General features: G+C 46.7%; 2 protein-coding genes and 1 long non-coding RNA gene across 8 annotated transcripts; 2 read left to right on the plus strand and 1 right to left on the minus strand.

Annotated features, from left to right (window-relative positions):
* Positions 1–1,620: 1,620 nt before the first annotated feature.
* On the plus strand, positions 1,621–24,309 carry Gpr68 (G protein-coupled receptor 68). Of its 3 annotated transcripts, none has more exons than XM_076921406.1 (2): positions 1,621–2,017; positions 21,665–24,309. In XM_076921406.1, exon 2 carries the CDS (start codon positions 21,762–21,764, stop codon positions 22,887–22,889), a length of 1,128 nt encoding a protein of 375 aa, XP_076777521.1. In that variant the 5' UTR covers positions 1,621–2,017; positions 21,665–21,761; the 3' UTR covers positions 22,890–24,309. The 3 variants fall into 3 exon arrangements, with proteins under 3 accessions (XP_076777521.1, XP_076777519.1, XP_076777520.1); XM_076921404.1 differs by lacking the exon at positions 1,621–2,017 and adding an exon at positions 12,274–12,651 and having other exon boundaries at positions 21,665–24,298; XM_076921405.1 differs by lacking the exon at positions 1,621–2,017 and adding an exon at positions 19,972–20,386 and having other exon boundaries at positions 21,665–24,298.
* A 1,615-nt stretch (positions 24,310–25,924) lies between these two features.
* Dglucy (D-glutamate cyclase) lies at positions 25,925–112,454 on the minus strand. 4 transcript variants are annotated; one of them, XM_076921401.1, is made up of 13 exons: positions 112,243–112,454; positions 76,068–76,191; positions 71,171–71,321; positions 67,711–67,909; positions 64,547–64,697; positions 63,171–63,293; positions 59,763–59,963; positions 54,263–54,523; positions 51,008–51,107; positions 46,646–46,794; positions 44,013–44,132; positions 35,741–35,892; positions 25,925–30,455 (listed from the first exon to the last, which is right to left on the minus strand). In XM_076921401.1, the coding sequence occupies exons 2-13, from the start codon at positions 76,162–76,164 to the stop codon at positions 30,306–30,308; spliced, it is 1,854 nt and encodes a 617-aa protein (XP_076777516.1). In that variant the 5' UTR covers positions 76,165–76,191; positions 112,243–112,454; the 3' UTR covers positions 25,925–30,305. The 4 variants fall into 4 exon arrangements, with proteins under 4 accessions (XP_076777516.1, XP_076777515.1, XP_076777517.1 ...); XM_076921400.1 differs by lacking the exon at positions 112,243–112,454 and adding an exon at positions 88,870–89,007; XM_076921402.1 differs by lacking the exon at positions 59,763–59,963 and having other exon boundaries at positions 112,243–112,449.
* Positions 105,086–110,121, plus strand: LOC143436870 (uncharacterized). The gene is made up of 2 exons (XR_013106642.1): positions 105,086–105,328; positions 108,638–110,121. It is a non-coding gene; the product is annotated as an uncharacterized LOC143436870 (long non-coding RNA).
* Positions 112,455–114,838: the final 2,384 nt, after the last annotated feature.

Here is a 114,838-nt window from a genome sequence, read left to right on the forward strand (position 1 = left end):
AGATGCTCTGGCTTTCAAATCCAAAGTCTTAGCTACCATTTAGAATGGCAATTTAAATAAAAAGAAAAGCAGGGGTGGGGATGGGGTGGGGAGATAAAGGTGAGGTGTGGTGTTGTGTGTGTGTGTGTGGGGGGCGGTGACGGAGATGTAGGTAATCTTTGGGGCTCTCTAGCCAGTCTAGAAGGTGGAGCTTTAGACTCAGGGAAAGACTTTATCTCAGAAAACCAGGTGGGGTACCCTCCACACACAGAGAAGTACACACATGCATGCACAGCACATACAAGACATACACCACTCACTACACTCACACGCATGAATAAAACTTAAGGGAAAAAAAATCAGATGAACATTTTCAGGCACAGATAGTTTAATCTGGAAAATTCCATTTGTGAACATTTTGCAAAAAGGAGGGATTTCACAATGGGAACCCGAGAGCAGGCTGATCCAGTCTCTGACAGCACCAGAAGAGACACACCCCATCTATCCTCTTCCCAACCCCCGCCCCACACTATTTTGGCTGCCCTTGTACCTTCTGCCTTCCTCAGTGAGCACGGCCACCTATACAAGTAGTTCTCAACCTCTGGGTCTCGACCCCTTTAGACTCGAATGACCTTTTCACAGGGGTCACCTAAGACTATTGGGAAATCACAGAGATTTACATTATGATTCATAACACCAGCAAAATTACGGTTATGAAGTAGTGACGAAAATAATTTTATGGTTGAGGGTCACAGCATTAGAAAGGTTGAGAACGACTGACCTAAAGACTACAATCCTGGCACTCCGGGCTACTCAGAGGGTTGGCAGCCACTGACATAGCTCGACTCTGTCCCTCTCTAGTCTACACCTCGGTTTGCACGCCACCTCTACCCTGTCTGTCTCAGACGTGAACTTTGTAGATTCCCCACCAACCAGTTCCAGACATTTATTTCATAGATTTGAGTGCGAGTCCAGAACATGGGTCACGCACACAGGCAACTGTGTGCCAGGAATCCCATCAGGCAGTGCGAAGACCTCTGGGAAGGGTATCAAGGTCAATAGTCCAAACTGGGAAAGTTTAGAAAATGAGAGGTAGAGGCAGAGGGTCTTCCAGGGCTGAGGGTCCACAGGGGCCCAGGCATGCACTTGTGAGAGATCTAGGAAACACACAAGGAGGCATAGCGTGGGATTTAGATTTGAATCTCAAAGGCTTCATTAAATAGGTGGGTGGCCTAGGGCAAGCTATTTGTCCTCTCTATTCCTCCCCATATACATGGGGTAAAAAATAGTAGCATATGTCTCATAGAGTTAATCAGATCAACACGTTTAAATGCTTACAACAAGGCAAGCTGTGGCCTTTTGCTATTAGTGTTGGGGGGAGTATGTAGGGAAGAAGACAGTAAGTTTTCCTTGATGTCTCCATAAAACCAGAAGAGGTCATTCATAATGTCCTTGACTGCTCCTCCTGGCTCTGGAAGCACCGGGTATGGGATCCAGAAGGCTAAGCTCAAAGCCGGGAAGGTAGAGAAAGGCCCAGAACCGTGACACCCTCCTCATTTACTGAGTGGGTACTAATGTTGGAGATGGAAGATGAACGCAGGAAAGCTACCCTTTTCTACCTTTCTCCCAGCTTCCCACGTTGGTTTTCAGCGTCCCTGGGAGTGCCTGTGGCTGAAGAAGTCCCCTAGTGCTTCAGCAGCTTGGCTTCTTCCGCAGAGCCAGTCTCTAGGTCAGGATGCTAGCGGGGAGGGGGAGGGGGGGATGCTGCACCTCCGGGACCGGCGCGCGCTCAGGCCACCTCGGCCCTTCTAGCAGGCGCCTCGCCTGTGGCCTGCGGTCAGTGTGAACTACAGGGCGTGGGCCGACAGGTCTGGCTGTGCCTGACTAGGGTTGGGAGCGGGAGGAATCTCGCACAACGTGGCCCAGAGTGGCTAGGAGAAAGGGACCTGCGTGTCTGCAGGAGTCCCCAGCCTTTCCTGGCGGCGCACGCACCGCACCGGAGGACATCAGGCCCGCGTCCCAGACTGTCGCCGCGCAGGTACGTGTTCCCGCGAGCCAGGCTCCTTCTATATTGCCGCGGTCACGGGTCGCTGGCTTACCAGGGCCGGGAGAAGCGTGTGGGAGGTCTGCTGGGTTCTGGGTCCTGCTCCGGAGCGCAGGGTCGGGTGTGCGCTCGGGGCCAGCGGAGGATGCGGGAGCGGCCGCGCGCAGACGCTTGTGCCGAGCAGAGGCGGGCACACCCCCCAAACAACACCGTGTGCGTGCGGTGAACCCACAGAACTGACTGTAACCGAAGCCACCAGGGAATGTCTGTCCTGGAGCGCCGGCGCCTCCCGGTCCCTCTCCTGAGTCCGGTGTCTCCTTATGCGGTTGCCACCGGGTTTAGCAGCCGCCCCCGCGGCTGGCTCTGTGGCCACCTGGTAATTTCTTCACCCTCAAAAAAAAAAAAAAAAAAAAAAAAAAAAAAAAAAAAAAAAAAAAAAAAAAAAAAAAAAAAAAAAGTATGAGACCTCTAACCCTTCATTTGCCCAGTTCTGGTGATCTAAAGATTGCACTGGGGTCTTTTTCTATTCATACTCGAGTCTGCGTGGCCCTTCTTCCAACAGGCTCTGGTTCCGCCTCAAAGGCTGAGACCCAAACGGTTCCCAAGTCTTCACGTTCTGCTCAGGGAGGGGAAAGCTGGCCCACCACCAGTCAACAGGAGCAGTACCAACACTTGCTGGTTTGAGCCCTTAAATCTCCTCTGGTTATCAAATGTCCCAGAGAGAAAGCTGTGTCCCGGGTCTGGATGAAGGAACAGGTGGACAAAAGCGTGACAGACGCTGAGGGCAGCAAGCCTTCTGGGTTTCAGCACTGGGTTGGTGCCAATGTGCCAGAATGGCTTTGGGCATGTCTTGCTGTGAGGGGGGTGGGAAGGATACCTGTGGGTAGATGAATCAATCCTAGAGTTTAATGAGGTGGCATGTGGCAGTCGCTTGCCCCCGCCCCCATCTGACACAAATCTGAGACCATAGACAAGGCTATGACTTGCTTCATTCCTTCTGCCTCCTGCTTGCATCTCCACCTCTCAACTCAGAGGCAAGTGTCCAAGAGGGAGAGAGGGGAATTCCCGGGCTCCATGGGCTGGGCTGGCTGTATAGGGACTGCTTTGAGTTTCCTGGCCAGTTTCAAAACTTCATGGCTCATTCAAAGCCACTTCTGTTCATTAGAGTTTGGGGCTCCTCTTCCTCTTTTTTGTCTTCTTCATCCTTTCTCTCCTCCCTGTTTCTCAGGGGGTTGGATGCCTGCCATTCGTCTCCCCCCAATCCCAATGCCCTCCTTTCAAGCCTCAGTTGACCCTTCTGAGAAAGGGACTTGCCTCTAGAGCTCTCTTTCTAGTGTGGTGATGAGACCACCGGGCAAAACTTGCACCTCCAGATAGATGCCAACTCTGAGAATCCCCCTCCTCACCCACCCTCTCTCTGCGGCAGCTTCTGGTTGAAATGCACACTGTAGGAAGAGGTTTATCCAACAGGACTAGAGTCAGGACAATTAAGTCAGGACTGTTAAAACTGAGATCTCCAGGGGCTTAACATCCAAATTCCTGTTTCAGCCGGTGGACCTCAGTCTCTTTCCTTTCCCTTTCTGAACCTTCTTATATTGCAGGGAAATAGCGATGACAATGCTCACCTGACAGAGTGAATAAAAAAAAATTAAAATTAAATAACCGTGCAAATGAGCCCAGTATATGGTAAACCCTAAAGTGATTTCGGAGATAGTAACACTAGTGTTCCCATTAGCCATTGCGGCAGAGCAAGCCACTTAAAGTGTATGAGCTCAGCCGGCTTCTGTGGGAGGAGGAGTCAGTCTTCTTTAAGGGCGTGACCCATGATAAGTCAACTACGACCCAGTGGGTGGCCCCACACATAGAAGTGTGGCTCATACTATTCCCATAGATCCGAATGGGCTCTCCCCCCACCCCACCCCCACCCCCGCCCCGAATAATGAGTAGCAACACGTGAAATAAATGCAAATCCTGGAAGAATTAAAATGTACACGTCTGAGTGACTGAAGAATCAGAATAAATGTTGATAGAAGACAGGATCAGCTCCTCCAGCAGGGTCAAAGAAGGTTGTATACACATCTCAATCGGTTGACAGTAACCAATCCCTGCAGCTAGTACCAGAAGAGAAAGAAGTCAAGGACAGCTGTACTAAGGCAGCACAAATTGCATTCAATGGGGCATAAAGAAATGAGGGCAGGAAGTTGGGGGAGAGATAGGTAGGTGGAAGTGGATCTGGGAGGAGTGGGGGGCCTGGAGGTGAATGTGATCAGATTGTACTGAATCTCAAAGAACCAATAAAAGGTATTATGTTCCTGAAGAACAAGACAAGCGAACAAACAAACAAAGATATTCACTCAGAACACTTGTTTGTGTTGCTCTGCTTGTGAGTCAGACGGATGGCCCATCTGCCACTGGATCACACACTTGTATAGCAGGAGTCTTGTCCCAACTGTCAACTGGGAGTTCACTGGGGCCATGAGCTCTTGTCTCAGTTGGTAAATGCCCTCCAGTTTAGCACCTAAATGTCAACAGTAATTCTCTCCAGAGATAGGGAGTGGGAGCTGCCTGTTCCTTCAGGCTGCACTCGGAAGCTAGAACAATATTGTCCCCATTTAATTCTGCTGCTCTGGCTATCACAGAGCCCATCAGGCTATCACAGAGCCCATCAGGATTCAGGGGCCCCCTCCCAGCAAGATAAATATTGAATAAATTGCAGACATCTTAGAATTACTACAATGCGATTGTCCCAGCATCGCCCCCTTTCCTTCCTTTTGGGCGCCTTGAGTTAATTCATCTTAGACAAAGATGAAGGGTGAGGACCAGCAGTGATGCACAAGTCCATGACAAGGACGTTATTAGAGTCAACATCTTTGGTCCCAAGTCGGGGATAAGGGCGTAGACATCCGACCTGATATCTTTTCCAGCATCCGTTTCTCAGGAAATTTCTAAGGCATCAGTCCCCACTCTCTGGCAACCTCGTGCCTTCAAAACCAAGAGGGAGAAGCTAAAGGAAGAGTAACTTGAATTTTGGAAAAGAGAATTTAGCAGGTGGCCCTGGGTCAAATGTATTGAGCATCTACGCAGTACCCAGAAGTCTGTTTGCTTTCAGGTTTCTGCCTGTGCTTGGCTGACTGTTGTCATACATTACTGGATCACTAATTGACGAGATAGAGCTCTCAGAGTGGGTAGGCAGGAAGTGTAGGGGAGAGTGCGGCAGACCTGGGTTGCCATGGCAACCTAAAGGCCTGGGGTTACTCTGGCCTGAAGCAAGAAGGATGCTCAGACAGCTTCCACCCCCTCAGACCACAAACACTCCTGGCTTGACGTCTCTGGCTGGGCTACAGGCTTTTGTTGTGAAGTATATTCACCCAGAGCCAACTCACTACCCAACACCTGTAGAAAAAATTCTCACCCTCTTCCCTCATCCACAGCCTGTCTGTCTCCCCGAGTCGTCAACTTCTGACTTCAGTTTCAGACATTCCAGACTTTAGACAGGCTACAGAAGATAGGAGTGCAGAGTCTCTCATGCACTCACACACTTGAGGTACTCAAGTACATTTTCCTTGGTAGAGGACAAAATGGACCCAGGTCCTCCATCACAGAGTTAGTTGTCTAAAGGGTTAACTGGGAGGCTGAGAATATAGCTCAGAGATAAGAGGTCAGAGGTCAGAGGTCTACAGGGTTGTGGTATTAGTCCCTAGCAGCTCAAACAAAACAAAGAAGGGCGTGGGCATCCAGAAGTCACCATGTGCCACAGGGTTGCAGCCTGTGAAAAGTCCAGTGTCTTACACGTGGTGATAGCTCAAGGTTTGCAAGCACATCCTGTATCCCCTCGATTTGTGCTCACCTGCCATGGAACTCCCCGCTACCCTTTTTCCTGTGTGAGGAGACCTGGGCCAGCTCTCACGGTCATAATGAGAGAACAGGTTCACCTTTTAGAATCACAAGTCAGCCAGAGAAGGACAAAGAAGTCTCAGGGAAGGCTGGTGTAGGAATGGAGGGGAGATTGGTTTGCCCTCTGGGCTCAGGAAGGGGTGCATAGAGGAGCTGGGGTATCGCAGCTGGGCAGGGAAATTTAGATAAGCATCATAACCATTCAGAGGGATTGCTGAAAACACAGCCTCCCAGATTCATCGTGTGTGTGTGTGTGTGTGTGTGTGTGTGTGTGTGTTCATAGGCCAGGGGTAAGGCATCAATCAGAGCTCTGGAGCTGGAGTTACAGGTGGTGAGGAACAAAGACTCCCGACTCATGAGAATAAGCACTGGCGTTATTCAAGCAGAGCACTGAAAGCTAGGAGTTTATAATATTACAGCCTTGCAGTGCCCGGCACCATCCTAGAGAGGTAAGTGGCCAGTGCACAGACTGCAGGCAGAGAACAGGTTTAATAACCGGAATGTGGGTCCCTTCCTCCTTGTCCTCAAGTGACTGAGTAATGGGGAGGGGGACACAGTCTATCATGTCTGTTACTTATGTTTGCCTGTATTTCAATGAAGGCCATGGGTGGATTTATTTTGACGTCTTACATCCTGCTTTTTTTTCCTTCTTTTTTGATCTTCATGTACATGACTTCTGCAAGTCATGAGAAAAACTTGGATGCTAATACTTTTCTGCTCTAAATGTCTAATCTAGAGGAGCAGGCGTCAGTAGGAACAAGAACTTTCTGTTCGTTGGTTGCTGGGCCTCAAGCTAGTTTTTGTTTTGAAAACAAATCCTATTATTTTCTTGCACAGATATTTGTGGATACCTAGCTTTTGCTGTTATTGGTTTTTCTTTAATATTTTTTATTTTATGTGTATGATTCTTTTGCCCACATGTTTGTGGGTGCACTACTTGTATGCCTGGGGCACTTGGAGGCCAGAAAAGAGTGTCAGATTCCTCTGGACCTGGAGTTACAGACAAGTTGTAGGACTTGAACCTGGGTCCTCTGGAAAAGCAGTCAATGCTCTTAAGTACTGAGCTATCTCGCTAAGGGCTCAGGGTTGTTTTAGGTTGGTTAGTTTGTGTTTTAAGACAGGGTCTCATGTAGTGCAGGCTTTGTGGGACTCGATGTGTAGACAAGGTGGCCTCAAACTCACAGAGATCCATTTGTGTTTGCTTCTCAACTTCTGGGACTAAAAGCATGTGCCCTCATGTGCAGCAAGATGCTCGCCTCGTCACATCCAAGGAGATCCAAAGTGCATCCAAACATGGAGCCATCTCTCTAGCTGTGAGACCAGGGCAAGGGTTGGACTCTGCATTCAGTCACCCAGGGGTTCCTGAGACAGCTACCCCTGGGATCATCAACAGGTGCTTTTGAATAACTGGGGAAGGGAGTGGCCTTCAAGATTGGGAAGAAAAGTATGGAGAAAATGGTGAGGTTTATGTAGGGGAGAGAACAGAGGCTGGAAGACAGGTGGGTTACAAGTTGGGTCACACAGCACAGGAGGCTAAGAGTTTGAGGAACCTCCTGCTTCACTTTCCAGAATTTTGCTGCCCATGCTTGGCTCTTGGGGGCACAGCTCAAAGCTCACCTCTACCCAGAGGCTCCATCATTCCCACCCTGCCCACACACTGATGACTGGTCCATGTGGCTTTGTTTCAAGGCTTTAGACCTCATCCTGGTTGGGGTTAAGGTAGAGGGCAGCATCCAGGTCTCTTGTCTTCTTTTCCCTAACCCAGAATGTCTAGATCCTCATCCCAAGGCCTGTGATGGTGTTACCTTTGCAGAGACGTAAGGCAGTGGTTCTCAGCCTTCCTAACGCTGTGACCCTTTAATATAGTTCTTCATGTTGTGGTAACCTCCAACCCTAAAATTATTTCATTACGATTCTATAACTGTGATTTTGCTGCTGCTATGAATCGCAATGTAAATATCTGATATGTGACTCCTGTGGAAGTCATTAGACCCTCAAAGGGATCTCCACCCACACATTGAGAACTGCTGACTTACGGTTCTAGGCCAAAGGAACTAAGGTTGCTAGTAAGCTGACATTAAAATAATGAGACATTCTAGTGCCAGGTGGGTGGATGCGGTTTGTCACAGGGGTCCCTGAAAGTGGAAAGGAGGGAAGAGAGAGAAGACATGCTAACAGGAACAGCAGTCATGTGATGCAATGTGAAGAGGGTCCAGTCCACCACTGCACGTTCTGGAAATGGAAAGATGTCCACAGTCTAGGGGGTTGGAAGCTTCTAGAAACTGAAAAAGATGAGGTGACCCCTTTGGGCTCCTTACAAAAAAAGGAATTCAGCCTGGGGACAGATTAATTTTAATCCAGTAAAAGCCACGTGGACTCCCAAAGTTGTAAGATGAGAAATGTGTGTTGTTTTTAAGCTATCCTGTTTGTGGCTATCTGCTTTAGTAGTGACCGGACCAGGAAAGCACCCTGGTCTAAAACCTTATGTGGCGTCAAGACAACCCTGCATTAAAACCCTAGTTCACATGTTTACCAGCTGTGTAGCCCCGAGCAAACCGATGTCTGTCTGAGTCTCATTTCCCTCATTTATAGAGCAGGAATGACCCTGTAGTATAGGGTTGTATAAGAATTTAAACAGATTTGGTCGTTGTGGTGCCCACCTTTAAGCTAGCACTCAGGAAGCAGAGGCAGGAAGATCTCTGTGAGCTCAAGGCCAGTCTGATCTACACAGTGAGCTCCAGAACAGTCATGTAGGTGGACCCTGTCTCAAAAAAAAATTTTTTTTTAAAGAAGAGCATGCAAGATGTCCCATTAGGAAAGGGACTTGGCTGTGCATGCATGTTGAAGGAGTTCAATCACTAGGACAGACCTGAAAGTGGAAGAAGAAAATCACCTCCACAAAGTTATCCTCTGACCTCCGCACACACTGGGTGGCACAGGTACCCACGTACGAGCACAGTATATATGCTTTAACCTAAAACCAGAGCAGCCGTTGGCTGGCAGCCACATCTTCAGTGCAGATGGTGAGGTGCCCAGGCTCTTCTGGAATCCCCAAGAAGGTGCTGGAAGAGAAGAGTCTAACATTTCGGGCCATTTGTAGTCCATGCCTGGCCCATTTTGAAACCACAGCCCCAGCAGGAATCTAGGTGACATATGCAGAACCTCCTTGAATATAAACATATGCTAGATATCACACAGCTCCCAGAGACACAAGTCAGGAAAGGCTCCTTGCAGTCATACTGCAGAGGGCTGACTGATTCCAGGCACTGCTTACATTGCCAGAGCCCCTCAGCCCCTGCACCCTGATTAGCTTCAAACTGGTGGAGCAATTTGAGTCTCTCAATATCCTGAGGATAATAGATGGTGCTTCATTACCATTGTCAAGTTGATCTGCCCAGCCTCTACCTTGGCTCATCAGAGGGCAGGACAGGAAGTTCTAACTACAGGTTTACCACCACCATCATCATCATCTTCTCACTGGTCCTACTAAGTGATAGCCACTTTGTTGTGTCTCATCATCTTGGAGCTTCACAAAGTCAGAAATGCTCAACTTGACCCTCAGGTCTGAGTCAGACCTGTGCTCCTAACCCTCCAACCTGTGCCAGCCTCCATGTGGCCATGGGGTTGCTCCCATATGCTGGAGACCTTACATGTAGCCCTTAGGGCTACTTATGTTGCCTCCCACGCTGCCTGCATCTCTGGGGTGGGTAACTGAAGGAAGGCCTTGTGGCTCAGGACTCTGTCTCAGAGTACACCTTTGCTTCAAAACAAATGGCAGCCAGCAGCCGCCAGAGCAGCCGAGGAAAGTTCACAACTTTCAGAGGCAGATCCCTGAAGTAGATTTTTATGCTGAGGCACAAGAGGGACAGGGCTTAGTCCAGTGGGGTCCATGGTCCTTCACCACTGCAGTCACTGTGACAGGGTATAGTGGAGAGATGTAGAGAGATGTAGCTTGTCTTTGCCTACTGTGTGGGCTCTTCTTTCTTCCATCCTTCTCCACCCCGTTTTCTTCCACCCTTCTCTACCCCGTTTTCTTCCACCCTTTCAACCCCCTAACACTAGATAAGAGAGGAAAATGGGTAGGTGGGAAAGGAGGCTACCATCAGACCACTTCCTGCTGATTAGGGGTATTGTGTTCCTTGGGGCAAGTTTGTTCTTCACCATCAGGATATCTAATTTCTTGTTTCTTTGTGTGTGTGTGTGTGTGTGTGTGTGTGTGTGTGTGTGTGTGCAACTACTCAGCAAACTGAAACCACCCACCCACCCCAAACCCATGATACCTTTTGGGGCCCTGACATTTATATAACTTCTGAAAAGTCCCCAGGATTCACACAATGGCAGAAACTATCTGCAGCTGGAAAATTCACACCCCTGCTAGAGCATGAGACAAATCATAGTCAACTGCTATGGACAATCTGAAGCAGCTCCCATACCTGGGATTAAAACAAAAACATTCTTATTTCTGCTTTTTTTTTTTTTTAAGAACCCAAAATTTCTGAATTCTCACTGCAGAGAGATATGGTGATGCTTGTCTCAACATTCCCATGGCTTAGGCAGCAGGATCGTGAGTGCAAGGCTAGCCTGGGCTACATAGTCAAGTTTCGCTCACCCAAGTTATATAAGAGACTGTGTCTTTTAAACCCAAAGGAGGGAAAGGAGAGACTAAAGAGATCCACAGGTGACAGGCCTGGTCCCATCAGCTCCTCCATCTTCCTCTCCCACCCTGCCCAATACGGTGGGTGGCTTCTCTTCACATTCTCTACAGCTGAAGGGCAGGAGCCTGGAATGGGGGCAGGGCTTTGTTTTTCTTGGTGCTACGGCAGTGTGTGGCAGGCTTATTGCTATTATATAATTGTAGGTTTTATTGGAGACGTTTGTAAAGAGCAGAGACTTATGGGGCCTCTGGGGTTCGTGAGGCCACGGTGAAGTGCCACTACTGAAGATAAAATCCCAGTGCCAAAGTACCCACAAGGACTTTTTTCTCTTACTATATGGGTATTTCATAGGACATGGACTAAGAAATCCCTCCACCAATGTGCACAAGGCTCGGTGCGTTTGCTGGGGCTGCCTATTCCCCCCAGCAATGTGCATTTGCTGGCAGAGGTAGGATATTTTTCTGGTCCCTGGGTGTCCTGGAGGAGGTCCACAATCCTGTTACTGGTTAAAGGTGTGGGTGCAGTGTCTGTGTGTCCTGCTGAGCTGGGCCACACTGCAGGGAGGACCAGAGGTGCTCTCTGTAACCAGGTATGACCCAGGAAGCAGTCAGGCAGTCACCACCAGTCTTATATTCTTCCCTCCCCCGTGTGACACCATGGACAGCCAAGTACACTGGAGACCCCAGGCATGACATCTGACTCTAGCAGATGGCTCTCTAGAACAAGTGGCAGCCTTGTTGTAACATAAGACCTCCAATTAGCAATTGATGTGGTGATGGTTGAAAAGGTCTGTTATGTGCTAGTGTTTCTGGGCAGAATCCTCAGCCAACACTGCCCTATATAGGTCTATAGCCCGGGTTTTTCCACATGTAACTGAGGGGCTGGACTGGAGAACTTTCTATAGTTTAGCTGGTGTGGTAAGCTGGCGGGGTTCTGCTTGGTCAGTGCTCAGAGTACATACCCTATCCTTCCCAGAGCTTTGACTCCGACATCACTGCTTTGTGGGTCTGCAGAGAAGGTCCCATTTGCCCATCCATTTTAGTGTTGACTAGGGAACTTTGCAGAACACTGATTTGTTCAGACCATTTAATTAGGCTAGAGCCTGCCATTGCATACATTTAAAAAAAAAATAGGCTCTGAGTGTTTTCTGACAAATGTGGCCAGGGCTGAGCCCCACTAACAGAGATGTTAGTGACTGGGAGGAAGGGTTTGAGGTTAGGAGTGCGAACAGTCAGGTTTCCTGTTCTTACCTGTTGCTAGTTTGCCAGCCAGCGACCACAGACCTGAGGGGCTTCAGTGAAAACTCCAGGAGTGGGCTTCAATGTTCTGTGTCTCCTGGTGTCTGGTTTGTGCCTGAGGTGGTGATAAATAGAATTTAGGTGCCCAGCTCCTGCTGAGCCCTCATTCCAGGGCACCTGTCTTAATTCAAGGCTCAGTGTTTTCCCAGAGGCTACTCCCTGACTCCACCTGGAGCATGCAGAAAGCCTAGGGTGTGTGAAGGGATCCGCTCTGCCACCAGCATCCTCCTGCTGATGGGTGGTTCCTCAGCAACCGCCCAGCCTGACACCAGATTGGAGTTCACATGATTCTGCCTCAGCTCAGGAATGGGTAGCTTCCAGCTGGGGATTTTCTAGATGAGCTGGGAGGTTTTTTTTTTTTTTTTTTTTTTTTTTTTCCTACAGGAATCGAGAGAGGGAGAGCTCGTCCATGTGCAGGGTTGTCCAGGCACTGCCAAGTTGAGCCATAGGAGTACAGCTGGTGGAGGTTTGAGGGTAGAGCCTAGTCGGATGGGCTGAATCAGAGCTGACTCTTGCAAGGTTCTCTCTCACAGAACTCTCAGGGCTGCTGAGGGTGGACCTCGCTGCCGGCTCCCCATTTCCTCAACTGGCTGTGGACTCCTCTCTGCCTTCCGTTGCCTTCCCAGGAGACTCTAGAAAAAACCAGTGTGGGTATGGGGCTGGATAGTTTCCAAACTGACCCACTTGTGGGGCTGAAATCAATTTAATAGCTCAAGACCTGTTCTTAAAAAAAAAAGAAAGAAATGGAAGAGACAATGCTAGTGTGAAAAACAAGCATCAGGTAAGCATTTCTTGGGGGAGTTTCTTAATCCACGTGTGTGCATGTGTGTGTGTGTGTGTGTGTGTGTGTGTGTGTGTGTGTGTGTGTACAGGGCCACACTCTCAGTGTATTTCTTGTTATTGTCTGTAGTGTATTTTTGTTGATTTTTTTCAAAGGTAGCAATTGAATACCTGGTTGTTTTTGTTCTGGATTCAGATTCACCCTGACTTACTGTGTAAGCTCTAGGACCTGGTTCAGCCTCCTTGGGCTTCAGGTTCTATGAAATGGGTTAGCAATGCCAGCCCCACCCAACTTACAGGGATTTGCTAAGACTCTGAAACTGTTACAGGACATTAGAAATGAGACTGAATTGTCTTTGTTATTGCAGAAGCGAGACTATTTGGGGGGAATGGGAATATAAGAAAAAAAATAGTTGATTTCTATTTCTTCCCAGGGGAAATTCCTTGTAAACTGGTCTTTGTGGGACAACTGGATACCCCAGTTCCTCTGGAAACAGCCTGTGTAAATGTCTGGAGGCTTGGCCAGCTGAGGGAAGGGAACCAGGCATATAGGAAGCCTCTAGCTCTGTGGGCTGAGGCTCTGAGTGGTCCCTAGCACCAGGAGATTCTGTCTGAGTACATGCCAATGTGGTATGCAGAGGGATGGGTCCTGGGGAGAGAGTTATTTAAGAGCCAGGAGAGATCCAACTCTCTATCTCTAACTCCTACCTGGAAGCAGCTTCTATCAGAGAGTTGCTTCCTTCCTGTCAGGGTTTCATCTGGTCATTAAAACCCGTGGTGATATCTACCTGATTGGTTTGCATGAGTGTAAGGATCTGTCTCTAGGTGTTGAGTCGCCTTCTGTGCGTTTCCTCTTAGTTTCTCAATTAGATGGTAAAGAGCTGTTTCCACCACTTTCTGCACATCCCTCCACTATGGGAGACTAAGGACAGGGGCATAGTAAGTCACACCCTCCAGGAACGGAGGCTAACCCACTGCAAAGTTTAAACCTGACCTGCCATATTCCAGCTATGGGATTTTCAGGGGGCTGGCCTGTCTCTGACCATCTGGGTTCTCATCGAAGAGGTGGAATGACATAGAGAACTGTGCCTGGTTAGCAGAGGACTCCATGCAAATGATCCTCAGCCTTTCCACTTAGAAATACGTCTGTGTCTAAGACAGCATTTAGTTTTTGGGTTGAGTTTTTGAGAGAGAAAGCTCTCCGGGATTCCAGGTAGAAGCAGGACAGTCCTGGGAAGACATGGCTTCTACTGTGGGGCTTCACCCTCAGAAGTGGCAGGAAGGTGAGCTGGCTGTGATCGGGACCCTCTGTCCAGCTGAAGCAACCCTAGAAATCTCTCTGCCTCACTTTCCTACTTCTGTTGGTGACATCACTACTCTAGCACCCAGCCTCAAAATCCTCACCCACCTACCTATGCACCCATCCCTCCAACTCTGTCTCCTTTCTCATCTATGCCTCACTCATCAACACTTGCATCAATGGCATCTACCCATTCATTCATTCATTCATTCATCTCCCTACTACCCACATTCCCATCCATTCATCCATTCATTCATCTGCCCACTCACCCACATTCCCATCCATCCATCCATCCATCCATCCATCCATCCATCCATCCATCCATTCATCTGCCCACTCACCCACATTCCCATCCATCCATCCATCTATCCATCCATCCATCCATCCATCCATCCATTCATCTGCCCACTCAACCACATTCCCATCCATCCATTCATCCATCCATCCATCCATCCATCCATCCATCCATCCACCCATCCATTCATCTGCCCACTCACCCACATTCCCATCCATCCATTCATCCATTCATTCATCTGCCCACTCACCCACATTCCCATCCATCCATCCATCCATCCATCCACCCATCCATCCATCCATTCATCTGCCCACTCAACCACATTCCCATCCATCCATCCATCCATCCATCCATCCATCCATCCATCCATCCATTCATCTGCCCACTCACCCACATTCCCATCCATCCATTCATCCATTCATTCATCTGCCCACTCACCCACATTCCCATCCATCCATCCATCCATCCATCCATCCATCCATCCATTCATCTGCCCACTCAACCACATTCCCATCCATCCATCCATCCATCCATCCATCCATCCATCCATCCATTCATCTGCCCACTCAACCACATTCCCATCCATCCATCCATCCATCCATCCATCCATCCATCCATCCATTCATCTGCCCACTCACCCACATTCCCATCCATCCATCCATCCATTCATTCATTCATCTGCCCACTCACCCACATTCCCATTCATTCACTCATTCATCTGCCCACTCACCCACATTCCCATCCATTCATCCACTCATTTATCTGTCTATCTACTTCCCACCCAGGAACTTGACACACTTACTTGTCTACCTACCTATTCATTTAACAATTCCTGAGAAGCTAGAGGACCAAGCATTGAAGAATCTCTCCATTTCCCTTACCACTCCATTCCTTTCTAATTTGTTGGCATTCTTGTCTCCTCCCTGGCCATGTCTGCTTTATATCTACATGTTTCACAGCAAACTACTTTCAGTTCCCTAAAGGTACTCATTTTCTCTCTCTTGCGCTTGATGGCATGCACACATTTTCCACAGGCAGAAACTCCTCACTCTTTGGTCAGCTCTTCCTCTTTCTCTTAGCCTTAGTCTGACTGTTGCTGCTCTGGGAGGTTTTCCTTACTGCATTTGGCTACCTCCAAAGAACTCCTACAAAATCTGGTGCTTGTCCTGAGTTTACTTCGTTTATCTGCTCCTCTTCATGGGCCTAGAATGAAGTTGGCTGTTAGGGCCAGTGTACAGTGTAGTGCCTTTATACAATGGACATTCAGTGACTGTTCTAGGAAGAATATTTGGATGGATAGATAGAGGTGGGTGGCTGAATGGATAAATGGCTGGATAGATGATGGATGGTTGATGAATGTATGAACAAATGATGGATGAATGCATGGATGATGGATGGATGGATGATTGATGGATTGATTGATGGATGAATGGATGGATGTATACATGACTGATGGATGGATGAATGAGTATGTGGACAGATGGATGAATAATGGGTATGGGATAATAGGGGATGGATGAGTGAGTTAGTGAGTGGGTGCGTGGGTGAATGGGTGAATGAGTGAATGATTGGACAGTTAGTTTTTTACTTGGTTAGATTTGTGGTTTGGAAGATAGCTTTTAGGTGGTGAATTGTAGACATGGGCCTGACTTAAGGCAGTTGCAACTGACTTCAGGAAAGAAGTCTTGATCAAGCCTTCAGGCCTGGTGAGAGAAAGGAAGAAAGAAGAGATACTTTCAAACATTTAGTTGAAAATTCTAGAAGTTGGCAATTTACTAAGTGAAGGATGATGGGAAAAGCCAAAGCCTGTCCATTCATGGTGAATAACTGGGCAAGGGGAGACATCTTTTCTAAGGACAGGTTAGTGGACAAGATGTTGGGCCAAGTCTGGACCTCACTGAGCATGTCCTGTGGTATGGCAGCCTCCAGCCTCGGGAGAGCAGTGAGAGGCATCAGTGTGTAATGGGATTGGAAACACGGAAAGTATGTGTGGAATACCAAGAATGAGCCGACACTGAATGTGACAAGGGTGAAGAGACACCCTTGCATCCACCAGACACTCCCTCTCTTGGCAGTGCTTAGTGCGTGTGGCCTTCCTGACTTCTGGGCTTGGAGGTTCCCTGGGGGTGGGAGCTCTTTCTCACTTTATTTAAGTCCCTCGTGTATGTAGCCTGACCCTGTGAACACTGTACATGTTTTACAAATACCTGCTCCAGGAAACCTGGAGGTACTGGACTGTTGGGCAAGCTGTTTCTTTGGACCCACATTACCTTATGTCTTAAATAGAAAAAAAAAGACACACCCCTCCCCCCCAAAAAACCAAAAACCAAAACAAACAAAAAACCAGGGTTGTGAAGGTGCAGACAGAGTACAGACATGGATCCTTAATGCAGGAAACACTTTGCAAGCTAAAGGAACAGACACAGGAACACTGGCAGTAACCACCCCATGAGGGCCACTGGGAGAAACAGAAACAGTCTAGAAATGCCCAGGGCCTGTGCCCTTGTTCTGCCCAAAGTCCCCGCTAGGTTTTAAATCCCTTCCAACTGCCTCTGCTCCCTGCCTCTGGAACTCATGAAAGATGGCTTGCTCAGAATCTGAGCCCATGACCTTCTAGATTCTTCTGGTGCCTCACTACTCAAAAAGTGTGACCCATGGTCCAGCAAACCTGCATCTCCTGCATCTCCTAGGAGCTTGTTTGAGATGGAAGTTTTTTTAAGTGCCCCTTGAAACTCTGGAGTACAAGACTCTGCAATGTCTTAAACCTTCAGTGGGTCCCATTGCAGACAGTTCAACAACTGTTGTTCTTTTCGATCCTACATGAACATGGGAGACACCTCAGCCTGACTGTAGTCAGTGCTGCTTCTTGGTTCTGCAGGCTCGAACATTTCTGACTATGGTTGTGAGAAGTAGCTTACTGCTGGCTTAGGAAAAAGGAAGCTACAAACCTCACCCCGCCCTACCCCACACGGCCATACACTCACCACTCGTAAACAACAGAGTGGGGCCTGGTGACTATCAGGGAATTTCCAAGACCTGACAGGACATGTTTCAAGGCCGAGGCTTTGTCTGCTCTAGTCTGTGGGATCTTGAATCCTGTGCTCCCCCCCCCCCAACCCCTTTTCTTTCCCATTTCATGTGATGTATGTGTATGTGTGTGTATGCATGTGTGTATGCATGTCTGGTGTGTCTCTCTGTATGTGCATTCTTCATGTGTGTGTCTGCATGTGTATGTATGCTGTGTGTCTATGTGTGTCTCTATACACGCGTATTTCCTTGTGTTTGTGTCTGTGTGCATGTGTGTGTGTGTGTGTGTGTGTGTGTGTCTGTAAGTGTATCTTCATGTGTGTGTCTATCTATGTGTGCAGCCCCAAAGTTGATGTCAAGAAACATCTCCAGCCAACTTCCTCTTTTATTTATTAAAGTAAAGTCTCTAAATCAAACACAGGACTCCCTGAAACAGTCGGCCAGCTTGTTCTCTGCACCTCCTATCTCTGCTGTTCAAGCCTAGAATTATAGGTGGTTTGCCATGCCCACCTGTCATTTACGTGTGTTCTGGGGGTCTGAACTCATCACTTGTATGGCATGTGTGTGAAGGTCACAGGACAACTGTGGGACTCCGTTCTCTCCTTCCACCATTTTGGCCAAGGGGCTTAAACTCAGGTAATCATGCTTGGTGACAAGTGCCTTTGCCAGATGAGCCATCTTCACTGGTCCAGGCCCCCCTCTTTTGAACTCCACTTTCCTCACCTGAAAAAATGAGAAATGACTCTTAGCTAGTCATCCAAGAAGTCCCTAAGTAGCCCATACGGCAAGGGACGGGAGTGTCATTTATCAGTGACAAATGGAAAAGACCTCTGCTAAGTGATAATTTTCATCCCCAGGAAAACCGGCCATGAAAAGTCACACAAGTTAAATAAATAAGACATAAATCTGAAACGCTTGTGAAGTCATCAGACCGGATAATGAGATGGAGACAGGCAGTGTGTGTGTGTGTGTGTGTGTGTGTGTGTGTGTGTGTGTGTGCGTGGATGCATGCTCTAGGTGGGTGCCAGGGAAGATCTTTCCAGGAAATGAAAGTTACCATACCTCCGGTAGAGAAGGAGCAGGTGCTGTGGTGGGTTGTGCCACAGTGACTCGAACTTTGGGAAGGAATAGCTAGACAAGATCCAGGTGCAGGGACTGAGGAGAGGAGGCAGGTTCTGTGTCCTCAAGGTGGGGGTGGCAGGCAAGGTTGAGGAGCTGATACAAGTTGTCGGGCCTCGTGGATCTGGCAGGGTGCTTGGATTTTAGTCTATGTGTGAGAGAGGCTGCTTCTGAGTGTGTAAAGCAAGGAGGGATTTGGATGCTTCTCCGGAGGGTTGCTATGACTGGCGCGGGCCTGGGTGGGAGGGCTGTGATGGGGTTGAGTAGAGGCAGAGAGGAGAGCTAGGGTAGAGGCTGGAGAGGATCTGGAGGTGCTCCTGAGGAGAGAAGTCGGATGGGGTGAGAGGAGGGAAGAGCTTGGGTGGAGGAGGGGGCCGGGCTTCTTGTATGAATTAGAGGGAGTCAGAATCCAGGTGAGAGAAAGAGTGGCTTTCGACTAGACCCATCTCCTGCTCATTTAAAAGTTAATGAGAATTCTGGTCCCTTTACCCAGGAAAAGTGATTACACGGTGGTCTACCTTGTCCTAAGGGCACATATCCAACACCCCTGCAGATGCAGAAAACCACAGATGTGTAGAACTGACTTCTGTTTACACCATGAGTTATCAAACATGTATGAACTTATACCCATGATACAATTTAATTTGTATATGAGACACAGGGAGAGGTGAGCAACAACTAGTTATAAAGTAGAATAATTACAGCAGGATACTGTAATGAATTTATGTGAATATGGTTTTTCCCTTTCAAAATGTCGTTTTGTTTTTAGACAGAATTTTACTATCTAATTAGCCCAGGCTGGACTTGAACTCGCAATGATCCTCCTGCCTCTAATTATTGAGATTATATATGTGTGGATATGTTTCACTACTCGTGTGTGTGTGTGTGTGTGTGTGTGTGTGTGTGTGTGTGTAAAACATACGTGATTGGTGGTATTTGTTCTCATTATTTAAGTGTTTAAATGACTGGCTCTTGCTCTGTACCTCAAGGTGGCACTGAAACTCCCTGCCTCAGCGTCTTAAGTTCAAAATTCATCAGTGTGCTACACTCACCCATTCTTTTTTCTCTCAATCACAGTTAACATTCGGTGGCTGAGATCAGGGATACAGAACAGGGTCAGAGCAGGTGACTGTGCATAGTTATCTACAAGGATACAGATCAGGGTCAGAGCAGGTGACTGTGCATAGTTATCTACAAGGCTGAGAATGACCTCAGAGCTCACCGTGGTAGTCCTCAAGCACCTTGGGACTGGAACTGTGGGGTGCAGATTTCTCTGGGCCCCTTCTCATAGATTGGGCCAGCATCTCTGTTCATCTCTGCTCTGGTGGTCCACCCTCTAACCTAGCTCTCCTCTCCACCTCATCTCTGCCTCTATCCAAGCCCATCCCATCCCTCCCACTCAGGCCCATGTCAGGCAGGCAGGCAGGCAGGCAAGCAGGCAGGCATCAAGGCAAGAAGTTGGGAGGTGGTGAGGAGAGCTGGGGTATTGGGGTAAAGGAGAAAGCTTGGCTTTGGAGAGAGCTACAGGAACGTGGAGCCTTGTGATCTGCTGAGACTTGGTCATGGTTTCTTGGGGGTTTTCCTCTGGAGCCCAGCTAGCCCTCTGCTTTCTGAAGAGAGCACAGAGGCCAGTTGTAGGCGTCACACAACAGCTTACTTTAGACTCTTCAGCCAGGTAGACTGTAGGTTTTACAGGGGGAGGAAAATCAGTACTTGGATAGGGGTATGGTGATGAAAAACTCTGAACACTCACGGAGCCGTATCACCTTCCCGATGACATCAAGCGTGAGCATTCAGGAGCCTGTGGCAGTAAATTTCACAAGGAGACAGCAAATACCTGAACCTAGAAGGGCTCCTTCAAGGAATATAATGCCAAAAAGCCTCAAAACCGCCGATTTGTCAGAGCAGATGGCACATGGCACGTGCTGTCACCCCAGCACTGAGGAGCCCGAAGAAGAAGGCTTACGAGTTTGACACCCCAGTCCGTGCTACACGGTGAGACAAAGCTGTTCAAAAATCGTAACAGTAGTAAAGGCTAAAGGAGAGAGGGAAAGTGCTGCTATAGCCCAGGGAGCTTTTTCCAGCTGAGAGAGAAGGTTAAATCAGTAGAACAGTTCAAGCCTCTACTGTTTTGATAGGCTAATTTACCAAATACACTGGCAACAAACCATTCCACACTACCCTTAGGTATGATTGTGGTCTGAAGTTCCCTTTGTTACGTTCTCAATGCAATAAGCAACTCACTAACTTAGTGAAGAAGCAGAGCATCTTTGAGTCTTCCTTTTGCCCCTGATAAACATTGCAGCTCACCCGCTTTGTCCCTGACAGGAGGATTACCGTGCAGCCTCCCATCCATCCTCCTGACGCTGATCAAAAGGGAAGGTTTTGGGTTTTAGATGTATTTATTCATGTATTTATTTATTTATTGTCTATGAGTACACTGGAGCTGTCTTCAGAGACACCAGAAGAGGGCATCAGACCCCATTACAGATGGTTGTGAGCCGCCATGTAGTTGCTGGGAATTGAACTCAGGTCCTCTGGAAGAGCAGTCAGTGCTCTTAACTACTGAGCCATCTCTCTGGCCCCAGGGAAGGTGTTTTTAATCCTCAAATTCCAGATGAGGAAACTGAGGCTCATAAGTGGCTAATGACTCACTACTTTAGGCAACTGCCTGGCTCTGGCTTGACATTCAATTCTTATAATCTCTAGTCTAGAACCTTGTCCAAGATACATCGAGGAGATGAGAGAGAGAACCCAGGAAACTCGGGCAGGGACCTGTATAATAAATATCCTTTATTCCTTGCCAAAGCACAGAAGGATGTGGACCAGGGCATTTTTTTTTTTTTCTCTTCTCATGCCCTGTGGAAAGGTCCCTGGAATGTCTGTGGCCTCACTGTTTGGTCTAGTTACTACAGTCTTATGATGTTAGACTGTTATTACTATGTAAGATGACAAAGCCCTGATGCTGTGTTCAAGTTTAAAACACACTTGCCTCCATCTTCCTTTGGGGAGCCAGGATCTCCTTCTTACTTCCATTGCTTATACCAAGGGGGCAGTAAAATAAATAAGGACAAGAGATAAGCAAGGGAAGGCAGGGATGGGGAGCCATACGCTGCACCTTGGTGTTCTGGAATGTCTCGTTCTGTTGCACTGGAGTTGCTTGGCTGTTACGGCTTCTAAATGAATATGGCATACAGAACGGTGCCTGACAATGACAGGAGTCACATAGATGGCAGTTGTGGTTACTCAAGCCTTTTCCACCTTGACTCCTAGGGTCTGCCTACCATCAACGATGTCTAGATCCTGATACATTTGCATCACCTTGTATAAACAAGATGGCCGGAGAGAGATTGGCTCCATCTCCAAGCCTATGAGGAGTAAGGCCCCTTCTGGCCCAAAGATGGGAAACATCACTACAGAAAACTCCTCACTCTCATGCCCCATCGACCACACCATCCACCAGACACTGGCCCCAGTGGTCTATGTGACCGTGCTGGTGGTGGGCTTCCCGGCCAACTGCCTGTCCCTCTACTTCGGCTACTTGCAGATCAAGGCCCGGAATGAGCTGGGAGTGTACCTGTGTAACCTGACCATTGCGGACCTGTTCTATATCTGTTCACTCCCCTTCTGGCTGCAGTACGTACTCCAGCATGACAACTGGTCCCATGGTGACCTATCCTGCCAGGTGTGTGGCATCCTCCTCTATGAGAACATTTACATCAGCGTGGGCTTCCTCTGTTGCATCTCCATCGACCGCTACCTGGCTGTGGCCCACCCCTTCCGCTTCCACCAGTTCCGCACCCTGAAGGCAGCCGTGGGTGTCAGCGTGCTCATCTGGGCCAAAGAGCTGTTGACCAGCATCTACTTCCTCAAGCACAAGGAGGTCATTGAGGACGAGGACAAGCACCGAGTCTGCTTTGAGCATTACCCTATCCAGGCCTGGCAGCGTGGCATCAACTACTACCGCTTCCTGGTGGGCTTTCTCTTCCCCATCTGCCTGCTGCTGGCCTCCTACCAGGGCATCCTGCGCGCTGTGCGCCGCAGCCACGGCACACAGAAGAGCCGCAAGGACCAGATCCAGCGGCTGGTGCTCAGCACTGTGGTCATCTTCCTGGCTTGCTTCCTGCCCTACCACGTGCTGCTGCTGGTGCGCAGCCTCTGGGAGAGCAGCTGTGAGTTTGCCAAAAGCATCTTCAACGTCTATCATTTCTCCCTCCTCCTCACCAGCTTCAACTGTGTAGCTGATCCGGTGCTGTACTGCTTTGTCAGCGAGACCACTCACAGGGACCTAGCCCGCCTCCGAGGAGCCTGCCTAGCCTTCCTTACCTGCTCTAGGACAAGCAGGGCCAGGGAGGCCTACCCTCTGGGTGCCCCTGAGGCCTCTGGGAAAAGTGGGGCCCAGGGCGAGGAACCTGAATTGTTAACCAAGCTCCACTCAGCCTTCCAGACCCCTAACTCACTGGGAGTGGGAGGGCCCTCCACAGTTGGGTTGGCCTAGCTTGAGTCACAATGTTTATGAGACTAAGTTAGGTCTGAGCTTTCACCAACGGGCCTTGTGGTCTGGAGCTTGCATGGTGGCTGTCTCCTACTTTGCCATGTACAGGTGCCTCTCTCCTCAGGAAGGAACCATGGTCTTCAGACACAGCCAGGTCCCTCTGGCCCCTGGAAGCCTGCTCTGTGTGCTGAGCCTGGGCCCTGCTCAGTGTGCGAAGGAGCCCTGTCTTTTCTCATGTTCTTGGCGGCCACCTGGGCTACAGATGGGAGGGAGTCAGAATTGTCACTTCCAGAAGGTTTGCAAAGAGCAGCAGGCCTGGGCTGTGGAGAGGAGTGTAGGAATCTGCCTGTTCACCTGCCAAGCCTTCCAGTGCCCCTGCTGTCACAGATGATACCAACCCAAATGTGCTGTGGTCTTGTGTGACACAGGAAGCTGTTTTGTCACCATCAGTACTTGAGCTTGCCTCTAAACTAGTCTAGACAAGAAGACTGGTTAAGGTGAAGAACAGGGGTGCGGTTGGGCCACCAATATTGGTGACCAGGGATAACAGCAGAGAGGCAATCAGGGAAGAAGCCCCAGCACCAGACACATCCCATTTTTCAGGGCTCGTGGAACAGATTTCCCAACCCCAAGGGCTGATGGCCAATAAACCCCAGGGCTCCCTGGAGAGATGCCAGGGGACGTTCAAAATGTCATACTAAAGCTTAGTAAGAAGACGCAGGCCTGAAGCTGTGTCCCTAGCCAAGTGCCTGGCACAGGCTTTTTCTAATTAGCTTTTTTTGTGTCCATCTGGTCAAAGTGCCAGACCTGAGAGCCTAAGGGAAAAGAGAGAGAGAATATAAAAAAACAGTAGGGTGTCCATGGCAACTGTGTGCCAAGACACTGATACCAGGTCATGTGACTGCTGTCAGGAACTCCTACCCTTCTTCTCCCCATGCACCACAGAGCATCCAGCAGCCTTTGAGAGGAGTCTGACAGTTTCCCAAAGTTCCTAGGTACAATAAACTAACAACACACACACACACACACACACACACACACACACACACTCACACACACACACACACACACGTGATCATGTCTCCTGACCGCAGGTTTGGCTCACACTCCATTTTGGTATAGGAGAGTTGGCAGAGATGGCTGCATGCCAGAAAGACCTACACCTACCCTAGCCTGGGTCCGTATGGGGCCGTGGTGATAGCTAAGTGTTCTGTGCCTCTTCATCCTGCAGTATTTCCCTGTTTCACCTGAAATCCTGGATTCCCACTGGCCTGGACTGGAACAAGCTAAGCCCAGTTCCCCTTACTACGGGAGAGCCGTATTTTTGTATTGTCATCTCTCTTATGCCAAGTATCCCTGTGTTGGACTGTGAGGTGGGTTTATGTAGTGACTTCAGTCTGCAAATAAAACAAAATAACCAATCATAGCAGAGTGTGTGCAGTTCTTATAGTCAGAGACTCTGCCCATACCGGGAAGAGCCGATGTGTCCTCGAAAAACCCCATATAGAAAGGTCCATGGGCAAGTTGGGGGCTGCCCTTGAGTGCCTAACAAGCAGTCAAGCCCAAGTATGGGGACAGTAGGGTTTTCTCTTCTGCCTTGTTGCAAAACCCATATATCTGTGCAGCAGGTCACAGAGCCACTCTGGGTGCATCTGTGCAGGGTGTGTTGTTTCAAATGCATCCTGGGACTTTTAAGGACAACTCCCAGCCCTGTGGTTTAGCAAACACCACCCCCTCTGTCTTTGACCACATGGGGCTTTGTACATTGAATAGCTTCCCCTCCCCCTCTCCCCCCAGCAAGGGTGAGCCCCCATCAGACCAGAAGAAGGGCCTGTTGCATTCATCTCTGCCATTTCCCCAGAATCAACCAACTGGTTCTGTTTGAAGCCGCCCACCTTGCTTGTTGACAACCTCTGTCTGTGGGGGCACCCTCTCAACAGTGGCAGACTCCGTGTTTATCACGAAGGATCGCCCACATCCTACTGAAGCATAAATTTGATTTTGACCACTTAATCCTTCTGTGGATCAGGCTCCTGGAGTTTTGGAGTGTTATGGAAGAATGGCTCTTTCTTCCAAACAGACTAAGCAAGAATATTATTAAGGATTAATCCTGCTTTCTCTCCTAAGAGAAGCAAAAGCCCATCTGGTCTGGACTGAAAGTGACAGAAGCCATTAAAATTCCTTTTTTTTACTCCCCAGTGTTGCTTAGTAAGACAAGGACTCATCTTCCTGTTTACACACACTGGACTGTGGGTTGGCCCGAAAAGAGTAGGAGAACGCTCCAGCACAGACTCCGTCTCCATCTGTCGCTTTTCACTGGCTCGTGTTCTGCAGGAAGCCAGAATCTTTATGCATCTGGAGATGGCGTCTCCATTCCTGGAATTCATCTGGTCCCTGTGTCCAGGGCTCTGGGGGAAATGGGGAGATCTCAGTTCCATTCTCCTTCAGTTAGCAATTATCCTAGGAATTCCACTCTATGAGATATTGGCTATCTGTGGTGGAGTATACCAGAGAGGTCACAATACCCAAATTCCTCACTGCAAAGTACCTCTTTTGGGTCCATCAGTCCAGTCTCTCCACAGACACCAGTAGTGGCACCTAAGTCACTTCTATGCAGACAAGCCATTCAAGGGGGATCTTAAATTCCTAAGGACCTCAGTGAAGAATCACTTTATCTGCCGACTCTGATGTGACATAACCTTCAGGGAACTGTTGTTTGAAGACACTTCTCTCTCTCTCTCTCTCTTTTGGTTTTTTGAGACAGGGTTTTTCTATGTAGCCCTGGCTATCCTGGAACTCACTCTGTAGACCAGGCTGGCCTCGAACTCAGAAATCCACCTGCCTCTGCCTCCCAAGTGCTGGGATTAAAGGCGTGCGCAGCCACCACTGCCCGGCTTGAAGACACTTCTCAATGATAATTCTTCCAACTCAGATTAGGCAAAGTTAGATTCAATTAGAGCAACAGGCAACTCACATCACAATGCCGTAAAGCCCTGGGGTCAATCCCTAGCCCCAAATAATAATGAAAATGACAAACATAAGTGGCCGGTATAAGTTTATTTCATGTTTATAAGATGTCTAATGAAAGAGGTCTAAGATGGTAGCTTAATTGGGAAAGTGCTTCTGTGTAAGCATGGAAATTGTGTTCAATGTCTAGAACCCACATTAAAAAAAGGAAGGAAGGAAAGAAGGAAGGAAGGAAGGAAGGGAGGGAGGGAGAGAGAGAGAGAGAGAGAGAGAGAGAGAGAGAGAGAGAAAGAAAAAGAGAGAAAGCCAGCACACTTGGGAGGCAGAGGCAGATGGATCTTTGTGGGTTTGAGGCCAACCTGGTCTACATAGTAATCCCAGGACAGTCAGAGCTACATAATGAGACCCAAATACATAGTGAGTCTCAAAATAACAACAAAGTAAAAATCCCACAAAACCAAACAACAACAAAAAAACTAGCCAGGCTCTGATGCTTATACCTTTAACACCAGGTCTGGAAAGGCCAGCCAGTCTAGCTGAATCAGTGAGTTCCAGGTCCAGAGAAAGACCCTTGCCCAAAAAAGGAAGTAGAGAACCATTAGGGAAGGCATCCAACGACAGCTTCTGCTCTCCACATTGGTGTGTTCGTGCCCACCCTCATACCATACATGCACACACACTCACACATGCACACACACTCACACATGCACATGCACTCATACCATACATGCACACACACTCACACATGCACACACACTCATACCATACATGCACACACACTCACACATGCACACACACTCACACATGCACACACACTCATACCATACATGCACACACACTCACACATGCACACACACTCACACATGCACATGCACTCATACCATACATGCACACACACTCACACATGCACACACTCATACCATACATGCACACACACTCACACATGCACACACACACATGCACACACACTCATACCATACATGCACACACACTCACACATGCACACACACTCACACATGCACACACTCACCATGCACACACACATGAACACACACTCACACATGCACACACATGCACACACACTCACACATGCACACACACACGCACACACACATGCACACACACTCACACATGCACATACTCACCATGCACACACACAGTCACACACACACACACACACACACACACACACACACACACACTATTTTCTTAAAGTCCAGTGAGCAGCTGCTTTCTGCTTTCTGGAAAGTGATTTTCCCAAGTAATGACAGTGATTCAAAAGTCCTACCATGAACCAATTCTGTTACTGTAAAGAACGGTAGAGACGTGCCACTGTCTCCTGCCTGAAGAGTTAATTCAGCTGCAAAGTTCAGGAAGATAGGACCTCTCTTAGGAAGATGTGTCCATCCTAACCCACGCTAAAAAGGTAACCGCAATAACTACCCATTTACTAGAATACTGTACTTTATCCTCCCTGTAATTCCTGTCTCCTAGCACAGTCTGTAAGAGCAGCCATGAGGCTCAACTAGCTCTGCCCACCCTTCTGTGTCCTGTCTCAGAAAGAGACAACTTTCCTGGTTTCTTTTCTTCTGTCTCTTTCTTGCAGATGCTGACCAGAACCTAAGCATCCCTCTGCTGGTACTTAGGCTTCCCCCTTACTCATTTTCCCCTTGTCCATTTTCCTCTCTGGGCACCTGCTGAGATTTACGGGTGTCCTGCCATGGAGTTTCCTTTTAAGTTCCTATACAATCATCCTCAAGTCATTCCATTTGAGTCCATTCTTAAATTACTTTATCAACAAGACTAAGAACCCTAAGAAGGAACTCCAATTTCCCTGGCATCACCTGGCCATCATAAAGGGATACCCCAGAATTTTTCAGTAGTAGTTCCATAATCGTGGGAGTCCCTCTGTCCATCTACACAGGTAGGAGAGGTGTAAAGAAAATGCCACATGCAATTACGGCCAAGGGTGGAAGTGTTTGATAGCCTCATTACTCATATTCCATTAACCTGATCCTGGTCATATGAGCCACAGCTACGAGGGAGGCTGGGAAATGTAGTTTTTCTAGGTGATAAGACAAGGAGAGGAGAAATTGGTGAACATTTGGCCAATCTGACCAATAGTTCAAATCACCTCTGCTTTAGGTTTTAAGCTGTCATCCGATCCCAACAAAATCTACTTCTTCAAATGTGATGCCTGGATCAGAACCTCCTTGCCCCAAGGACCATATTCCTCTGCTTCTATACTTCTGGGAAGCACATCACATCATGGATGTAGAGAATATACAATTTGCTAATAAGCCACACATTCTCCATCCTGCATAGAGAGCAATGAACTTCAAGAAGAGGCCAGCAGAAGCCACGTACAATAGGCAGAAAGTAGCAGATACAATTGGCTGGGCTAACTTGGGGTTGGCAGGTAATGGGAGGCAAGAGGTGACCTCAGAGGAATGCCTTTCCTAGCTGAGCAACAGAATGTCAGTTGTGGTCAGGACATCCAGGGATAAGGAGCTGGCACACTTGTGTAGAACACACTACCTCAATAAGCCAGGTCACCAGCTTACTTACATACAGTTGGAACACCAACTGTATGTCCTATGTGCTATTTCCTAGGATCCCTCGCCACAGCATCCTGAAAAGCCCACAGATTCCATTTGCCCAGCAATGGCTGGAACCAGGCTATCTCTCATCCTGAGGGACAGCACAATTCCCCTGCAGGCCATCTCTTGTTCTTGTCACTGACTTCTGGGGTTGGTAGCCATCACAGACATGAACACAGACATTTCTCCTGAGAACAGACAAGACTAGAACAAGGTTTGAGTGGGAATCACAGCGTGGAATGGAAAAGTTTCCAACAGCCACTGGGATGGACACCAGGAAGGGGTTACTGCCACTCCTTTGTACCCCAGCCTCAACGTAAGCACTGAGTCTGCATATACCCATAGCAGACAGCATTTGTACTATTTCCCAGATGTACTATGTCCCACTCAGAACCTGCTTTCTCTGAACTTAACAGGGTCTTAGCCTTTTTCTTAAGTAGCACAGCCATCTCCCCATCCATTTCTTCCCATGGCAAGCATAACTTGTGATCCCGTTACTCCTCAGCTTGTTCAGCACTGGAGTGGAATTCTGCTATTACTATGCCAAAAGCCAAATCTATGAATATCTCCCTCAAAACATGAATCATAAGATTGTTGGAAGCTTTTCCACAATGTTGATAGTATCGTAGTCATTTTTTTTTTTTTTAATTGTCAGGGTATCCTCTTTATCAAAGTCCTCCCCCATTCGCCCGTGTGGAATTTGTAATGAACAAAAATGATAACTCAAAGAGACCTGGGCAGTGAGGCTGCAGAGCCAAGATGTGTTTGCTGAGGTGTGAGGTCTCAGGTGGAGGACTGGCCTTCATTTTGAGGGTCTTCCACAGCACAAGCACAGATCCTGCAAGTGTGAACCCTGCAGGCGTGAACCCTGGCCAGAATAGCAAATAGAGAGCAGACGCTAGAAGTTCATACTAAAGACTTTTCTCTTTACACTTACGCTTTATTGGACTGTAAAATCTATACCATGTGTTCCTTCTTCACAATGAAGGCCCCTTAAAGAACCATACCAGACACGTGTAAAGACATGAAACAACACTAAGTAGGCTCAGATCCCATGTCATCGTGATGTAGGGACTAAACGTGTAACAGGGCCTGGTCAAGTGGCTCAGTTTCTGATTTTGTTGAGAAATGAAGGTTGGAGCTTGTGTAAGATCAGGGTGAGCTTGTCTGCCTGAGCCCGAGGGAGGTCTGACTCACCTTTGGGCTCTACTAGAAAGTATGGCTTCCTTCCCCCACAAAGAGTACAAAGAGTCTGGCTAGGTGTACAAATAAGCAGACAGGAAGTGTGTGTAAGAAATGTCGAGGTGAATGGGGGTGAGGGACTGGAGGATGTGATAGCTGGAGGGATCTTGTGGGCGATCCCTTCAAACAGTAAATGTATGACTATTAGGGAAAAAAAAAACATTGCAAAAATGTAACAGTTTTGCTGGTGGTGGTGAGTACGAACCCCTGTGATTTAACCCAACATTCCGTGAGTGGGCTCTCTTCTATCCTTTCTCAATTAGCCAAGGTCATGGTGATGCCTTTTTTTTTTTTTTTTTTTTGACAGGGTTTTTGTGTGTGTGTGTGTGTGTGTGTGTGTGTGTGTGTAGCCCTGGCTGTCTTGGAACTCACAGAAATCCCCCTGCCTCTGCCTCCTGAGTGCTGAGATTAAAGGTGTGCACCAGCACTGCTCTACAGTTAACTGTTCCAGGATTATCTCTTAAGTGAGAGGCAGAAAGATTCTCAGAGCAGAGCACAGGGTGGCCTGAAGAAGCCAGGAGGAAGGACAGGTAGAACAATGCCTCTGGAACGCCTGCCTAGATGAAGGCTGGCATCGGGCAGGGACTTTGCATACAAACAGCACAGCTGGTCACATGTGCCTTGTGGTGGCATCCACCAGCTTCTGGACCATCTCAGCATGAACATTGTGGAAAGGCAGCCCATCCACTTCCATGCCCACGATGCCCGAGACTCCACTCCGGACTTGGTTCTGTACCAGAATGCCCAACATTTTTTCTTCCTGGGAGGAAAAACAGAGATGAGGAAGAGACAGAAGACGTGTAGGGAAAGAAAGAAAGAAATGCATAAATTTCTGAGAATAAAAGAAGCTTTGAGCTTGAGATCTGTTTCTCTCTGTCTCTGTCTCCATCTCTCTCCTCTTCCTTCCTTCCTTCCTTCCTTCCTTCTCTTTCTTTCTTTCCCTTCCTTCCTTCCTTTCTTCCTTTCTCTTCCTTCCTTCCTTCCTTCCTTCCTTTCTTCCTTCCTTCCTTCCTTCCTTCCTTCCTTCCTTCCTTCTCTTTCTTTCTTTCCCTTCCTTCCTTCCTTTCTTCCTTTCTCTTCCTTCCTTCCTTCCTTCCTTTCTTTCTTCCTTCCTTCCTTCCTTCCTTCCTTCCTTCCTTTCTTCCTTCCTTCCTTCCTTCCTTTCTTTCTTCCTTTCTCTTTCTTTCTTTCTTTCTTTCTTTCTTTCTTTCTTTCTTTCTTTCTTTTTTCCCTGTCGTCCTTCCTTCCTCCCTTCCTTCCTTCTTTTCTTCCTCCTCCTTTTTAAAAACAGGGCCTCTGTTACTCTGCTTGTCCTGGAACACACTCTGTAGACCAGGCTGGCCTCACGCTCTTAGAGATCCACCTGCCTCTGCCTGTCAAGTGCTATGCTTAAAGGCGTGTGGCGCCACATCCAGAAATGTGCCTCTTTTCAATAAGTAAAATTTGAGATAAATACTAACTCACTGGAAAGCTCCTTATGAAAATCAAAATCAAGAGCTGGATGTGATGGTTCACACCTGTCATCTCTACTTGAGGGACTGGGACAGGAGGATTACAGTCAGTTTGAGACCAGCCTGGGTTATATAATGCATTCCAGGACTGCCTGGAAGTGAGTGAGAAGGCTTAACCTCTCTATGTCTTGGAGATCTCATCTGTCAGCTGGGGTTGTTGCTGACCCTGGTGACAGTATTGCTTTCAGAAGCTGTTGTGGGGACTAAATGAGACACAGGAAGTAAAGCATCCAGCATGGCCCTTGGCACACAGTAGGAATGATGCTGGTTGTCAACATAAAGCCCAGAGCTTGCTCTCTTTAACTCACTTGCTGGGTGAGGTGGAAGGGCTGGTCCTGTCTCAAACACAAGCAAAGCATTTAAACAGATCAGCTGTTTCTTTGGGCACTTACATTCCCATGACCATATTTCAGGCCTGATAGAGACCTGTATGGTCCTAACTCATACCAGAGATGCAATCCTTCCACTCACCCAGCCCCCAGCCATGCCATGGATGAGCTCCTGTGAATCTGATTGTGGCAGAAGGCCCCTCCCTGAGATCCTGCTGTTAGCCTCTTGAGGGGTGGATGCTAGTTTGACTTCTATTGCTGTGATAAACACTATGACTAAAAGCAATGTGAAGGAGGAAAAGGTTTGTTTCAGCTTACAACTCTCAGGTCATTCCATCACTGAAGGAAGTCTTGGGGCAGGAACTCAAGGCAGAGGCCATGGCCAGTGAGAGGCCAGCCATCTTCAACCTAGGAAGAATGTGTCCACCAAGGCACTGACTCTGCCCTCAGTGCTGGATTTCCATGCTTCTAGAACTGGGAGAACTAAGTTGGGCCTCCCTGTCTGTGGCATTTTATTATAGCAGCCTACACTGACTAAGATACAGGGCAACTATCAGAGACATTAAAGCTGAGAAATAAGCCGAGCAAAGGGTCCTGTGGACACTCACCCAGAGCTTCACATAACTGTGATGAGGAGCTGGGGACCTGGTTCAGGTAGTAAAGTGCTTGCCACATGATTATGAAACTCTAACCCTCAGCACTCATGTAAAAGCTGGAAAGGCAGAGACAGGAGGCAGCCCTGGGGTTTGCTGGGCTAGCCATTGTAGCCTAAATGGCGAGCCCTAGACTTAGTGAGAAACCCTGTCTCAGAAAATAAGAGGGGGGAGATTGAGGAAGACATTTGACGTCAGCCTCTTGTTTCTACATATATGTGAATACACATGCAAGTGTCCCACAGATGAATACACACACACACACACACACACACACACACACACACACACACACACACACCAGGGAAGTGTTGACAAATGTTGCCTGGAAACTTTCTCTTGGCCCTGGGGCGGCCTCTCTGTTCTGCCCCTGGGTGAAGGCAGATGTTACCCTGTGAAAGGGAAGGGGTCGAAGTACATTTCCACACACATCTTTCTCAAGAGCCCTTTGTTTGGGCTGGAATCTCCCGCTCCTCCATTATGCATATGCTCTCTCTACAAGGCAATGCTTCTGGTACCACAGGGCCTGCCCTTACTCTTCTCATCCTTCTGGACACGGAGGGAGCTGTGGAGTGAGCTGCTGGGTGAGTGTGAAAGCTAACAGGTCAGAAACTGGGTGGCTGGCTGGCATTCCAGCCTCTAAGACCCAGAGGGACCAACTGGGCCGATTGCCACTCCCAGCGAATTTCCAGGAAGAACCAGACCATCTTCTACAAGACCAATAGAAGGGGGCAGCTCCTCCAGGGACTGGAGTGAGGGGCTCAGTCCTGCCCAGGCTGCTGGAGTCAGTGAGGCAGGAGAGCAAAAGAAGGACCGAAGTGACATGTGGTGGGCAGGCCTTGAGGACAGGGAAAGAGGCCCCAGGGTCACTGCTGAGCTTAGAGGCAGGGTGTGTGGCGACATCTGGAACATGGTGGGCTGGTGTCTATGAAAAATGATTTTTTTTTTAAGCAAATTAGCTTAAAAAAAAGTAAGGTTGGAAGCTGGGAGAACCTATAGGTCTAGGTAGTCAGGAGATGGAAGTTGAGGCAAAGATTGCTTGATCCAGGATTTCAGTCCAAACTGAGGGGTGGGGGTGGGGGTGGGGGTGGGGGTGGGGGTGGGGGTGGGGGTGGGGGTGGGGGTGATGGTGGGTGGGGGGAGAAGTTCCATCTGGGCTCCTTCCCCAGGGGCCCGGTCTGACTGCTCATTGTTTCCCAGAACTGGCCCCCAGGGGGGCTCAGCAAATGTGGTTCTGCTTTTAAAACATGCCTTTCCATTTCCTCCTTGAGAACAGGGCATTGTTAATACACGTCTGAAAGGCTGGGTAGCCATGCCAAGAGAAGAATTTTTCCATCCCTGGAGGCTGATTGTGGGGCTGTGGAGGTTGGCTGGGTGGGTTCACACTTTGTGTTTGTGTGAATCAGGAGTCATGGGGGAGGCTGCCCGCCTTCCCCCCCCCCCCCCAATGTTTTCCAGTTCAAATGCAGGAAGTATAAAGAAAAAACAGTTAGCCCTCTGGGTCAGCCAGGGAAGACTAGACCGTTCCCCTCATGAAAATGTCACTTGGGTCTCACACCCACCTCTCCCCCAGGTACCAGCATTCTCAAGGGCTGAGAGACTTCTGGGCCATCTGAGAAAAAGCCTCAAGTCTGGATCAGAGAGACTCCAACTCCTGTTTTATCTCTGTCTCTTATTGGTGGTCTTGGCAAGACTACCACCTAGAGCCCACTAGCTCCCTCCACTATGGAAAGAATAATACCAAGCCAAAGAGGTTCCAAATTCACCAGGAAGGAGGCCAGAGGGACTGCACAAAACAACATGAAGAAAAAGAAAAGTATCTATAAGGCCCTCTAAATATGGGAGATTGTCTGGAATGGGGAGTCAGGGGAGGTGCCTTTGGCTGGCTGGGAGACATCACAATTGTCTGTCCCATGTTAAACGGCTATACAGCCCTAGAGCTGACCCAGTCAGTAACCAGCAGGTCTCTGGGTGTCTACACCTCAGAGAAATGGTCTGGAATTGCACTTGTTGGGATAGCCTTAGGCCTCCCAAGTCAAGAGCCAGGAAGACAGGTTTAGTAGTATTGTGAGTCTAACATGCAACTTCCAGTCAGTTCTCTTTTCTTCATGCTTGTGATTGAAGACATGAGCCTTCAGCTGCCTGCTCCAGCCACCATGCCTGTAGCTTGCCACCATGTTCCCCAGGCATGATGGTTCCTATCTCTCCAGAACTGTAAGCCAAGGCAAACGTCTTCCTTCTTCTGTAAGTTCCTGGTCATTTTTGTTTGTTTGTTTGTTTGTTTTTGTTTTGGGGGGTTTGTTTTTGTTTTGTTTTTTAATCATAGCAACAGAAAAGTAACTAATACACTAACTGGGCCTCTGGACCTACGTATTGTGCTTCAGATTCTCCATGGGGACACCCAACAAGAAGCTAATACTTCTTCTATGTCCTATATGTCTGGCCCACCCGCTGCTTCTCAGGGTAGGGCATGTCCCACCCCTTCAAGAAGCACCCACAGGGGAGAGGTTTGGGGTTGGAATCAGTGTTGGTAAACAGGATGGCTCCAGGAGAGATGCCCCACTGAGGTCCAGAAGGAAGGGAGAGCCCATCCAGCCATCCCTATACTACCGAGGCTCAGCACTGAGCTCAGGGCTGGCTGCTCCTTGTGTTTGCCCCTGACATAGCCAACCAAGTTCACTTAAGTTAGACATTCAAGGTCTGCTACCTGTCCTCTGTTCTGGATGCGTTTAGAACTTCATGCCAGGTTTTAGTTGTTGACTCTGAGGCACATAGAGAAGCCTATGGTAGGCTTCTTGCTCAGAAACACACACACACACACACACACACACACACACATGCACGCACGCACGCAAGCACAGGCATGCACACACATATATGAATGACTTTGAACGCTGTTTTGGGGCTCCTGGGTCCTCTCCTGTGGATCTCAGGCTCAGAAGTCCTCCCCCGGCGACATCCATCACACCTATGCCTACAACCTTCCAGCTAGGAGCGATCTTATACAGCTGGGGTCAAACTGAGCCTTTGTTCATGTTCTTCCCACCTGAAATTCATTCCTCAACCCCCTCCAAATCCAGTAGATTCCTTCTCGCCTACACTCACAGAGCTCTTTTCCCAACCGATCTGCCCCCACGCTTTCAGCATGTGTGACACCCAAGGTGCTTTAGGACCCTGACAGCAAAAACTCCCACCCCCACTCCTGACCACAACTTGGAGGAAGGCTTTCATGGGTCAGGTATTTCTTTCTTACAACAGTGCTGACTGTACTCACTTTACAAAGACTCAGTCTCTGAGAGGGAAAAGCAATTTGCCGAAAGTCAAACTAGAAAGGAAAGGACCTCTGAGAACAGGTCTTACATAGGACCAGAAGTAGATCGAAGGGTTGTCTGATTCTGTGGCTCAGCCTGGCTCAGCAGGGAGATGTTCCCTCAAGGCTAGCTTTGGGTAGTACTGTGGTTGATGTGGCCTGGCTTCGACTACTCAGGCCTGATCAGTTCTCATCCAACAAGGAAGTTGAATCTTGGCCAGCAGCTTGCTGGAGTGTATTACCTTAGCAACAGATGGCAGGGCCTGAATCCATCTCTCTTCCCCAGCTCCCTCGGAAGGTCCGGTTGCCTTCCTCAGGTAACGGTCATGGACTTGACATGAGTTCAGAACGTATAGTGCACAGGCCAGGGCATAGCCTCCCCAATTAGAAACACCTAGAATGCAAAAGGAAAAAATTCTAGCATAGAACTGTGAAGATCCTGGGGTTCACTGGTCTGCCTGCAAGCAACCGATGCCACCTCAGTGCATTGGCACAAACAGGATTACCTGAGGACTTGTTGCAAGTTCTTGGGTCTCGGCCCAGACCTCCTTGAATCAGAATTTCTGCAAGATTGCTGGGGTGCAGTTGAGTTTTAGGGAGTCCTATAGGTATGCTTGATTCAGGCTAACATTTGAGAGGTATTGCTTGAAGCTATTAAGGCTATACCCTGTCAACGACTGTTAGAGGAAAAGATACAGCCACCATAGAAAGCCATTCCAGAATTCCCACCATTAAAGCACTGCCCAAGGGCCCATCTCAACCCCTTGGCTACACTTTATCCTGTCCCCTGGGGCATAGAGCAGACAGCCTGTCAAGTGAGGATTGTCACTTCTCTGTGCAGAAGACCATTCCTAACTCACCGTCAGACCTCCTTCCTTAGTCTGTCTGCCAGGCCGCAGGCTCATTCCTCACAGGGGTCTATTCCATCTCTTCTCTGACACCTGCTTAAGTTCTCAGCCCTGCTGCAAGACTGATGGGGGCTGTTAAGTTCTAGGCTTTGTATCATCTTTAAGAGAGACAGCTCAGTGGATAAAAACTCTGGCTGCCAAGCTTGGTGACCCAACACTCAAGGGAAACACTCAAGGGAAAAGGGATTCTTACTTTGGTTAGATACTTCAGTCTGCCGTCCTGCTGCAAATGTCTTGCGTGACTTAGCTCCTAGAGTCCTTAAAGCAAACCTGTGAGGCATAGTATCATTGTGCCCGTGTGAGCAACTTACACACACGGAAGGGTAAAGGTCACACAGTGAGTACGTTGTAGACATATGATGTCACTCAAGCTATCCCCTTCAGAGCTCAGATTCCTTTTCTTTTAAAAATAATTTTTAAAAAAATTTTTTTTAACTGTTAAAATCTACCTGACATGAATATAGAAAACACACACACACACACACACACACACACACACACACACAAATGGTTCCTTCCCTGTTCTCACACCAGCAACAGAGAGGGTGATGTGACCAGAGGGTGTGGGTCTCTCTCTCTCTCTCTCTCTCTCTCTCTCTCTCTCTCTCTCTCTCTCTCATTCTCTCTCTCTCTCTCTCTCTCTCTCTCTCTCTCTCTCTCTCTCTCTGTCAGGAATCTAACAGTTTTGCAGCAGCAGATACCTAACCCGATTGTGCTCCAATCCAGTTCAGTTCTGATGCTAGGCACTTCAACCATGTCAGAGCCCATGGCCTGGACTGAGGTCTCGGTCTCCAAGACTGCCTCCTCCTCTTCTGATCCAGTGTTGAGCCCCAGCTGCCCGTCATAGCCTCTGACTGACTGGCTATATATGAGGGTTCCTGAAAGCTCTTATTGGATCTAATTAACTTGCTTCAACAGCCACAGGGGAAGGCTGTTTTATTACAGAGGATGTTATGAAAGATCCGGATGAAAAGATATATTGTTATATCGTTAAGGCACACAGAAAGAGGCCTGGTGCTCGCTCTGGTTGCTCTGTCCTCCGGGAACAGCATGTGTCTGGCTATCTGGGAGCTCTCGGAACTGTTTTGGGCTTTAGTGGAGAACTATGTTAACAGATAGGGTAGGAGCCCAGCTAAACCAGCTTTTGGGGGGCTCTTCTTGGCCTCTCTGTGCAACATCCTTCTTACTGGGTGGAGAACAGGACTCTCTGGACCTGGATGGTCTTACGATCTATCAGACATAGGTAGATTGGAGAATTTATTTGTAGCTGCCTAAAAATGGGAGTAAATTCTCACTCTGGAGAAGAGAAATTCTAGTTTCTATGATCTGCCTTGGAAAGGGAGTTATCTAAACCTAGACCCATGCATGAAAACAGAGAAATTGTCTGTCTGTCTGTCTATCTATCTATCTATCTATCTATCTATCTATCTACTATGTGTGTATATATGTATGTATACATACATGCATGCATATATGTATCATCTGTCTACCTACCTATCATCATCTATCTGTCTACCTACCTATCATCTATCTGTCTACCATTATCTCCTATCTATCTAAAAATATCACATTAGAACTCACCACCTTAGCCATCTTTAAGAGTATAGTCAGTAGTGTTAAAAAAAATCCCTCTCTACCATGTATTTTGTCTATCTAAAATATCACATGAGAAGTCACTATCTTAACCATGTTTAAGTGTATACTTTAGTAGTGTAAAACATCTATCCACTGTAAAGCACATGGACTGTGCCACCAGAGGAATGGGCATGGAACTGGTGAGGTGGAGCATGCTCAAACCCTAGACATCTCAGAGATTTAAGATGGCAGGAGTAGAGCTAACTGCCCCCAACTCCCCCTCCCCCGTCTCTATGCCTACTTTGGGTCATGTAACCACAACCTCCAACTAGGTGATCACAGGTGGTCAGTCACGGAGCCCAGCATCTGGAACCCTTCCCCAGACAAATAGAACATCACCAACATTTTAGCCTCAGCCAATAGAATGTATTTACCCCCAAATCCCACCCCATTCCCCAAGGTTCAAACAGTCCCTGTCCATATGGAATAAAGCACACAGCCAGGATTGTCTGAGACTGGCTGTTTTTTACTGAGCTGTAACACTTCAGGGAAAGCTCCCCCACCCCAAAGCACTCATCGTTAGACCTTGGACCCACGTGCCTGGCCAGACTCCCGTTTGCAGTGGTTCACATCAGAACATGAGCTCCTGACATAGCTGCCGCCACTGAGGGACCCAGGACCTAGGCCACCTGCCCTGTGCTGGCCACCCGAACGTCTTTATTCCCTTTGTAAAAACTGACACTTCCAGCATTCCTGGCTGAACTAGAGCCCTGTTTTACCCTCCTTGATCTGGCATATACCTAACATCTAATGCCCCAGAGGAAGAAGCAGACTACAGACCCCACCCATTCCGGACTTTGCCCTGCCCTCTCCTAACTGGTATACCAGTGGCACCCAGACACCCAACCAGGAGAGGCAGAACCCAGAACCATAATACACCTATTTAAACTATCAGAATTGGGCCAGGCAGAGTGGCACATGCCTTTAATTCCAGCACTTGGAGGTGGAGACAGACAGATCTCTATGAGTTTGAGGACAACCTTGTCTATGGTGTTTCAGACACATAGTAAGACCCTGTCTTAATGTCATCACCTTTAAAGGTACAGTTATACAGCATTAAGTATCTATTGATTCATTTATCCAAAACATCACCATTTGTGAGAGTACAGAATACAGTTGAGCAGTGTTAAGTCTATTCTCGTGGTACAATTCCAGAGTTCATCCTCAGCCTCTGAAACTGTAGAAAATAAAAACATGCCTGGGAAGCCATAACAAAGGAAAAGGCAGAATTTAAACTTCCTGGTCACCAGTTTAAAATGACAGAGGATGGCTATGCACTGAGGAGGAAGCACAGGCAAGCTAAAACTGCTGACTGTGTTACGGTGGGATGACACAGCATATCTGCCTGTGTCGTTACCCTGTACTACCAGTGTTTTAAGAATGCCTTTGGCCTTACTATGACATCATCTTTTCAGTTAACGAGATGGAAAACCCATGCTATATTTAAGCAATGGCCGTGGCCATTAGACCTGGACCATGGGGTACATGGTGGGGGATGGGAAAGATGAGAGGGGACCATGAAAGGCAGCTTACTTAAGTTCATGCGCTGGAGACCCCGTGTGAGCTGAGCTCACTGTAAACTTTGACCTAGTCCCTAGCAGCCGCTGATTCTTTCACAGTCTCCATGATTTTACCTTTGCCAGAACATCATATGGCTGGGTTCAGATCACACAGCCCTTTCAGACTGGCTTGCACATTTACTGATATGATATTAGAGTTCCTCATCTCCTTTGTGGTTCTCTCTCTCTCTCTCTTAGAATATACCCCACCATCTGTATGGACTTAGTTCATACTTCTACTCATTGAAGGACGTTTTGTCACTTCTTAGTTTTATCAGTTATGAATAAAGAATGAACACCTGTCCGTGTGCGGTGCAGGTTTCTATGTAGACATATGCCTTTAATTCATTTGAATAAATGTCAAAGTGTGAATGTTGTATGTATGTATGTATGTATGTATGTATGTATACCATGTGCATGCAGGAGCCCTCAGAGGTCATCACAGGACATTGGATCCCCTGAGGCTGTAGTCACAGGCAGTTGTGAGCCACCTCGTGGAGGCTGGGAACTGAATTTGGATCCTCTGCAAGAGCAGCATGCAGTTTTAAACATCTTTTCAGCCCTGTATGGTAATTATATATTTTTATTTGTGTGTGTGTGTGCATGTGTGTAGTTACATGCATATTCCACGTCGTGGTGTGGAGGTGGAGGTCAGAGGATATACATCACACAGACGAAAGGAGGTAAAAGGAGGGAAGGAAAGAAAAGAGAAAAGGAGAGTGTGAGGTAAGTATTACCAGTATTTCCTACCTCCTGACTACAGGCACAATGTGGTCCATGGCCTCCCACACAAACTGCCTCATGATGATCTGCGCCCCTCACTCTGTGAGCCAAAATAACACTTAAATCCCTCCCTTAAATCCCCTTTCTCAGGGATTTTTGTCCCAATGCTGAAAAGGCAACTAATACAGTGTCTATGAGATAACTTCCAGGGATGTTCTTTTAGTTTGTGTTGAGTTTAAAGGTCAACTTGGGAGAACTAACATCCCAACACTGTTGAGAATTCTTTTCCATGAACATGGAATATTTAGTTTTTACTTCTTTGCACTAACTGGGATTTCTGGTATGATGTTAAAAAAAAAAAAAACTGATGAGAAAAGACCTCCTTACCACACCACTCCAGGCTGGACTTTTTAAAATATGTTTTCTATATCTTTTGCCTTACCATGTAACTTTTCTTCTTTAGTTTGTTAATATGTAAGATCATATGAATTGACTTTTGATTATTTGTTTATCCTTCATATCTGTAATAAATCCTAGTTTGTTAGTAATTTTTTTATATATTGTTGGGGTCTGTGGCAAGTATTCATATGTGTACGTAAGAATGTATTTGTGCACTAGTGTGCACATGCACATATGGGTCTCACACTCAAGTTCAGGCCATCACACTTGATGGCAAATCCTAGAACTCACTGAGAAATCTCAGCAGCCCTGCTATTTTTGTATTCGTGTTCCTGAAAGATAGTGAACTATAGTTTTTCTTATAAAGGTGTTGTATTGGTTTTCAGGTGATTGGACTCATACAGTGAATTAGAAACTATTCCCTTTGCCTCAGTCTTCTGGAAGACACTGTAGAAAACTGTTGTAATCTCTTTTGTAAATGTTTTAGAGTTCATCAGCAGACCCATGCAGGCCTTGTGCCCTCTGGCTTTGAAGGGTATTGACTTGTCGGTTCAATTTCCTTGAGGACTGTTCCTATTTCTTTTTGTATGTGTATGTCTTTCAAGAAGTGGATCCATTTTATGTATATTATCAAAATTTGTGGACATATAATTGTTTATAATAGTTCTTCCGTATCCTCTGTGTGTCCATAAATCCCTTCTTTCATTTTGGATGGTAATTCATACTTTCTTGCTTGTTTGTCTCAGCCTGGCTAGATTACCAACCTTACTGATCTTTTCAAAAGCTTGCCTTTGGTTTTGTTGATTTTAGCTATTTTTTTTCTAATTTTCCAGTTTCTGACCATTTTTGTTCTTCATTTTCTTCTGATACTTCAGTCTTTATCTGTTCTTCCCTACTTCCTGAAGGTGGACACTAAGAGAACTGAGGTTAGTTATGTCTTATTTTCTAATACGTGCATTCAGTGGTGGTTTGAATGAGATGTGCCCCATAGTCATGATCATGTGAGTACTTGGTCCTCAGTTGATGGTGATGTTTGCGGGGCAGCATAGAGGGTGTGGTCTTGTTAGAGGAAGTACATCACTGGGGATGAGCTTTAATAGTAAAAAGCCTGGCCTACTTTGAGTTTGCTCTCTCTGCTTTGTGTAGTTCAAGATGTGAGCTCTCTGTTTTCTGTTCCTACCGCTGTGATGCTTGCTGGCCTCCTCCCTGTCACATGACCTCTAACCCTCTGGAACCATAAGCCAAAATAAACAGTCTGTTCTCTACCCTCCTTTGGTCATGTTGTTTTATCACAGCAATAGAAAAGTAACTAATGCATGTGTCAATTCAATCTGGTTGATTGACAGGATCATTAGGTTCAACTGTGACTTACAGATTTTATGCCTGCTATATCTGACACTCCTGATACAGGGCTGTTAAAATATCCAACTATAATAGTTGACTCTATTTTTCTGTGCTGATGTTTTCTTTCTCCCTCTGTATAGTGTGTGTGTGTGTGTGTGTGTGTGTAGACATATACATACACTTACACGCACACACATACACACACACACACACACACATACACACACACATTACCACTCTGGTATTAGATACACATACACAAAGGATTGTAATATCTCCCTTGTATACTGGCCCTTTTATAATATGAATGTGCTTTTTAAAAAATTCCTGGTAACTTTCTTTATTCTGGAGTCTGCTCTGACTGAAATTAATATAGTGGCTTCTGCCCTCTTTTGATTAGGGTTACGTTTAGTTTCTTTTTCTCCTTTCTTAGTTTCTTTCCATAGAAATAGAGCTGGTTATCTCTTTTCTCTCACTGGAAGGTGGCAGTGGGCTGGTCCTGGTTATTTCCCTTCTCCTAGGCAAGTATGGCTTTGCTCACAGCACAGCAGACTGTGGTTTCTTTTGAGGTCAGATCTTATTTAGAACCGAGTGAGATGGTATATTTCTGAACACTTCCTTTTTTTTTTTTCTAGTTCCACGACAAGCAGGAAGCTATTTTCCTCCGATATTCACTATAAATCCCTAGTTAAGTGCCCAGAAATAAGCCCCTCCCCATGTCAAAGTGATCCCCATGATCGGGTCCCCTGGAGTTGTTTTTTTGTTTTGGATTTTGTTTTTTGTTTTTTTTTTAAGACAAGGTTTTGCTATGTATCCTTGGCTAGCTTGGAATCCTGGGACTCACCGTATAGACTGGCTTCAAGTTCCTCTGCCCCTTCCCAAGGGATTAAAGGGATGTACCTGGCTGTCTGAAGTTCAATCCATGTTTGTGTAGTGACCTCCAGTAACTCAACAATAGCTCCCCTATCCCAGAGTGTGTTTCGTTCTTGGCCATGAACAGGAGACAGCCTTTTTCAGATGTCAATACTTCCAGAAACTTCTAGGGAGGCTAAGAGAAAGCCAGGCTTTGAAACATCTGGACACACAAGAAAGGTTGATCCTGGGAGGACGGGCAGCAACAAGAAGGACAGGAAGTCTGAGGCAGGAGTTTGTGAAAGGAGCCATGGAAAAACCTTCTCCAGTCCACCATGGCATAGGTTCTCGCTGACCACTGATCGAAGTGGCTCTCCTATCTCTCATCTGTCCCCAGCTCTGCTGTCCTCACACCTCTCATCACCGTATCATCTGGTATGTATATTCATCACAGCCATTGTCTCTTAACTCTGGAAAGAAAATTCTTTGGGACACATCTTTTGTTGTCCCAGAACCCAGAACAATGCTTGACACATTGTAAATGTTTTTTTGTTTGTTTTTTGTTTTTGTTTTTTTGTTGTTGTTGTTTTGTTTGTTTTTTTTGTTTTTGTTTTTGTTTTTTTTTGCATGGCTGAGTTCCCACCCAGGCTTCTTCCCTACCCTGGTGCAGAGAAGAAAAGCTCACGTCCAGGTGTGTCTGTGAAGGTGGGTGTTTCCAGAGAAGACGGGCATGTCAGACAGCAACTGAATAAGGAAGACCCAACCCAAGTACGAGCAGAACCTTTCAATAGGGTACGAACCCAGACAGAACACAAGCAGAAGTAGCCTGCCAGGGAAACACAAGGCCTCTTGCTCTGTTTCCTGGTCACCATGGAATAGGCAGCGCTTCTACCATGACGTCCTGCCTTGCTACAGGCCCGGGAACAATAAAGCCAGCAGCTGTGCTCTGGATGCAAACCATCCTTCTTCATTTGAGGCTGTTTCTTTCAGGGCTTTGTAGTGTGACTAAAAACTGTCCAGCACACCTGGTCAGGCTTGAAGCCAGGCCACTCACCTGGCCCACCAGGCTCTCCTTGGCACACACAGATACTCACCAGCAATGACAGCAAAGTCAGCCTCCACATCACAGGCAATGACATCCCCATTTCTAATGTGCTTCCTCACGGCCTCCTTTACTCGGCCCATCCCGAGTTCGTTACCTCCGTCACCGATGCCTGAAGGGAAGGGAAACAGAGTCAGGATACGGGATGGGGGCAAAGTGGGGGTAGGGAGTCGGACAAGACAGTTTCTCCCCACATGTCAGTGATTGGCGCTGAATAGGTTTCTCACAACCAGTTGTTGATTCTTCTTCAGGTCTTATAGAAACTTCCAGAGTTACGAGTGAATCTGACTTTGGAGCTCACTGGAGTGGGACCGTGTCTTATTAGGTCACCACATCCAGTCACTGGTGGGACCCCTTGTGTTGGCAGGCTCACTGGAGACAAGGGTATGTGACACTCAGTAGCTCCCACACAGTGCCTCCTCCCACTGGGCTGTACCATGTGACTGGCCAATAGCCTGCTGGCAGAGGTGAACTGCATTTTATTTTAAAGCAGTGTTTCTCAACCTTCCCAATGCTGCGACCCTTTAATACAGTTCCCTCATGTCATGGTGACCCCAGCCATAAAATTATTATTTTTTTTGCTACCACTACATAACTATAATGTTGCCACTTTTATGAATTATAATGTAAATATCTGATATGCAGGATATCTGATATGTGACCTCTGTGAAAGGGTCATTCAGGGGTTGAGACCCACCGGTTGAGAACCACAGCTTTAAAGGCTTCTGCTTAAGGAATGTGAAAAATATGTATGCTGTTCATTGAAACCTAAACCAAAAGGGGATCTGGTTAACGCCTGAAACATCCTGCCGAGAACACACATTGCTGTGTACTGGACAGTCAGGTAAGCTGGGAATGATAGGCGTCTACCTGCCTATAGCTCCAGACACAGTTTCTCTGGAGAGCTAGGTGGGAGGACTGCTGTAGTTCAGGAGTTGGGGACCATCCTGTACAGCATAGTGAGGATGGTCTTAATAACTTTTAATGCAAGGGCGTGTCCCAGCACCTTAGTGACAGAAAACTGAACCGTCCTGGACCACAGAACTTGGTATTACCGTATTTGAGTTTCTTCCACAAGAGCTTATAATTCATGGAAGAATTCTGCTCAAGCAGTGGCTCTACACTGGTGGGTCACAACCCTTTTGGAGTCAAATGACCATTTCACAGGGGTTGCATAGTAGATATCCTGCATATCAGATATTTACATTATAATTCATAGCAATAGCAAAATTACAACTATGAAGTAGCAACAAAATAATTTTATGGTTGGGGGCGGTGGTCACCACAGCATGAGGTATCGAAGGGCTGAAGCATTAGGAAGGCTGAGAACCGCTGTGCTGGGTACTGACTAGCACTTATCAGGAGCTGATGGAGAGGACGAACCAGACCACCTCAAGCATTGGTGATCTGACTGAGCCAGAAGACTCAGACTGCTGTGACTGACTGAATACCTTCTATTAACACTCCGAGGATTTTATTTTTTTTCTGCTTCTACTCTGACCATTTTTCTCTGAACAGTTTCTAAATTTGTGACAGCCTGTGTGGATGACAAAAATAATACAACCACCTGGACATGTGAGGAGTAGTGAGGTGCCAAGGAGAGCCAGCACTCATGCTCCCAAGCTTCCTAGGCTCTGCCTGCTAATTGTTCCTTTGGACTCTGACTCTTCTCCAGTGCTGGTGACGCCTCCCTGCAGGCATTGAGTCCTTTACCTGCCCAGCCCAGAGTGACAGGAAGTGAGAAACCAACCAAGGCAGACCACACTGCCTGTGCCCCACCCACAGCCTCTTCTGGGAAAATCTAGGGTTTTGCAGAAACTTTCTAATCATCCCAGAAGGTTTCCCATTCACTCCTCAAAACCTCAAAAGTCAGAGGGGACTAATGGATCTGGGAAACACTCAAGGCCTGGAGAATAACAGAAGGACAGACAGGCTTTAATTATCCTAGTCCTGCCCAGCTCTCCTGACAGAGGAAGAGCTGGTGTCCTTGGGGGACTGGCTCAGTCATTACAGCAAGGTGGTTCTTTAACAGTAAGGACAGAGTGGCTGGAGATCCCGCTGGCAATGCTGATTATCTAGCCAGCTTCAACCTCCCTAGGCCTCGTTTTCTCTTCTACTTTCTTTCTACCTCATAAGGTTTTTGAGTAGGGTAGAAAATATATAGAGGTTGTGAAAGTTCTTAGAAAAAAGTATGAAGTTCAGTACAAAATCTATTTACCACACTACACTATTAATGGAAGCAATTTGCTTATCCTGCTCTTAATATACTCAAAAAGTGAAGTGTTTCTTCAGGTGACACATGACGCCGTCCAGCCTGTCTGGTCACAATGATACGGCATGCCTCGATTTCACGATTATTAATATTTCATGATGAATTAATTACTTCTGAGTCAGGCAAATCGGGTATGTTCTATGCGTGTCATTTCCCTTTCTCCTAAGGGAATGTTGCATTTCTTAATAATGGTGTCATTCATGTCTAGACTGGCTGAAGTAAACAAATCCCAGTTTGGAGGTGGGTGAAAAGCAACAGTGACCACGTAACCCTTTCCTGGCCTGTGCCCAATGGTCAATAAAAGATGATTAGCAATGGCGTGTTCATGTGGAATTCTTAGTGCCCCCACTTACCAGTTGATGAGATTCCAGGAATCTTTTGTGCAGCAAGAAAAATGTCATCAATGGGGTCAACTAAGTGCTTGATGTTCATCTTCCTTGCGTTGTAGTAATTGCCATCAGCAGCCCTTCCCGCACGCTCTATGGCCACCAGATGGTCAAATCTGCCCGGAAGCAATGGCGGTAAGTCTTCATAGGGAAAATGGCAGCTTCCCTGGCTCTAACCTTGTGTGTCCCTGTGAATGACCCCTGGTGCCTTAACTTGTCTCTTTTAATCCCATGAGCCTGACTGAGGACCTCCTTTGTGCAAGAGCCATCACAGGGCACTAATTCACTACATTGTTGGTGGGAAGACATAGCCCAGGACTGATGGCAGAAGCCTGAGGAAGTCTTGCAACCTCCACTCAGGTAAAACTGGATCCTTCACTACATTGATGACATTGCCAAAAGAATTTTGGAACAAGTCAGAGAGAAGCCAAATTAGCAAGTCTATTGACAGATAGGAGATAGTACACACTTCAGATTTAAGTAGGGGTGATTTGTCTTTCTCCCTCCCCCACCTCTCCTACACCCCTCCTGCCACACACATAGACCAGTACATAGACCAAAAGAACAGTACACACCCTAGACATGAACATGGGCTTCTCAAGACAGAGAGAAACACTCAGGTGTTTATAGTGGCAATATATGTGATATATATATAGTTTTGTGGCCAAGTTATACAACTCAAAAGGTATCATTTACAATAAGGCTTTTAAAGATTAAACAAAATTTAAAAGTTAGGTAAAAGATGTGAGCTGGTTTACTTATCTTAAAATATTACTTTTGTAAATGGTAAGATAGTTTTATAAGTTACACTACTTGGATGAACTGGGGGGAGGGTGATTGCTAATATAGGTAAAATCAAGTTCACAGTATCCTGGCCTTGACTAAGCACAGCCTTCTGCTGGTTTTGGTTCTGTTGTTCTTCCCTGAGATAAGATCTCTTGTAGCCCAGGGTAGCCTCTAACATGCTATGTAGCTAAGGATGACTTTGAACTTTTATTACCTTTTTTAAAATGTATTACTATTATTATTGGGTATGGTTGAGTGTGTGTATGCCACAGCAAATGGTGTGGAGGTTGGAACCTGGTGTGGGTGCTAAGAATCCCATTTGGATCCCCTACAAGAGTAGTAAGTGCTTTCTCCAGTCCTACATATACCTATTTGGGCTTTATAGTGTGTGTGGCAGTGGGCTGTGAGAGGCAGCTAGGTACCTGGTTGAGCGCAGGCCTTGAACCCCAGAGATCCTAAAGGGACAGTAGATGTTCAGCCTTGCTCCTGGGCCCTGGTTCCTTTCACTTAGAACAACCCTCTATAGCCCCTCCCAAAGAGAGGTTTGTGTCATGTAGCACAGGTAGAGGGTATGACTACAGGCTGCAAGGCCTCAAAAGATCTCCATATCCATGAGTTACCTAAAGGCCAGAGGGCATAGCCAATTAAGCATTCCTTCCCAGACCCTCCTCCTACTTGCAAAAGGTATTTAACCTCAGGCCCACTCTGAAAACACAGGGCACAGCTTCATCCACTTTCCACCATGACAATACGCGTTTTAAGATCATGGACTTCCTCTTGTCTTTGGGGCCCACCTGTGGGGAACCATGGAGGGGGACTTCAACTAACAAGCTACTGCCTAATCTCCCACTAGAGGACTTCTCTATGGTCCAGCCACGGAGGCCTGCCAACTCAAGCAAGCTAGCCAAGCCAGCTATGACCCAGCCAAGCAAGTCACCATGACCAAGAGTCTCTACCCTGTGGGGCACTTCTGGAGCTCCCCACCCCACTGCTCCTTTTGACTGCAGGCCAGTCCAGCCCATGCGCCCCTGTCTCAACTTTTCTGCAGTCTCTCAGCAGCACCTGGGAGCCCAAGGGTCTGAGACCAGTTGATCCCCACCCACCTTCTTGCCAGGGGGTCCACAACACAAGAGCTCTGGCCCCCGCAGGACCTCAGACTGGGATCTCCCAATGCCCTGAGTGGAGCTCTGTGGCTTCCCATAGCCCGGTGCCGCATGGAGTGAACTCAGTCAAATTTTGTCCCCTGAGACACGGTTCCAGCCATCTGGGGTGGCAGATGCGCAGGACCCACAACTCAGCCCAACAGGATCCATGGTCACACACAAGCTACAGCCCCACAGTAGTTGTGTTCAGTTTCTCTCTGGGAGTCTCTGGAATGAGAGCTACTTTCCTTTTCCATGCCCCCTTAATTTTCTCCATCTTTCAAGCCTACCTCGGCAACCTCTAACAAACAGCCACTTGGATCTTCCGCAATCCAATAGTGTCAGAAGCTGAAAGGTCAGGGCACCTGGGTATCTGGGAGATGTCGCTAATACTCCATCCAGTGTCCCTTGTCCAATAGAGTGGCCAGTCAGAGAGGAACTGAGTGTGGCTGCTCTGGGCCCAGTGTCCTCCTTCTCAACCTCTCATATCACAGATGTTAAACAATTAGAAATGAATTTGAAAGAGGAACAAATGAATGGAACATAACATGGATTCCTTAGGAGACAAACAAGTAGAGAAATAAGGGCACAGGTGGCACGGTGGTCAAGTGGTTGTAGAGTCCTGTCACATAGGTCACACTCTAGGTCTTCCCATCACTGGCCTTGAGTGAGTTGTTTGGTCTTCTGAACTACACATCACCTTTCCACACCTCATGTTTTCCATCTGCAGCCATTACGTATCTGTAGGGATCACACATCTGCAGGGATCATGCATCTGCAGGACATCACACATCTGCAGGACATCACACATCTGCAGAACATCACTCATCTGCAGGGATCATGCATTTGCAGGGCATCACACATCTGCAGGACATCACACATCTGGAGGGCATCACACATCTGGAGGGCATCACACATCTGGAGAGCATCACACATCTGGAGGGCATCACACATCTGGGGGGCATCACACATCTGGAGGGCATCACACATCTGGAGGGCATCACACATCTGGAGGGCATCACACATCTGGAGGGCATCACACATCTGGAGGGCATCACACATCTGGGGGCATCACACATCTGGAGGGCATCTATAGCATTGACAGGGTTAAGGAAGCATTTGCTAAGGAACCCACAGCTCCTTAGAGCTTAGTAAGCATTGCTGTTGGTATCCTTTTTAGCAGGAATGTTTTACTCTTCACTTTTATTTCTATGCATGTGTGTACCTGCTTGTCTCTATATGTACCATGTGTATGAAGTGCCTGTGAAAGGCAGAGAGGGTATCAGATCCACTGGGACAGTGGTTCTCAACCTTCCTAATGCTGTGAACCTTTAACACAGTTTCTCATGTTGTGATGACCCCAATCATAAAATTACTTGCTGCTTCATAACTGTAATTTTGCTGTTATGAATCATAATGTAAATATCTGATACACAGGATATCTTATTACATGTGACCCCCAAAGGAGTCATCACCCACAGGTTTTTGAACCACTGCCCGAGACTTGAGTCACAGGCAGTTGTGAGCTGCCCAGTGTGGGTGATGGGAGCTGAACCCAGGTCCTGTGCAAGAGTAGCAAATGCTCTTAACTGCAGAGCCCTGTTAGCAGGGATGTTGTTTTGATAATCCAAAGTGAGAACACAAAACTAGCATTTTCACATCTTTAAATACACCCACGGTGGAGTTCTTCAAAATCTCAACTTCATGGTGCAATAGTATAGCTGTTCTTCAAAATGTTAAAAACAGACTTCTCATATGATCCAGAAATTCAGCTGCAGTGTACATACTGGAAAGGGCCAAAAACAGGAACCTGAAGAGATGTTTGTCTGCCCTTGTTCTGAGCAGCACTACTTAGAACAAAGAACGTTTGTGGTAAAACACACACACACACACACACACACACACCAGAAAGCACCAGAGTACACTGCATATAGAGCCCATCTGAGTCCTGTAATTGGTTTTTAAATGTCTATCTCCGTTTCATGCATGTACTGGTTTGCAACGCACATCGTGTTATCTTAGTTTTAAAAAGTGTATAAAGCATTGTATAAGTTATTATATCTGAAACATACAACAAACAGGGGTTCTCAAAATGTCAGACCACAACACACAGCAATACACACACACACTAACGTGTAGAGTAGGAAAGAGAAGAAGGGGACGGGAGGGAGTGTTTCAGGAAAACACTTTTCATCACTATACAAACGGAACAATGCTATTTCTGTTTTGTTTTCTGAAAGTTTTGGCTACCCCCAGTTGAAAGGCTTTGACTACTATAAGATCCCATTGTTGAGCGAATGCCTTATAGGATGAGAGGTATTCAAAAACCTTGTCAGCAAGGTTATAAGGATGTGGTCTTTCCCCATCACCATGCAACTCCATCAGGGTACTATATACATACCTAGGAGACTTGGGGTCCCCATCTTTGCACAGAAATGCCTGAGCATCTTCCATGGATCTTCCTTGGTAAGTTAATATGGGGATTGGTGTCTTCAGAACTCCTTGAGAATAAAGACAATGGGTAGTCACATCAGTGTTGGGGCTGTGGTGTGCTTTTGAAAAGTATCTTCGGATAGTACTATACCCATTATTGAGTGGTCTCCTTCAATATGCTTTGATAGAATTCAGAGGAGCACAGGTTTACTTTTAGTTCTGACTGAACTACATAGTTGGCAGGGGACGGAGGGTTGAACTGGACCAGTATAGACCTGGAGATGTGTGGTGTGTCAAATGCTCCATAATAAATCTCCATGTCAACAGAAGGTCTGTTCTGGCCCACTGCCAGAACAGCAAGATACTGTGTACTGTTTAGATGCCCAGATGACAGGGGTCCCGCACTTGACATGAATGCTCACATTTAAATTTCATAATCATGTTCCATAAAGTGATTGTAACTTTTCGTTTTATAGAAGAAAACGACGCTCAGATACCAAGGATGTTGATCAGAGTCAGGTACAGTATCTGTGCTGGTATCACAGCTCCAGTTCTGTCTTAGTTCTAATTTTTGTTACTGTTACCGAAGGCAATTTCGGGGAAGAAAGAGTTAATTAGCTTACAACCTTAGTCTGCAGGCCATCACTGAAGGGAAGTTGAGGCAGGACCTCGAGCAATTACATCATATCCACAGTTAAGAGCAGAGAGAAATGAATGCCACACACTGCCTGCTTGCCGCTAGCTTCTTCCTTTTTTATACCATCCAGGAGCCTCTACCCAGGGAATGGTGGTGCCCACAGTCCCACACAGACATGTCCACAAGCCAACTTTATCTAAATCCTCAACTGAGATTCTTTTGTCAGGTGACTCCAGGTTGAAGCAAGTTGACATTTTAAAACCAGCCATTGAGTTCCTACTCCCAGACCTTACTAGTTCCCTCTCCAAACAAACATTCCTCCAGAGAAGACCAGTAACAACTGAGGCAGAGTCCCAGAGACTTCGGTTAGTGTGGGGCCAGGGAGTCATGGGAGGTGGGTAGCAAGCCCTGAGCAAGACTGAGGTCGAGGTGTGTCCAAACCCCAGAAGTCTCCTTCTGAAATCATCTGAGTTAGATTGCTTTCCCACTCCACCCTTGGCCTGTATGTCCTGGCACATGTAGCCCTGCACCCCACCCCCCTTTGCACTGCCCCCCCCCCCACCTCCAAGAGGTCACATAGCCCTCTAGCCAGGTTAAACTTTCTCTCCCCTTATAAGGTCCAGCAGCACCTGGAATTCCTCTTTATGCAAATGAGGCATCCCCAGTACCCTGGCCTGGACCAATAATGTACACTCACCCAAAAGCCCCTGTTCATCCCTTCCTGAGCTGTCTCCTGAGAGTCTGTTCTCCCTGTGCTACGCTCACAGCTGCCTGTGAGTCTCTTTTGCTCCTGGTCTTTCTGTCTCACTTCTCTGCTCAGGACCCACTGGTTGCGATTGAGGCCATCAACGGCAGGTTAATACTTGTATAGTAGTGATTACAAAGTGAAATTGATTGTTAAAAAAGAACGTTTTTGTGATTACACAAATAACACATATTATTGTAGATTATGTGAAAAATACTACACATATCTCCCCAAATGAAATTCATTTGGTTTTTCATTCATCTTGCTCTCAGCAGCTTGGGGAAGAATCCTGGCTTATTCACAGGCCCAGGGCAAATCTTCAAGAAGAAGGAAAGATGGCCAACAGGGAATCTGGGGTGGCACCACGATGGTCAGTTTCCTGGCTGGGGTCGGGTGCTAGTGGGTGCTGAGTAGAGCCACCCCTCACTTCCCTGGCTGTACTGCATCAGACGCTAGTCAGGGGAGTGGAAGCCCAGCCAGGCAACATGAGCTCCGTATCTGAGAAAGGACACACAAAAGCCCTGTCAAGGTGGGTCAGAGAGATGTGGCTCCCTCCTCGGAGCTACGGAGTACAGTCCTCGCTGGGCATGAGAGGGGAGAAGGGATTCTGTCTTTTTTTCCCTCTGGGTCATTTCCTAGGCCTCAGTAAAAAAGGCTGCAATAACAATCATGAACAAATCCACTTGCTGCATTTGCTTAATCCAAACAAAACAAAAGTTTTAGGTTTGGCTGTGGTGATGGCGCACACCTTTAATCCCAGCACCTGGGAGGCAGAGGCAGGCGGATCTCTGAGTTTGAGGCCAGCCTGGTCTACAGAGTGAGTTCCAGTACAGCTCCACCAGGGCTACACAGAGAAACCCTGCCTCAAAAAACCAACCAAAGAAAGACAGAAAGAGAGAGAGAGAGAGAGAGAGAGAGAGAGAGAGAGAGAGAGAGAGAAGGAAAGTTAGTTCTACAGAATCCAATAAAGCAGCTATATTTTTTAGCCAACCCAACTGAGCTCCCAGGAGAAGAGTAGGGCACAGCGCTCGCTCTCTCTCTCTCTCTCTCTCTCTCTCTCTCTCTCTCTCTCTCTCTCCTCTCTATGTATAATTAATGCTAAGCATAGCCACAGAGCAGAGTCAGGTGGCACCTTCTGTTGGCCCTGGAGCAGAGTTTGACACGGTCACATGTCCTGTGGTTTTCTGGTCTCACTTGCTGATCTGTCTAGGATCCCTTGATGCCTCCTCTCCCTTCTCCTTGTGAGGGACCCCGAGGTGAAATCCTAGCTCTGTCCCTGTTATCCCCACAGTGGTCTCCCTAGAGCTTCCCCTGTAGAGGTCACATGTAACTCTGGTCTCAGCCTCCTTTTTCAAGAACAACCTGCCTCTATTCTTATAACACTCTGGTTGCCCTGCAGCCAAGGCTTGAGATGGGGTGTGCAGGTGGTTTCCTGGGAGACAGAGCCAAGAAGCTGAGGGAAGGGGTAGGGAAAGTGAGGAGGGGATGTGTGTACCTTCGAGTGTTCACTAAGATCTATGTCATGGGGTTCTGGATTGGGTTCACATAGCTTTAAATCTCCAGAGCACTGACTGGTGGTGCTGGTGGGGACTGGTCATCGCGTGGACAACAGTGGTTGAGTAGATCACCTGGACCTTCTGGAACCTCAACATCTTTTTCTATAAAATGAAACTCTTATTGCTTATAACAAAGTTTTTCTGGGCTTGGAGATTAAAACAGCCTGTTACGAGGATACATCCTGGAGCTGGGTATATGCCTGGAGGTCGGCACATTGATTTCCTCCAGTCTCCGCCCATGAAGACCTGCTTGGGGAAATGGCTTGACCCCACGTCCCTGCTCACCTTGCTTAACAGCATCTTCAACAATCTTCGTATGCAAGTTCAAGGCTCTCTGGTCTACTACCATGGTGGTCTCCTTCCCCAGAGCCTGTAGGAAGGCAGCTAAGGCGATGGCTCCTGGCGGGCCATCTGTCTCTTCTGGGGGCTCATGATTGAAATGTGTTGGGAATCCAGTGGTGACCAGTATGGAGCGGGCATGAGACAGTGACAGAGCAGACTGCAACAACTCATCTTTTAGGAGTAGGTGCCCGATTCCTCGGTTACCTAAAATCACAAAAGTAAAGTAACATGCCTAGCTGATTGTGTTTAAGGTAGATTCACTGATGGTTGGTGTTGGTTTTGGACCAGAAGTCATATGGAGGGGTGTGGCAGTCTGACCTGTTCATATGCATTCTTGTCTCTCTTAGCCTCTCTCTTAGCCACAAGACTGGCTTGGTCTCAAGGCACATGAGGAAGTGATGCCCTGCTGAGCCTGGCCCTGTACTTTCCTGTGTCTCTCCAAACACACCTACCCTCTTTTTGTCTGAAATTATGATTGATAATTACAGCAGGTATGATGGCAGAGCTGCTGGGACCCCAAGTGGCTGGGTAAAGCGGGGTCCCTCCCTGTTGACCCAAAACACTCTGAAGTCATGCTGTGAGCTGTTACAGGAAGGTGACACAGGGAAGGTGACACAGGCTTCTGTGGCCTTTGAGCAAGCATGCTGAGGCTCATTTGTTAGACTAGTTTAGCAAAACCTAACTAATAAAACAATATATAAGGAGAAAATGGTACACATTTATTGGTGAGTCCTTCCTACAAGCCCAAGACAGGGTTTGCGGTGTGATTATTCCAGGAGATGACAATCCTGGAAAATGTAGCAGAAGATGAGACCCAGAAAACCAGTAAAGGATTTACTCACTTGTTCATTGGCCTCTGTCCCCTATTGGGAGAGGCTTGCATATTAGGGTGTCAACCACGCTGCACCTCTGGACTGTGCCTCCTATAATAGAGGCATATATTGACTGCCCTCTAGTGGCGAAGTTGAGCAACGCCTCTGTAGAGTAACGCCTCTGTAGAGTAACGCAGTCAGTCCCAAGAGACACTGATGAGGGGCAGTTAGTCCTAAGGGTGCCCATCCAACCTGCTGAGCAACACTACTTCCTGACTCTTGTTCACACCAGCATGCCTCTGTCTACCATCAGGTAGACTCCTACACAAGTGCCATAGGGAGGCAGACTGTGACTCAACGTCCACTCTAGCCGAGCTGTCTTTAGAGCAGGCCGAAGGGACATAGAGGGCACAGAAAACACAAAGAATGCTCCAGACTGGGAGTGATTCCATACAAGGCTGACCAAGCCCATTCAGTCAACAGGTTTTCCAGCACAGGAGTGAGGATTAAAAGAGACAATTAGACAATATTGCAGCGTGACCCCAGCCAGTTCTGAGACTGAAAGCTGAGGCGGGCTTGTTTATTCCCACTTTCCTTTTAAACCCTTTTAATTACATGCAAGTATTTAGGTCATTTCTAGGTTGAGGAACCAACAATACAATAGATACAAACAGTCAAGAAACAAACAAGGCAATAGACAAAGTCACACAACCTCCCCCCCATCACTCTTGCTGTTTTTAAGGGCTCACCAGGATGACAAAAATATCTGAGCCTACTTCCCTGTCCTAGCCCACAGTCACGTTTATGCCTGAAGCCTATTTCTTTGTTCTAGCCTAAGGCTTGGAGTCCTGACTGAAATTACTTCTCTGTTTTAGCCTAAAATTAGATTCCTGCCTGAACTTACTTCCTTGTCTTGGCCAGTGTCAGATTCCTGCCAAGCAGCCCCAGAAGTTCTCCACACAGGACCTGAAACATGATAGCTCTGTGTTCTTGGTCCTATATTTGGGTTCTTCTACATGGATAACAGGGAGGGTAGCCTGGATAGAGGAAAGTCTATGGGGACAGAGACTCCCACCTACTGGTTGTTAGAGTAGGGACTGGAAGTTGGGTCCTGGAAGGTGATTTTTGTTTTCTCTGACATGTTTTACAATTCTCTCATTCTGGTGTCTGGCATCCCAAATAAAGTAGTCACAGGTATGTGTAAAATTTAGTGAGAAGGGTGTTTACTGTGGTACTGTTTAAGGTGCCAGTGATGGATTATTAGTCAAATGGTGGCACGCTCACACAACTGATCCTTTAAAATATTGTAAACTGAGTGACTCATTCCCATGGTCCTAGCTCTCCTCCAGGGAGACTGAGGCAGGTGGAATTGCAGATAGTTCAAGGCTAGCCTGGGCTATAAAGTAAGACTCTGTCTCAAACAAATAAACAATATGTAGATGTCATGGAAATTATTTCATAATATGGAAAGTCATTACAGTTTATTTTTAAAAGTCTTAAAATAGTATCATGATGGAGTTCCAGTACATATATTCCTGTATGCAAGGATTTGAGATCGAAAAAAGGACTTTAAAGGTAAATACAAGTCTATCAATAATTTATTGACTATAATGAATTCTGGTATTTGAAAAAAGTGTGTGGATAGGTGTGTGTGTTTATATGTGTTCTTATGCATGTGTGTTTGCGTGAATGTGCACATGGAGACCAGAGATTGATGTCATGAGTCTTTGGTTGCTTGTTCCAATTAATTTAAATAAAAAAGGTTATTTTTTGTTTTTGTTTTTTTTTGAGGCAAGGTTTTTCTCACTGACCCTGGAGCTCACCGATTTGGCTTGGCTGACTGACTGGTGAGCCTCAGGGATCCTCTTGCCTGCCTTCTTAGTTCTAGAATCCCAGGCACACACTGCTGTGCCATGCTTCTTATGTGTGTGCTGGGGACTGAACCCAGCTCCTCCTCCTGCCAACCTGGTAAGTATTTAACTAACTGAGCCACCTCCTCAGGCTCCAGGATTCGGGTAAATTTTATCGCTTCTTCACTTTCACATATTTTCTTCTATGGGACTTAATTTTATTAATTATTAGATTCATTTTTTGAGACAGAGTCAAGCCCCAGGCTTGAATTAATGATCCTCCTGCATTTAGGAGGCTGAGGGATCAGACACACACACATCACCACCCTGGCTATTTTCATGTATTTTCTGATGTTCCTACAATGAACATGAAGTACTGATGACAAGAAAGGAGAAGATTAACAGCATTTTGCACAATAAAATCGAGTGTGACATGTCTCATGGAGTCTGATGAGTAATATTAAAGAGAGGGTGGGGGAGGAGAGTTTGGGCAACTGCAGGCCATGCATAGAGATGATGGTTTTATTACCAGGGCAAAAACCATTACTATAAATCTTGCATCCTCCATGTCCTCCAGACACATAATATGCAAGTCAATGTCCTCTTAAAAATGACTGAGTGCCTCTATTAATAAGTTCGGTAAATAGTGCCCAGCGCACTGCACACCACCGTTAATCATATCTGCTTATTCGAGTGGGAAGCAAAACCATCTATTGTTCTTGCAGATTAAAGATGTTTTTTCCTAGATAGAATCAGCACATCAGACAGTCATCAATCTGCCTCCTCTGGGACTCATGCTTCAAGCCCCACACCAGTCTGCAGGAGCGCCAATGGAAGGCAGGTGTTGTGTCTGACCTCTCTGCTCATCCTTACAAAGCAACGGGTGACCAAGGGGGCTGTAAATTTGCTCTTGGCTCCTTTTTTTTTTTCAACCCAAAGCTAAGTACAGAACTAATAATTCATCTTTCCTCATAGCTCTATGTTAAATGGGGGAGCCTTGAGCTTGGGGAGGGAGAAACTATTAGAGAAATAAAATTAAATATCTACCCAGGAAAGTAAGGAAGTACCCTTTTTAAAAACTACATGTTTAAATGTGCCTATGTATGTGCTACATGCATGTCAGAGATCAGAGGGCAACTTGCAAGAGTTGTTTGTTTCCTACTGCATGGGTCCTGAGGATCAAAATCAGGTCACCAGCTTGCTGGCAAGTGTCTTTATCCACCGAACCATCTCACTGGCCCTGGAACGCTCTTTTTGATTGCCCAGGCAAGAAGATGGCACACCATATAAGACTCTATGTACACATGGCATAACACGTCCTCTGGGGTGTTTCTGTGGTAGGCATATATGATGAGTTTTCTATGTGTTCATATGTCAATAAAACCTTAGTCTCCACAAAATGAATGAACAGAGGAGTCAACGAACCAAGAAAAAGCCACGTCTGGCGGTTTATCAGGAAGCTTAATGATCATTATTGTCCACAACCTCAGGGTACAGAAGCAACCATTTCTAAGTGAGACTCCCTTGAGTCTTCTGGCCGGCCAGCAGGCCTCATGAGACTCTGAGAGGTCACTGGACTCCCATGGGGTCAGTTTCCCAGCACTGTGAGGCAATGCTCTCTCTAGACTGTCTTCAGAGGCAGCTCTGGCTGGTTCCTGGGAGTCTCCTCCCCAGGCTGGCTTTGCCCCTCTGTGCCCTCTGGGTCCACCCACCAATCCCAACATCTGTTTGGGAAAACTCGAGTTATTGAGGCATTGGGAGAGGCCATACTCCCAGACATTGCCAGATATTTGAGGCGTGTCTGCCCTCCAGTTTTTGGAACACACCTTGTGAGAAGGTAGAGGGAGAACGAGCTATGAGCTAAGGAATGCTAGAGAACTCTTTAACTGCGCAGGCAAGAAAATGACACACAGTTTATATTTCAGAGTCTAATATACACAGCATGTACAAACCACGGGCCAACAGAGTCAGCAGAGAAGGGTTCAACGTCTTCCCCAACCACCTAACGGGAATGTGAACTGGGTATTTTTTAAACTTTATATGCTTTGGTTTCTTTTACTAAATGAAGCTAACAAAAACTGTTTCACAGAGACACCAGCGCATTTATTAAGACAGAACGTGCGTTTACCGATGCCCAGCAGGGAGTAACTGTAGCATAACTAATGTTCTTGCTATTTAGAACAACCCTGGCAGAGAGGTGTATTTGTCAGTAGATCAGGAAACTGAGGCAAAGCCACACAGCAATTGTCTCATGAGAATGGACCATAGCACTAATTGTACCGTACAGAACAGTGGGTGACCTAGCGCCCTCTGCTGGCTACCTGGGATTAAAACGTATTCTCCCAAATGCATTCCAGCCTGGAAGGGAAAAGCTTTCAACCAGCTCATGTATAATCAGCAAGCTCCCTGGAAGGTTCTACCAGCCTTGTCCCACGCTTAGAAAGCTGGTAGCCTACAAGCTGTAGAAAGGCAGCTATTTCCCTGAGATGCAATATACAGTATAAAGTCAGGCTATACTCTGCTGTGGCAAGGTAGCTGCCTGGCCTCAACACTGGGATCCCCAGATAAAAAGTAATCTTATGTCTTCCACTGAATCCTGATGCACAGTGCTAAAAGTGTGTGCGCACAAGCGCGCCTGCACACACACACAGACACACACAAATGTGTGCTACCATACCTGAAGTTTTGCGTGGGATTTGGGGTTCTGAACTAAGGCCCTCATGCTTGAGCACCAAGCACTCCACCCACTATCTCCCCAGCCTTGAATACCTTGTTTCTCACCTGGGTCTATGGTGATTGTGGACTCTAGCTCTCTGACCTTTTGAGCAGCAGGGGCTGACACTATGCTGTAATGCAAAGGGTCTTTGGAAATGGCGTGGACTTCTGGAACCATCTCAGGAGTTAGACAACCAACTGGAAACACTGTGTTCTTCGGGACCCTCACTGTGCAGCCTGGAGGGCTGGTGAAAGCCAATGGAGCCTCTGCAACACACAACAGAAGGGGCTGTGACATCACCCTGCCAAGCCCAATCCATTTTCACTCTGTCCAGTGTGGAGAGAAAGATGGCCCTGGCACCAACCCTGTTAATAGAATTCGCCAGGCTGTATGCTGGCAGCATGGTCAGAATAAACTGGCATATGGCTAGACCAAGTCCTATTTAAACAATTGCCCCCACTTAGGAAAGTGGAGGTGAATGAGGTGGAAAGTGAGGTACAGCCACAGCTGGACCGTGAGCCCTGTCCATCACAGTTATGGATGTCAGAAAGCACAGTCTGAAACTCTCAGTGCATGAAGCCACTCGCTTGAACTTGTAGCTGATGTTAGATTGGGTATCCTCTATATACAGAATTTCTGTTTTCTCACTTATATTTTCTTTCTTTGCTTTTCTTTCTTCCTTTCTTTCTTTCTTTCTTTCTTTCTTTCTTTCTTTCTTTCTTTCTTTCTTTCTTTCTTTCTTTCTTGTTTTTCGAGACAGGGTTTCTCTGTGTAGCCCTGGCTGTCCTGGAACTCACTCTGTAGACCAAGCTGGCCTTGAACTCAGAAATCCACCTGTCACTTATATTTTCTTAACCCCTCACTCCCCCACTAGATTACACGAGCATCGTCCTCAGAGGTGGCTGCATCGTGGAGGATGCAGTCAAGCTTCTACCCTTTCTACACATGTCTGTCATGCTATAAAACAATGGCCATGGCTTGTCTGGTTGTATCAGCATTAAGCTGGGAAGTGCAGGTACATGTGTAGCAAAGTGCAGGGTACAGATTAATATATTAATAGTAATGGTTTGCATTATTGAGCCGGCCATTGCATCTTCTCCTTGTCCTTGTGTCTGGCCTCTAGGTGCTTGCTACTTAGGAGACTGAGCCTCCGTCTTCTGCCTTCCTTGGTATGGCTTTGTATTTGTGTGCTTCTCACCAGGAAGCACCGTTGTTTCTTTTCCTCGGAATTCCACATAATGTCTTCCGTGTAACAGGTGTTAAATAAATGTTAACGGGAGTTGAGTAAATGCTACCCTGGATTTCACAGAAATTGTAACATTTCTTGGGTTTAATAGGTAGAGTCAGCCAACGTTCAAAAGGATTGATAGATGCATAAACTTTGTGATTCAGAAAGGCAACAATATTAACTGAAAAATGTTTTCCTTTTTTTTTCTTTTTTTCTTTTTCTTTTTTCCACTGTCTCGGATGGCACCTAAAAAGTGGTCCCTTGAAAGCCAGGTACACACGAGCAGCAGGTTCAGAATGTGGCAAAAGGCTTTGTTCTCACCAGCTGTAGGGGTGTGGTGGTTTGTATATGCTTGGATTAGGGAGTGGCACTATTAGAAGGTGTGGCCTTGTTAAAGTAGATGTGTCACCGTGGGTGTGGGCTTAAAGAGCCTCATCCTAGTTGCCTGGAAGTCAGTCTTCTCCTAGCAGCTTTTGGATGAAGATGTAGCCCTCTCAGCTCTGCCTGCACCATGCCTGCTTGGATGCTGCCATGTTCCCACCATGATGATAATGGACTGAACCTCTGAACCTGTAAGCCAGCCCCAATTAAATGTTGTCCTTATAAGAATTACCTTGGTCATGATGTCTGTTCACAGCAGTAAAACCCTGATTAAGATAAGGGAGCATGGAGCAGGGAATTCATTGCAACTAAAACTTAGATGGTAAGGTGTGAGAATGGTTCATTCAACAATGACTGGTGGTGGCATTTCTTCAGATTTAAGAGGGTTGGGCTGTGCTGGGGGATCTACTTTACAGGCACATGCCATGGGACAGCAGGGGAGCGGAGAGCCTGCTGTGCTGGGGGATATTTACTGCCTGTGTGTAAGCACACCTGCCCTCCCTACCCAGGCCATACCTAGGGATTTCTACAAGCTCCCTGGGGATGTAGTTTTGTACTCCTAAGGTCTGAGCTCACACCTGGTATATAGCAGGTACTCAAAGCATGGACTTTTAAATAAACAGTAGAACCCATGGACTGTGCAATCTATGTCTTGCCACTGGAATCAGGAAGACATTTTGATAGCTGAACTCACCTGAATACAGTTAAAATAAAGTAGCACTAAACCTGACTCTGTCTGGTTTTGGGAAATAGATTCTAATAACATACAGGGTAGATATCTGCCCAGCTTTAGTGCTGATTAAGGCTTAATAAAAATTGTGTGTCTTTCATCCAGGATCTCAATGATCAAAGGCAGAGTAGAAGCCCCCAATCGAGATTAAATAATTTCTTCAACAGATTGTTGATTGGAAACATTCAAAAGAAGAAAATTTATGCCTCTGGTGAAAACAAACAGGGTTTTTTTTTTTTTCTTCTTGACATTCACAGAGACATGCACAGACATGCACAGAGAGATGGCTCCAGAGTTAAAAGTATTCTCTGCTCTTGCAGAAGACTTGCGTTTGGTTCCTAGCACCCACATGGCAGCTCACAACCGCCTGTTACTTCAGTTTCAGGAGATCTGACGCCCTCTTCTGGCCTCTGTTGGTATCAGGCACACACACACTGCACATATGTAGTGCAGGCAAAACATTCATATGTATAGAACAAATACATCTTTGAAAATAGAGCATAAGAGCTATTCACAAAAACACACACATTGTATGAGCAATCACACACATTCTGGATATGAATTCACATGTGCAGGAGGCAGGCAGTGAGGATAGATACTACATACATCTTCTGGGAGAAGCTACACTTTGGTATTGAGGGATCCTGGGATTGGACCTCAGCAGATATTGAGAAACAACACTGTTGTAAGATGCAACTGTGTTTCTAGGCTTCATCCTTTGCTTTCAAGGCCCTGCTAATTTCCAAAATGTCTCAAAAAGTCAAGCTCAAGGTTGGTTCTTCGATTAGATCAAGTTGTGAAGCTTCAGTGGATGGCAAAATATTTAGTCATAGGGTTCTTGAGCTAAAAACTAGGGTTAGAATACTCAACAGGGGATTAAACTGAGCATGTAGGAGAGACACTGTAGACTCTTAGCCTATGTTTGTGTTTGTTTCCCAGCGCTGGGGGTCAGACACCAGACCAAACGGCTTTGAGCATTCTGGGAAAGTGCTCTACCACTGAGCTACAGCCCCAACTCTAGGCCTGTGTTTTCTGGGTTATTTTTAAGTCATTGATCTGTAAACCTGTGCTTTCAAGAACTCCAGACGTACTGGGGTACGTCTGAGGTAGCTCTGCCCTTGTTCCCCAACATACTGCAGCCGATGATTGCTTCCAGACTGGTCAGCTGAGAAGGCCAGAACACTGGGACGTCCTCGGGCTGACACTGCACATAACTCCCGTAGTCAGGTTTGGAAAATGCCTCGATTCCCAAAAGTTCTGCAGATGGAAAAACAAAACAGAACACCCAAAACCAAACCCAGGATTCCTCTGGTTGGTACCATCCACACGGAAGCACTGAATACTCTATGGATCTTTCTCCCCACAAATGCTAGCTGTAGTATCATCTTAGATGGGAAACAGAGAAGGAAGAGGAAGGACAGGAGGAAGAGGAGGAGGTGATGATGACGAGGAGTTGAAGTTTCGACAGATCAGGATGTTCCGTAACTTAGGGCCCGTGTTGACTGATACCATCAGGCCTGACATCTCAAACTGTATGATGTGGTTTCTGGAGGGAGTCTACAGTGGGCTTAGCTCAGTACTAGCTCTGTAGCACACAGATTCCTAACAGAGCCAGCATTGTGTGTGTGTGTGTGTTCATCTTGTTGCAGACTGATCAAGTTACATAGCTGTAACCTCTGTTATTGTTTCCGGCAACCCCAGCCCTGGCTAGCAGTCCTCTACATGCTGCCAACGGGTATGGACAAGAATGACAAAGATGGATGTGTTGGGCCTAGTTTATCCCCACTGATAGGACAAGTTGGCAGATATCCCTGGATGACCCTGAGACTATTTTAGGTGAGGAAGGCCAATAGTGCTGATAGCACTTTCATAGAATGTCAGGTCTTTGATAATTCTATTGTCTACAAAGCTGGGCAAGTTCAAGTACACAGACCCTGGGCCAACCCCAAGCTCTCCTCAGACCCTCTGAGAGCTCCAAGAGGCCTAGGAAACATCCAAACTTCTGGCTTCATCCTTGGATCTGTTCATTTACTCTCAAGATAAGTAATACGCATAACATTCAGTTCAAATGCAAATTTTAGTTTTATTTATTAATATTGTGAGTGTGTGTGTGTGTGTGTGTGTGAGAGAGAGAGAGAGAGAGAGAGAGAGAGAGAGAGAAAGAGAGAGAGAAGGTGTGTGTGTGAGAGAGAGAAGGTGTGTGTGTGTGTGTGTGTGTGTGAGAGAGAGGGGGGGAGGGGGAGAGAAACATATGGTTGTGGACAACATCTGAAGCAAAGAGTCTCACTGTGACCCTCTGATCCCCAAATCCAAGGATACTTATAGGAGTTGTGTGTGTGTCACAAATCCTCGAGATAAGGCTCACCGGTCTGGCACAGTGCTACCTTAAACCTGAGGGCACCTGGTACTGGACCTCTGGGCTTCGCTCCAGTCACTCACCCCTGAGACCCCCCCTAAGAACAGCACAAGCTCCCGTGTGCTTCTTAGGCCCATGATGGGTGGACGCTGACCTGGGTCACCTATGTGGATGGGTTGTCCTTGCTGTCCTCCCATGGAGTGAGCAGCTTGCAACAGCCTTTCCAGCTTGTCCTTGGGAACAGGTCTCATTGTGGCCACCAGAGGGCAGCAGAAGCCAGCAATGGTGCCACATGGCACTGTTGTCTGATAGTGAAAATGTAAGGAGAAAAATACAGGAATCAACTCAGATTCAAGCCCCAGCACCCCCAGTCCAAGAAGCAGCACCAAGCAAGAGATCCCAGGAGCTGTTGCTGCCTGGTTGACAGTGAGTGACTCAAAACTGGGGTGGGGGACGAGGGAGGTCCTATTCATTTTTTTTTTTTTCTTTTTTAATCTATCAACATCACTTTGGCAGTCTGACACATCTAAGCTGGACAGAGTAATGTTTTAAACCACATAAAAGAAGCTTCAGAATGGCATGCTGCCCATAGTCCCAGCACTTGGGAGGCTAAGGAGTTGGGGAATTTGAGCCTTGACTACAAGGTGATCCTGGTGACACAGTGAGAACCTGCCTTAAAACAAACAAACACATAGGTGGGGCAGCAAAGAGGTGAGGGGAAGAGAAGAAAATCAAACGTCCCAAAGGAAACCAATACTATTTCAAATGTTCAAACGTAGCTATCAGAGCCCTGGAAACAGTACATTTTCCCATTAACAGCTAGAGGACAAAATGGCAGACCTGCTACCGGAGTAGCAGTGTGTAAGGTGTTTTTGAGATCTGAGAACTGCACTGTGTTAAGCTATGTGTGAGGTACTGTCTCAGCTTCAGCATTCCAGGATGTATCCATCCAACAGCCCTTTGTCGCCAACATTCAGAACCAAAGGAAATGCAAACTTTCAGCTGAGGTTTATTACACACACACACACACACACACACACACACACACGTACATGCACACACATACAGACACACGCACGCACACACACACGTACACATACAGACACACGCACACGCACACACACACACACACACGCGCACACACACACAAACACATACAGACACACACACGCACACACGAACACACGCACACACGCACACATACAGACACACGCACACGCGCACACATACAGACACACGCACACACACACATACAGACACACACACACGCACAGACACACACACACACACACACACACGCACATATAGACACACGCACGCTCACACATACAGACACACATGCACACATACAGACACACACACGCACACATACACACACACACACACAGACACACACACACACACACACACGCACATATAGACACACGCACACACACACACACGATTTCTCCACCCAGTCTCATGGGCCTCTGAATGTTCTCCATGCACCTCAGGAAGACTGCAAAGTTCTGACGGAATCAGGCAGAAGGAAGCAGACAACCCCAGGAACAGCCACTGCCTGCTCTACTTCTAGATCCCACGGGGGATGAGCTTGTCCCTGGATGCCCCAGTCTCCCCTTCAAAGACTCTGCACAGGGCAACCTGGGTGATTTTCACTGGTGGTACACTTCTTCTCCCCCTGCAGTGGGGTTTACAACAGGTTTAAACACAGCCAGGATCATGATCCACTGGGATAACCTTGGCTGCCACTTAACTGGTTTGCTGTTACCACCCTGGCAACTGTAAGATGAAGGTCTGCTGTGCTGCCAGCCCGGTGTCTGTATGACAGCACCCGGGACAGAGCAAAGGCACATGTAGGCCACTCGCAAAGCCAGGCCGGGCTCCTGGGGACGGAGACACCTCTGTTTAGGGCAGGCCATCTATCCAGGCCATCAGTCTAATTCAAGGTGGCTATAATAGCCACCTCTCTCAGGGCCCGAGGGCAGTGGGGTGGGTTGTTACAGACAAAGCTGTATGGTAACCATGGGGAGAGGGGGCAGTGGCATGTCATGGTTAATTGGCAGGCATTTATGGACACCTGTGCCTCTGTGCAAAACTTTCCTCAGTTACCACACCAGCCAAGAGCGTGGTTCTGGGACTCCGGCAGGTCCCTATCTCGCCCTCTCTAGGTCTTATTTTCTTTATTTCAGATGAGGAATGGAATGATGGGCCTGAGGCTATCCCAACTTGTACCTGCTACAAATAACAGTGGGCCCCAGCCAGTGGCCAAGGCTCTGGGCTCTGTCCTCAACCTTCCCAATTACATCAATCCAATCTCTTGTACCTTGAAGGGTAGTGCAGAACCGGGACAATATTGTTTCTGACCTGATGCAATCCAGGTCTCTCTGACAGGAGCCAAAGGGGGACACTATGACAAACAGCACTCAAGATGAAAATGTCCAGCCACTGTGGACAGGGAGGCCTGGAGGCTGGTCATTCACACAGGGAGGCCTGGAGGCTGGTCCTGATCTGGCAGAGAGAGCATTCAGACTTGGCCCAGCAGCATCTGGGAAGGAGGCAGAGGAGGAAGGACTCCACTCTTCCCACACATGACTGGTTTCAGCAGGAGGAAAAAGCACATCAACTTAGCAGGGACAGTCCCTAACAGCAGGCGTGTCCCAGGAGAGGCCACCCTTCTGCCATTAATCCTCTGTGATCACATCAAAACTGGGCTCGGTGACACCCTGTGCTTGTAATTGAGACAAGAGAGTCCTCAGGGCTCTCTGGCCAGAGCCTACCTTTAATCAGTGAAGCCCAGTAAGAGGCCTTGTCTCTAACACCACAGTGGGGCCAGTGAAATGACTCAGCAGGCAAAGGCACTTACTGCCGTGCGTGGTGACTTGAGTTTGATTCTCCAGCCCCACATGGTGGAAGGAGAAAACTCATTCCCTTAAGCTGTCTGTCCTCCAATCTCCATACATGCATTGCACTACCCAAATCACCTCGTCTCCAAATAAATGTAACTTAACAGGAAACAGAGTGTACTGCTCCTGAAGAACACCAGCTGACCACCCGAACACATATTCATATATACATGCACGTGCACGCGTACGTGCTCACACACACCCACACTCCAGATGACTTTGATTGACACTGCATAGCCATATCAGAGATGGGTAGGAGACAGGCTGACTCAGAGACTACTGGCTTTACCTGGGAGTGACTGAGCTAGAGCTGAGTTTAGGGCTTCTACTTCCTGAACCAATGTTCTCTCCACCACAGGAAACTACAAAGTCCATCCACATTTTCAAACCATTTTGCCCAGGGCTATGGCCTTACCTTGTATGCTCCTGCGTGGCCGGGACCTGCTAGGTCTCTTCTGGGGATCCCTGCCTGCTCCAAGGCCTCGTCTATGGAGAAGCTGCAGTCCATGATGAAGGTCACCATGTCCTTGAGCTGCTCTGAGTACTCTTCCAGTGAGGTCAGGATGCCTGTGCAGGTGCCAAACTCGTATTTCTGAAACTGTGGACAGATGGTCCTAGGGACGCAAAGCAGTGCTCACAGGTCCCTGGTGTGCTTGTTTGTTTGTTTGTTTGTTTGTTTTTTGAGACAGGATTTTTCTGTGTAACAGCCCTGGCCATTCTGGAACTTGCTCTGCAGACTAGGCTGACCTCAAACTCATGGAGATTCATCTGCCTCTGCCTCCCCAGTGCTGTGATCAAAGGTGTGCGCCACCATGCCCACTCAGCCAATATCATGCTTATTAAAAAGGCAGTGGAGGGAATCTCTGATTCTGACATGTCTGGAACTCTCTACGCTGGGGAACTTGGTTTTCTCTTTGGGGCTTTGCTGGTGGTCTTGAAGCATGACCTAACCAAAGCCACTGAATCAATGTGTGCATAACATAACCTGGGGGGTTCCACCCCATTCCATTTCCTGAACCTCAACGTGAGCTCAGTCAGACCCACAAGAGTAAAACAATGATGGACTTTCTGCCACAGGGGGATGCTGTTAGACCCAGACAGACTCTGGTGGCCTCTCCTGTGAGGTTGAAAGCCTCACTTAGTACAAGCCTCACCTCTGCTCACCCCAAAATCATTTGCTAGGTTATTCCTCCTTTCCAGCCATGTGCCAGGGGATGGGGTTGTAGGGATGGCCAGGGTGTGACTCCACCTTCAGACACCAGCTACACGGAGCAGCAAGTGTCTAGATAGTGGAGAAACACAGACACCCTCCTCTTCTACTGATCTACTTTGGTTTTTGAGTGTCCCCAGAGGCCCATGGACTGAATGCACCATCCCGGCCTGTGGTGGTGGTGGCAGGTACGGACGTCTAAGAGGTGGGAACTAGTGAGAGGAAGTTAGGTCATTGGTGACAACCCCCTTAAAACGAGGACGTTACTTCTCCATCCTCTGCTTTTGGAGCAGTTTGGCTCCACTCTACGTCCCCTGCTGTGATGTGCTGCTTTACCACAGGCCCAAGCTGTAGCCAGTCAACCATAGACTGAAACCTCCAGAGCAGCAAACCAAACAAACTTTTCCTTCTCTAAGATGTGTGCGTAGGGTATTTTCTCATAGTGTTGGGATGCTATAACCCGTGAAGGGGAGGTGTTGGGTCTTGAGGCATAAGTAGGAGTTTTACGGGTTGGATGAGGAGGAAAGCGCACTTAGGTAGAGTGTGCTAAGTGTGGAGGCACTGAGGATATGAAGCACGGGAGGTCTGTACCAGGAAGCTCCAAGCTGGCAGCACAGGAAGCACCAGCTCAGGCCCTGGTAGCTTTATTTTGAAGAGGCCCCTGACTCTTGTGTCTACAGAATAATAATGGGAAGCCTGTCTGGGAAGAGAGCTGGGAGGTGACCTGAGATTTAGGAAGAAGCTGAGCTGAGTCTTGAGACAGGGCTAAGGCACAGGCCACAGGCTGGCCGGCCTTGGAGACTTTTAAATTGTAGAGTCACAGGATAGGATGCAAACTTAGAAAAAAAGCCATTTTTGTGGGTGAGCAGAAGATGGCCACAGATGGAGGAGAGAGCAGGAGGAAGACAAGGAGAGTTACAGTGTCTTACAGCCTAGGTCAGAGACGAAGGGGGCTATAGCTACGAAGCTAGGGCATAGTGGGGAGGCAAAGAGGCAGGGGTCCCAGGGCTACCTATGAGACTTGGTACGCAATGCTCACCCCTTATGTGTGGAAATACACCTAGCATCCCCAGTGGAAGCCTGACACTGGCTAGCCCCAACCCCTGTATATGTTATTGTCCCCTGCATTTCTACACTTCACATTTCCTTTGTAAGTCAGAGATACATAGTAATTATAATTATATACTCTAATAAAAGTTATTTAAAACATTGAGTTGTTTATTCCTGGAATTTCCCATGCAATATTTTTAGGCGTTGGTCACCCATCGGTAACTGAAACTGTGGAGTGTGAACGGGAGCTAAGAGGACATCTGCTGTGGGCAAACATGCACAATGTGAATGGTATTTTCCTCTGGGGGTTCATGATCCGAGCATTGTCCTTCTTAATCCTGTGCAAGGGCTTTCTGGTAAGAGTGATAAAGTGACAGGTGGCAGTGCCTGTCATGGTTAATTTTAATGGTCAGTTTGACACTATTTAGAATCACATGGGAAGAGTCGCAGGCTGGCCTGTAAGAATGTCTTTGGGAGATTGTATTGATTAACTGAAGTGGGAAGATGCCTCTCCTGTGGGTGGCACCATTCCCTAGGCAGAGGGATCCTGAACTGTCTGAGTGAAGAGAGCAGGAGAGCTGAGACTGGTATTCATGCATTCCTGTATTGCTCTTGGGCCAAGCATGGTTAGTGCACACCTTTAATCCCAGGCAGCAGAGGCAGGCAGACCTCTATGAGTTCAAGGCCAACCTAGTCTACATAGTTCATTCTAAACCAACTAAGGGTACATAATGAGATCCTATATCAAAAAAAAACAAAACAAAAATAAAACAATCAAAGAACAATAACAACAACAAAACCTGACCTCTTCTCTTGACTATGGTTATAATGTTACTGGCTGTTTCAAGTTCCTGTCACCTCGATCCCTCCCCCCGCCCCCCCAATCCTGAGCTAAAACAAGCCCTTTCCCCCTTAGTTGCTTTTGTCAGGGTATTTTATCAAACCAATAGGAAATGAAACAAAGATGTAGCCCACACAATTTCTTCAGGCTTGGGGCAGGCTTGGGGCAGGCTTGGGGCAGGCTTGGGGCAGGCTTGGGGCAGGCTTGGGGCAGGCTTGGGGCAGGCTTGGGGCAGGGGCAGGCTTGGGGCAGGGGCAGGCTTGGGGCAGGGGCAGGCTTGGGGCAGGGGCAGGCTTGGGGCAGGGGCAGGCTTGGGGCAGGGGCAGGCTTGGGGCAGGGGCAGGCTTGGGGCAGGGGCAGGCTTGGGGCAGGGGCAGGCTTGGGGCAGGGGCAGGCTTGGGGCAGGGGCAGGCTTGGGGCAGGGGCAGGCTTGGGGCAGGGGCAGGCTTGGGGCAGGGGCAGGCTTGGGGCAGGCTTGGGGCAGGCTTGGGGCAGGCTTGGGGCAGGGGCAGGGGCAGGGGCAGGGGCAGGCTTGGGGCAGGGGCAGGGGCAGGGGCAGGGGCAGGGGCAGGGGTATGGGCAAGTGTGAGTTGGAGGAGAGGGTATGAAGTAGAAAAAGCAGAGAGGGCAGTTTGCTCCTGAGCAGTGGTCCTGTGAGGTTCCATGCCAGGACCTGTGTGTGGTCCCCAAGATGGGGGTCAACGTGTACCTGGTAACAGCACCCCAGCTGCAGCATCTTCCCTTGCTTACAACTACCATGCACAGGCTTCTTACCTTATGTCTGGAACAGCATTTAGCTGAGGTAGGGTCTTCTCCACCTCACTTTGGCCAAGTAAGGGCAGAAGACCACAGTTGCCTTGGCAGAAGCTTTCAAAGGCTGGTGCTAGGGATCTGGGCAGGACCATCACACTAGCTGGCTGGAGTCCTGGGTTGGGTGGGAGATGAGACAAAGGCACACTTACTTGGTTGCTGCTTGTGGACCTTTGTTAATTACGCTTTTTGATTGACATGTTTTAGATGCACACAGTAGTGTACTTAAGTATACAGCATAGCTGTGTATGGTGGAGGAGCACACATATAATCTTAGCACTCAGGAGCTGAGGCAGGAGATCACAAGCTTGAGGTCAGCCTGGGCTATACAGTGAGACTCTGTCTCAACAAACAAACAAACAGTGTAGTACTTTCTACACAATAAACACACCCACCTAGCAAGCACCCAGATTGGGAGACATGATTGTCTCTTCAGAGTCAGCATCTTGGCTACTCTATCCGTTGTACCACAGTCTTAACTTCTGGCCTACACATGACTCATTACTGGACTTCATATAATAAAACCATATAACATACATCTTTCAAGTCCTAATTCTCTCGCTAATGCCTGAGAATTGACCCACATCATTGCATTTAGTAGTAGTTTATTCACCTGCTGTGATGTGTGGTGTATTCACCCGATGAGACTTGAGGTGAGGGACTTTTGACTTGGGTTATTGCAAATGGCACCTCCATGAGCATTACAGAGCGTGCATTCGGGAGTGCGCATGTGCTCTCTCGTTTGACATGCACCTGGGCTTGCAGTAGAAAAACCCAGTCAGCTTTACTGAGTATTCCCTGTTCCTATTGTGGCTCTACTGAGTGGCACAGCCATGGTGGGCATCTCTGGGACTTGGTGCTGCATGCCTTTGTCATGTCTGCAGTCCTGGCGGCTGTGTCATGGAGTGACACTGTGTTTGCAATGTGCTGTGCTGGCTGCTTACTTACTTCACTGATTAACAAAAGCGACTTGAGGGAGGAAGGGCTTGTTTTTGGTTCACAGTTGCAAAATATACAGACATGCGCTCTCTCTCTCTCTCTCTCTCTCTCTCTCTCTCTCTCTCTCTCTCTCAATAGCTCAAAGGATTAGATCTGTGTAATAATCATAGTTGTCCCCAGGAGACAAGACTGCAAGTGACAGTGTTCTTCTCTATACCTTTTCCAGTGATATAAAACTAACACTGTGTTCAGACAGGCCCCAGAAGTCATGAGTTGAAACTTTGGTTCCTCTATGTGCCTTTGGGAGGCAGAGCCTAACAGGAGGATTTTGGGCCACTATGAGGCTGTGACCCCCACCAGTGGGCTAAGACCTTCTCATGTGACATTTTAGTCTCATTAGCCTTGTGTGATCACCACAAAGGCAGTTGTTTTAAAGCAACCTCATCCTTCCTGACTGCCCTTTGGCCGGCCTTCTGCTCTCCGCCACCAATTAAAGTTGTATGTGGGCCCCTGCTAGATTCCAGCACCAGGCTCTTGAATTCTCTAGTTTCCTAAACCATAAACTAACAGAAACTCTTTCTTTCTTATAAATTACCTACTGTGGTGATTAACCTTGATCACCGACTAGATGGGATTTAGAATCATGTTAGGAACAAATATCTGGGTGTGCAGATATTTTTGTGTAGTCTAGGTTGATGGAGGTGGGAGACTCACCCTAAATATAGACAGCACCATTCCATGGGCTGGGGGTTCAGAACTAAATAAAAAGGAGAAAGTGGGCTGAGCAGTGGTATGCATCTGTCTCTGCTTCCTGACAGTTGATGCCATGTGACCGTACACCTCCCACTCCTACAGCCATATCTTCCCACAGTGGACTGTATCACCTGGAACTGTGAGCCAGAACAAACTCTTCCTCTCATAACTTGCTTCTGTCAGGTATGTTGTCTCAGCAGATAACACACCAGTATCACATGTTTTGCTACAACAATTAAGACAGAGGCCATGCCACAGACAGAGCTGTGTTCTGCTGGAGGAATAACTTCCTAACTGCCAGACGTACTTCATCAACCCATGGACACTTCTGCTCTACAAGAACACTATTAGCAGACATTTACCACGTGCTTATGGTGCTCCAGGTTGATGTGCTAAGTGACTCAGGACCTCTCTGTCATGGCACTGTATCCACTGGGCCTTTGTGTGGTGGATCTAAGAGTTCCCCAGAGAAGAGGGGTGCGCTAGACATGACCATCTTCTGGGTGAACCCCAGGACCAGCCAGTGGTGAGGCAGTGCTGGCACCCATCCTGTGGAAATGCAGTGTCTGCCAAGGTCACCCACAGGCTTTCCAAAGGAGGATGCTGGGGCAAGAGGAGGATGCTGGGGCAAGAGGAGGATGCTGGGGCAAGAGGAGAATGCTGTGGCAAGAGGAGGATGCTGGGGCAGGAGGAGGATGCTGGGGCAGGAGGAGGATGCTGGGGCAGGAGGAGGATGCTGGGGCAAGAGGAGGATGCTGGGGCAAGAGGAGGATGCTGGGGCAGGAGGAGGATGCTGTGGCAAGAGGAGGATGCTGGGGCAGGAGGAGGATGCTGGGACAAGAGGAGCATGCTGGGGCAGGAGGAGGATGCTGGGGCAAGAGGAGGATGCTGGGGCAAGAGGAGGATGCTGGGGAACTTCTCAAGCATGTACAGCTGTGGGTCCACAATGGCCTGCACCTGCAGTGAGGTGGCAGGAGGAAGCCAGCTTAAAGGCCTTCCCTCCTCTCTCCTCTGTCTCTTCCCTCTGAAGCCTATTGTGAGGACAAATTGGATTTTTAATGCAATAAATCAGAGAGGCATTAGGGATACAAAGCTTCTTTGTTTCCTTTTTAATTAAATGCACTTCTGGAGCAGAGTTTAGGTTTTGTTCATCTCCACTGAGGGAGATGAATAGAAAAGTCCTGAGTTGTCCCCATTAGCAACACAATATGGAATGGCCATCTTAAGGTCCTTCTTTAGAACTTGGTGGGGGAGACCACACTTCTAGGTGAGGGTGCCTCATAGCCCAGCTGTGATTCATGCATGAGGGGGGGGCTCTTGGGTTCCATTTAAAGTCATGACACTTTCTCTTTGTGGAGAGAAACTGAGTGATTTATTCGAGTCTTTTAACCAAAAATCGATTCTTTTTAAACAAGAAGAAACAGGGGAAAAAAAACACTTTAGTGCTCTCAATTGGATTTAAAGCTTATAAAACTCAGCTCTAGGCTGGGGTTTCTAGCTTTGGGGACACGTAACGTAACATACATTCTCCTGATGGATTATGCCACAGTAGCACTTGGCTTGGAAGGTCCTTAACACCCCAAGGGGCCCTCTAGAAGGTTCTGGGGAGAAGCCTACCCCTATTTTCATTTTGAAAACAAGCCTGGGAAAGACACACACGTCCCTCACAGTGTGCCTCTAGTGAGGAGCAAAGCAGAAATCACACCCTCACTCTACTCTCTACTCTGAAGGCCTAAGGCTTGTACTGCTCAGACCCACAGTCTCCTGAAGGTCCAGGAGGCAGTCACTGCCTGGGGTGAAACTCACATTTGCTGTGTACAACGGGCTTTGATAGACCTTGGAAATTTTCTATACAAATTCTGCTTCTTGCCATCCACATATTAATAGACCACTTTCATTGACTCAGGCCTTGGCTTTCATCGGCTCAGGCCTTAGTCACATGATTTGTTTTGACTGAGACAACATTAGGACATCTGCGGTGTGAACAGTCTAGAACCATGGCTTGCATATATACTTCATGGACTGCTTTCTCTTGGACTCCTGAACTAGCACAGAAAGAAGTTTGCACCGTGTTGGAGAGTGTTCTAGTTTGCCTTTCTATTGCTGTGAGAAACACTATGATCAAAAGCAACTTGAGAAGAAAAGGGTTTAATATGGCTTACGCTTCTGGATTACACAATTTGTCATTTAGGGGAAGTCAGGGAAAGAACCCAAGTAAGAACCGAGGCAGAAACTGTGGAGGAAATGCCACTTACTGACTTACTCCCTGGCTCATGCTCAATTAGCTGTCTTATGCAGCCCCGACCCACCTACCTAGGGATGGAGCTGCCTACAGTGGGCTGGGACCTATTAAAATAATTAGCAATGCCCCCACAGACATGGCCACAGAGAAATCTGTTGGAGGAAATTATCAATTAAGGTTCCTTCTTCCCAGGTGCTACTTGGCATTGACAGTAAAAACTTACCAGCAGAGAGAGGTTCCATAGAAAAAAATGTTTAGGCTTTTTGGTCCAGTCACCCCAGTGGACATCAGAATATGAGGGAGAAGCCCTTGAGTGGTCCAACCTCATGCTGCAGGCAGAGAAACTCCTCCACAGAGCTGAGCCTCAGTTGCAGACTTATGAAAATTATGGTCCTAAGCCATTACTCTTTAGGGTTCTTTGTTGTGCAATAATAGGTAGCCACGCACCCGCAAATAATAATAGAGGCCTGACATAGCATGTGCTAAATAAGAACTCTGTTGCTTTAAGAACATTAAGCACACTGCTGGATTGTCCTTTGGTGTTTGTAGCACAACTGGGAAACTCTATAGGCTATTTTCTTATTTATTTATTTATTTATTTATTTATTTATTTATTTAATTTTTCTGTGGTACGAGGCATAGAACCAGGGCCTTGAGCATAACAGGCAAGTTCTCTACCATCAAGCTACATCCAATCCCTTAAATGTTTGAACTGTGAACTATTGGTGGTACTTAGGTCAGTGGCATATTTGATGTGTGTGTGTGTGTGTGTGTGTGTGTGTGTGTAGGTGGAGTCAGAGGGTCAGGAGTTCAAGGTCATCCTCAGCTATGTAATAAGTTTGAATTCATCCTGGGCTAGCTACATGAAACCCTGTCTTTATAAAACCAGCCAAACAAACACCCAGACAAATGTCTGTTCCCACTTACCTCCCATCATGCTGGATGAGTTTCTGATGTGTGTTGCTTTGAGTAGACTCCTTACGGCAGAGGGAAGACAGGATCTCAAGAGAAGTGAGGACATCATACCGTCCCGGAATGAGCGGCAGGGAACCTGAGCAGTGGAGTAAGGTAGAGGTTAGATGCAGTTGCCCTATAGGCATAGAGTTCATGTTGGATTCTCTGTCCTGGATTATCCTAACACTTGGTGGCTTCTGCATGTTCCTCGCCTGACCTGGGTATCTTCCATCCTGCTCTGAGGCCACAGTAGTAGCTGAGGAACCGGTCTCAGCCAAGCAGCGCCAGGCTGGGACAGAGCCTCTCTGTTCTAACAACAGTCTTTGAACTACTCTTTTGGGGTCAGAGCCACAGCCGACTAATGTTCCACTTGACTTTGAACTCTGTTCTCTCCAAGGTACCTGGCAGACACAGACACAGCTTAGACTCCCCCCACAGACAGAACACCGATGACAACCCAAGGAGAACAGCCTGAAATTCAAATGAAACGTCAGCTCCGTTAGCTGTCTCTTGTGACTCTTAACATTTAGATGAATTCTTAGAAGGAAGGAACTTGGTGTTTTTTGTTTCTGCCCTCCTCTACCCACAGTGGTTTATTTGGATTTTGACAAATGAATAAATATTATACATGTTAAATATAGAATGTGTTTTAAGATTATAATTAAAAGTTTAAAAACTTGGGGCTTGGGCAATCCACTCGGCTGGTAAAGCACTTGCTCTTCAAGTGTGAGAACCTGAGCTTGGACCCAGCACCCACATACAAAGCCAGACACAATAGTGTGCTTGAAAGTGTGTGCAGCACTAGGGAGATACAGACAAGAGGAACCGTGGGAATTGCTCGCCAGCCAGTCTAGCCAATCAGTGAGCTCCAGGCTCAGCAAGAGACCTTGTTTAGGAAAACAAGGTGGAGAATCATTGAGTAAGATCTCCAACCTTAACCTCTGGCCTCAATGCACACATGTACCTATGTAACACACACACCCCACCTCACATGTGTGAATACCTGTGGACACATATACCTCATATGAAGTTTAAAAATTATTTCAAAATACAGAAATCGTCTCAAAACTATAGGAAATTATGCCCAGAGTGAAATCCTGTAAGTTAATTTTTTTTGTGGTACAGAGTGCTCAGATGGGTTAGTTAATGGCACTGACCTCTGACCCACATCCTTTTTATCCAAATAGGCCATGTGCCTGGCATAAGAAAATAAAAACAAGTGTTGGTTGAATGACTGGCTGATTGCAGAGTGGAAGGAAGTCTGACTTGAGAGCAGTGCTACAGTGAGGAATTTAGATAAGCCTAATTTTCCACAACCCTTTCTATCAAAAGAGATGCATTCAACGAGATTCAAAACCACCAATTTGTGTTTTTAACTCTAGCCAGTCTCTTAGGTTAAAAAAAAAAAAAACAAACAAAAACATGTACACTTCAGGTCGAATTTAAGAAAGATTTGAGCTTGTATAGAATCCAATCCCAAACAAAAGAACAGGATTGTTCTAAGAAGGAGAGAGATGCATTTAAAACCGACCCGAGAGCTTTGATTTAATAGCTGCAAACAAAGAGGACGCAGAGGAGGGAACAGTTAGTCCTAGCTGGGTTGGAGAGCAGGAGGGGTCAGGTGAGGTTGGATTCCAGGCCCCAGTGGAAGGCAAACGCTGAGGCCTAAGGCAGCTGCTCTGGCAGGTTGAAGCAGTGCTTGCAGGCCGGCCTGGCAGGCCTGACTCCAGGCCAAGCAGCTAGTCGGCTGCTGAGATCCTAGATCTCTGTGGTTCCCAGAGTCACTGCAGGGGACTTAACACCTCTGTCTGTCGCTTGGTAAAGGCCAAAGACAGAATTATTCTGCAGCCACATGAGAAATGGCAGTCAGAGCGACTGGTCTCAGCTCCATGGGTAACTGGAGGATGAAGGACTGTGTACCAAACCCCACTGAAGGAGACATCCATGCATGCAGCTGACAGCAAGTGAAAGCTGGGCTGGACGTCAGTTATAGCTTTAGTCCATCACCTGAGGGATGTTGCCTTCCTTCCCTTTACTTATCTATTGTGTTAATAGAACTGTAAGTGGATTACATGCAAGTATTCAGGTCAGTGCTAGGTTGAGGGACTAGCAATACAATAGATGCAAATAATCAAGGAACAAAGCAAAAAGGAGGAGGGGAAACGGGGAGAGGAGATGACGTCTGAAATGTAAATAAAATATCCAATTTAAAAAAAAAAGAAAGGCAGGCGGATTTCTGAGTTCGAGGCCAGCCTGGTCTACAGAGTGAGTTCCAGGACAGCCAGGACTAAACAGAGAAACCCTGCCTCGAAAAACAAAACAAAAACAAAAACAAAAACAAAAACAAAAACAAAAACAAAAACAAAAAGAAGAAGAAGAAGAAGAAGAAGAAGAAAAGAAATATAAGTGGATAAGCCAAGTGCATGCAAGTAGAGGCACATGCCTTTAATCCCAGCACTCTGGAGGCCAAGGCAGGCAGATCTCTGAGTCTGAGGCCAGCCTGGTCTACTGAGCAAGTGCCAGGACTGCCAAAGCTATAATGGAGAAGTCCTGTCTTGAAAAACAAAAAGCCAACAACAGCCAACCCACCAAAATAAATCAATAAAAGCGGAGCTTCCATTGATTTCCTAACCAAGAAATAACTATGGGTAGGTAGGTACCTGCCCTGTGGAATGCACATTGCAGGTTTGCCACATGCTGTTCAGCAGGAAGGAAAACCGGCAGCATTCCATCTGGTGTCTAACTTCCAATTTTAGGGGTTATTCCCTGAACAGAGGTTAAGCAGCCAGAGACTGTCTGCTCATAACAAATGATAGCAGCTGCCACCATCTCTGGGCACCCACTATGAGTCAGCTACCGTCTATTGGCTATTTATAATGGCCCCTAAAGAAAGTTAAGCTCTTTGTGGACAAGGAAAAGAGGCCAAGGGAGGTCCAAGAAGTTACATAAAGTCCATAATTCATGTGTAGAGACCAAATCCAAGTTGGATTTAAGTCTATGAGTGACTGCTAACTACCTACCCACATCTATGTATTTACATATCTATGTAATCATCCATCCATCCATCCACCCATCATCTATCCACTCATGGTAATTAGTATATTTTAGCAATAGCACAGACCATTCCCTATTAATCACAACGTGATTGTAGGGACAGAACCTATATGTTTCTTAGAAGACCAAATACTGAACTTCTTCAGCTTTCCAGCATGACCTCTGGTGAACCCACTGCTGGGTGGCCCAAGTGTCCTCCTCAGGGTATTCCTCCGGAAGCAAGAGGAGACAAGATCCAAATGGTGTGTTCCAAGAAGCTGCCTTCCTACCAAGAACTAACTCTCTCTCTCTCTCTCTCTCTCTCTCTCTCTCTCTCTCTCTCTCTCTCTCTCTCCCTCTCTCTCTGTCTCTCTCTCTCTGTCTCTCTCTCTGTCTCTGTCTCTCTGTCTCTCTGTCTCTCTGTCTCTCTCTCTCTCTCTCTCTCTCTCTCTCTGTCTCTGTCTGAGAACAAACTATTAAATCCACAAATATTATTCTCTAGCATCAAAGATCCTAAAACTGGGCTGTTGTCGTTAGGTCCCAATTCTTCTTCCCTGTTCCATACTCCCAGAAGTAAGATTCAGACTCAAAATATATTTACAAATACCTTAGCCATATAGCGAGGCTCTTCTTTCGACTAGATCATAACTAAAATAACCCATTTATTTTAACCTACATTCTGCCACGTGGCTGGTTACCTGTCGGTATGTTCTTACCGTTACATCTTCCCATGCCTGCAGTATCCCAGAGTCCCACCTTTATCTCCTGCCTAAGCCCTAGGCCACAGGCTTTTAAATTGACAGGCGATGCATCCATATAATACATAAGATATTCTCTCTACACTGCGTCCCAAAGACAACCATCCTCTCAGCAGGAACTGACACACCCCAACTCCAGAGTAAAAATATCTGGTCCACTCTTATGGTAGATGACTGAAATTCCACCTTCACGGAGCCACCCCTTTGCTGTATTCAATTCTAGGAATGCATCCTGAGATATTTTCAAGTAGCGAATAAAATCCCAGAGTGCATAGCAGTGTTGTTTGTCATATAAGTAATTTAGAAACAACTAAGTAGAAGCTAATTAAACACATCCGGGTTTGGTTATGTTGAAGATTATATGTGTGGTATTTGTCTTGTCTCTTCTGTTACAGCAAATACCGGAAACTGAGTAGTTTATTTAAGAAAATATGGATAGAAATAATATAAATATATACTGTATGTTTAGTAGTCAGGCATGATGGCACATGTCTTCTGTCTCAGCATTTAGGAGGCTGAGGAAGGAGGGTTGACAATTTAAGGCCAGACTGAACTACATAATGAGTTTGAGGCCAGCCTGGTCTATAGTATGAGTTACAGAACAGCCAGGCTTACACAGAGGAACCCTGTCTCCAAAACCCATAAAAAATATAAATTAAAAACAAACAAACAAACAAACAAACAAAACATAACCACTGTAGGGCACACATTCAAATCACATCCAGACCAGGAAACATCAGATCACTTAACTATTTTTTAAATGGGTGAATCTTTAATTTTTTTTTTTTTTTTTACATTTTATTTGTTTTTTGTTTGTGCTCTCTCGCACATGCGCACGGATTGAATTCAGAGTGTGGGGTGTGGCAGCTAACATCCTTAGCTAATGAGTCATCTTACCAGACCTAAAATGAGGTATCTCTTTGTGCCTCATCTAAAACAGTTTCTCCAGCTTATGAAGGAAACGAGGCTAGGGATTCTCTATGTACAAGCACACCACCCATATCCAAGTCCATATAGACCAACTCTGGGAGGGTAGGCATGAAGGTGATGGGGAAGGAGCTGAGCGCGGGAGTCCTACACGTGGAGAGGTTGACTTGTGTCCCCATGCATCCCTAGTTCTATCCTGGCCCCCATCTGCTCTTAAGCCTCCCTCCCCATCCAACTCCAGGGAGCCAGAGTCACTCAGGAAGGCCTCCCTACTCATCCGAATGTGCACACTCTGCCAGAAATCCAGAGCTTCCACTGTTCTCTCATAGAACATGTATATCCTCTCCATCTCTGTGCCTGCTGAGGGGTGCTGGGAACACTAAAGAAGGAACCAAAGAGGTGACCTTCTTAGTGTTCTCCTGCTGTGAAGAGACACCATGACCATGGTGACTCTTATAAAAGAAAACAATTCATTAGAGCTTGTTTATAATTTCAAATGTTTAGTCCATTTTCATCATGAAATGGAGCATGCAGCATGCAGCATGCAGGCAGACATTGTGCTGGAGAAGGAGCTGAGAGTTCTACATCTGGATTTGCAGGCAGCAGAAGGAGAGAGACTTTGGGCTTCAAGTGGGCTTTTGAAACTTAAAGCTCACACCCAGTGACACACTTCCTCCAACAAAGCCACACCTCCTAATATTTTCAAATAGTGCAATTCCCTGCTAACAAAATATTCAAATCTATGAGCCTAGGTCAGTCATTCTTGTGTAAACTACCACAGTGACCTAGAGTGTGCGCTGAAGTGGAGATGGATGGGGAAATATTTGTGACCTAATCCTAAATTCTTTCTCATAAACTATCTATAATCTATACTTAGACAAATTGCACCTGTTCAAGCATAGTACTTTTACCCATCCACCCACACATCTACCCTTTCATCCATTAATACATCTATCTGTCTACTCATTTATCCCCATCTATTCAAACACCCATCCATCCATCCATCCATCCACCCACTCATTCATCCATCCATCCATCCATCCACCCACTCATTCATCCATCCATCCATTCACCGACCTACCCACCCATCCATCCACCCATACACTCATCCATCACCTATCCATCCACCCACACATCCATCCATCCATCCATCCATCCATCCACCCACTCATTCATCCATCCATCCATCCACCTACCTACCCACCCATCCATCCACCCATACACTCATCCATCACCCATCCATCCACCCACACATCCATCCATCCATCCATCCATCCACCCACTCATTCATCCATCCATCCATCTACCTACCTACCCACCCATCCATCCACCCACACACCCATCCACCCACCCACTCATTCATCCATCTATCCACCCACCCACCCACCCACCCATCCATCACCTATCCATCCACCCACCCATCCATCACCCATCCATCCACCCACACATCCATCCATCCATCCATCCACCCACTCATTCATCCATCCATCTACCTACCTACCTACCCATCCATCCACCCACTCATTCATCCATCCATCCATCCACCCACCCACCCACCCATCCATCACCCATCCATCCACCCACACATCCATCCATCCATCCATCCATCCATCCATCCATCCATCCAATCATCCATCCATCCATGAAATATCATGGCGAAAGTGCAAACCAAGAACAAGCTGGTATCTCAATCTAGCTACATACTTATGGGGAATCATTGACCTCTCTATTTTCTTATCAGTGCCTCGGGACTACTAATACTATGAATCTCAGTAGTTGCGCTCAGCCCTAATGACTTAGCACATGCGAAGTTCATGGGTCACTTCCTGGCCGGCTTCCATTTAGCCTTGCAGAAATGTCGCCTGCATTTGTTACTCCATGTGCCATGTGCTGGAGACACTGTGGTAATAAGACAGCCACAGCCCACGCACATAGGGATTTACCAGCTCAAGAGACAGACATTAAGCACATAATTACCATCAGCCTGTCTCCTGTGGAGAGAAAAAAAAGTAAACAGTTAGCTATACTACAATGCGCTTAGCTTTCCTAGGCTACATGGACGAGGGCTAGAAAAAAAAAAGCTGAGCTCAAAATGATAACTAGGGCTTCCTTGAGTAACAATGAAAGACCTTTTTAGCCCATGGACAGAACAGACTACGGTAGGGAAGCTCCTGGAGGGATCCAACGCTCTGTGCATCTGTAAGTGACACAAGTAGGAAGTGGCTAGAACAGGGGGCACCAGCAACCGTACCAGACACTCAGGAAGCACTCACTCTGTGTCTCCTGTCAAGGGCTGTTGGTACAGAAAACATCACTCACTAGGACTCCAGAGATGAGGCAGCCAGAGAGGCAAGAGAGAGAGAGAGCATGAGGCTGAGAAGCCTGGGTTTCACAGAGAAAGCAGTGGCTCACAGGGGTTAAGGACTATAAAGTGTAGCAAGCCTTCAGTGGGATATGACATGCCCTTTTCCCACACTAGCATGCTCTGTTAGCAACAAACACAGAGTGTATCTGGGACCCCAGGGGGAACACAAAAACTAGGAGGTACAGTCCATTTCCTGGATGCTTGTAGTCTAGGCTGGAAGACTTGTTTACAAGAACTAAGCGTTTTCAGTGTTACAAAACTCTGCTTCTGGTTTCCATAGCTGCCCCCTGGATCAGTTCCCCAGAGTCCCTCCACGTGACAATGGAGGAACAGAACGAGTAGGTGTTCAGACCTTGTCGCTACTCATTAATTTCTGTGGTAGGAGTTGCTCAGTGTTTGCCAAGAGAGTTGCTGGTGGTAGCCTAAATACAACTGCAAATTTGCAAAATAAATGTTGCTGTAAGGAAGAAGGCATCCTAACTGTACAAACATTTCATTAGAAATGTCATGACGATAACAGAGACAAAAGATCAGGGAAATGCTGGCAGTCATAATTAGCTTTTGTTTATTCAATAGGTCAGATGCAAGTGTTCCCAATATGAAGAGAATCCATAACAAACGAGTATTTCTCATCATCAAGACAAATGCTGGTCCCTTGCCCTTCCCTTTAGGTGAAGCCTTTAGGCAGAACAGAGACGAGTAGGAGCCAAAGGTCAGGTTTTGGAAACAGGAAGTCAAGATGGCTCAAAGCAGGGTGTCAGAGCCCAAGGAGATGAACTGCCAAATCTAGGGAAGATGGCCTGGGCTTTGGTGTCACAGCTTTGCCGGGTGAGACTATGACCCTGTGGTGGTGGTGGTAGGGTGTTGATCAGACCTGGCTTACAGGGGAGAGAGTCCAACCAGACTGAGGAGGCTGCTATGTGGAGAAGGAGGAGGTGGCAAGAGGAGAATTTGGCTCTATCTAAAAGGTCAATATGATATAATCCTGAGAACCTTCTTTCAGTGCTTCAGGGAGGTAGAGCATGGGAAGGAAAAGCCTGTGACAAACCCTGGAGTTTCTGAATCCCATCGGGATGTATCCCTGGAAACAGTGGCTCCCATTGCCTAGAATGAGCTGTTTGTTTTATGTCAGGGTCTCATTTCTGTAGCTCTGACTAGTTTAGAACTCCCTGTGTAAACCAGGCTGGCCTTGAACCCACCGAGATCTACCTGGCTCTGCCTCTCAAGTCCTGGGGTTAGATTAGTGCTTGGCGTAACTAGATTTTAAAAAATGTAGGTGGAGATAGATAGGTAGATAGATAGGTAGATGGATGGATGGATAGATAGATAGATAGATAGATAGACAGACAGACAGACAGACAGACAGACAGAGAAGGTATCTCCTGGCTCTGCCTGGAAGTAGAGGAATGAGCATACCTAACAACACATGGATTTTGGACTTACAACACCTTTAACTGTTAAAATGGATTGAGATTCCTTGGGGGAAATGCATCCTGAGAAAGAATACCTCTTCTAGAGGACCTAAGTTCAATGTCTAGCACTCGCATGGTGTCTCACAGCAGTTTCTAAACTGCAGTTCCCAGAGGATCTGACACCCTTCTCTGGCTTCCACAGACACCAGGCACACAGTGTGGAATGCAGACATAAAACAAAGCTGGTGCTTAATGAAACAGTTCTATACATATAAAAATGGCGAAATGGGAAAATGTATTCAATGTATGTTTTATTTATAATGGTTAGTGTTGTCAACTTGAATCCAGAATCAACTCTGTACACACCTGTTGGGGCTATCTAGGTTAAGGCTAGCCCTGAGGGTGTCTGTATCTCCACTGTGTTAACTGATATGGAAAGACTCAATTTTAATTGTGGGCAGGACCTTCTCTAGTCAGTGGAAGGGCTATGTAAGATAGAGAAGGCAGCTGCATATTTGTATTCACTGTGTTCTTTTGGGACTGCAGACATGATGTGACCAACTGCCTTATGTTCTTGATGCCTTGACCCTCCACTATCAAGGACTGTACCCTTGAATTGTGGACTGAAATAAACCCTTTCTCCCTTTGGTGGCCTTTGTCAGGGTATTTATCACATAACAGAAAAGAAAACTAAGGAAATCATAATAAAATTTTTGAAATTAAAATTTAACAAATACAACCCGTCATCATGATTGCTGGGGCAAGGCACACAGAAGATGATCCCGGAACATCTTGTCTAGAAAGCAAATGTGTGTTCAAAGAATGATGAGGCACACAGAAAGGACACAGGGCAAAGGACTCTCACATGGGGGGATTTTAGATCTTTAAAAAAATGGTAGGTGGGACTGAAGATATTGCTCTGCAGTCAAGAGCACTGGCTACTCCTCTAGAGGAGCCAAGTTTTATTTCTAGCACCCAAATGGCAGTTCACTGCTGTCTGTCACTCTGGTTCCTAAAGGATCTGTCACTCTTTTCTGGCTTCCACAGGCTCCAGGTACACACGTGGCGTACAGACATCAAACACCCATACACATACAATAAATAAAAATTTAAAATAGTGATAGGAACATGGGCTGGAGATGTAGCTCAGCAGGTGAGGGCACTTGTCCCCAAGCCTCAAGTCTGTCCAAAATCCCCAGGATCCCCATGATGAAGAAGGGTATCAACTCAGACTCTGTACATACACTGTGGCCCATGTACACCAATCAGTCAGTCAGTCAGTCAGTCAGTCAGTCAGTCAGTCAGCCAGCCAATTAGATGTAGTAAAGTAGAAATAATGGTAGGAGAAGCCTGTAACTCACTAGCAGAGGAATCTCTATATCATTACTGATATTAAATAGTTCATTGAAAATTGTGGAATGCTGTGATAAAGCACACGGATTCTGAGGCTATTGCTCTAGTAATTTTCATCATTTTGTGATTGTTCCTGAGTCTTAACAAGATGGGAAGAAATCAACTATGGTAAAATTAAACCGTGGGTAAACAAAATGTGGAGTCTATAAACAGTGGAAACATTTTTTTGTCTTTAATGCCTCCTATTATAAAAGACAAACCCTGAGGGCATTATGTTAACTGAAGTAAACCAGACACAGAAAGATTGATACTGTGTGAGTCCACCCAGAGGATCCTACATTAGTCTCGTTCACAGACAGCCTAGAATGGGAGTTGCCAGAGGCTGGCAGTGCACATAGTGGGCAGACAGTGTGTAGAGTTTCAGTTTGTGAAGATGGGACTGTTTGGGGAAAAGATGGTGGCAACATCTTCATGCCATCAGTCTATGCATAAGAATGAAAAGCAACAGAAAAATTTCATGATATATATATATATATATATATATATATATATATATATATATATATTAAGAAATCTGAAATTTTAAGATGAGTACTTAAAAATGTTAATTGCGATAGTTACGATTAACATTTGCTTCAAACGCTCAGTTGGAGTCAGAGGTGTGGAGAGTTACTTCAGAGTCCTGTGGGTCTTGATTAACCTTGAGGTTCCTGTCTCAACCCTATGGGAAAGGAGTTCATGTTGGGAAAGGGAGGTTTTGTGTGGATGTCTCCTGTGGCCAAACATTCACTGTATGACTTTGAAAATCTGACTGTAACTCTTTCCGCTGGCATGACTCTGGACGAACATGTTTAGAATCATTGAATGTCTGAGAACCCCGTTCTTCAAAGTGAATCTGCTTTGAGTCGTCTAGCCAAGTAGAGTAACCCAAGCATGGGGCAAAATTCCAAGGCATGACTGCTCTGGGCAAGAAAGGCATCTTTCTGCTCTGGAGCTGGCTTGGCCTGTGAGACTAGAGCACGCGTGTTTGCTTATTTAAGATGGAGTTTCTGCAATGGCTCCATCAGGCCACATTCCTGTAACCACGAAATATGACCCAGGAATCCACATGGTGTCTGAGTGTAGATGCTGCCAACAGCCAATGCCAAGTCACACGGCTCGCTGGGTAAGTCCTAGGCTAAACCTACCCGGGGTAGGTTAACCTAGGCGGTTACTTTAGTGATGTCTAGCTAGCTTCACACTGCCCAGTTTAATGGTATGACCTACAAGGATACCATAGGCATCATTCCTTGATTGAGAAAGTCAGAGGCTTCAGACCCTTTAATTGCTAGGACAGGGCTCTAGTAGCAAGGCCCTGGAGACGCTGTCTGCATGCACAGAGGTGTGCTGATGCCTGCCTGAATGAGGTGTGCTGAACTAACTAAGGAAGTACATGTTCCTATTCTTTAAGCTTCTTCCTTTTTTCCATGTCAGATGCCATACATGCCAGGATAGACATTTCCTTAGCATCCTCCAGTGCTGTGATTTCTATAGTTTCTAAGTATGCAATTGTTTGTGGATTGACTATGTTACATTTTTTTTTTAAAGATGAATTTATTTCATGTATGTGACTACACCAGAAGAGGGCATCGGATTCTATTACAGATGATTGTGAGCCACCATGTAATTGCTGGGAATTGAACTCAGGACCTGTGGAAGAGCAGTCAGTGCTCTTAACTGCTAAGCCATCTCTCCAGTCCCTATGTTATTAATTCTTAAAAAGACTCCTTTGTTAGGGGCATGTACATGCTTCTTTAAGTGAAAGTAAAATTAATTTCATTTGGTTAGTACTTAGTCTCAGACCATACGTTAGTCTAGGATGGCATCTACCCTGCCCCTGAAGAAGAGTGTCACCTGAGAGCAACAATGTATGAAAACAAATGTTTATAATACACACAGAATAGTGCCCCATTACAGAAACAGATATTTTAGGACAGCGATAATAACACACTTCAACATTAATCCTTTTCTGCTTGGCCCAATATAAGGCAGTTAGTGCGAAAGGGTATACTTATACATGGGTTGCATTTTCAAGATGTATATTAAATCCAAAGGAAAGAGAGCTGAGCTTTGAGCATGTGTTCATCTGTACACACATCCCCAGCCTTGCAGACACCAATAGCTGGAGCGACACCATGGCTCCAGCTATTGTTTCAAAGACCTTTGAGTCCACTAAATCTGTGTCCAAAAATAGTTGAGTCTGTGCATCCCTGTGTTACAGCAAGGCTTCACAGACTAAGTGCCAGTCTCAGGTAGGATCACGCCTACCCCGCCTGACTTACTGGCTTAGATCTTCTGAAATGTAATTTTATGAGTATCCCTGAGTACCAAATGTTCAGTACTCAGCCCTCACGCCATAAATTCATTGTTATCCATTGCATGAACCCAGTGTCAGTGCTATATCCGGGCAGAGCCCAGACACATGCTCATAACTGTGGGAACAGGAAGCCTTGTAGGATTTGTTTTAAGGTGACTGTTTAAGCAAGATGGCCATACTGAAGAAGAGGAAAGTTCCTTAGATGACTTCCCTGGGAACTCTCAGGGATAGTCCCAGTTTAGCCTGGGAGGGAGAGAGGAAAGAAAGGAGAGAGGGAGCACTTTTGGGCCCTGGGACAACCCCAGAGAGACAGTAAGAAGCCTCCAGGGGCCTTCTTCCAGCGTACAGCTGGCAGCTGCAAGAGCAAGTCCCCGCTCTCCCTGGTGCATTTCCATGGAAACGGCTAGGCAGCTCCGTGCTGGGAGGTGTGCTCCATCTATTTCTATGGCTTCTATCACCATGGCACCTACTTGCTCTGAAAAAACACAGCTAAAAACAGAACATTAAGAAGTGGTGGGGGGGGGGCAATCCACTTCCCTGCAAGCACCTTTTCCTGCAGCGGCTGTCATACCTGTGACTGTTCACATGGGCCTTTCCATTCCAGGGTTCTATCTTGTAAGCATCCTTAAGAGCAAAGAGGCTCACACCCTCTGCCTCAGCATGCGGGTGATGTGGAGGAGGTCTGGACGATTCCCACTGGACTTGCTGCAGGTATACACTGCCCAGAGGAATTCAAGAGTGAAGAGGTTTGTTTAGGGAAGAAGGGAGGAGTTGGGGGTGGGGACAGTAATGTCAATATTCACAGATGTGCTTATTCTGACAGAGGACCATGACCTTTCCTGGGAACAGGATTTCTGTTTGGGGAAGGACGCCTTAGGGCCAAATCACTTCCTAGAAGCTTTTCCTCAAGTTTGCTTTGAAACAGCATGCTTATAGCCCACAGTCTAGAATCAGGCAGAACTTGAGTTCAAATCCTGACTCATCTTCTTGCTAGCCATTCAAACTTGTTGAGCAGCTTTTCAGAGAGATCGGAGAGTACACATCTCACAGGGACAAGTCACCTACCGTGTGACCCAGTCTTCATGGTCCTTGGCTTTCTTATCTATAGAAACGGGGAAAAAATAACACCTGCCTCAAAAGGGCTTTGTGGCAATCCCAGAAGGAAGTGCTTCAAGGGCTGAGAGACTACATGTGTCTTGCAGATGATGATACCCACTAGAGATGAGGGGGTGAGAAGCAGTGAGTGTTGCCATTACAGGATGCCCAGTGGCCGCCTGTCTAGCTCTCCCAGGCTTGCTGTCCATCCTTAGTCCCTGGAGCAAGTGCAAATGAGGCCTCAGTTTGCGAATAGTTCCCGCCTCTAGACTCACACACTCACTAGTGTCTGAGGGCATAGCACACGTAGCACAGGATACACTCAAGCTTCAGCATAGGTGACACCTTGCAGAAGGGTCATCAGCTTGAGTGCTTGATGTAACACACAATACAAAGTAATTCTCAAGGGCTCTGCCACATCCCACCATGGCTACCTGCATGTAGATTTTAGAGTCAATCGCCAAGAGGGGTCTCAACCTCTCTTTCCTATTCATTAATTGAGTGGCTCTGGATAGTCAGTTATTTCCCTTCCCATTGCTTCCTCACCTCTCCAACCTGTGAAATGGGTTAACAGTTTCTGTTTCAGGGATATGGGTCCACAAGACAAAAAAGTAGAAAAAGGCTCTTGCTCAAAGTCAGTCAGTACCCAATGACCTCTCTGTAACCATGGGATCTGTTCCCCTTTTATCTCTGAGCTGAACAGTTTTGAGGCACAGTAAATACTGCTAGGAGTGAGTAAGGGGTGGGCCTTATAATAGGAGGAAGCATGCTTGTTTCCTGAATGGACCAGTAAACTCTGCATTAAAATGCCTAGCTCACCCCAGGCCCGAGGGTCCACACTTCACAACTCACTGGCAAGAACAAAGGACATTCTGTAGCAGCCAAAGGCCTGTGGGTTGCTCTCACTGCAGCTCACTCCTTCCTGCCTTCCTATTTTATAAAGGCAACTCCTGGGGCTAGACAGGTGACTCAGCTGTCAATCACTTTCTTCCCTTGCAGAGGTCTGGTTTCTGTTCCCAGCATCCACTCAGCAGGTCACAACCATCTGTAAGTCTAGATCCAGGGGACCTGACACCCTCTTGTGGTGTCTGTCTGTCTGTATGTGAGGCACATAGACTCATTTAGGCACACACATACACATAAAATAATAAGTAAATCTTAAAAAAACAGTGCCCCATATTGCAATAATTCTGGATGATTCCATAAGAATTCTGGATTTCCACATAGGGGATTCACATGCTTCTAAGAAACTAAACTCAACTTAAGGCTCTAAGACAGTTGTTCTCAACCTCCGGGTCTCAATCCCTTCAGGGGTGTCGACTGACCCATTTACAAGGGGTCATCTAAGACCATTGGAAAACACAGATATTTACACTGCAACTTAGAACAGCAGCAAAATTATAGTTATAAAATAGCAACAAAAATAATTTCATGGTTTGGGGGGGGGGCTCCACAACATGAGGAACTGTATTAAAGGGTCACAGCACTAGGAGGTTGAGAACCACTGCTCTAGAGGTAGAACATGTGACTTGAGCTACCATGGTGCATGCAGAAGTTGGTGACTGTGGTCTAGGCTGGTCCAATTAGAATGACTCTCAAGCTATCCCAAATAGAAAAGAGAAAAGAGAAGAAAAGAAGTAGAGAGAGAGAGAGAGAGAGAGAGAGAGAGAGAGAGAGAGAGACAGAGAGAGAGAGACTGGGCTGTGGGTTCAAGGCCTGGATCTGGTCCAGCCAATTTACCATGCTACATAAAACCAAAAGTAAAACCTGGCCTACACAGGAAAACCTTAGAAGGAGGTACAGCTAGAGTCATGACGCCATTGTGAATACCCAGATTACTGCACATATGACTTGCCCCACTGCTGACTAGTTCTCAGTGAGCACGTTCAATGTTTAAAGCAATTCAAGTTGGCTCTTCTGTCACTTCATGATGAAGTGGAACACATGAGACATTGCTTCCTCCCTGCAGGTTCAGGCCCCTCGCCACATGAAGACCCAGCTCCAGTATCCATTCTTGAAGGAACTTCTCTTGCTTTACTCAGTTTCATTTCCTTCCTCATTCCATAACCTCCGAGTGCCACTAACGAGTGCTATCCAAACACCTGATCATAACAATAAAATTCACTGAGGAGGTGGGAGATAAATGACTTGGTAGGTAAAATGCTTACAACAGGAGCATTAGTTCAGATCCTTGACACCTAAATAAAAAGCCAGGCGTGTTTGTAGCCCCAGCTTAGCAAGGTAGATCCCAGGGGCTGGCTGACTGATTGGCCTAGCCAAACTGGCAAGCTCCAGATTCGGTGAGAGACCCTGTCTTAGAAAATGAGGCAGAGCAATAGAAGAAGACACCCATGGACCTCTGGCCTCTACACGCTTGTGCACGTATGCAACGTCCCCCCCAACCCCCGACCACATGCACATACCTAAATGAAGCTGGAGGTTGGTAGTAGCGCCATTTGTCTTAGGGAGACTCTAAGGCCCCAAAAGAATGAAAACATTTCCTCTATGGCTACACACTTTAAAAAGTTGCTAAGATCAGATTTAGAAGCAACCCTTGTTATATATTCTTATTTGAATATATGTAGCGAGGTGTGCACACACGTGTGAGCATGCTGGTGGAAATCAGAGGTCACTTCTGGTGTTTTCCTCAATTGATTTCCATAACTTTATCATCATCACCATCACCATTGTCATCACCACCACCACCACCACCATCCCCATCCTCATATTGAGACAAGGTTACTCACTGAACTTAGAGTTCACTGATTCAGCGAAACTGACTGGCCAATGAGTGTCAGGTATTTTCCTGTCTTGAAATCTCCAGCCCTTAGGTTGTGGAATATGCTGCTGCGTCCATTTTTTGCTTAGGGTCTTCATGCTTGCTCAGCATGGATCTGACAAACAGAACCATCTCCCTGGCATTCTTTTTAAAATGTTATGTTGTTTCGTCTCCCCAGCTGAACTGCACAATTCTTGATCACAAGGTTCTACGTTTCCTCCTTCTTTGATCTTCTGGTGGCTAAAGTTACTTCATAAGTGCTTGTCCTTTTTCTCAATCTATGTTGTATGTTCTTATTTGAATGTGTATAGGAAGGTGTACATATACATGTGTGCATAAGCTGTGTGGAGAGGTCATTTCTGGTGTATTCTTCAATGGGTTCTCTATATCAAATGCCACATGGAGTTACTATAACTAGAAATACCTTTGAGAATCTGACTTCTGAATACTTAAAAACAATCAATCAATCAATCAAACAAACAAACAAACAAACAAAAGCAGATTTCAGGCAAAGCGGTGACATATATAATCTTTTTTTTTTTTTTTTTTTAAACAAAATGGTTTGCTGTATTTACACTATTCTTAGACCTAAGGGACCAATGTTTTAAGGGACAATGTTTTTGTTCATATTATGGTTTTTTGCTTTTATATTTTGTGAAAGTCAGTAAGTGGAGTCTGTTGGTCTTTCTACACAGAAGTCAAACTCAGAGAGCAGTGGACCCTCACAGCAATGCGTGTCAGGTGGAAGGAGTGAGGGTCTTATCCCATAAGTGGCTTTAGGCAAGTTGCTTTGCCTATTTGTGTCCAAGTCTCTTCATTTATCAAATAAATACATAATCCTAACACCTCCCTGGATGGTCAGGAAATTAAATCATCAATGTCAACCATCCCAGAATTGCCAGGCATTGCCTTAACCCATCAGATATCTTATGCTGAGCACTGGCCGGTGGCCTTTCCTCATGTGCATATGTCTTTCCTATCCCATGGCCGTTGGCCAACCTTACACAGAAGCCAACGTAAACTACAAAAGCTCAAGAAAACACGGGCCACCAGGTAGGGAGAAGTTTTCATCTCATTTCTTGCCAAGCATAGGCTTGATTCTGAAAAGCCACAGCACGCCAGCAAGTGTTTGAAGCTTGGTTGCTTTGTTTAACATCCAAGTTCACTGTGTTTAGATTACAACTAAGCCTTTTTCCTTTGGTCTCTGCCTAGCAAGCCACAGTCACTTCTAGATCTGACAGCTTGAGCATCAGGTTTGACTTATTAAAAGGCAGAGAGGGATTTGCCAGGAGCTCAGGATGTATTTTCAATTAAGGTATGAAATGGTTCCTCAGAACATTCACTAGCATCTTGAGTGTTATAGAATCCCAGCAATCAGGAGGAGGAGGTAGGAGGGTCAAAAATTCAAGGTCATCCTTGAGCACAGCAAGCTCTAGTTTGAAGCCAGAGTAAGTTAGACCCTATCTCAAAAACATCCAGATTATGGGCTGGCAAGATGGTTCAGTTGGTAAAGATCTGTGAGACCGTGAAAGGATAGCTTGGTTCCTGGTTGAGCACAGGCCTCGAACCCCAGACCCTAATGGGACAGTAGATGTCTGGCCTTGCTCCCAGACTCCAGGCTCTTGACACAAGGCCAAAGACCTCCGGTGATCCACACCTTTCAGTCATGTAGGGCAATGCCCCTACAGCCCCTCCCAAAGAGAGGTTTGTGTCACCTAGCACAGGTAGAGGGCTTGACTACAGGCGCAGAGCCTCAAGGGATCTCCATATTAATGAGATACCTAAAGGCCAGAGGGCATAGCCAATTAAACATTCCTTCCCAGATCCTCTTCCCTCCCTATTTAACTCAGGTTCACCCTGAAGTCTGGGGGAGTACAGCCACATCCACTTTCCGCCATGACAATAAACCTTTTAAAACCATGGACTTCCTCATGTCTCTGCCGCCCCCTCTCCCCCCCCCCCCATGGAGAAGGGCTTTGACTACCAAGCCTCTGCTTAACCTCCTGCTAGAAGACTTCTCTACCTTCCTGCCACCTCAAGACGCTGCCAACTCAAGTAAGCTAGCTGACCCAGACAAGTGAATGCCGTAACCAAGAGTCCCCTACCCACAGGGCACTGCTGGAGCTTCTCTCCCTCATCCCTCTCTGCTGCAGGCCAGTCCAGCCCATATACCCACTCCACTCCTCTCAGTTCTTCCGTGGCTCCCAGCGGCGTCTGGGTGTCCAAGGGCTGAGACCACCAGTCTCCCGGTCAGCCGCTTTGGCCCGGAGACACCCCCCCCCCACTCAGGAGCTCTGTCCCTGCCGGACTTTAGACTAAGACCTCTCCACGCCTTGGCGGAGTCCAGCAGCTTCTCAGGCCAGCGTCCACTGGAGCAGTGTGGAGTGAACTCAATCAAATTCCTGCGCTTCTGCCTCCCTGAGCCACGACAAACACACCAGAACCACAACACAGCCCAACAGGACCCACACTCACGAGTAAGCTACAGCTCCGCAAAGATCTTTATTCTACAAGCCAGGGACTTTAGTTTGATTCCTAAAACCCACACTAGGGTAGAATACAAATAATTCCACAAAAGTTGTCATTTTATGTGCTCACACACATATTACTGATACACACACACACACATATCACTGATACACACACACACACACACACACACACAATCAAATTATCAGTATGTGATTGCCCCCCAAGGGTCTTTGTTAGCAAGAGGAAATGCAATGTCCCTTTAAGGCCAGCTCAATAAGCTGCACTTATCTGGAGTTTAAGTGTGGATACCTAGCCCAAGGGATACGAAGAGATAAAGTAAGTTTCCATTTCTTCTTCTTTTTTTTAAAAAAAATATGTATTTACTTATTTTATTTATATGAATACACTGTAGCTGTCTTCAGACGCACCAGAAGAGGGCATCAGATCCCATTACAGATGGTTGTGAGCCACCATGTAGTTGCTGGGAATTGAACTCAGGACCTCTGGAAGAGGCTGTTAACCACTGAGCCATTTCTCCAGCCCCAAGTTTCCATTTCTTAACTCTCTTTACCTTCAAATACAGCCATTCTCAATCTGTAAATTGTGACCCTTTTGCAGTCACATATTAGATATCCTACATATCATAATTTACATTACAATTCAACATTACAACAGCAGTAAAATTATACTTTTAAAGTAACAACAAAATAATTTTATGCTTGTGTGTCACTATAACACAAAGAACTATATTAGATTTTTAAAATATTTGTATGTGTATACTTTCAAGACAAATTTTAGCCCTATGTAGCTCAGGCTAGCCTCAAACTCATGATCCTCCTGCCTTTGTAAGGCAGCATATTGGTATATACAGCATCATGCCTTGTTCCATCCCAGAGGCTTCTGATGTACTTTCTTCTTTTTCTAAGAAGCAATTCAGTTTCTCTTTACCAGAGGCACTGTTTTCAAAGTGTGGCTCCCTGCAGGCGTCAGAATCCTGGAGCAGTTGCTAAACATGTGCACCTCTGGCTCCATGTGAGTTTTGCTTCACGCATCGTAGAGAAATGGGTAACAGTTAGTGCATGTCTAGGGGGTTGGGGAGATGGCTCAACAGGTAAAGAAAGGCTGACTGCAAAAGTATAATTGCATGTGTTTGAATCCCCAAATTTTTACCTGTAAAGATGGGTGCAATGGTGTGTTCCTACAGTGAGATAAGGGGATGGGGATTTCCCTGAAGCTTGTGGATCAGCTGACATATCCCATGGTGGACAGCAAGAGAGACTCTGACTCAAACAAGGTAGAAATGGAGAACTAATATCTATCTGAGGTGGCCTTCTAAGTGCCTACACTCACACACACAAATTGGACACACACACACACAGAATGGGACATGCACACTCTCACACATAAGAATGGATACACACACATTCACAAACAAGAATGGATACACATACACTCATACACAAGAATGGATACACACACACACACAAGAATAGATACAGGTACACACAGTCATACACACACCCATACACAAGAATACACACACACACACACACACACACACACACACACACACACACATGTCTTTCTCTCTCTCAGTTTAGACCCCCCACATATCTAGATAAGATTGATATAGACTAAAATCCAAGATCCAGATGTGCTGTCACCATTATGAACCTTGGACAGATTATTGAGTCTCTCTGGACCACAGATTTATCACCTGGGTAAAAGGGCATCCAAGCCTTGCAAGGAGCAGGCTGCACTCTGCCCTGAGTGTGTCTAGAACAGCAGCATCTGGCTGTGCTCACTGCCTTAGTTGCTCTATTTAATGTAGAGGAGTGATTCTATTGGAGCCGTCCCACTCCAAATGTAGGCACTAAGAAAGAATGAGTCCTCAGTCCATCTGCAGAAGTAAACACCCACCACTTGTCCAGCCCAGCCATAAGGTGCAAGATGATAAATAATTTATTTGCACTAATAAAAAGTTCTGACCTTTGAACTTATTGAATTTAATTAGGAATGCACAGAGGTATCAAAATCCTAATAGTGGGGGAGGGTTAGGAAAATAACTCAGTCAGTTATGTGCTTGCCTTGCAAGCGTGAGAACTTGAGGTCGATTCCTAAAACCCATATAAAAACTGTTGGATAAAGTGGTGCATGCTTGTAATGCCAGCATAGGAAAGATGGATTCTCTGAGGTTCACCTGCCAAATACCCTACTTGATCTGGAGGGTTTCAGTCCAGTGACAAATCTTGTCTCAAAAAAAAAAAAAAAAAAAAAAAAAAAAAAAAAAGAAAAGAAAAAAATAAGAAAGAAAAAGTCAACAGTACCTGAGGAATGATACTTGAGACTGTCTTCTGGCATTCTCCTTGATATATATATGTACATATATATATCATATATATGTATATGTACATATGTATATATACATATATATGATATGTATATATATATGAACATGCATGCACATGTACAAATGCACATGTACACGTGTGAGTGTGCACACACACACAATAACAGAAAAATCAGGTTTGTGAGCCTATTCAACACCACAGACCAATGAATGATACAGTATACTAACCTGAAATGTCTAAAGGAAAGGGTACCTCACCAATGCACACACCAATGAGTCATTGGAACACTTGGTTCCAATGTCATAAGATCAACAGGTGACAGACCTGTGACCCTATGTCCAGGCTTAACCTCAGCAATGGTCTCTGTCCTTACCACTGTTCACTGCAGAAACTGCCCTTCCCAGACATCTCTACAGCTGAGCTCACCGCTCTTTATCTGGCCACCTGGAGTTACTCAGCATTTGTTCCTGGCTCTCTTGCTCTGCCATGGCCATGCTAAATCCTGTGGCTCAGGCTTAGCATGTGGCTCAGCCATACACACACACACACACACACAGAGTCAGCCACTAAACAGGAAAGTGATAGTGAAAAACAGAGAAGAGATCTGTTCACTGTGGTCACACTGGGAAGAGGAACATATAAGGAGACCAGTGACCTGAGCCCAGGTCCATCTTAAGTTTAAGTGGGGGAAGAGGTGCGCATGACTAAGCATTCCTGACCAAGTCCCGTCTGGGCTCCTGGCACACTAGGTGTGTGTTCTGTTCTGCAAGGCATTAGCACTATTCAAAATCTCTTTCTTGGAGACAAGCTCCCCTCTGGCTGGCATCGGGGTCCCAGCCTTCTCCTTCTCCAGTGAGAGACTCCTAGAGAAACCCCAGTTTCTTGGGGCTCATTGTCTCAACAATGTGTCAGTCTCTCTCAAAATACCTTCACTCCTGACACAATGGTTATATTTTCGTACCCTTTCAATAATCTGGGACTTGCTGGACAGACAGCCAGAGTCTGTCTGATTTTTGACAACTTAGTTGTAGGTGACACTGGATTTTTCTCTGTAATCATGCTTTCCTTTTTGGGGTAAGAGAAATGGCCACGGGCAGCTCTCGCTTACACTGTCTTGGCTGATAAGGATTTCAAAGGCATGGAGTATTTATTTCCTTGCAGCTACACAGAGATTGATGCCATGGGTCATGTGGCTATCTCTTAACAAACCCAGGCCTAGGGCTGAGAGTATAGCTCAGTGGTAGAGCACTTGCTCAGAAGTCAGGAAGCACTGGATTCAGTTCCCAGTGCTGGGCTGAGGGCAAAGAGCACTTCATGTTCATGAGGAAAAGTAAATCTGAAATACAGACTGACAACACCACCAGGAATGGGGAAGAACAATCTTCAAACCTTCCTAGATGCTGCCATTTGGACTTTGGGACACTCAGTTAATCCACAGTGATCTTATCTCAAGAGTCTTCATGTCATTACATCTACAAAGACTCTGTTTTTGTAGAAAGAAAAGACAAGGAATAGAAGAAACACAGAGGTGTGGGCCTGCAAAAGGGGTGTAAGATGAAGAGTGAACCCTAAGCCAGGATGGCCTGGGGCCACCAAAGCATAAACAATATCACACACACACACAGGTATAAATCTAAGAAAACATGTGAAACCTCATTATGGAGAACTTAACTAAAACACCTTAAAGATGAATAAATGGAGACAAAGTTCTGTTCACGATAGAAAGACTCAGTAGCACAGATATGTCACTTTTCCTCTAAATTGGCACATATATTCTGGAATATTTCAACCAAAGTCCTAGCTGGCTCTGTGTGTGTGTGTGTATGTGTGTGTTTAGTCACATCTATATGCAGGGACACGTGGACATGAAGGCCAGGGGACAATCTTGAGTACCATCTCTTAAGGATCAGTCACCTTTCTATTGAGTCTCTCTGGCCTGGCTGGCTCAGCAAGTAGCCAGGCTGGCCTGCCAGTGAGCTCCAGAGAACCACCTGTCTCCACTTCCTCAGTGCTGGGATTACATGTGTCCAGTGTTTTGTATGCGCTCTGCAGCTTGAAGTCCGTCAGGTTCATTCTTACACAGCAAACACTTTAACCAATGGAGCTATCTCCGCAGCTTAGAAATATATGATTTTATTTTAAAGGAACCCAACAAACCAATTCCAAATTTATTATTAAGATGGGGTCTTTCTGTGTTGCCAGGCTGGCTTTAAACTCGTGGACTCGGGTGACCCTTTTTCTTCAGCCTCTTGAGTAGGTGAGACTACAGGTGTGTGCTACATCACTACACCTGACTCAGAGTTCAAAATGCACATGGAAGCATAAAGGGCCAGGAAATATCATATCATTTCAAAAGAGAAGAAAAGAAGGAAAGAAGGAAAGAAGGAAGGAAGGAAGGAAGGAAGGAAGGAAGGAAGGAAGAAAGAGAGAGAGAGAAAGAAGGAAAGACAACAACAAAATCCCAAAGCAGACATGTGCCAGGAGGCACATCCTCTACCACATCTCAGGATCCATGCGACCATAATGCTTAAGAATGAGCAATGAAAACTCATCACTCAACAGCAAACGAATAACCCAATTAAACCATGGGCGAGGGGCTTAAATGGATCTTTCTCCAAAGGAAGCGTACAAATGAGCAATGAACTAGAAAAAGAGGCTGACACTCTGAAGCATGGCTCTCCACCTTCCTCATGCTGTGACCCTTTAATACAGTCCCTCATGTCGTGCTGACCCTCCTCCCCACCATAAAATTTGTTTCGTTGCTACTTCATAACTGTCATTTCACTACTGTCGTGAACTGTAACGTAGATACCTGTGTTTTCGGATAGTCTTAGGTGACCTCTGTGAAAGGGTCATTAACCCCCAAAGGGGTAAAGACCTATAGCCCGAGAAGAACTGCTTTATAGTATAAAGCATTACAGAGTGCAGATCAAACCACAAGGATCTGATGTGAGAGTCTATTGCAAAACACAAAAGCAAAAGCAGAAGACAGGAGTTAGCCAAGATTTAGAGAAGTGTAAACCTTTGAGCACATCTGCTGTGAACGTGAAATGGCAGAGCCTCCTTAAAGATCCAATGACTCACCCCCAAACAATTAAACAGCGCAGCCAGCAAGCCTAGTTCAGGTATGTGCCCCAAGGGACGGAGAGCAAGAAATCCACTCCCTTTTCACACACCAGTGTCCCTAACGGCATCGTTTACTATAGCTCAAAGGCAGAAGCGATCCAAACACTGAAGGGTGGTAAATAAACACGCAGTTATGTGCTTCTAATGCGATACCTCTAAAAGGAACGGCATTTCTTACACATGCTGTAATATAGATGTGTCCTGAAGGCATTATGAAAGCTACTACAAGAGAAGCCAGGTGCAAGACAAACGTTGTATGATTCCACTTATATGAACTATCTGAATGAGTTAAACTCACAAAGATAGCAAAAATATCAGAGTTTAAGTGATATACCCAGTGACTGCTAAAGGGGCAGGGGTAGGGGAGAGTTTTAGTTTGAGATGAGAAAAAGTTTCTGGAGGAAGATGGCGGTGTTGGCTGTGGTTTAATGCCTCTGAATTCACACAGAAAACTGCTGTGTGGTCAGTAACTGCCAGTCGTAAAGTGGCTAAAACCTCTGCTGTGAAGTCTGGCATTGATACACATGTGCCGAGAGGTCAGAAATGTAGATTTCTAAAGAAGAGGAGAAGTAAGAGGAGGACAGGATAGATAATACGATGTTGGCTACTTCAGCCTGTTCTATAAGAAAATAACACTCTTGGGGCAGGGAAATGACTACCTAGTAAAGGAAGTACTTGCCTGAGTTTGATCTCGAGACCCTGAGTAAAAAGGCTGAACATAGTACATGGTAGTAATCTCAGAGCGGGGAGGCCGAGGCAAGAGGATCCCTGGGACTCTAGGGCCAGCCAGACTAGTCACTGGTGAGTCCCAGGTCCCAGTGAGGGACCCTGTCTCAAAACGCAATGTGTACTACTTCTGAGGAACTATACCTGAGGTTGATCTGGCTTCCATAAACACCTGTACACACATATGCATGCGCATGTGCGTGCAAAACACTTGAATGCACAAATAAAATTAAATTAAAAAAAGAAAAAGACACTCTTGCCTGCCCCTGCAACCATCACTCCCCCCCCCCCCCCACCCCACCCCCGGTCTCCTCAGTCCCAGTTGACCTTCTGGAAGGTGGGGAAAGGGGACTACAGCCAGGAGCTCATCTTTCTTTCTGGAGTCAGTTAATCAACTGAACCAAGAACTAGGAAATCACATTTCAAGATTGCAAAAGTCTACTTCCCTGTCGCAGGCTTCCAGTGCAAGCAAAGGCTGGAAGAAGGACAGCATAGTAGGGGTCAGGACACAAACCAGGAGGCCTTCTCCAGCTGCCCTGACCCTCAGAAGTACCTGTATACAAACAGCAGTCCACTGGAGATAGTGGGAGGGCCAGCTGGATCAGCCCCACCCCACCCTTCAGCACAACTTGTCCAGGGCAGAGGCCAAGAGGCTGCTGTGTAAAGCTGGGGAAAGACAGCATGCAGGAAATGAGCCAGGAGACAAGGCAAGGACAGAGTCCAGATGCCAGGGTGTGACTTGCCTAGGCTTCTGGCTCTGCTCGGCAGCCCTTGGGGTTATTAGAAAATGACTTTGCAACTGTGTAAGAGTATCAGAGAGTCATCTTGCCTGAGGTACCCCAGTCAAGCAACCCACAGTAAAAGACTGTTCAACTGCTAGAGGCTAACCCCAGATATGCAAACAGAGGCTAGAGTCACTATCCTCTAGAGGGGACACACACACACACACACACACACAGTCTCTCTCTCTCTCTCTCTCTCTCTCTCTCTCTCTCTCTCTCTCTCTCTCTCTCTCTCTGTTGTCCCCAGTGAGGACAATGGTAAGGGAAGTTTCCTGGAGAACACTGTCCTGCATCCTCTGGCTGATCAAGGAACTAATATTCTTCAGCAGACACTAAAAGGCTCCTTGTCACACCTCTGCAACCTACCACATGCTGAATGACAGCAGCATGCCCTGCCCCTCCCTCCTTCCATAAATGCATTGGGTTTTATTACAGTTTCCTATTTGTCTCTATGCTAAATCCATTTGCATTTTCCATTGGTAACTAATTGCTAGATTAAGAGCAACATCTATACCTGACTAAGAAAATTACACATAAACTAACTTTGTAGCTTGGATCATGTTGGGGAGTGCAATTCCAAAATTGTTTAGTTAGAAAAGGTGGGTGTTGGGCAGTCTAGGATGGTGCTTGGAAGCTGTTACTTCCTGCATTGTAGTGGGTTGTCTTGAGGCTCTTCCCAAAGATATATCTAAGCTTGAGTCCCAGTATCTGAGAACATGACCTTCTATGAGGAAAAAGGTGTTTGTAGACACAATTCCGTGAAGACTCTTAAGAAGGGATTGCTGTGGGTCAACTGAGTGACCAGAAATCCAATGTCAACATCTATGAAGAAAGAGTTGAGAAAGAGCAGGAGAAACACTGAAGGGGTGGCCTGTGAAAGAGGAGGGGGTGGTGGGAGGGAGGCCCTAAGCCAGGACAGAAAGGACAGCCTGGGGCGACCAAAACCAAGAGGGTGTAGGGTTCTGTTGACTCTTAGACGTAGATCTCCTGCCTTCCAGAACTTCTAGATAACACACTTCTGATGTTTGTGACGTGACATGTAATGTGTGGCAGCCCAAAGAGGCTGTTACATGTCCAGAAAGTCATAAAAAGTATGTATGTATGTATGTATGTATGTACATATGTATGTGTGTGTATGTATGTATGTATATGTGTGTGTGTATGTATGTATGTATGTGTGTGTGTCTGTGTTGTGTGCTTTGTGTTGTGTGTCTGTCTCTATGTTGTGTTTTGTGTGTGTGTGTGTATACATGTGTGTACATACTACAGCACATGTGTGGGAAGTCAGGGACAACTTTCAGGAGTCAATTCTCCTCTTCCACCATGTGGTTCCTCCTAGGGATGAAATTCAGGTTGCCAGGCTTGGTGGCAGACACTTTTGTCCGCTAAGCCATCTTGCCAACCCCACCTAAAAGGTTTTTAAACTGTTCTTCCCCATCTCGGGTGGGTATGTGATTTTAGTGTATATTTCAGATCTAGGTGATCAATTGAAATAACCCTTCCTCATGAACAGCATGTGTCTCAATCCTCGGTGCTAAGGATTGAACCCAGGGCCTCCTGAACGCTAAGCAGGTGCTCTACCAGCAAGCTGGGCCCTAAGTCCCAGGCCTGTTTTGTTAAGGGATGGTCACATGACCCATGTAGGCGCTCTGTGTGTAGCTTCAGGGAAATAATAGTCCATGTCTTTGAAATTGTTATCTGTAAAGGCAATGTAAGCAGGGGCTACCAGTGGTGATTTCTGTCACCTCATGGAAATAGCCGACCTGAGGAAGAAGCCAGTAGGGAAAGAAAAACCTAGGCTGAAGAAGGAAAGGTCTCAGTGCACCCCACATTCTACAAACAGAAATGCCTGGAAACATGTTTTACACAGTATCATTCCAGAGAGCAGGTCCAGCAGTAACTAAACTTGAAATCTGATAACTAAAAACAATCTACCCCTGTCAATGAAGGTATCTATGAAGCAAGGAAAGTTCTTCCTGGTGGACAGTGCTACAGTCAGAGGGACATATAGGCAACCTCTTTGCTAGATCTGTCAAGGAGCCTCAGCAGCCCCGCAGCTGAGGAAAGCCACACCGCCCAACAGCAAGCCTTATGCTTACCAAGAAGCTGCCCCACAGAGGACCTGTCTCATCCTTCCAGTTCCAAGTCCTGCTGAACTGTCAACAGACCACAGGCAACAACGCCATAAATGGGGGTTCCGAGAGAGGAGAGGTAGCTGGGAGAAGATGGTGCTGTCTGCCAGCTGGCTGTGTAGCTCTATAAGAAAGATACTTAAAGCCAAGGGATGCTCCGTTTGAAAGTCAGAAACAACCAAGTGTGGTGGCTCATGCCTATGATCCCAGCACTTGGGAGGTAGAGGTAGGAGGATTAGGAGTTTCAATATCATCCTCAATTACAAAGCGCGTTCTAGGCCACATGGAGTGCAGGAAACCCTGTCCAAAAAAAAAACCAAAACCAAACCAAACCAAACCAAACCAAAACAAAAAACAAAGTAAAGTAAAATAAAGCAAAAATATTGGAAGCATGCTGAAGAGTTGTCACGGTGTGACTCAGTGGGCTCTTTGACAATGACAAGGTTCTGAAAAGGTACAGTTCATTTCTTTCCCATCCATAGAGCAAGCTCCACATGTGTGCATGGGCTGCAAATAGGGAACTAACAAGATGAGCATCAGATGTGAGAAGGAGGCAGAGGATGGAGTTAGCAGTTTCAGGCCATCCTGGGCTACATAGGGATTCTCTCTCTCTTACACACATACCACATACTACATGCACACTCACCCACCCACACCCACCCACTCACCCACACACCACACACATACACAGAGGGGGAAGGAGAGGGAGGGAGGGAAGAAGGAAGGAAGAGAGAGAGGGAGTCCCAAGTGGTCATGGTATCTGGGAGGTGGTGCATAAGTTGAGTTTTGATAGAATTTAGAACTAGGAGATAGGTTGGCCTCCCAACTAGTAGGCACAACCATCAATAGTGATGAGGGGCTGGGAAGGCAGATGAGACCGATCAGAAAGTCATAGGTTAGGGTAAAGGAATGCGGACATTATCAGTGCCATGCTTTGGATCTAAAATGTCTCCCACAAGTTCCTGTATTTTTTGAGTATCTGACTCCATCTTTAGGAGATAGGGTCTGGATGGAAAATGGGTCAATAGAAGTAGGTAGCCTTTAAAGGTTCAGTCTGTCTCCAGTTTTTGGTACAGCCTCTTGCTTCTTGATTGCTGCCATGATGTGATTAGTTGCTTCACTCTCCCACCTACACAGACTGAGCTGTTCCTACCACCATGCCTCTCCCACCACAATGGACTGAGAGTCCCTGGAACTGTGAGCTCATGTAAACTCCCCCTCCTCCCCCCCCCCCCCCCCCCCCGCAGCCCTCGCAGAACTGTTTTTATCAGACATTTTGTCCCAGCAAGGAAGAAAGTATCTAATACCATTGGGATAATTTAGGGAACATAGAGGAGTAAGAGGATGTTGTGAGCAATGGTTCAGCCATGACTTGGATTAAAACTGAAGATAGTTCCTAGGACCCTTACCATAGTTGTGTGATTTTTTCAAAGCAAGCAGGACTTCCCCGGTGGCAGAAACATGTGAGGAAACAAGGGTTCGAGGCATTGGAAAAGGTAGACTCAGAGCAGATGTGAGACCTGATGGAATTCAAAGACATGATGAGAAAGAAGAATCCTCTGTTGTGGTAAGATTTCTTCCCCCTGAAATGGGCAACATTTCAACGCAGGCAAGCTGTGACACGTTTTTGTTTTTGTTTTGTTTTTTGAGACAAGGTTTCTCTCTGTAGCCCCAGCTGTCCTGGAAGTCACTATATAGTGCAGGCTAGTCTTGAACTAAGAAATCTGCCTACCTCTGCCTCCCAATGCTGGGATTAAAGGTGTGCACCTGATTAAAAGAAAAGATTTAAGAAGGGGAAACCTTAGAGGGAAATGATGGCAAGCCTGGCTTTCATAAGCAAGCAGGAGGAAGCCATGTGACATGTGTCTCAGAGGCTGGGTGTCAAGCACCAGATCCAGGGAGGTGATCCACATGGAGGGAAAGCTGGAAACAATCATCTCTTCCATGCGGTAGAAGACAACAGAGGACAGGGCAGAGGTCGAGAAGGACAGTGGACAGGACACAGAGACTCAAGGGCCATTGGGTGAGACAAACAAGAATCTCTGTAAAGACAATGGGAAGTATGTCTATCAAGATACAGTAGACGCCTCCAGAGTCATGCCACAGTGAGACACAGGGACAAGATGTGTCACAATGTCTAGGCCCAGAAAGATGTGACCAAGTCAAAGAACATCTTCAAGTGCCCTGGAGTATGGCTCTGTGTAATGACTTCAGCACAGACAGGTAGGTTGGGAGACAGAAACGAGATGGGTATGCGCTGAGTTGGGAGGCAGTGTACACAGCCAGTGTAGACAATTAGTTTAAGGAGCTTGGCTGTGAAGGAAAAGAATGAGAGAACCCCAAGAGTGACATTAGACAGCAGGAAGCATGAGTGCTTGCCCTTTTTCAGACAGAGAAGATGTGTGACCATAAGAGACAGACAGACAGACAGACAGACAGACAGACAGAGACAAGGAGACAGAAAGAGACAGAGACAGGGTGACAGAAAGAAATAGAAGGAAGGAAGGAGGAAGGGGAGGAGAGAGAAAGAGAGGAAGGAAGGGAGGGAGGGAGGGAGGGAGGGAGAGAGGGAGGGAGGGAGGGAGGGAGGGAGAGAGAGAGAGAGAGAGAGAGAGAGAGAGAGAGAGCACACAATGAGTGGAGGGATGTTCCAGGAGAGATGGGGCAGCCTTGGGCAGGATTACATCTCTTCTTAACATGAGAAAGATAAGTGGAGAGGAGTTGGGGTGATTGCCAGGGTGGGCTTTGGTACTTCAAATTTCCTACAGCTTCAGTGTCGTTCAGGCACATCGATGGGCAGGATCGATGGTCAGGATGGTAGGTGTGCTAGTGACAATGAGGTTTGAGAAAGTGTTGAGGAGATATGAACACCGAGGGACAGGGAACTATCGGGGGACAACTGGAAGGGTTTCTAGGCATCCTAAGGGACTGGCACTGTTAATAGTTCAAAGAGGACATGATGAACCAAGTTCCTCCAGCATAGTTAGCTCTGGGGAGGGGGCAGGCAGAGGTATTCCAGATGTGGGGCTCAACTGGTTGGGGTAGGATGGAAGGGAAAGTAGACAAAAATTGTTAGGGGGGGGCATAGCATAGAGAAGAAAACTGACCACCACAGCACCCGAGATTCCCGCTTCATTTAACAGCTATCACTGAGTCAGGTGCTCAGCTGAGAGAACACAGTTGTTCTGTATATAGCTGGATGCGATAGAGTCCATCTTCAACAAAGAATGTGACTAGTTCTAGATGATGTAATAACAGAAAGAGCTAGGTGCGAAGGACCAAGCAGACATGGCTCAAATTTAACCCCACTATCTTTCTTTCCGAGATTAGCTTCTTTTTTGTCTATAAAACATGAAACATTCATGCTCTCTAGAGCTTACCAGGGCGAAATGAGAAGATTCATGTGTATGTCTCTGCAAACTCTATTAGGTCCAAGGCTTGTGATTCTGGACCTTAATTTTAGTAGGTGTCTGGTGCATAGTAGGCACTCTGCAAATATGTTTCTTTCTTTCTATGTTAACATTTTTCATCAGAGCGCATTCTGTGCCCTGAGCTAAGCTCTTCTGAGACGTTGGTATTCATTTCCAGTCTTAGTTCTGTACAATAATGAGAACAGAACACTGATACATTCATCCATTTATATCTTTTCACTGAGCCAAGTTATGACTTGGCTCACTGAAACCTGGGTGGAAGTACAGAGAGTGAACTCTAGAACTGCCAAGGTCAGGCCCACATTCCTGCCAGTCCCATCAACAGACAAGTGAGCCGGTGTGAGTGAGCTTTCTGTTACTGTAACAAATATCTGAGATAGATTAATTTGTGATGAGGAAAGGTTTATTTTGGCTCAGTTTTCAAGTGTTTCAGAGGGGTCTTTTGAGCCTGAGTAGAGGCAGAAAATCATGCCAGAGGGATCATGACAGAGGAAGCACTCACTCACTTCATAGCTGATGGGAATCAGAGAGAGGGAGAGAGAAGGGAGAGAGAAGGGAGAGAGAGAGAGAGAGAGAGAGAGAGAGAGAGAGAGAGAGAGGAGCGATAAGGCCCAAATACTCTCTTTAAATGAATGCCTTCAGTGATCTGACTGCCTCCCATTAGGCCCCACTTCCTCAAGCTTCCATCACCTTTCAATAGCATTGCAAGTCCATGACCAAGCTGTTAACCCATAATGCATTTTGAGGCACTTATATAACCAGAGTGCCTAGCTTGTTGAACCTTGTAGAGAATTCCTGCTGAGATGGGAGAGAAGGTCCCTTCCACAACAGAGACCAAGATGGATCCCCAGGCAACAGAAGGACATACCCATTCTTCATCAGTCACCAAAGACCCAAGATTACAAGGGATGGTGACTCTCTAGGGAAGTTGTCCAAAGATGCAGAAAAACAAGTAGAATTCAAACAGAGCCCAGCGACACTGTTCCTGGGGTATCTGGGTACAGAAGACACAGGCTGGACAACCATGGGCAGTCTGGCCAGCCGATTGGAGCTAATCTCATCACTGCTAGAGGTGTTCAAACACTTCAAATACCGCAGCCAAGAGCTAGACCGAGGCTTTCTAAAGAAGAACCTGAGGGTGGAGCAGCCCTCCAGCAGGCAAGAAGCAGAGCCTGGGTGAGATAAGATATTCAAGTCCAAGGGACACATCTATGGGGACATGGAGTAGAGACCACCAACTGCTCTCAATTTCCACTCTCTCCTTTCTTTTAGAAGGAGAATCCCTAAGCTAAGATTTATTGAGGCATCTTTAATTGGCACAGCTGGCGTCTACACTTCTCCAGGTGCTGGCCAATGGGATGCAAGTGAAAGAGCAGTCTACCTGCTGAATTATATCATTCAGGAGGCTTTCCACCTCTGTCCCTCCCCTCCCTGTCTTCCTACAGGCAGGAACAGAACGGGGAAAAGAGCAAGGGAACCTTGAGAAGAACAGGGAGCCAGAATGGAGGAAGTGGATGAAGCATGTACTCCAGGATGATCCTGTGGACCAGAGTAGTTACTCTCCCCTGCACTGACCTCCTACCGCCTAGCCATTAGGTGAAAGCAATCATGTTCTAGCCCCTCTGAGAAAACCCATTTTAAGAACCTTCAGTTACAGCTTCTCCAGAGCCTGGCTAATAATGTCTTTCTTCAAAGTACTGATAAAATGAGAGCTGGGCAGTATTTACCACATGCCAGGAGTTGCTTTACACACTCTACACATAGCATCTCATTTAACCCACATCTGCCTCCCAGATGAGGGCTTTGGTTCCATTTTGCAGAAAAGGAGATACTGTACGCTAACCGATGACACGCTATTACGGGACGACCAAACTTGCAGCCCAACCCGGGTATTCTGGAATGAGATGCTATCCTCATTCACTGTGTTTTAGAGATCTCTTGTACCGTTCCATGTGGTCAGAAAGACACGGTTCAGAGCCAGCAAGACTGTTCTGCAGGTAAAGGCATTCACCAAGCAAGCCTGGCAACTTGGTTCAATCCCAGAATATGCACAAAGATGGAAGGAGAGACAAACTCCACAAAGTTGTCCTCTGCGTGCACACATACAATGATTTAAATTTAAAAAAAAATTAAGAAGACACCATTGGATTTTTCAGAGACCTGTGCCTGAATGGTAATCTCAGAGCTGCAAGTCACTTAGTGTCTCCACAAGTCCATTACCTTCAAGAGAGCATTTGAGAGGAACCAAGCCACTGGGCTCCTGGAAGGATGAGAGAGATTTATGAATGTTGAAGAAAGCTTTGAAAGCTATGAAATGAGGTACAAGTGATGACCTGCTTTAAGGCAGACTGGAAAATCCTTAAAACCCAAAAAACAAAATGCACTCTATTTTTTTTTTAATTGCAAATACCATCTAGCAATTTGGCAGTTATCCTAGAAAGCCTGTAAAATCTGTCAGGGAGAGGGGTACATTTGGATTGCTACATCTGCCATCCTTTACTGAAGAAGGGAGATTTAATTGAAATTAACTGGAAGACTTCAGTCCTATGTACCTTGTGTGGGCTCGCATGTGCACGCCACACTCACACACACGTCTACACATACTTGCACACATACGCACAGAGGTTTGTGGGGCAACGGACAGTGCCAGGAAACTTGGTAAGGTTGAGCAGGTTGGAAGCCCAGAGGGTTAAGTAGGAGCTTCGCCTCCTTCCAACCAGGCTCCTGTCACATGACCACACTCCCTATATAGATTGGAACAGGGTTCTCCATGCTAACTGAGGTATCTAGAGGCCTTGAGGGCTTAGCCAATAAGCTTCCCTTTCCGGACATTCCTTCCTGCAAAAAGTATTTAAGCTCTGGTCCACTCTGAGAAGGTTGTGTGCACTCATTTTCCACCATGAACAATCAATAAACAGTTTGAAACCAAGTACTCTCTCTTTCATCAAGAACCATAATGGGGAGCATGGAGAGGCCTTCATCTACAGTCTAAGGTCCCTCGGTGCTCCTAGATAATCACTGATAAGCTTAGGACTCACCACCGATGAACTAAGCTGGGGTAGAGTTCAAATTTCCCTAGTCCTGGGCTCCTCACCCCGAGGGGCCAACTCTGTTCCCAACTCACCTTAGCAACTTCTGACTGTCTGACTGAGTTTAGGATCCCCCAGCCCGGGGTTCCTCATCACAGGTCTGTGTCCTGCCCCACCCCACCCCCCCATTCCAAACTCCTCTGCAGGGTTTCCAGTGGCAACTGGATACCCGGGAGTCAGAGAACCCCAGCTTTGAACTCCCACATCTTAGGCAGCATTTTCCCACCCCCTGAGTGGTGTAGGGTAAATGCATTCTCCATGTTTCCCCTGCCCAAGTGGTGTTCCCACACCCTAGCAGCAGGGCGAAATGCAAAACCACAGAAATTCTCAATGGAAAAGAATCCTTATTAGAAAGACCAGGAGCAGCAGCAGTCAGCCAGATCCACGGGAACTCACCAAGTACAGAGACAGGTGTGGCACAAGGAATTCAAAAGTTCCCAATTCAAGTGAGCTGGGGAATTCAGCTGGGCTGCTGACATGGGGGTCCTATGTAACAGATTTCTCAGATATGCCCATGAAATTCCTCAAGTTTTCTTATTTGCCCACATGTGTACGTGTACATCACGCCAGTCAAGGACCCATGACAAGAGGATTCTTTAAGGTTGTTATGACATGAATTGTTATCAAAGGCTTGATTCCCAGTGGGCAGTGTTCAGGGGTGGAGCCTGTGGGAGGGGATTACATCATATGTGCTTAGACCTCATCAATGGGCTTTGGGAGGTAGTAGAAACCACAGAAAGTTGGCCTCTTTGGAGGAAGTTGGTACTTGGGGGTATGCTAGGGATGGGCTATTTCATTTCAGCCCCTTCCTCGCTTTGCTTTCCTGGCTGCTATGAGTTGAGCTGCTTTCCTCTCCCACCTGCTTCGGCCATGTTGAAAGATCCTGAAAATGGCCAGGCCAAACAAAGGACTATGGACTGGATAGCTAGAACCTTTTGAAATCATAAGCCCAAATAAACTTTTCCTCCTTAAAGTTGCTCATGTCAAGGGTTTTTGTCATAACAATAGAAAGCTGACACAAAAATTCTTCATCCTAAGTATGTACAAGCCCAGTTTAGCTTTCAGCTAATTCTACCCTGCCTGTCTTTCTGCCTCAGTTTTCCCCCATCTGTTTAGTGGAGGCTGCTTTCCTTCTGCTTCTTGCTCCTGGCTTTAATTCCCCTTCCTTTGACAGCAAGTAGCTACTTTGAAGGTACAACATTCCTTCCCTCCCTTCTGGACCAAAATGCCAACATGTTGCTTCCTGCCAGCATCATCTCTACTTGCTGCCCTTCCTAGCACACATACATGCTCACAAAGTCAGGTAGATGGCTGTTAATGAACCCCTAGGTTAATCATATAGATAGAAAAGAAACTTGCCAGAGTCTCAGGGCTCTACCTTCTGCACAGCCACCTGTGCTAAGGTAGCCTTGACTCCCCAAGTGGGGACTGAAGCAAGATGACTCTCAATGTGAGTTTGCCTCACCCACAGCAGTCATTTCTCAAAGGCAGAGGAAGGCACCTTGAGCCCTGTGGTTATCTGGTCAACAACCCTAGGCCTGCATTGGCTTGGAGTTTCCTTCCCTCGTGCCACCCATGAAGTCTCTGCCACTAGCTTTATTCCTTCCTCCCTAGCAGGTTGTGGCTCAAAGTTGACAGCCCCTCAAAGTCCATGATTTCAGTTTCCCTTTCTTTGCTCTCATGTGATCTTGGAGTTCTCAAGGACAGGAAGATGCCTTGAAAGGTCACCCCAGGAGGGTGGAGAAGCATTCCTACAACTCATGGTCCCCAGTGTCATATGCAGAGATTTGACTTTCAAGGGAGGCACAGATGGATTCCAGCAGAGAGCCTATTAATTGATTTTGGCCTATAGCCCCCCCGGACCAGCTTCCCCAAGCCCTTGGGCTCTGGGGATAGAGTAGGGTGGGGTGTGTGGATGTTACCTTGTGCAGAGAACTATGCCTTGTTCCCTGCTGACTTACTGTTGGTTTGAGATGTCTGGACTAGAGTGACACACAATTCTCCCCTTTGTTTCCTCAGCCTTGCAGAGTGAGCTTCTTTCTGAAAAGCATAAAGGTCATTTTCTTCAGCTCACAGGGGCTTTTGGGGCTGCCACCAGCTTGTTCTGCCCAGCCCAGGCTCTGGTCTACATGCCTAGGCCAGCCCCAGGCAGCACTGACTGCTACAGTTCCACTATCCTGCAGCCAATGATCTTCAAGCTTGTACTGGGGTGGTGAGTTCCATGGCAGGATGCCAGCTCTGGTTCTTAAAGCTGCAGAGCTGCTGGTGGCTGAAGAACTCTCTAAGGCAAGTTCTCCTTGCGGGAGTTTCTTGCAGCCAGAAAGCATGATGTAAAGGCATGACCACCATTACCTACACGAATGGAAAACCTGCAGCAGTAGGGGGTGGCAGTCCCAGAAATTCTAATGTCATGGACCTAGGAACTCACATAGAGCACTGAGGAGTTTTACAACTACCCTGGTGATTCCAGTGTGAAGCCAGACTGTGGGATTGCCTGTGCTGTCCAAATGTCAGACTGCACTGGATCATTTGGGGTACAGGCGAAAATGCAGGTACTGATCTGGGAGTCAGGTTCCTGTGAATCAAAGGCTGCCGGCCCCGGGGCAGTGCTGGGTTAGGCAGGGGTGGGTGCGAAGCCTAGATAAGTTGTTCTTCAGTAGTCAATGTCCCCAGTACTCATCTGAGGCTTAACTGAGATAATAGGAACACAGCACTCAGAATACGCTTGAAAGATACTGGCAGACTTGTGATTTTTTTTTTTTTCTTGGTCTGGATGCCTCCTGTGAGGAAGAGCAGGTTCTGCTTTCTCTTGCTTCAAAGCTTTCAGGACTTCCCTTCAGACCCAGCACTAATCCCAACCATACAAAGTTCTAAAGCAGATGGTGCCAGCCTGCTCTTGTGGCTTCACCTTCCCTCTCTCTCCTGACCTCATACCCCACCCCAGCACGGAACAACTCACATAAACATATTACAAGTCCTTTTGGGGTCGGGCTTGGCATGCCTCTTCCTGTGTCACTTTTCCAACTCTTTTTCTCCAGCTGGTTAACTTCTTCCCCTCCTGGAAGAATTGGCATGGGTGTGCCTTGCTCTTTGTTATGTTAAGACAGCGAGAGGGCACCATCTGTAGCCACCCCCACCCCCCAAAAAAGCCCCAGACTCCCACAGGATACTGAATCAGTTGGCACCTTGACCTTAGCCTTCCCAGTCTCTAGACTTGTGAGAGATAAATTTCTGCTGTTCACAAGCCATCCAGCTTGTGGTATTTTGTTATAGCAACCCGAATAAAGATGTTGTGCTGAGGAAATAAGGAGACTGTCTTAGGGGTTTACTGCTGTGAATAGATACCATGACCAAAGCAACTCTAATAAAGGACAACATTTAATTGAGACTGGCTTACAGGTTCAGTCCATTATCATCAAGTCAGGAGCATAGACGTATGGGTAGGCACGGTACAGGAGGAGTTGATAATTCTACATCTTCATCTGAAGGCTGCTAAGAGAAGACTGGCTTCTAGGCAGCTACTACGAGAGTCTTAAAGCCCTGGGCCACAGTGACACACCTACTCCAGCAAGGCCACACCCCTACAACAAAGCCACACCTCCAAATAGTATCGCTCCTGGACCATATTCATACCACCACAGAGAAGGAGTCTATAATTCTATCTGTAATAAGGAACCTAGATTAGCCAAAGTCATTGAGACAAAAAAGTAACCAGTAGATAGCAAGGTGTGGATGAGGAAACTTTGGAATTACTGTTTAATGGGTACAGACTTCAGTATGGGCTAAAGAAAAGGCTCTGGAAATGGATATAACGGTAATGGTTGCAAACACTGTGAATGTAACTCATGCAGTTAAGCTATCATCAGAAAATATCTTATTAGATATCTAAATTTTAAAGACACTCCTACCCTGCACCCCTCAGGAGAAGATGGTTTGCAAAAGGCAAACAAATATCCAAGGTCTGAAGCCTTTCCACTTTTTTAGAGGCTTAAGGATGGGAATCAGAACTCCAGAAAGGAAGACTGTGTGGTTGACCAGAGATGCAAAGAATGCCAAATATTTACAGTTGGATTCTCTAGTGGATGTGATGTAGGCAAAAGTTCTAAGGGAGAGAAATATCTCAACGATCAGTATCAGAGTACATTCTGTAAGAAGAGCAATTGCCTACATCAGAGGAATGTAGAGGTGCAATCAAGTTTGCCTAGACATCTCCTTGCAAAAAAAAAAATAGAATAGCATTGAAATCTGGTAACAATTGCATGCTCATTATTTAAAGGTTAGGTGATCAGAAGGGCTCAATGAGAGGTAGAAATAAGAATTCAGGACTTGTTCTCCCCCCTTAAAGGTGTTTCTCAACCTAATTAGACAGGAAGCTTCTAGAAACCATGTCTTTATTTTCCTCCAAATTCCTATGTTGAGACACAGTGGAATTTGACGGAGAACTCAGGGCTAGACGGGCTCCTGAGGGTGGAGTTCTTCTGTGATGTTAGTGCCTTTGTAAGAAGAGATACCAGAGAGCTCTCCTTCTGCCATATGAACACCATACACATACCACTA

The sequence above is a fragment of the Arvicanthis niloticus genome, chromosome 23, assembly GCF_011762505.2.
Source record: "Arvicanthis niloticus isolate mArvNil1 chromosome 23, mArvNil1.pat.X, whole genome shotgun sequence".
NCBI classification, from domain to species: Eukaryota; Metazoa; Chordata; class Mammalia; order Rodentia; family Muridae; genus Arvicanthis; species Arvicanthis niloticus.

Bases quoted from the DNA above. Each gene is read 5' to 3' on its own strand.
- Gpr68 (XM_076921406.1), top strand. From the start codon at position 21,762: ATGAGGAGTAAGGCCCCTTCTGGCCCAAAGATGGGAAACATCACTACA.
- Dglucy (XM_076921401.1), bottom strand. From the start codon at position 76,164: ATGATGTCCTCACTTCTCTTGAGATCCTGTCTTCCCTCTGCCGTAAGG. The intron at 64,698-67,710 runs GTAAGGCCATAG...TTTCACTATCAG, and splicing joins GCCACGCAGGAGCATACAAG to ACAACAGTGCCATGTGGCAC. The intron at 54,524-59,762 runs GTGAGAAACAAG...TTGTGATTTTAG, and splicing joins CACAATCACCATAGACCCAG to GTAACCGAGGAATCGGGCAC.